Source organism: Somniosus microcephalus, chromosome 3, assembly GCF_052327205.1.
Source record: "Somniosus microcephalus isolate GS21.2 chromosome 3, FLI_Smic_1.0, whole genome shotgun sequence".
In the NCBI taxonomy this organism is placed as follows: domain Eukaryota; kingdom Metazoa; phylum Chordata; class Chondrichthyes; order Squaliformes; family Somniosidae; genus Somniosus; species Somniosus microcephalus.
In genome coordinates, this window is record NC_140989.1 from 28,952,870 (window position 1) to 29,093,752 (window position 140,883).

At 48.8% G+C, this 140,883-nt stretch overlaps 1 protein-coding gene across 3 annotated transcripts; it reads right to left on the bottom strand.

Moving 5' to 3' along the window:
* Nucleotides 1–16,727: 16,727 nt before the first annotated feature.
* Nucleotides 16,728–110,434, bottom strand: tspan33b (tetraspanin 33b). Of its 3 annotated transcripts, none has more exons than XM_085979781.1 (8): nucleotides 110,156–110,434; nucleotides 75,559–75,616; nucleotides 74,410–74,537; nucleotides 62,251–62,325; nucleotides 49,943–50,038; nucleotides 42,238–42,366; nucleotides 32,473–32,634; nucleotides 16,728–21,915 (listed from the first exon to the last, which is right to left on the bottom strand). In XM_085979781.1, the coding sequence occupies exons 1-8, from the start codon at nucleotides 110,249–110,251 to the stop codon at nucleotides 21,850–21,852; spliced, it is 810 nt and encodes a 269-aa protein (XP_085835907.1). In that variant the 5' UTR covers nucleotides 110,252–110,434; the 3' UTR covers nucleotides 16,728–21,849. The 3 variants fall into 3 exon arrangements, with proteins under 3 accessions (XP_085835907.1, XP_085835908.1, XP_085835906.1); XM_085979782.1 differs by having other exon boundaries at nucleotides 110,224–110,432; XM_085979780.1 differs by lacking the exon at nucleotides 110,156–110,434 and adding an exon at nucleotides 83,527–83,662.
* Between the last annotated feature and the right edge of the window lie 30,449 nt (nucleotides 110,435–140,883).

Here is a 140,883-nt window from a genome sequence, read left to right on the forward strand (position 1 = left end):
CTGATGCCCAGTTTGGGTTCCGCCAAGACCACTCGGTTCCTGACGTCATTACAGCCTCGGTCCAAATATGGACAAAACAGCTGAATTCCAGAGGTGAGGTGAGAGTGACTGCCCTTGACATCAAGGCAGCATTTGACTGAGTGTGGCATCAAGGAGCCCTAGTAAAACTGAAGTCAATGGGAGTCGGGGGGAAAACACTCCACTGGCTGGAGTCATACCTAGCACAAAAGAAGATGGTTGTGGTTGTTGGAGGCCAATCAACTCAGCCCCAGGACATCGCTACAGGAGTTTCTCAGGGTAGTGCTCTAGGCCCAACCATCTTCAGCTGCTTCATCGATGACCTTCCCTCCAACATAAGGTCAAAAATGGGGATGTTCGCTGATGACTGCACAGTGTTCAGCACCATTCACAACTCCTCAGATAATGAAGCAGTCTATGCCCGCATGCAACAAGACCTGGATGACGTTCAGGCTTGGGCTGATAAGTGGCAGGTAACATTCGCGCCACACAAGTGCCAGGCAATGACTATCTCCAACAAGTGAGAGTCTGACCATCTCCCCTTGACATTCAACGGCATTACCATCGCCAAATCCCCCACCATCAACATCCCGGGGGGTCACCATTGACCAGAAACTTAACTGGACCTGCCACATAAATACTGTGGCAACAAGAGCAGGTCAGAGGCTAGGTATTCTGTGGCGAGTGTCTCACCTCCTGACTCCCCAAAGCCTTTCCACCATCTACAAGACCCAAGTAAGAAGTGTGATGGAATACACTCCACTTGCCTGGATGAGTGCAGCTTCAACAACACTCAAGAAGCTCGACACCATCCAGGACAAAGCAGCCCGCTTGATTGGCACCCCATCCACCACCTTAAACATTCACTCCCTCCACCACCGGCGCACCGTGGCTGCAGTGGGTACCATCTACAAGATGCACTGCAGCAACTCACCAAGGCTTCTTTGGCAGTATCTCCCAAACCCGCGACCTCTTCCACCTAGAAGGACAAGGGCAGCAGGCGCATGGGAACACCACCACTTCCAAGTTCCCCTCCAAGTCACACACCATCCTGACTTAGAAGTATATCGCCGTTCCTTCATCATCACTGGGTCAAAATCCTGGAACTCCCTCCCTAACAGCACTGTGGGAGTACTTTCACCACACAGACTGCAGCGGTTCAAGAAGGCGGCTCAACACCACCTTCTCGCGGGCAACTCAGGATGGGCAATAAATGCTTGCCTTGCCAGCGATGCCCACATCCCGTAAACAAATTTTTAAAAATGCAAGTTGATGTAAACCTTGAATGGACATTTTCAATGTTTTGAGGAAACAGTTAGGAGTGCCAATATTCACAAAGCTCTGCTTCAGTTTTATAACTTGTCCAGGACTCCAGGGGAGCCCCTGAGCACTTTTTTAATCCCAGGTTTGACACTGGCCTGAGGTTACGCTCCACACAGCGTCAAGCCCAAGAGAGGAGAATATCCACCTCTCCCGGGAAGCAGAAAGTGTTTTGCAGTGACACGGAAGTAACAGTATGGCTGCACCCTAATCGTTAACATTATATAACTTTTAACACAAACAGAGCTCATTAAAAATGGAATTAGTACATCTGTTGGCACAAGAGGAAAGATATTCGGTCGTTGAAAAGAAATCTTTCTCCCGGTTCACTGACTATGCGGAAAGTGTGAGGCGATGATACAGAAAGGATGTATAAGTGGCGAGAGTGAGTTACAGCAATTGTTTCACAAGTGTGACAGGCACATAACTCACGAACCCCACAGTTATTAAGAATGAATTATTATCTTCAAACAGCAAGGATATAACAGCAGCAGGAAAATCAGAAGTGAGATTTATGATTTTAAAAAAAAGAGGCAGACTGATTTGGAACCCATGACTGAGATCCATCAATATAGACCATTTATTTTTACTCCAGCTTTCTTCTGGGGCTGCAATCACCCAGGGGTTATTATTCATGTGTGATGGATATACGCAGTGCCTGGCCCATGTCATAACACAAGTCAATTATCATTAGACAATCCACTCCCTAAGGCGATATATTCAGCTGCTTGCAATTTTTACAAATTTATAATGGAACGTGATAATGAGACTACTGCTTTGTATAACAAAATGCAGTCTTAGAACTTTGTCTAGAGTACCCGCGACCCAGTGTGCAATGTTGCCACCTCGTATTGTACTAAACCATATAGGTCAAAGGTCCAAGGTTAGGCCCTGGTCTGGGAAGAGTCAGATGATCTGCGCTGGGTCTACCCTACCCAGTGACACCTGCGGAAAATGAGAGGACAATTACATTTTAAATTTCACTGTTAAAGAAATAAAGTATAAAAAGAAGCTTAAAATGTAAAATTAATACTTATCTGAAATGAACCTGAGTTTGGTGAACGGAATCTTTGAAAAATTCCAGAGAGTTGGTGAATTGGAGGCTTTTGAAGCTCTCTGTAACAGGTGTGACTATGTGGCAGATAGGATTTCCCAATATAAGGCTATCGAGGGATTACCTAGAGGCATGACAAAATAAGGAGTGTCTCGGGGGCATAGTCTCAGGATAAGGGATCGGCCATTTAAGACTGAGATAAGGAGGAATTACTTCACTCAGAGGGTTGTGAATCGTTGGAATTCTCTGCCCCAGAGGGCTGTGAATGCTGAGTCATTGAGTATATTCAAGGCTGAGATCGATAGATTTTTGGACTCCAGGGGAATCAAGGGATATGGAGATCGGGCGGGAAAGTGGAGTTGAGGTCGATGATCAGCCATGATCTTATTGAATGGCAGAGCAGGCTCAAGGGGCTGAATGGCCGACTCCTGCTCTTATTTCTTATGTTCTTGTAAATTCATATATAAAATTCGCAATGGGGAAAGAGCAGGAGAGTGGGACTAATTGGATAGATTTACCAAAGAGCCGGCATAGACACAATGAACCGAATTCCCTCCTCTGTTCTGTACGATTCGATGATTCTATGATATATATACATATCCAAGGCATGCTGACTTAATTAAATCTCCATGTTAAAGTCATACCTATATACTTTTATATTATTATTTACAGTTAGGTAGCAAATTGGGAAGGAGGGCAACAGAGGTGGTTGGAGCAAAGCATTGTCTCTGCCGTACTGGCTGAGGAACTGGGAGATGCAAAACTGGGGCTACACTGCCACCTCTGGGAGCAGAGTGACAGTACAGCGTGACAAGTTTACATAGAGGTTTCATCATCACAATTTATGCGGAACAAGTTGACGGGAAGTGTAGACAGAGGTAAGATCTTCCATGTCACAGATAAAAGTTATACAATCAGTAACTAGTGGTGTTCCGCAGGGGTCAGTGCTGGGTCCCCAACGCTTTACAATCTATATTAACGATTTGGAGGAGGGGACCGAGTGTAACATATCAAAGTTTGCAGATGATACAAAGATGGGAGGGAAAGTAGTGAGTGAGGAGGACATAAAAAACCTGCAAAGGGACATAGACAGGCTAAGTAAGTGGGCAGAGATTTGGCAGATGGAATACAATACTGGAAAGTGTGAGGTTATGCACTTTGGCAGGAAAAATCATAGAGCAAGTTATTATCTTAATGGCAAGAAACTGGAAAGTACTGTAGTACAAAGGGATCTGGGGGTCCTGGTGCACGAAACTCAAAAAGTTAGTATGCAGGTGCAGCAAGTGATCAAGAAGGCCAATGGAATGTTGGCTTTTATTGCTAGGGGGATAGAATATAAAAACAGGGAGGTATTGCTGCAGTTGTACAAGGTATTGGTGAGACCGCACCTGGAATACTGCATACAGTTTTGGTGTCCATACTTCAGAAAAGACATACTTGCTCTCGAGTCAGTACAAAGAAGGTTCACTTGGTTAATCCCGGGGATGCGGGGGTGGTCATATGAGGAGAGGTTGAGTAGATTGGGACTCTACTCATTGGAGTTCAGAAGAATGAGAGGCGATCTTATTGAAACATATAAGATTGTGAAGGGGCTTGATTGGGTGGATGCGGTGAGGATGTTCCCAATGATGGGTGAAACTAGAACTAGAGGGCATAATCTTAAAATAAGGGGCTGCTCTTTCAAAACTGAGATGAGGAGAAACTTCTTCACTCAGAGGGTGGTAGGTTTGTGGAATTTGCTGCCCCAGAAAGCTGTGGAAGCTACATCATTAAATAAATTTAAAACAGAAATAGATTGTTTCCTAGAAGGGAATTAAGGGTTACGGGGAGCGGGCAGGAAATTGGACATGAGTCTAGGTTCAGAATGGTCATGGCCCTGTGGGTAGTGGAGCGGGCCCAGGGGCCGTGTAGCCTGGTTCTGCTCCTACTTCTTGTGTTCTAATTCTGTTAGATTTCAGGAGATGGTTTTATTCCTGTTCCTGGCTGGGGTGGAGATCGCCTTTACAGAAGGTAAGTACTGTAGAAAATATAGGGACAGAGTGATCTCCTGGAAGAGTTTCGATCGCCTAGATGGGTCGGAGAGGAATTTCCCAGATTTTTTCTCCCAAATTGGCCATTGGGTTTTTTATCTGGTTTTTCGCCTCTCCCGGGAGATCACATGGGTTCGGGTGGGATGGAGAGTGATAGAAGATTTGAGGTCAGGGTCAGATCAGCCATGATCTTATTGAATGGTGGAGCAGGCTCGAGGGGCCGATTGGCCGACTCCTGCTCCTATTTCTTATGTTCTAACTGAAATTTGGTCCGACAAAAGCAGAAATGCCGTTTCTATTTTTAGAATACAGTCAATTGAATCCACCGCACACAATGGGCGTTTCTAGACCAACTCCCACAGCTTTAATCACAGGCCATAGTTGGTAAGTCAAGGGAAGTAGTAAAATGATAGAGGAAATTAAAAGGTGATGGTTTCCCTTGGGCTGTATTCTGCCTTTGGAAAGAGAAAGACCAGGTCTCACCAATTAGACAGCAAGAGATCGGGATTATCTGCCAGAATGTGTGAGCAGGCAGTATTTTGCCTGATGGTACTGTAATTAGCATATTCCAGACCCAAATATAGAATTCCAATGGACCAAAATACATCCCATTGTGTAGAATCCCAGTGGGGCCCGAACCATTATTTGCTCCATTCTGAAGAATTCCGAGGAACCAAACCATTTCCCATTCACCCTTATTAGAGGAACACACCTTCAAGTAATAAAGCATTTGACAAACCTTTTCCAAGAACACAGGACCTGACAACATAAATCACATTGAAAGGTGTTCTGCCATTTACTGAAAACAAATATGATGCGGGGCTTCCCAAACAAAACAACACGTTTGCCAAACACTTTTTGCATGAAGGCTGTTTTCCGTTAAATAGAATATAGAATCTATGCACCAAATCCTCCGCCCGGTATCTCTAGTTTTTCACTGCTGTGCACTTTGCCCGTATTTTTGTGAGATCACAGAAAGTATTAGCAACACATTCGGAAGGTCGAGGCTGTTCTTGTAAACATGGATTTCATTCATTGGTGCATCGAGTAATGGTGGGACGCAGAGTAAAGCTCCCTCTACACTGTTTTAACAGTGAGACAGAGTAAAGCTCCTTCTACACTGTTATAACAGTGAGACAGAGTAAAGCTCCTTCTACACTGTTATAACAGTGAGACAGAGTAAAGCTCCCTCTATATAACAACAGAAAACGCTGGAAAAACTCAGCAGGCCAGGGCAACATCTGTGGAGAGAGAAACAGAGTCAACGTTTCAGGTCGAAGACCCTTCGTCAGAACTGAGGAAAAAAGCAGGAAATGAAACAGATTAAAAAGCATGTTTGGGGGCTGGGAAATGGGGGAGGGGATGAAAGAACAAAAGGGAAGGTCTGTGGGAGGTGAAGAGACATTAAGAGATATTCAAGGCGAGACGAGATGGTAATAGGGCAGGTAAAGAGACAAAGGATGGCTCTAGATGAAGTGTGAAATGCGCTGGCAGAGTGAGAGACAGCTGCCATGTGGGAGAGAGAAAAAAGGAAAAGGCACAAACCAAAATTGTGGATAAAAAATATATAAAAATATGATAGGGGCCGAGGTTATGATCTGAAATTGTTGAACTCGATATTGAGTCCGGAAGGCTGTAAAGTGCCTAATCGGAAGATGAGGTGCTGTTCCTCGAGCTTACGCTGAACTTCTGTGGAACAATGCAAGAGCCCGAGGACGGTGAGGTCTGAGTGGGAGTGGGGCGGTGAATTAAAGTGACAGGCGACCGGAAGCTCGGGGTCACCCTTACGGACTGAACGGAGGTATTCCGCAAAGCGGTCACCCAATCAGCTCCGATGGACGGGTCACATCGTCCGCATGCCCATAACGAGACTCCCAAAACAAGCGCTCTACTCGGAGCTCCGGCACGGCAAGAGAGCCCCAGGTGGGCAGAGGAAATGCTTCAAGGACACCCTCAAAGCCTCCTTGAAAAAGTGGAACACCTCCGTTCAGTCCGTAAGGGTGACCCCGAGCTTCCGGTCGCCTGTCATTTTAATTCACCGCTCCATTCCCACTCAGACCCCACCGTCCTCGGCCTCTTGCATTGTTCCACGGAAGCTCAGCGTAAGCTCGAGGAACAGCACCTCATCTTCCGATTAGGCACTTTACAGCCTTCCGGACTCAATATCGAGTTCAACAATTTCAGATCATAACCTCGGCCCCCATCATATTTTTATATATTTTTTATCCACACTTTTGGTTTGTGCCTTTTCCTTTTTTTTCCTCTCCCACATGGCAGCTGTCTCTCACTCTGCCAGCGCATTTCACACTCCATCTAGAGCCATCCTTTGTTTCTTTGCCTGTCCTATTACCATCTTGTCTCGCCTTGAATATCTCTTAATGTCTCTTCACCCTTTCTTTCATCCCCTCCCCCATTTCCCAGCCCCCAAACTTGCTTTTTAATCTGTTTCATTTCCTGCTTTTTTCTCAGTTCTGAAGAAGGGTTTCGACCTGAAACGGTAACTCTGTTTCTCTCTCCACGGATGTTGCCTGGCCTGCTGAGTTTTTCCAGCGTTTTCTGTTGTTATTTTGGATTTCCAGCATCCGCAGTATTTTGCTATCGTAAAGCACCCTCTACACTGTTATAACAGTGAGACACAGAGTAAAGCTCCCTCTACACTGTTATAACACTGAGACAGAATAAAGCTCCCTCTACACTGTTATAACAGTGAGACAGAATAAAGCTCCCTCTACACTGTTGTAACAGTGAGACAGAATAAAGCTCCCTCTACACTGTTATAACTGTGAGACACAGAGTAAAGCTCCCTCTACGCCGCCCAACAGTGTGGCTCACCTGCAACTACTGAAGAGCACTCCCCTACTCTACAAGTGTGACATTTTACCATTTCCAGCACCAGCCATCCTATCACCTGGGGGGAGACTGAAGCTGAGTTTTGTGTTGTGGGCCTGTGCCCATCAGGAGCTGGACTGTGATGGCCCAACCTCATTTCATGTGTGGGACTCGTACAGTCAGCAGTTTACAGATCCAAACTCAACATTTCTTGGCAAGCTATTTATGTGCTTATTACCTGTATAATTCTATTGTAAATCGTCATGTCCTGGGAGGTGTGTGTGCCGGGATTTAGCAAACAGAAACTCCTTGCAGCCAATAGACAATCACATAATATCCACCCTTCAGAGCTGCCGTGACTCAAGCCAAAACTACCACACAGCCTCGAGACATTGCGCCTGGTGTTCACAAGTTAGTGTTGTGCAATTCCTTGAGGTTTTTTTAGCTAGTTCTCGCTGGGATACAGTTCCGCAGATATCTTGCACTTCTCCAGAACCTCGTGACCATTCTTGAATATGTGAAAAGGAAATTCAATTTCAGTGTTTCTGCACCAATTTGGTTAATTGGGGGTGAACGAGCGAGCGTGGGTCAGTGGGTCAGTAGGTTGTGGGTTCAAGTCACGCTCCAGAGACTTGAGCACAAAATCCAGGCTGACATTTCACTGAGGGAGTGCTGCACTGTCGGAGGTGCCGTCTTTCGGATGAGACGTTAAACCGAGGCCCCGTTCTGCCCTCTCGAGTGGACGTAAAAGATCCCGGGGCACTATTTTGAAAAAGAGCAGGGGAGTACTCCCTGGTGTCCTGACCAATATTTATCCCTCAACCAACATCCCTAAAAAAAAACCCTGGTTATTATCACATTACTAATTGTGGGAGCTTGCTGTGCACAAATTGGCTGCCGCGTTTCCCACATTACAGCAGTAGTTACACTTCAAAAGCACTTCATTAGTGGTAAAGCATTTTGGGATGTCCTGAGGTCATGAAAGGCGCTGTATAAATGCAGGTTCTTTTTATCGTGGCTTTTGGATCACTGGGATGATGACTGAGGTACTTTCTAAACATACTCGTGTATATTTGTTTTTTTTTTTGTCACCTACCATTCTGATTCATGTGGAAACTGATAGAATGAAAACAGTGCCAGGCAGACTACTGCAGGTTTACAAGAAATGTTTTGGGTACAAGGTTAAATGTGCCTTTGCCTCACTCCCTCTTAGGCAGTCCCTCGGAACCGAGGATGACTTGCTTCCACATTAAAAATGAGTGTGCAGGTGACTGATGAGTCCAATGAGGGACCTACAGTCTCTGTCACAGGTGGGACATGCGGTGGTTGAAGGGGCGGGTGGGTGGGCTGCTTGAGTTGACGTGCGCTCCTTGCGCTGCCTGCGCTTGGCTTCTGCTTCCTCCCGGCGAAGAGACTCAAGGTGTTCGGCGCCTTCCTGGATGCTTCTCCTCCACTTTGTGCGGTCTTGGGCCAGGGATTCCCAGGTGTCGGTGGGGCTGTTACACTTTTTCAAGGAGGCTTTGAGGGTGTCCTTGAAGTGTTTCCTCTGCCCACCTGGGGCTCTCTTGCCGTGCCGGAGCTCCGAGTAGAGCGCTTGTTTTGGGAGTCTTGTATCGGGCATGCGGACAATGATCCGTCCATCAGAGCTGATCGAGCGTGGTCAAAGCTTCGATGCTGGGGATGTTGACCTGAGCAAGAACACTGACGTTGGTGCGCCTATCCTGCCAATGGATTTGCAGGATCTTGTGGAGACAGCGTTGGTGGTACCTCTCCGGTGCTTTGAGGTGCCTGCTGTACATGGTCCATGTCTCTGAGGCATAAAGCAGGGCGGGTATCACTGCTGCTCTGTAGACCATGAGCTTGGTGCTGGGTTTGAGGTCCTGGTCTTCAAATACTCTCTTCCTCAGGTGACCGAAGGCTGCCCTGGCACACTGAAGGCGGCGTTGGACTTACTATTAGTTGCGTCAGTAGCAGCACTTAAATAGCTGAAAATGCCCCATCTAGTTATTTGGGGCGGTTCAAATGGATAACGTCATTGGAAATCCTGGTGGTCAAACAGCCGGCCAACACCCATTGCAGATTGGCCACCTCAGTAGATACAAGAGGGGCCTGTGAGGCCATAGCCCAGTATGAAACAGGAGCGGAGGAACACTGACATAAATTTAGCTCCTATGAGACCACCAATGTACCTAGCCAGAACAGATTGGAGTTCCATTAAAGACATCGGGCATGAGTATGGATGTGGCGGAGCTGCTGAATGGGATGCCAGCTGTTAAGCAGCTTGTTGTTTGGTTAAAAAAAATCTTGCATTTATTCAACACCTTTCATGTTTTCAGGAGGTCCCAAAGCGCTTTACAGCCAATGAATAAGGGTACGATAGCACAGTGATTATATTACTGGACTAGTGATCCTGAGGCCTGGACTAATGATCCAGAGATGTGAGTTCAAATCCCACCACGGCCGCTGGGGAATTTCAATTCAGTTAATTAAATTAATCTGGAATTAAAAAGCTAGTAAAAAGTAATGGTGACCATGAAACTTTCAGATTGTCGTAAAAACCCGTCTGGTTCACTGATGTCCTTTAGGGAAGGAAATCTGCCGTCCTTACCTGGTCTGGCCCATATGTGACTCCAGACCCACAGCAATGTGGTTCACTCTTAATTGCCCTCTGAAATGGCCTAGCAAGCCACTCGGTTGTACCAAACTGTTATGTTCATTAATAACTAGACATTCTTATTATGAACACAGCTAGCTTTTGCTAGTTACTTTATTGAGCACATGTGGACCGGTACAGTATCTGTAGAGGCTTCCATCTTGACTGTTGCCTTGTGGGTAGCCTAGTGCCTCATGGGTAATGTAGTCTTAATATATATACAGCTGGGTAGTGTAGTCTTATACATACAGCTATATCCAGCTCTACACAGCTCTACGGCTCCACCTAGTGTCCACTATAGAATGACATGTTATTGATCGTTACATCCCCCTTTCTTTGAGGTTTAACAAAATCTATATCAATCAACTTTCAAGAAAACAATAAAGATAATATCAGTAACACTTTTGTTAGTGCTCTATAAACATAAACATTTTCAAAACAGTCAACACATTTTCAAAGCTTTACATTGTACTCAAAGATTAAGTCTATCAGGCTCTTTTACTTCACGTGTGGATCTTCTCAACACGGGTAAGTCTGATGTGTCTTCATGAGATTGTTCTGGCGGTGAATGACAAGATGCAGTTGCGGCATTGCCATCAATCTGCTCTTGTATAGATCGAGGTCTCCTTGCGATCTTTGCTTGGAGAGGGTTTCAGTGTTTCCTTCACTCTTCATGCCATAACTCTCAATGTAGTCAATGCACTCTCGAAAAACTGCTGGCAGCTGGATCCCATCATACAGCATAGTCCTCTCAGCAGCCTCGGCTAATGGAACACCAAAGATAGGCCTGAGGAAAGAAGGAGTATCCACCGGAACTGCTTCCTGCTCTGGTGCAGGCTTCTTCTTTTTCTTTTTCTCTTTCCACTGCTTAACAACATCTGCTGCGGTTATATCTTTGGACTTTTTCTCCTTGTGTTTTTCCTCTTTGTGCTTTTCTTCCTTTGGCTTCTCTTTGACCTTAAAGTCTTTTTCTTTCTTCTTGGAGAAGCTAGGCTTTTTGAAGACATGGATACCCTTTGGCCTTTTCATCCTTGATGGGCTCTCTGCTTCATCACCTGAGTCATCTGGTCTGCTTATGGCACAGTTCATACGGTAGACTCTCTTGACCAGTTCTAAGTCTTCACAAGCTTTGTCACCTAGTATCGAATCATGTCTTTCAGCCACAACAGAAAACATGAGATGATGCACTTTGTCTTTGACTGTCACTTTAAGTCTGCATACACCTAAGCTATCTATTTTCTGTCCATTATAGTCCTTCAGTAGTACTGACTTTTTCTGTATTTTGGGCTTTTCTTTCATATTGTTGATGTCACTCATACTGATTAAGTTTGCTTTTGCCCCAGTGTCTAGTTTCAAGGTAACTAATGCTCCATTTACCTGCAGTGGGATCATCCATTTGTCCTCTTTTACTGCATTAACTTTATGTTCAGCATTGTCCATTTCTGAGGGCTGCACATTTTCTGTATCCTTTTTGATATTGTCACATGACACCATTCCTACAAAAAATGTCTCACTTAAATCAGTGTCCTCAATTACATTAACTCGTTGCCCTTTCTTAGTTTGTACTTTTGAAAAGCATTGTTTGGCAAAGTGATTCTTTCCATTACACTTTGTGCACTTTTTTCCAAACGCTGGGCATTGTCTTAACTGGTGTTTGTAACCACAGCGTTTACAATTAAAAATTTCATCCTCCGATTGCTTTGCATTTCTGTCCTGCCCATGTTTCTTCCCTTTGTAGGACACAGCACCGACAGCAGCACTTACTACAATCACATCATTATTGATTTCACTGAAAGTCTTCGCATGCTTTCAAGCTAGCTCGCTGGCTTGGCATATTTTCACTGCATTTTCCAAATTTAGCTCGGTTTCTCTCAACAGACGTTCCCTGACTTTTTTTTATCATGAATACCAAACACAATCTGGTCACGAATCATGGATGATTTCAGCTCAGAGAAATTACATGTCTGTGCTTTCAGTTTCAGATCAGTTATAAAGCTAACAAAAGTCTCATTTTGTTGCTGTGTCCGAGAACGGAAGATATATCTTTCATACGTCTCATTCTTTTTGGGAGAGCAATGTGCATCAAATTTTTTAGCACATCTTCTAATTTTCCTCTGTTCTCCTCTGGATTAAATACAAATGTATTAAATACCTCTATCGCCTGTGGGCCTGTAACCGTAAGCAGCAACGCTATCTTCCTTGCGTCTGGCTTCGTACCGAATCCGATGGCTGCAATGTAGAGTTTGAATTGCTGTTTAAAAGTCTGCCAATTGTAGTCGATTTTTTCTGTGAGATTCAAATGCTCTGGTGGCTTCAAATTCTCCATGTCGCTTTTCACAATTTTCAGCAGATCTTCACCACCCTGGTACCATGTTATACATAGATACATAGAAGATAGGAGCAGGAGTAGGCCATTCGGCCCTTCGTGCCTGCTCCGCCATTCGATGAGATCATGGCTGATCCTTTAATTCAGTATCCCGTCCCCGCCTTCTCTCCGTAACCCTTAACCCCTTTTGCCCGTAGAAATATATCTAATTCCCTCTTAAATATATTTAATGAGCTGGCGTACACTGCCCTCTGTGGCAATGAGTTCCACAGGTTCACCACTCTCTGAGTGAAGAAATTCCCCCTCATCTCTGTCCTAAATGGTTTAGCCCTTATCCTTAAATTATGTCCTCTAGTTCTGTTCTCACCCGCCAAGGGAAACATTCCTTCTGCATCCAGTCTGTCTAGACCTGTCAGAATTTTATACACTTCTATGAGGTCCCCTCTCAATCTTCTAAACTCCAGTGTGTACATCCCTAAACTACATAGTCTCTCCTCATAGGTCATTCCCGCCATTCCTGGTATCAGCCTGGTGAATCGCCGCTGCACCCCCTCCATGGCAAGAACATCCTTCCTCAGATGAGGCGACCAAAACTGTACACAGTACTCGAGGTGTGGTCTCACCAGTGCCCTGTACAGCTGCAGCAAGGTATCCCTGTTCCTGTATTCTAACCCTTTTGCTATGAAGGCCAGCATACCGTTTGCCTTCTTGACCGCCTGTTGCACCTGCATGCTCGCCTTCAGTGACTGGTGTACAAGAACACCCAGGTCTCTCTGTACTTCCCCCTCTCCCAATCTATTGCCATTTAAATAATAATTTGCCCTCCCGTTCCTGCACCCAAGGTGGATAACTTCGCACTTGTCCACATTATAGTGCATCTGCCATTTATCCGCCCAATCGCCCAGTCTGTCCAAATCGCTCTGGAGCTTCCTGGTCTCTTCCTCTGAGCCCACCCCCCCTCCTAGTTTAGTGTCGTCTGCAAATTTGGAAATGCTGCATCCGACTCCCTGATCCAGGTCATTAATGTAAATTGTGAACAGCTGGGGGCCCAGGACAGATCCCTGTGGTACCCCACTTGTTACTGCCTGCCATTCAGAAAATGAGCCGTTTATTCCAACTCTCTGTTTTCTATCTGACAGCCAGTTCCCTATCCACGCCAAAACTTTCATTAATAACTAGACATTCTTATTATGAACACAGCTAGCTTTTGCTAGTTACTTTATTGAGCACATGTGGACCAGTACAGTATCTGTAGAGGCTTCCATCTTGACTGTTGCCTTGTGGGTAGCCTAGTGCCTCATGGGTAATGTAGTCTTAATCTATATACAGCTGGGTAGTGTAGTCTTATGCATACAGCTATATCCAGCTCTACACAGCTCTACGGCTCCACCTAGTGTCCACTATAGAATGACATGTTATTGATCGTTACACAAACCGCTACGAAAAACAATAAAACCGGACGGAACATCCGGCATCGACCTCGGCACCGGCTTCCGACACGACAACGGCACACCCAGCCCGGTCGACCCTGCAAAGACCCCCTCACTAACATCTGGGGACTTGTGCCAAAGGTGAGAGCTGTCCCACAGACTAGTCAAGCCTGGCATAGTCATATTAACAGAATCATACCTTTCCAGACCCCTCCATCACAATCTCTGGATTTGTCCACCGGCAAGACAGATCCACCAGAGGTGGCGGCACAGTGGTATACAGTCGAGAGGAAGTGGTCCTGGGAGTCCTCAACATTCACTCCGGACCCCATGAAGTCTCTAGGCTTCAGGTCAAGCCTCCCGCTGATTACCACCTACCGCCCTCCATCAGCTGATGAATCAGTACTCCTCCATGTTGAACACCACTTGGGTAGCATGGGCACAGAATGTTCTGGGTAGGGGACTTCAATGTCCATCACCAAGAGTGGCTCAGTAGCACCACTACTGACCGAGCTGGCCGAGTCCTGAAGGACAGATTTGGCCTGCGACAGGTGGTGAGAGAAACAGCACGAGGGAAAACCCTACTTGATCTTGTCCTCACCAAACCTACCTGTCGCAGGTGCATCTGTCCATGACAGTATTGGTAGCAGTGACCATTGCACAGTCATTGTGGAGACAAAGTCTCGTCTTCACACTGAGGACACCTTCCATCGTGTTGTGTGGCACTACCACTGTGCTAAGTGGGATAGATTCAGAACAGATCTAGCAACTCAAAAGTGGGCATCCATGAGGCACTGTGGGCCATCAGCAGCAACTGCAGAATTGTACTCCACCACAATCTGTAACCTCATGGCCCGGCATATCCCTCACTCTACCATTACCAGTGGGGTTGTTCGCTGATGACTGCACGGTGTTCAGTTCCATTCGCAACTCCTCAGATAATGAAGCAGTCCATGCCCGCATGTAGCAAGACCTGGACGACATTCAGGCTTAGGCTGATAAGTGGCAAGTAACATTCGCGCCACACAAGTGCCAAGCAATGAATATCTCCAACAAGCGAGAGTCAAACCACCGCCCCTTGACATTCAACGGCATTACCATCACCAAATCCCCCACCATAAACATCCTGGGGAGTCACCATTGACCAGAGACTTAACTGGACCAGCCACATAAATAGTGTGGCTACAAGAGCAGGTCAGAGGCTGGGTATTCTGTGGCGAGTGTCTCACCTCCTGACTCCCCAAAGCCTTTCCACCATCTACAAGGCACAAGTAAGGAGTGTGATGGAATACTCTCCACTTGCCTGGATGAGTGCAGCTCCAACAACACTCAAGAAGCTTGACACCATCCAGGACAAAGCAGCCCATTTGATTAGCACCCCATCCACCACCTTAAACATTCACTCCCTCCACCATTGGCGTACCGTGGCTGCAGTGTGTACCATCTACAAGATGTACTGCAGCAACTTGCCAAGACTTCTTCGACAGCACCTCCCAAACCCACGACCTCTACCACCTAGAAGGACAAGGGCAGCAGGCGTATGGGAACACCACCATCTCCAAGTTCCCCTCCAAGTTCCCCACCATCCTGACTTGGGAATATATCGTCATTCCTTCGTTGCTGGGTCAAAATCCTGGAACTCCCTCCCTAACAGCACCGTGGGAGTACCTTCACCACACGGACTGCAGTGGTTCAAGGCGGCAGCTTACCACCACCTCAAGGGCAATTAGGGATGGGCAATAAATGCTGGCCTTGCCAGCGACACCCACATTCAGTGAATGAATAAAAAAAGTTACATAAAATGTACAGCACAGAAACAGTCCATTCGACCCAACTGGTCTATGCCTTGTGTTTATGCTCCACACGAGCCTCCTCCCACCCCTCTTCATCTAACCCTATTAGCATAGCCTTCTATTCCTTTCTCCCTCAATTATTTTTGATGTATAGTCACTGTTGCTATGTAGGGAAATGCAGCAACCAAATTATGCACAGCAAGGTCCAACAAAAAGCAACCAAGTATGTGGCTAGATAATGTTATTAGTGATGTTGGTTGAGGGATAAATGTTGAACAGGATTCTCCTGCTCTTCTTCAAATAGTGCCATGGGATCTTTTACATCCACCTGAGCAGCGAGACAGAGCCTCGGTTTGGTATTCTATCTGAAAAGCGGTATTTCTGACAGTGCAGCGCTCCCTCAGTACTGCGCCAAAGTGTCAGCCTAGATTATGTTGCTCAAATCCCTTGAACCGACAACCTACTAACTCCGAGGCGTGTTACAACTGAGCCAAGCTGTTGCCAACCTTAAATATTGCAGATCCGTAATTACATCCTGTGCACATCAAGTCAACTAAATTTAATTCAATGCTTTTGTTAGGAAAATCTTTGTGTGATAATCTTTGGGTTGAAGATAGTGTTAATATTTGTAGATTAGCACCAATACAAGGTCCTCTAGGTAATAGTGTATCAGATCCGTTCTCCAATATGCACAGCTTTGTTCTTTTTTGTACTTGTTGTAATGAAATGACAGTAAACTAGGAAAATGCTGTGTTGTTTCTACCTTATGTGGAAACTGCTACAAAAATCCAGTGGACTCACAGTAACATACTTCTCGTGCGGAGAGGGCACCGTGCAGTTAAAAATGACTATATTGTTTACCCAGGTCTTCTCCGTGGAAGTTTGTCTTTTGTCAGCGAGGATACATTCCCCTGGTGTTAAATCAATGTCCGTGAACTTGGAGTCGCTTCATAGCTCATGACCACCACCTACTGGTCACCCAACATGCTGCGCCATCAGATATGTGTCAACATTGATCAGACCCACCAATTGATGAAAAGCTTATTCAGTGCTGCTGGGGTTTTTTTTTGGTGATCTAGGAAAATAAATAGAATCATGGAATCTATTTCCTAAAACACTGGTAAAAATCCTGAGAATCCTATGCAATATTAACAGAATTTGACTTATTCAGTAAACCAGTGAAAAGCTTTCAGTTGCTCATATTGCCCAAACTTGAACACACCAGCAATCAAATACTGCCAGGCAACCAGTGGAGGTGAACAAATGAACGACAATAAATTAATAAATGTTTATTAAATCATTTGGTGAAACATTATTGCAGTTTTGTTTTAATACTGAATATTTTTAATACCGTGCAACAGTAACATAATATAAATAATCATAAACAACAATTGATATCGCCATGTATAAAAAAAATCCTAGTAATTCCAGAACTCAAATTCTTGCTTTTAGCCCTTTGAGGGCTGCAGTTTTTGCATTAAAGGAGCTCCAGTTTATTCAGCTTTCTGTCACTTAAGGAATGTTTCTGTCATAAAAATCTTCAGGAAATCATTCTGGTATAGAAAACATACTAAATTATTTTTGAGAACTGCAAAGTATTTTTCAGAATGCAAAGGTTAATTTAAAAAAATCTGTTTGCATTTAGGTGTTTGAAGGTTAGTGTTTTTTAAGGTGTCTGATCTGCTTTAACTTCCAGTACCTCAGTAACATGATAGCAAAATACTGCAGATGCTGGAAATCTGAAATAACAACAGAAAATGCTGGAAAAACTCAGCAGGCCAGGGCAACATCCGTGGAGAGAAATTAGAGTCGACGTTTCGGGTGGAAACCCTTTTTCAAAACTGGAAAGGAAATGAAATAGATCGAAGGCAGGGCTGTGATAGAACAAAAGAAGTAAAGAGACATTAAGAGGTATTCAAAACCAGACGAGATGGTAATAGGACCAGTGGAGACAAAAGACGGCTCAGATTAGGTGTGAAGTGTACTGGCAGGATGAGAGACAGCTGCCATGTGGGAGAGAGAAAAAAAAGGAAAGGGTGGGGGGAAACCCAAAACAAAGGGGTGGGAAAAAAATATAAGTAAAAATGTAAATGTAAAAATGTAATAGGGGCCGAGGTTATGATCTGAAATTGTTGAACTCGATATTGAGTCCGGAAGGCTGCAAAGTGCCTAATCGGAAGATGAGGTGCTGTTCCTCGAGTTTACGTTGCGCTTCCGTGGAACAATGCAAGAGGCCAAGGACGGTGAGGTCCGAGTGGGAATGGAGCGGTGAATTAAAATGACAGGGGAATGGCAAAAATCATACAGCATGAAGGGTCCCAGACCTGAAACGTTAACTCTGTTTCTCTCTCCACGGATGCTGCCTGGCCTGCTGAGTATTTCCAGCATTTTCTGTTGTTAATCCTGATTGTGTGGCTTCTCACGTTAAGTTGTAAATTATACATTGCTAATGTTGACCTCCTTGTCCTCTCTGTGTTAGCCCTCTGGTACGGACCACCGGTGGAGGTGGTGAGTATGGGTCATCCACAGACCTTTAAGAAGGGACTTGACCAGTTCTTGAGAGAGGAGGGAGCTGCGGTACATTGGGGTTGGTGTGTGTTCGTTGCTTGAGTTCAGCTAGTGATCCATCATTGATAGCCATGGTCTCCTTGAGTTTGCTGGATTGCTATGTAGCGTTGGAAAGGAATTTCCCAGTTTTTCTTTCCTGAAATTGGCCTATTGAACTCCCCAGGAACAGTCACCGCCACCAGTTGCACGAGGTTGTGCTCTTTTCCTGCCTTGCTTTTCAAATGGGATATTGCTGAATGTCATTTATGTAGCCACTGGACCTCCCTTTAATCTGCTGGCTCTCTCGGGTCAGGTATTGTGTGAGGTATCTGCTCCATGGCGCTGATATTATGGGCCAAAATTTGCGGTCGGCGGTGTACCTCCAGAGTACGCCTCTGACCCGAAAACAAAATACGCAAGTACCTGCTGGCTCCTGGGCTTCGCAGTCTTTGGGCTCTGGGCCTGCGGGCATTCGCCTGCGTAAAGGCCCACGGATCTCAGGGACACAGGCGGTTCAGAAGCGTCCCTGGGATCACGTGGGCCAGGCTTGAGAAATCCCCAAATAAATAAATAAATAAATAACACAACTCTAATAAAAATAAATATTCCCAATTTCAAAATTAATTAAAAGTCCCTTTAATTAAGCATTTAAAATAACAATTACATTTTTTGAAAAATAATTTTAAATATTTTAATCTGAGCCAAAATTTACATAAATTAATTTTCAATGTTTTTGTAAGTTTTAATCAATTAAAAAAATTTAACTTAACATTTATTTTAACCCTTACGTGGGCCCTGCACCTGCTTTTACCAGGCGTAAAGGTTGCGTGGACATTAACAGGGCAGAAGTCGGGCAAATCGCCCAATTCTGTGCCAGCGGAAGTGTTTTGGGGGCACATGTGGACGATCTGACGAGGCGAACCTTGGCAGATCGCAAGTTCCGGGTTTTCGCGCAAGCGCAGTGCACAGGGAAACCCGGGCCATTCTGAGGGCTTACGGTGGCGCACGCAGAGATCGATCGACCCTGCAAAATCCGGGCCGTTAGCTTCTATCTCACACTCCCATTCAGCTGCAGGAACCTCAGGGGTAGGAAAGTGTCTTTGGCGGCCGCGCGAAACGGGCTGTACCGCACCGGCCACATATTATACACCCCACCTGATGTACAGCCACGTGTTATAAAGCGCTGTTATAAACCTTTATAAAGCACTGGTTCGGCCACAACTGGAGTATTGCGTCCAGTTCTGGTCACCACACTTTAGGAAGGATGTGAAGGCCCTTGAGAGGGTGCAGGGGAGATTTACCAGAATGGTTCCGGGGATGGGGGATCTTAGCTACAAGGACAGGTTGGAGGAGCTGGATTTGTTTTCATTAGAGCAAAGGAGGTTGAGGGGTGATTTGATAGAGGTGTATAAGATTATGACGGGTTTGGATAGGCTAGACGGGAAAAGGCTGTTCCCACTAGTTGATGGTACAAGGACTAGGGGACACAGATTTAAGGTTTTGAGCAAGAGATACGGGGGGACGTGAGGAAAAACTTTTTTACGCAGCGAGTGGTGAGGACCTGGAACTCGCTGCCAACGGACGTGGTGGAAGTGGACACACTCAATGTTTTCAAGGGGAGACTGGATAGACACTTGAGGGAAATAAACTTGCAGGGCTACAGGGATAGAGCGGGGGAATGGGACTGACTGGATTGCTCTACAGAGAGCCGGCACAGACTCGATGGGCCGAATGGCCTCCTTCTGTGCCGTTATGACTCTATGTAGAACTGCACCCTGGTACAAGTCAATATTCTCAGGATAGGAAACTGGGGGGCGGGTGGTGGGCAGGCAGGGGAAGGAGTTAGAAGTAATGTGGGGGAGGTAACTAAGGCACAAACCTTTACTGCGGGAGAAGCAGGCTTATTGGAAAATAAACTTATTTTTTAAGACAAAGCAACGAATCTAGTTACTGACATCGGGAGATCTATTTGGAAAAAATTGGGAGAAATCATTCCTTCTTTAAAATGCAGGATTTAATCAAACTTTTCAGTAAGATAAAATAAAGAGCCTGCTGTGGCAGAGGTGGGATATTTCGGTGTGGTTAAAAAAAAATACACAAGAATGCTGGAAATCTGAAATTGCTGGAGATGCACAGAGGGTCGCTTTTGAAGGGACACTCCCGAAGCACTAACCTACCTCTCCCTTTCAGATGCGGATCAACCTTTGATGCATTTTCTGTGGATAATTAGATGCTGGTTTCCTGTTTGATTTATCTCGAGCTCCCTAATGATCTGCTGGGTGCCTGCACCAAACCACACAGACCTCACCTTCCCAGCATTAATGTGTGGCTTGTGTTGAATTAAAGGAAGACTTGTATTTATACGGCACCTTTCACGACCACCGGACGTCTCAAAGCGCTTTACAACCAATGAAGTATTTCTTGAAGCGTACTCGCTGTTGTAATGTAGGAAACGCAGCAGCCAATTTGCGCACAGCAAGCTCCCACAAACAGCAATGTGATAATGACCAGATAATCTGTTTTAGTGATGTTGGTTCAGGGATTAATATTGGCCCCAGGACACCAGGGATAACACCCCTGCTCTTCTTCAAAATAGTGCCGCGGGATCTTTTACGACCACCTGAGAGAGCAGACAGGGCCTCGGTTTAACGTCTTATTTAAGAGACGGCACCTCTGATGGGGCAGCACTTCCTCAGTACATGTACTGGGAGTGTCAGCCTGGATTTTGTGCTCAAGTCTCTGGCGTGGGACGTGAACCCACAACCTCCTGACTCGGAGGCGAGAGGTGCTACCCACCGAGCCGACGGCTGACGTTACCTGATCTCGGATAGGCCGCTAGAATTGGGCTCAGCGTCTCTGAACAAGGGTGGAAAACAAAAATCATCTCGGGGCTCCTGTCTCTAATTGCTCTCCAGCAACTGTTACCCGCCCCCCCCACCCCCAGGCCCTTGCCCACCCGTTGGAAAATGCACGCGTGCAAATGCCAGGTGAGGGCAGGGCACAGAGGTGAGATAGCCTGCTGCCACTCACTGTGTAAGCAGTACAAGAACCGATGGTGCTGTACAACAGCACAATCAAAGCTTTTCGGAGAGGGAGGAGGAGGCGAGGGAGAAGGTGGCGAGGGAGAAGGAGGCGAGGGAGAAGGAGGCGAGGGAGAAAGGAGGGAAGGGTAGAAAATAGGAGTGTCACCAAAAAAGATTAAATGAGAGAGGTGTGCATACGTTGCATGCCTCCCTGTGTTAATCTCCTTGCTGAGTGGTGATGCTATTACAGTGCTTTGAAAGTAAAATGTTCCTATTCCACATCTTTCTGAAGAGGAACAGGTGAATTGCACTGTGGATCTAGACAGAAACGTTCTGGTAAATATATCTGGCGTTTACAAATGCTTTTGCGATGTGAAATCATGTTGGAAATGCTGAAATTGTTCCCGTGTTTTTCGTGATCCCATGTGGACACACGGGATTATTTCATCCTTTGCCTGCGAGATGACGGATTAAACAATGCCTGAGGGACAGGGAATGGGAGTGTTGACTGAGGGCTGAGCTGAGAGCAATGGTCCTTGTGACCCTCAGTATCTCTCACACATTAGAGCTCTGTGCTGTTCAAATCTGAGCTCTGGAGGTGAAAGGTCAGGAGTGCGACTGGTGGTCACCATTTTGGATTCCTCCACCTCAGTTAATTGCAATTTATATATTTTTTTAAAAGAACAGTATTGGGAGCTGTTGTAGGTTTGTCTTTCACACAAAAAGTCTTGAATGTTCTTTCACCCTGTTTTGCTTCTTTCTTTCTTGGCTTCTCAGTGAATCCCACTGCCTTTGGTTTGTTCCCTGTTGCCAAGGCTCCCTTCGGTTATATTGACTTAATCTCCTCTTTGATCTGCCCAATCAGGATCCGAGAAAGTACAATTCCTCCGATCTGCAATGACAGATCAGAGAGAAATATTCCATTTCCTGAAAAAACAGCATCAGCAATTGCACTGCTTCATCCACTAAACTCAAGCCTTCTGTGTGCATGCGTCACTATAATCCACAGTGCTCAGGGTCACAGCCTTAGGCTTGTCAATGCACCTTTTGGGTAAATATAGGTCTCCTCACTGAAATGTACAGCATTAAAACTTGTCCTGTATTGGGGAGGGGTCCTGGGAGTTTGGGAGTTTCCCGGGGGGTTCGTAAGTTTCCTGGGGATTCGGGAGTTTCCTAGGGGGTTTGGGAGTTTCCTGGGGGTTCAGGAGTTTCCAGGGGGGGGTTCAGGAGTTTCCTGGAGGTTCGATAGTTTCCTGGGGATTCAGGAGTTTCCCGGGGGTTCGGGAGTTTCCTGGGGGTTCAGGAGATTCCAGGTGGGTTCAGGAGTTTCCCGGGGGTTTGAGAGTTTCCCGGGGGTGCGAGAGTTTCCCGGGGGTTCGAGAGTTTCCCGGGGGTTCGAGAGTTTCCCGGGGGTTCGAGAGTTTCCCGGGGGTTCGACAGTTTCTCGGGGTTCGGGAGTTTCCCGGGGTTCGGGAGTTTCCCGGGGGTTCTGGAGTATCCCGGGGTTCGGGAGTTTCCCGGGGTTCGGGAGTTTCCAGGGGTTCGGGAGTTTCCCGGGGGTTCGGGAGTTTCCCGGGGGTTCGAGAGTTTCCCGGGGTTCGAGAGTTTCCCGGGGGTTTGAGAGTTTCCCGGGGTTCGGGAGTTTCCCGGGGTTCGGGAGTTTCCCGGGGGTTCGGGAGTTTCCCGGAGGTTCGGGAGTTTCCCGGGGGTTCGGGAGTTTCCCGGGGGTTCGAGAGTTTCCTGGAGGTTCGGGAGTTTCCCGGGGGTTCGGGAGTTTCCCGGGGGTTCGGGAGTTTCCCGGGGGTTCGGGAGTTTCCCGGAGGTTCGGGAGTTTCCCGGGGGTTCGGGAGTTTCCCAGGGGTTCGGGAGTTTCCCGGAGGTTCGGGAGTTTCCCGGGGTTCGACAGTTTTCCGGGGGTTCGAGAGTTTCCCGGGGGTTCGGGAGTTTCCCGGACCGGTGCTTCGAGAGTTTCCCGGAGGTTCGGGAGTTTCCCGGGGGTTCGGGAGTTTCCCGGGAGGTTCGAGAGTTTCCCGGGGGTTCGAGAGTTTCCCGGGGGTTCGGGAGTTTCCCGGGGGTTCGGGAGTTTCCCGGGGTTCGAGAGTTTCCCGGGGTTCGAGAGTTTCCCGGGGGTTTGAGAGTTTCCCGGGGGTTTGAGAGTTTCCCGGGGTCCGGGAGTTTCCCGGGGTTCAGGTGTTTCCCGGGGTTCGGGAGTTTCCCGGGGGTTCGGGAGTTTCCCGGGGGTTCGGGAGTTTCCCGGAGGTTCGGGAGTTTCCCGGAGGTTCGGGAGTTTCCCGGGGTTCGGGAGTTTCCCGGGGGTTCGAGAGTTTCCCGGGGGTTCGAGAGTTTCCCGGAGGTTCGGGAGTTTCCCGGGGGTTCGGGAGTTTCCCGGGGGTTTGGGAGTTTCCCGGGGTTCGGGAGTTTCCCGGAGGTTCGGGAGTTTCCCGGAGGTTCGGGAGTTTCCCGGGGGTTCGGGAGTTTCCCGGGGGTTCGGGAGTTTCCCGGAGGTTCGGGAGTTTCCCGGGGTTCGACAGTTTCCCGGGGGTTCGAGAGTTTCCCGGGGGTTCGAGAGTTTCCCGGGGGTTCGGGAGTTTCCCGGACCGGTGCTCCGAGAGTTTCCCGGAGGTTCGGGAGTTTCCCGGGGGTTCGGGAGTTTCCCGGGGGTTCGGGAGTTTCCCGGGAGGTTCGAGAGTTTCCCGGGGGTTCGACAGTTTCCCGGGGGTTCGGGAGTTTCCCGGAGGTTCGGGAGTTTCCCGGGGGTTCGACAGTTTCCCGGGGGTTCGAGAGTTTCCCGGGGGTTCGAGAGTTTCCCGGGGGTTCGGGAGTTTCCCGGACCGGTGCTCCGAGAGTTTCCCGGAGGTTCGGGAGTTTCCCGGGGGTTCGGGAGTTTCCCGGGAGGTTCGAGAGTTTCCCGGGGGTTCGACAGTTTCCCGGGGGTTCGAGAGTTTCCCGGGGGTTCGAGAGTTTCCCGGGGGTTCGGGAGTTTCCCGGACCGGTGCTCCGAGAGTTTCCCGGAGGTTCGGGAGTTTCCCGGGGGTTCGGGAGTTTCCCGGGAGGTTCGAGAGTTTCCCGGGGGTTCGACAGTTTCCCGGGGGTTCGGGAGTTTCCCGGGGGTTCGGGAGTTTCCCGGAGGTTCGGGAGTTTCCCGGGGGTTCGGGAGTTTCCCGGAGGTTCGGGAGTTTCCCGGGGGTTCGGGAGTTTCTCGGAGTCCGGGAGTTTCCCGGAGGTTCGGGAGTTTCCCGGGGGTTCTGGAGTTTCCCGGGGGTTCGGGAGTTTCCCGGAGGTTCGGGAGTTTCCCGGGAGGTTCGAGAGTTTCCCGGGGGATCGGGAGTTTCCCGGGGGTTCGGGAGTTTCCCGGAGGTTCGGGAGTTTCCGGGAGATTTGAGAGTTTCCCGGGAGGTTCGAGAGTTTCCCGGGAGGTTCGGGAGTTTTCCGGGGGTTCGGGAGTTTCCCGGGGGTTCGAGAATTTCCCGGGGGTTCGGGAGTTTTCCGGGGGTTCGGGAGTTTCCCGGGGGATCGAGAGTTTCCCAGGGTTCGGGAGTTTCCCGGGGGTTCTGGAGTATCCCGGGGTTCAAGAGTTTCTCAGGGGTTCGAGAGTTTCCCGGAGGTTCGGGAGTTTCCCGGGGGTTTGAGAGTTTCCCGGGGTTCGGGAGTTTCCCGGAGGTTCGGGAGTTTCCCGGGGGTTCGGGAGTTTCCCGGGGTTCGGGAGTTTCCCGGGGTTCGGGAGTTTCCCGGGGTTCGGGAGTTTCCTGGAGGTTCGGGAGTTTCCCGGGGGTTCGGGAGTTTCTCGGGGTTCGGGAGTTTCTCGGAGGTTCGGGAGTTTCCTGGGGGTTCGAGAGTTTCCCGGAGGTTCAGGAGTTTCCTGGGGGTTCGAGGGTTTCCCGGGGGTTCGAGAGTTTCCCGGGGGTTCAGGAGTTTCCCGGACCGGGGGGTTCTAGAGTTTCCCGGGGGTTCGGGAGTTTCCCGGGGGTTCGGGAGTTTCCCGGACCGGTGCTTCGAGAGTTTCCCGGAGGTTCGGGAGTTTCCCGGGGGTTCGGGAGTTTCCCGGGATGTTCGAGAGTTTCCCGGGGGTTCGAGAGTTTCCCGGGGGTTCGGGAGTTTCCCGGGGGTTCGAGAGTTTCCCGGGGTCCGGGAGTTTCCCGGGGTTCAGGTGTTTCCCGGGGTTCGGGAGTTTCCCGGGGGTTCAGGAGTTTCCCGGGGGTTCGGGAGTTTCCCGGAGGTTCGGGAGTTTCCCGGGGGTTCGGGAGTTTCCCGGGGGTTCGGGAGCTTCCGGGGGTTCGAGAGTTTCCCGGGGGTTCGAGAGTTTCCCGGAGGTTCGGGAGTTTCCCGGGGGTTCGGGAGTTTCCCGGGGGTTTGCGAGTTTCCCGGGGTTCGGGAGTTTCCCGGAGGTTCGGGAGTTTCCCGGAGGTTCGGGAGTTTCCCGGGGGTTCGGGAGTTTCCCGGGGGTTCGGGAGTTTCCCGGAGGTTCGGGAGTTTCCCGGGGTTCGACAGCTTCCCGGGGGTTCGAGAGTTTCCCGGGGGTTCGAGAGTTTCCCGGGGGTTCGGGAGTTTCCCGGACCGGTGCTCCGAGAGTTTCCCGGAGTTTCGGGAGTTTCCCGGGGGTTCGGGAGTTTCCCGGGAGGTTCGAGAGTTTCCCGGGGGTTCGACAGTTTCCCGGGGGTTCGGGAGTTTCCCGGAGGTTCGGGAGTTTCCCGGGGGTTCGAGAGTTTCCCGGGGGTTCGGGAGTTTCCCGGACCGGTGCTCCGAGAGTTTCCCGGAGGTTCGGGAGTTTCCCGGGGGTTCGGGAGTTTCCCGGGAGGTTCGAGAGTTTCCCGGGGGTTCGACAGTTTCCCGGGGGTTCGGGAGTTTCCCGGAGGTTCGGGAGTTTCCGGGAGATTTGAGAGTTTCCCGGGAGGTTCGAGAGTTTCCCGGGAGGTTCGGGAGTTTTCCGGGGGTTCGGGAGTTTCCCGGGGGTTCGAGAATTTCCCGGGGGTTCGGGAGTTTTCCGGGGGTTCGGGAGTTTCCCGGGGGATCGAGAGTTTCCCGGGGTTCGGGAGTTTCCCGGGGGTTCTGGAGTATCCCGGGGTTCAAGAGTTTCTCAGGGGTTCGAGAGTTTCCCGGAGGTTCGGGAGTTTCCCGGGGGTTTGAGAGTTTCCCGGGGTTCGGGAGTTTCCCGGAGGTTCGGGAGTTTCCCGGGGGTTCGGGAGTTTCCCGGGGTTCGGGAGTTTCCCGGGGTTCGGGAGTTTCCCGGAGGTTCGGGAGTTTCCCGGGGGTTCGGGAGTTTCTCGGGGTTCGGGAGTTTCTCGGAGGTTCGGGAGTTTCCTGGGGGTTCGAGAGTTTCCCGGAGGTTCAGGAGTTTCCTGGGGGTTCGAGGGTTTCCCGGGGGTTCGAGAGTTTCCCGGGGGTTCAGGAGTTTCCCGGACCGGGGGGTTCTAGAGTTTCCCGGGGGTTCGGGAGTTTCCCGGGGGTTCGGGAGTTTCCCGGACCGGTGCTTCGAGAGTTTCCCGGAGGTTCGGGAGTTTCCCGGGGGTTCGGGAGTTTCCCGGGATGTTCGAGAGTTTCCCGGGGGTTCGAGAGTTTCCCGGGGGTTCGGGAGTTTCCCGGGGGTTCGAGAGTTTCCCGGGGTCCGGGAGTTTCCCGGGGTTCAGGTGTTTCCCGGGGTTCGGGAGTTTCCCGGGGGTTCAGGAGTTTCCCGGGGGTTCGGGAGTTTCCCGGAGGTTCGGGAGTTTCCCGGGGGTTCGGGAGTTTCCCGGGGGTTCGGGAGTTTCCGGGGGTTCGAGAGTTTCCCGGGGGTTCGAGAGTTTCCCGGAGGTTCGGGAGTTTCCCGGGGGTTCGGGAGTTTCCCGGGGGTTTGCGAGTTTCCCGGGGTTCGGGAGTTTCCCGGAGGTTCGGGAGTTTCCCGGAGGTTCGGGAGTTTCCCGGGGGTTCGGGAGTTTCCCGGGGGTTCGGGAGTTTCCCGGAGGTTCGGGAGTTTCCCGGGGTTCGACAGCTTCCCGGGGGTTCGAGAGTTTCCCGGGGGTTCGAGAGTTTCCCGGGGGTTCGGGAGTTTCCCGGACCGGTGCTCCGAGAGTTTCCCGGAGGTTCGGGAGTTTCCCGGGGGTTCGGGAGTTTCCCGGGAGGTTCGAGAGTTTCCCGGGGGTTCGACAGTTTCCCGGGGGTTCGGGAGTTTCCCGGAGGTTCGGGAGTTTCCCGGGGGTTCGAGAGTTTCCCGGGGGTTCGGGAGTTTCCCGGGGGTTCGGGAGTTTCCCGGAGGTTCGGGAGTTTCCCGGGGGTTCGGGAGTTTCCCGGAGGTTCGGGAGTTTCCCGGGGGTTCTGGAGTTTCCCGGGGGTTCGGGAGTTTCCCGGGAGGTTCGAGAGTTTCCCGGGGGTTCGGGAGTTTCCCGGAGGTTCGGGAGTTTCCGGGAGATTCGAGAGTTTCCCGGGAGGTTCGAGAGTTTCCCGGGAGGTTCGGGAGTTTTCCGGGGGTTCGGGAGTTTCCCGGGGGTTCGAGAATTTCCCGGGGGTTCGGGAGTTTTCAGGGGGTTCGGGAGTTTCCCGGGGGATCGAGAGTTTCCCGGGGTTCGGGAGTTTCCCGGGGGTTCTGGAGTATCCCGGGGTTCAAGAGTTTCTCGGGTTCGAGAGTTTCCCGGAGGTTCGGGAGTTTCCCGGGGGTTTGAGAGTTTCCCGGGGTTTGGGAGTTTCCCGGAGGTTCGGGAGTTTCCCGGGGGTTCGGGAGTTTCCCGGGGTTCGGGAGTTTCCCGCAGGTTCGGGAGTTTCCCGGGGGTTCGGGAGTTTCTCGGGGTTCGGGAGTTTCTCGGAGGTTCGGGAGTTTCCTGGGGGTTCGAGAGTTTCCCGGAGGTTCAGGAGTTTCCTGGGGGTTCGAGGGTTTCCCGGGGGTTCGAGAGTTTCCCGGGGGTTCAGGAGTTTCCCGGACCGGGGGGTTCTAGAGTTTCCCGGGGGTTCGGGAGTTTCCCGGGGGTTCGGGAGTTTCCCAGAGGTTCGGGAGTTTCTGGGAGATTTGAGAGTTTCCCGGGAGGTTCGAGAGTTTCCCGGGAGGTTCGAGAGTTTCCCGGAGGTTCGGGAGTTTCCCGGGGGTTCGGGAGTTTCCCGGGGGTGCGGGAGTTTCCCGGGGGTTCGGGAGTTTCCCGGGGGTTCGGGAGTTTCCCGGGGGTTCGGGAGTTTCCCGGAGGTTCGGGAGTTTCCCGGGGGTTCGGGAATTTCCCGGATGTTCGGGAGTTTCCCGGGGTTCGACAGTTTCCCGGGGGTTCGAGAGTTTCCCGGGGGTTCGAGAGTTTCCCGGGGGTTCGGGAGTTTCCCGGACCGGTGCTTCGAGAGTTTCCCGGAGGTTCGGGAGTTTCCCGGGGGTTCGGGAGTTTCCCGGGAGTTTCGAGAGTTTCCCGGGGGTTCGAGAGTTTCCCGGGGTTCGACAGTTTCCCGGGGGTTCGGGAGTTTCCCGGAGGTTCGGGAGTTTCCCCGGGGTTTGAGAGTTTCCCGGGGGTTCGGGAGTTTCCCGGGGGTTCGGGAGTTTCCCGGGAGGTTCGAGAGTTTCCCGGGGGTTCGGGAGTTTCCCGGGGGTTCGGGAGTTTCCCGGGGGTTCGGGAGTTTCCCGGGGGTTCGGGAGATTCCCGGGGGTTTGGGAGTTTCCCGGGGGTTCGGGAGTTTCCCGGGGGTTCGAGAGTTTCCCGGGGGTTCGGGAGTTTCCCGGGGTTCAAGATCTCCCTGGGGTTTGGGGGTTTCCCGGGGGTTCAGGAGTTTCTCGGGGGTTCGGGCGTTTCCGGGGGGTTCGGGAGTTTCCGGGAGGTTTGAGAGTTTCCCGGAGGTTCGGGAGTTTCCCGGGGGTTCGAGAGTTTCCCAGAGCTTTGGGAGTTTCCCGGGGTTCGAGAGTTTCCCGGGTGTTCGAGAGTTTCCCGGGGGTTCGGGAGTTACCCGGACCGAGGGTTCGGGAGTTTCCCGGACCGGGGGTTCGGGAGTTTCCCGGACCGGGGGTTCGGGAGTTTCCCGGGGGTTCGGGAGTTTCCCAGGGATTCAGGAGTTTCCCGGGAGGTTCGAGAGTTTCCCGGGGGTTTGGGAATTTCCCGGGGGTTCTCGTGTTTCCCGGGGTTCGGGAGTTTCCGGGGGTTCGGGAGTTTCCCGGAGGTTCGGGAGTTTCCCGGGGGTTCGGGAGTTTCCCGGGGGTTCGAGAGTTTCCCGGGGGTTCGGGAGTTTCCCAGGGTTCAAGATCTCCCGGGGGTTCGGGAGTTTCCCGGGGGTTCGGGAGTTTCCCGGGGGTTCGGGGGTTTCCCGGGGGTTCTGGAGTTTCCCGGAGATTCGGCAATTTCCCGGGGTTCGGGAGTTTCCCGGGGGTTCGGGAGTTTCCCGGGGGTTCGGGAGTTTCCCGGAGGTTCGGGTGTTTCCCGGGGGTTCGGGAGTTTCCCGGGGGTTCTGGAGTTTCCCGGAGGTTCTGGAGTTTCCCGGGGGTTCGGGAGTTTCCCGGGGGTTCAGGAGTTTCCCGGGGGTTCGAGAGTTTCCCGGGGTTCGGGAGTTTCCCGGGGTTCGGGAGTTTCCCGGAGGGTTCGAGAGTTTCCCGGGGTTCGGGAGTTTCCCGGAGGTTCGGGAGTTTCCCGGGTGTTCGAGAGTTTCCCGGGGGTTCGGGAGTTTCCCGGACCGGGGGTTCGGGAGTTTCCCGGGGGTTCGGGAGTTTCCCAGGGATTCAGGAGTTTCCCGGGAGGTTCGAGAGTTTCCCGGGAGTTTGGGAATTTCCCGGGGGTTCTCGTGTTTCCCGGGGTTCGGGAGTTTCCCGGGGGGTTCGAGAGTTTCCGGGGGTTCGGGAGTTTCCCGGGGGTTCGGGAGTTTCCCGGGGGTTCGAGAGTTTCCCGGGGGTTCGGGAGTTTCCCAGGGTTCAAAATCTCCCGGGGGTTCGGGAGTTTCCCGGGGGTTCGGGAGTTTCTGGGGGGTTCGGGAGTTTCCGGGATGTTTGAGAGTTTCCTGGGGGTTCGGGAGTTTCCCGGAGGTTTGGGAGTTTCCCGGGGGTGCAAGAATTTCCCGGGGTTCGGGAGTTTCCCGGGGGTTTGGGAGTTTCCCGGGGGTTCTGGAGTTTCCCGGAGATTCGGCAATTTCCCGGGGGTTCGGGAGTTTCCCGGGGGTTCGGGTGTTTCCCGGAGGTTCGGGAGTTTCCCGGGGGTTCGGGAGTTTCTCGGGGGTTCGGGAGTTTCCCGGGGGTTCGGGAGTTTCCCGGAGGTTCTGGAGTTTCCCGGCGGTTCGGGAGTTTCCCGGGGGTTCGGGAGTTTCCCGGGGGTTCGAGAGTTTCCCGGGGTTCGGGAGTTTCCCGGAGGGTTCGAGAGTTTCCCGGGGTTCGGGAGTTTCCCGGGGGTTCGGGAGTTTCCGGAGGGTTCGGGAGTTTCCCGGGGGTTCGGGAGTTTCCCGGAGGTTCAGGAATTTCTGGGAAATTTGAGAGTTCCCCGGGGGGTTCAGGAGTTCCTGTGGGTTCTGGAGTTTCCTGGGGGTTCGAGAGTTTCCTGGGGGTTCGGGAGTTTCCCGGGGGTTCGGGAGTTTCCTGGGAGTTCGAGAGATGCCAAGCACTGACCTTTGCCATTTCCTCCCACATGGTTCTACCTGCTGTATTAACAAGTCTCTTGCTATCCACTCCCATTATTCCCAACACTGTGCCTACTCTCAGTGAGAATATTTATATCACTCCCTGAGACGCCTGCTGCTTGTACCTGTCGGAGCCACGTCTTCACCGTCCTGTGTGTCGGTTCTGTTGTAACAGCTTTAAATGCTACAGGTGCGTCTTCAGAGTACTTCCTCTCCACCATCCCATCGGGCAGCACATTCCAGATCCTAACCAGTCGTTGTGTAAAAATGTTTTTCCTCCTGTCGCCTCTGATTCTTTTGCCAATCACCTTAAATCTGTGCCCTCTGGTTATCGACCCTTCATCTGTTGGAAACAGTTTCTCTTTATCTACTCTATCTAAACCCTTCATGAATTTGAACACCTTTATCAAATCTCCTCATAGCCTTCTCTGCTCCAAGGAGAACAACCCCAGCTTCTCCAGTCTCTCCACGTAACTGTATTCCCATTCTAGTGAATCTCTTCTGTACCCTCTCCAAAGCCTTCACGTCCTTCCTAAATTGTGGTGTCCAGAGTTGGACACAATACTCCAGGTGGGGCTGGACTAGTGCTTTATATCGGTGTAACATAATTTCCTGGCTTTTTTTCTCTATGCTTCTATTTATAAAGCCCAGGATCCCATATGCTTTATTAACTGCGTTGTTAACCTGTCCTGTTCTTGCACCCCCTTTAAAACTGTACCATTTAGTGTGTATTGTCTCTCCTCATTCTTCCTACCAAAATGCAACATCTACATTGAATTTCATCTGCCATGTGTCCGCCCATTCCACCAGCCTGTCTTTGTCTTCTTGATGTCTATCACTATCTTGTAAACGGCTGCAGAGACTCTTCATAGAGTGCTTTAATTTTTATCTGCTCAGGGAGCGTGGGGTTTAACTGAAGGTAGATGACATGAACTAACATCAGAGGGCATTTAGATACATTTAGTTGACAGAGAAATACACACAGGCACGTACACAAACAGGTACAGACAGATATGTACAGACAAGAAGGATACAAAGATCCACAGATACATACAGACACAGGCAGACAGATACATACAGACACAGGCCGACAGATACATACAGACACAGGCAGACAGATACATACAGACACAGGCAGACAGATACATACAGACACAGGCAGACAGATACATACAGACACTGGCCGACAGATACATACAGACACAGGCCGACAGATACATACAGACACAGGCCGACAGATACATACAGACACAAGCGGAGAGATACATACAGACACAGGCAGACAGATACATACAGACACTGGCTGACAGATACATACAGACACAGGCCGACAGATACATACAGACACAGGCAGACAGATACATACAGACACAGGCCGACAGATACATACAGACACAGGCAGACAGATACATACAGACACAAGCGGAGAGATACATACAGACACAGGCTGACAGATACATACAGACACAAGCGGAGAGATACATACAGACACTGGCTGACAGATACATACAGACACAGGCCGACAGATACATACAGACACAGGCAGACAGATACATACAGACACAAGCGGAGAGATACATACAGACACAGGCCGACAGATACATACAGACACAGGCCGACAGATACATACAGACACAAACGGAGAGATACATACAGACACAGGCTGACAGATACATACAGACACAGGCCGACAGATACATACAGTCACAGGCCGACCAATACATACAGACACAGGCCAACAGATACATACAGACACAAGCGGAGAGATACATACAGACACAAGCGGAGAGATACATACAGACACAGGCAGATGGATAGATACAGCCGCAGGTGGACGGATACCTATAGATACAGGCAGATGGATACACACAGACACATACGCCTATATATGGGTGGAATGATCCATACCAAGGGTACATACCTGTGGCAGCGCCATCCCAAGCACAACGCCCCCCACCAGCAGCAGATGACTTTCTATCCAGATCGCTGCTTTGTCAGCACAGCCCACCGGGTGCAGGAATTTGGAGGCCTCCAGTTGGTTCAGCGCTTGCTTCCCAAAACCGCACATTGTGTTGATCACCGACTGGTGGCAGAGGGGGAGGAGGAGGAACAAATAATGCATCAAATGATGAATGAGACAGACATTTCCATAGTGGCGTGCTTGTGGGCCCTGGTGGGCTGGAGAACGGGTCTGATTTCCGGTAGTTGCTACTAATCCGGCGCACCCCCTAGACAGATAAAAGCAGGAAAACTGGAGCTGGCTTTGGGGAAATGGCATTTGCATTCATACTTTAGTTCATGAGTCATTTGTTTGGTGAATTTTCAAGGCAAAGACCATTAGAACTGGGGAATTAAACTCTTTTCTATTTCAGGCACCTAATACCCATATCAAGCACACCCAAGTCAAATATAGTGTGCTAATTACAAAGTTAAGTCTTGTTCTATTCTGTTCCTAAAATATGCCTCAGCCCTAACCTTAGATGAACAGCCCCTCCTGCCCCAGTGTGACACAATTCTGCCCTTCCAAACTTAGAGCATTTGGTACAATATAACACTGCCGATGGTTTTGGTCTGTCGCTGGTGGTGACGTGGTGGGAGCAAACATCAGGTGATGAATTACAAGGCCTAGAAATTCATTGACGCCACTTTTGGGGCGCTAAAGTGGGGCGTCCGCTAAAGTTTGCGGCCGCCGCCAAATCTATGCCACTTCTCCGATATTCATTAGCTTCGCCCTACTAATTCAGGGGAGCGCTAAAACTGCTGCTGGACGCCTCTCTTTGGGCGCTAAGCCGGAGGTGGTGATCGATAGCGCCGAGGCCGGGCGCAGCGCAGGTGCGGCCATCTCGTGATTGACAGCAGACACCCTGGCGCCAGCCAGCTCTTAAGGGGGAAGGGTCGACTGTGTCTGCTGCCACGCCCTGGATAGTGGAGCCCTCCAGCTAGGCCTGAACACTGCTGCTGGACCCAAATAGCGCCTGAAGACATGGAGAAGGCCCGTGAACGTGCGCAGCGCTTCTCAGAGCGTGATCTGAGTGTGCTGCTTGCTGCTGTGGAGAAGAGGCGCCATGTTTTGTACCCGGACAATGGCAAGAAGGCGACGGTCCGCGTCTACAGGAGAGCCTGGAGGCATGTCGCCAGCAAGCTGTCAGCCAACAGCGACGTCCCCAGGACCGGTGCCCAATGCCGCAAAAAGTTAAATGACCTCACACGCATTGTCAGGGTGAGTACCCTTTCCAGTGACCTCCTCATCCTTGCATGTGCACCTCACATTATGGGCAAAGGGACCTGAAAGCTCTAATGGCCAGCCTTCATCCAGCAGCTATGGGACAGGCATGAGCATCAATTGCACATTCTGCACTTAACACACTGGCCAGGCTATTCCACCATGGGAGGCAGTGCACACAAGATCACGGCGACACACTGTACTTAGAGGCCGTCCTTTCTCTTGCAGGCCAAGCTGGCGAATAATCGCAAGAGCCGGACTGTGACCGGGGGAGGCCGACCCCATATCCAGCCACTCACCGACCTGCAACATCGCGTGGAGCGCCTCATGGGTGGCCGGGTGATTGGGCCCGTTGCATGTGGAGATGCCGACCCTGTTCTGGGCAGCAATGGTAAGGACATCACCTTTTGCACCTCTCTCGTCCCACTTGCGCATCAGATCTACATCCTTTGCCACTGTCCGACCAATGCGCTGAATGCCACCACTCATGCATCCCGCACTGACGCCCTCTCCTCACTCTAAAGCTACTCTTGTGCCTTCCTGCTTTCAGATGGTCAAGAGGAGGTCCCTCAACTTGCCAGTGACAGACCCTCCGAGGAGGAGCAGGAGGAGGAGCAAGAGGAAGGCGGCCCATCAGGGGAACCCTCAGCCGCGGCCACCCAGGCCAATGTAGGGGACACGTCTTCCCTGGAGGGCAGCGTGGCGGAAGTGTCGAAGGGGAGGGGAGCTCCTGGGACCTGCGTGCTGCAGAAAGGCGGGAGGGGGGTGGAAGCTCGGCGGCCTTCTCCCCAGAGGGGGGATGCGTCGGAGGGGAGTCCAATTGCTGGGCCCAGCGGCCTCCAGCAACGCAGGAAGGGTCGGCCAGCTCGGCGGCCTTCTCCCCAGAGGGAGAGTCCGGCCTCCAGTCAGGAGATGCTGTTCGCCGAGGAGATGGAACGCCTCGAAGACTTGTCCGCGGACTCGGAGCGCCGGCACACGGAGCTCATGGTGGCAGTGGCACGGTTGCCTGAGTCCATCGATTCCCTCTCTCGGAGTGTGGCCGAGTTCGGGGACTTAGAGGCCACCAGTCAGGCGGAATACCGGGCAGATCTGTCAGCGACTGGCCAGGTGATCAGTGGTGCCGTCCAGTCACTGGCTGTTCTGCTGCGGTCAGTGAACAGGTCAACACGGGCACTCACTGCTGCCACACTCGCTGTGTCAGCCAGGCATCGCCAGGGCACCCGGCGCGCTGCAGCAGCACAGCGGTCTGTCCCTCGGCAGATTGGTGCGCATGCTGCAGTGCTGGCCCGTGCGAGTGCCAGTGTCTCAGGCGACCAGCGAGCGCCTGCCATCCGCCAGCTTGCCGCCATTCCTCCAGCCGCCACTGCCACTCCCCCAGTGGAGCTGCCAGGAGCTGCTGCAGCGACTGATGCTGGCCAGCCACAGCTGCAGCAATCAACAGCCGCCCGCTCGACGGCCAGACCTCGACTAGGCCAACCCCCAAGGGCTTCTGCCGTCACGACATGTGCCCCTCAGGAGCCTGCCCCCAGCCTTGCAGCAGCCAATGGCCTTACTTTGAGGCGGAGCAGCAGGGCGGGCAGGGGCCACCCAAAGATGGCCAAGGCATCGCCCTAGCGGGCCAAATAGTCGAATGTGTGGCCATTTGTGTTTGTTTCTTGAGGCCGAGAATTGGATGTTTGTTTTTTGAAGGCCGATGATGTGATGTTTGTTTTTGACGAAGGCCGAGAATGACGGCCATTTTAGTTGCCCTATTTTGTTAATCCTCCCCAGGTTGTGGGAGTGAGTAATGTGTTTGAGTGTTTTTTGGGGGTTTCGTCTGCTTTTGGTTTTCATGTGGGAAGGGCCCAGAGTTTGTACAATAAAGCATTTTATTTATTCACATTGTCCATGTTTGATCTTTGAAGTGTTTATTGCCTTAACCGGCTGAGGGCTTGCGGAGCGGCTGCAATCATGTTCTATCATTGGCACAAGCCATTCCCTGACAGGGGGCCTAGAAGTGACGTTCAATAAGCCGCCGACGGGCGGCCCTTGGACCTTGTGCGTCCCTCCTGGGCTGGTACTCCTCGTCCTCCTGCTCCTCCTCCTGAGGTGGTGGACCAACGTGAGGTGGCAGTGCCTGAGTCCTGCGGATAGCCAGGTTGTGCAGCATGCAGCAAACGACGACGAATTGGGAGACTCGATCCTGCGAATACTGGAGGGCTCCCCCGGAGCGATCGAGACAGCGGAACCGTTGCTTGAGCACGCCGATTGTTTGTTCTATGAGGTTCCTCGTCGCTTGATGGCTCTCGTTGTATGCCTCTTCAGCGGGGGTCGTGGGCGCGCGGAGCGGGGTCATGAGCCAGGTACACAAAGGATAGCCTTTGTCCCCGATAAGCCATCCTCTTGGGGGAGGCTGTGCCTGGAACATGTCAGCCACAGTTGTCTGTCGCAGGATAAAGGCATCGTGGCTGCTGCCTGGAAAGCGGGCATTGACAGCTAGGATGCGCTGCCTGTGGTCACACACCAGCTGTACATTGAGGGAATGGTAGCCCTTCCGGTTGCGGTACTCCTCGGCACGCTCAAGAGGTGCCCGCAAAGCCACATGCGTGCAGTCAATGGCGCCCTGCACCATGGGGAAGCCCGCTATTCTTGCAAACCCCACTGCACGCTGCTGCTGCTTGTCCAGGGTCATGGGGAAGGAGATGAATTGATGTCTCCTTCTGAAAAGGGCTTCGGTCACCTGGCGGATGCAGCAATGCACGGCGAACTGGGAGATGTTAGCGATGTCCCCAGTAGCGGATTGGAAGGAGCCGGAGGCGTAGAAGTTGAGAGCCACCGTCACCTTCACTGCCACCGACAGAGACATCCTGCGCATCAGCTGTGGCTGCAGATCTCTCTGAAGCAGCCGGCAGATGTCTGCAACCACCTCCCTTCGGAATCGCAGCCTCCTAACACACATCGCGGCAGACATGGTCAGATAGGAGGTCTGCTGGCGGTATACCCTGTGTGGGTAAGGCCTCAGTTGGCGACGCCTGTTGCCCCCTCTGCGTCTAGCCAGGGCTGCCACTCTCTCACGGCGTCTGTAAGCCCTTCTGGCATAAGGCTGAAATTCAGCGTTGCCACCCAATGCAGCCCCCATTATATGCTGGCAAACACTGAGCTCTGAATGAAGGCAAAGATAATTGGTAAGCTCTGGCCTGAGCCAAAAATACCTGTCCAAGTGTTGGTCCAAACCAGTAAACTCTCCTCCTTGGTCTCTGTCCAAAAAACCGTTGCACAAGAGTGAATGCTGCAAAATGGCTGGCCTTTATACTGCTGGGTAAGTGCCCTTTAATTTGCGCTCCCCGCGGCCCGGCTGGCCTGTGTACCGTTCCACTTCACAGTCGCTCGGGCCGCCCGGCGCACAATGGGCCGGCGCGAGTGAAGTTCCGGTTTGGGGCGCACAAAGGGCGTTGCACTATTAAATAACGTCATGATCTGCGCGCGCAGCAGGGCGCGCGCTAAGACTTTGCGCCGGCGCTAAATGTGTCCTGAAGTTGGGGAGAGGCGCAGATCGCGCTGCGCCCGGGCGATAAGCGCCTAGCGCTCGAGATTTACTCCTCCTAAGGCGCTAACGGCTGGCGCGCCCAACTGAATTTCTAGGCCGAAGTCTCATAACAAGAAATTTTTTGTTCCACATTAAAATGTACTGGCTTGTGTGGTTTTTATTTTCTTCATAGATTGGTATGTTATCATGTATTGCTCCAAGGAGGGTGACGTAAGAAAACTACTTGGCACTTCGTCTAAGCGTTAAACAAAGTTTTAATCAACTGTTTTACAACATGGAGGTCTAGTTGTGTCCTTCACTAGTTCCTGTTAAGAATGTCCTGCGCAAGCTGGGCCCGTGCCCGAGTATTTATACTCTCCCTGGACAGCACCACCCATAGGCCGCTCAGTATTATTTCATAAGTCTTTCTTTCATGAATGACTGATTCATGTCAGAGGGTAAATAATATTTTGGGACTCAGTATATGAGTAATTTGAGACATGACGTGGGAATTTCCTTGGGAGGAACTGTTGACTTTGGACCTATGGGGCTAAAAATTCTGGGGTTTAGCACCACCCGTTACCGCCAGATTCCGGGAACAAAATGGCGGCCGCCACACTACCGCCCGCGGCTGCCATTTTCGGCAGGTCAGCAGCATTGCCGTTGCCTGCGCTCGCCGAAAGTATTGTAATGAGTCGGAGCGTGCAACGCCAAGTTGATGCCTGCACGCCCATTTTGGATTTCGCCATTCCTATTGCCTCGCCCGTGCGTGCAGCTGCTAAAAGCACTTCAGCAACGTTAATGGCCATGAAGAGACTGGCAGGACTTGGCAGACTGTATACGAGGATGGGGCCTGACAAGTGGCTGCCGGAACTTCAAACGCCTCCTTTGCCAAGGTTCTTCTTTTACACTTTCATTTTTTGCCCATCAGTGGTGGGGGGGTGGGGTTGCATTTTCTGGCGGCTTTCCGGGAGGCCTGTGTTTGTGGGTTAATAGATCAATGGGTGAAACCTCGTGGAACAAGTTTTTAGTTCAGAACTGAACACCTGTACAAAACTGCAAATCCCTCGGTGGATTCCCAACAAATAATTTTAAAAAAATACCTAAAGAGCATCAGATTGGCTCGAACTCCATTGCAACGTTTGAAGATCATCCCTGATAAAATCTCTTTTATCTTTATGATAGCGTTACCAGAAGTCACCCCCCTAGTAAATCTGGACTCAACTACTTAAGATTATAAGGAATTATAATTAATTTATTCAAAATTCCATAACCAGTTATGTATCAAATAATTATTTTGAGTCGAGTATGCAAGACCCACTAAAAGCTGGCGTGATGACTACACATTTAAACACTTTCAAGAGTGACCATTGGGGAAAGATTCGTGTTACAGGGAACGCAGACGCATTTATTTCATGAACTATTAAAAACATCAACATACATCGGGTGGCGGGTAATATTTTTGTAGCAAGTACGGCAACTGTTCCGTACACAGCCTACAGGTTCGCTCCTTTCTTCCCCGTTCCCCTTTCACTGCAAGCGGGAGACAGACGCGACCTTCGGCCTCCTGCTGAGCTCAGCGCTGGAAAGAGCTACACCACAACATCAACGCACCGCTGGTGTTAATTAGCAGGCAGCACCAAAATACCGGCGCTGCCTGCGCTCTCTCGGCGGGCAGCCGTTAGCCTGGGCCGGCGCTGTTACCGGCAGGTTTCTGGCGTATTGGAATTTCTAGCCCATGGATGAGAATTTTGAAAATCGAGGCGTTGCTTAACCGGGATCCAATGTAGGTCAGCGAGCACAGGGGTGATGGGTGAACGGGACTTGGTGCGAGTTAGGACACGGGCAGCAGGGTTTTAGATGACCTCAAGTTTACGGAGGGTAGAACGTGGGAGGCCGGCCAGGAGTACATTGGAATAGTCAAGTCTAGAGGTAACAAAGGCATGGATGAGGGTTTCAGCAGCAGATGCGCTGAGGCAAGGGCGGAGACGAGCGAAGTTCCGGAGAAGGAAACAGGCAGTCCTAGTGATGGTGCAGATATGTGCTCTGAAGCACATTTTGGGATCAAATATGGCACCAAGGTCATGAACAGTCTGGTTCAGCCTCAGACAGTTGTCGGGGAGAGGGATGGAGTCGGTGGCTAGGGAACGGAGTTTGTGGCAGGGACTGACGATAATGACTTTGGTCTTCCCAATATTTAATTGGAGAAAATTTCTGCTCATCCAGTACTGGATATCGGACAAGCAGTCTGACAATTTAGAGACAGTGGAGAGGTCAAGAGAGGTGGTGGTGAGGTGGAGCTGGGTGTCGTCAGCGTACATGTGGAAACTGACGCTGTGTTTTCGGATGATGTCGCCAAGGGGCAGCATGTAGATGAGAAATAGGAGGGGGCCAAGGATAGATCTTTGCAGACACCAGAGGTAACGTTCCGGGAGTGGGAACAGAAGCCATTGAAAGTGATTCTCTGGCTACGATCAGATAGATAAGAATGGAACCAGGCAAGTGCAGCCCCACCGAGCTGGACGACCGTGGAGTGGCGTTGGAGGAGGATGAAGTGGTCAACCATGTCAAAGGCTGCAGACAGGTCGAGAAGGATGAGGAGGGATAGTTTACCTTTGTCACAGTCACATCGGATGTCATTTGTGACTTTGATACTAGCTGTTTCAGTACTGTGGCAGGGGCGGAAACCTAATTGGAAAGATTCAAACATGAAGTTCAGGAAAGATGGGCACAGATTTGGGAGGCGACCACACATTCAAGGACTTTGGAGAGAAAAGGGAGGATGGAGATGGGACGATAGTTTGCAAGGACAGAGGGGTCAAGTGTTGGTTTTTGAGGAGAGGGGTGATGACAGCAGCTTTGAAGGCGAGGGGGTCAGTACCTGAGGAGAGAGAACCGTTAAATATCTCAGCTAACATGGGAACCAAGAAATTAAGTTGGGTGCTCAGCAGTTTAGTGGGAATAGGGTCAAGGGAGCAGGAAGTGGGTCTCATGGACAAGATGAATTCGAACAAAAAATGGAGAAAGATGCGAGTTCAGGACTAGGGCAGCGGGGAACCTTTGGAGGAAATTTGGCCCGGTGGGCTAGGGGAAGGGAGGGAAGTGGCAGAGGTAGCTGATCGGATGGTTTCAATCTTAATGACGAAGTCCATGAGCTCCTCGCACTTGTTGTTGGTGGTGAGGGTGGAGGAGGCAGGGAGAAAAGTATAATAATAATGAACAGTCAGCATGGATTTCAAAGGGAAAATCTTGCTTGACCAACCTTATAGAATTTTTTGAAGTGGTAACAGAGAGAGTAGACAATATAAATGCAGTAGATGTAATTTATCTAGATTTTCAAAAGGCCTTCGATAAGGTACCCCATAATAGACTAATGAATAAAGTCAGAGAATGCAGAGTCAGGGGACAAGTAGCAAAATGGATAGCTGGTTGGCTTCAAGACAGAAGGCAGAGAGTGGGAGTAAAGGGTAACTATTCACAGTGGCAGAAGGTGGGTAGTGGTGTTCCACAAGGATCAGTGCTGTTCACAATTTACATTAATGATTTAAACTTTGGAATCAAAAACACTATTTCTAAATTTGCGGACGATACCAAATTGGGGGGGATAGTCAATAATGAGGAGGACTGCAACAAATTACAGGAGGACATTAATAAACTTGCAAATAATTGGCAAATGAAGTTCAACACAGATAAATGTGAGGTATTAACATTTTGGTAGGAAGAATAGGGAGGTCACTTATCACCTGGAGGGTGTGAGTCTAGGTGGAGTAGAGGAATGAAGGGATCTCGGAGTACAAATACACAAATCACTAAAAGTTGTGCCACAGGTTAGCAAGGCATAAAAAAAGCAAACCAAGCACTAGGGTTTATTTCTAGAGGGATAGATGTGAAAAGTAGGGAAGTTATGCTAAACCTGTATCGAACCTTGGTTAGACCACACTTAGAGTACTGCGTACAGTTCTGGTCGCCATATTATAAAATGGATAGAGACACTGGAGAGGGTGCAGAGAAGATTTACAAGGATGATACCAAAAATGCGAGGGTATACATATCAGGAAAGGATGAACAGGCTGGGTCTCTTTTCTCTTGAAAAGTGAAGGCAGAGGGGTGACCTAATAGGGGTCTTTAAAATTATGAAAGGTTTTGATAGAGTGGATACAGAGAGAATGGCTCCACTTGTAGGGAAGAGTATAACTAGAGGCCATCAATATAAGATAGTCACCAAGAAATCCAATAGGGAATTCAGAAAAAATGTCTTTACCCAAAGAGTGGTGAGAATGTGGAACTCGCTATCAAAGGGAGTGGTTGAAGCGAATAGTGTAGATGCATTTAAGGGGAGGCTGGACAAGCATATGAGGGAGAAGGGAAGAGAGGGTTACGCTGATAGATTTAGATGAGGAAAGATGGGAGGAGGCTCGAGTGGAGCTTAAACGCCGGCATGGACTGGTTGGGCCGAATGGCCTGTTTGTGCCCTATATCCTATGTAATCCTATGTAAAGAACGGTTTAAGAAGACGGTTTGCAGTAGAGAAAAGAAGCCATTTTTGCTTTCCAGAAATGGTCCTGGAATAGTTACCATTCAGAATGGAGAGTGCAGCCAGGGCTATGCTAACATCAGTTAACAACACATGCACGGCTATTTACAGGCAGCACTCCAGGTAGCGACAATTGGTCCCAGCACGCCTGATTTAAGCAGGGCTAAAACCAGCCAGGATTCCTGGTCCTGAACATTATTCAGTGACTCAGTGTGTGTATGCGGACGCTGGGCGACAACAGGATCTATCTCCCTGCTTACGCTCATCCTCTAAGCTCGCACATGAATGATGGTCGCTTGGCTGAGGCATTGGAGGGCTGTCAGCACCAAAGGAAGCGAACCCCAGCAACACTCGGTGCCCTGAGAAGGGGTTAAAAGTTGGTAAAAGATCAAAAAAAAAGCTGTAGTTTTCTCGAACAGCTTACCTCACCGGGTACCAGTGTACAGCAAGAGTAAGGCACACCACAGCGCTCAGGGCTTGGGTTGGTAGGGGTACAGTTGAAATACATATTCTTTGACCAATCTTTGTAGTTAGTCCAACCACAGCACTGAAACTGCATGAAGGTAAAGGAAGAAAGGTTTTACAGGGCATACATTACATCAAGATCGTCATTAAAACAATTACAAAAACTCTTTTATATATAAGTGGTTTTATGAGGTATATGTTACGTTAAGATCATTATTAACACTCACAAAAACCCTTGTATATATAATAGACCACTATTCCCAGCCAGAATGGCGAGGATTTAATAATTCCCCCGTCAATCGTAAGTGACTGGGATTGATTTTACGCATATAATTTGTATTGTATAACCATCCTCCACTCACTGCATTTTGCTGGAGAAATAATCCTTCTTTTATCGGGAGACTTTGCTGTAGTTTCGGTCATGAGTTCTATTTGCTGTAGTTCGTAGGCTCTTTTTAAATAGACTGCATAGAGTAACACTACTATTCCTAGCCAGAATGGAAATGATTAGATCAATCACACCTCGAGACCGCACTGCTGATTGATTTAACCCATGGAATTTGTATTTTGTAACTATCTTCCACTCGTTTGCTGTTTGCTCAGTAAATAGACTGTTTGCTGTGAGTCCTGTCATAAGTCCCGCCCCACCTCCAACTCACTGGCTGACACAGTGGTGTCAATACTTCGTATATAATAAGAGGTTTTATGAGGTTACAATAAGATTATTATTAACACTATTACAAAAACCCTCACACTATATAATTACTAAAAATGTTACATTTAAATTGTGCCATGAAAGTAATGTTTTGTATTAATACATAAAGTCAAAAAAAATAGCAAGTTGTTCCATAAAATTCAGTACATAACTCTCTCTTCAGTTCAAGGTGTTACTTTTATACTTGTGCACAGTACACATCAATGGTAATACATATATAAATAAGGACCAACTCATAGTATAAATTAAGAATAGAAGGAGAATACAGTATAGGTCAGATATGTTCATATAGGACATTACATCCTAAGAAAGAGATTTATTTTTCTATTTAATATGCTTTTAAAATACCACGGTTCAAAACGGAGGACTGACTCTCTTCACTAAGTTACTTAACGGAAGGCAGACACTGAGGGAGAATGGGGGTGGCGGTGCCCATAAAATGGTGGGAAATGGCTTACCGCCTAGATCCTGCAGCAGCAATCTTCCCCCCCACCCCACCCCCCCGAGCCTACTGCTACACAGCAGGAGCGCTCGCCTGAGTCAGGCAGCAGGGCCCTTTAATATGCTGTACATAGGACCCTGTTTGCCATTTTATAACAACTTGTATTTATATAGCGCCTTTAATGTAGTAAAAAGTCCCAAGGCGCTTCACAGGAGCGTTGATACCGAGCCACACGAGGAGGTATTAGGACAGGTGACCAAAAGCTTGGTCAAAGAGGTAGGTTTAAAGTAGCATCTTAAAGGAGGAGAGTGAGGCGGAGAAGTTTAGGGAGGGAATTCCAGAGCTCAGGGCCCAGGCATGTGAAGTACGGCCACCAATAGTTAAAATTAAAATCGGGTATGCACAAGAGGCCAGAATTGGAGGAGCGCAGAGATCTCGGAGGGTTGTAGGGCTGGAGGAGATTACAGAGATAGGATGGGGTGAGGACATGGAGGGATTTGAAAAAAAGGATGAGCATTTTAAAATTGAGACATTTCCGGGCCGGGGACCAATGTAGGTCAGTGAGCACAGGGGTGATGGGTGAATGGGACTTGGTGCGAGTTAGGATACGGGCAGCAGAGTTTTGGATGAGCTCAGGTTTATGGACAGTATTTAGGACAGTATTAGGCAGAGTGTCACCATGCACGCTCCGCCCAGTATCAGCTGGGGTTCCAGCTGAGGAGTTAAGGTTTTAACCTGCAGTTAGGTTTTACTGTATTTCTGTGGGGCCAGGAGTGTCACTCCAGGCTCCACAAAACCAGCCTGGGCCGCTGCTGCTCCAGCTTCCCCCCCTCCGCCGCCCCCCCCCCACCACCCACCTTCCGAGATCGGACCCCTCCCCCAGAGACCTACCTTATTCCGGTGCCCGGAGGCCAATCAGTCCACTCAATACTGTAGTGTGGCAGAGCCACCAGGGGATTCAGGACAATTGTTTATAATTCCTTTAACAGCAATGTAGTGCAACCGGGGGCTGCACCTTTAATGTATCTGTTAACTGTACTATGGCTTCTTTCCTTTACTCCGCGTGATGACGTCATGCCGCCCGTCACGTGATCCCCCAACGGCGGGAAGAACGTGATGACGCCATGACGTCAGTGCTCGGAACCTTCTAGCAGTTCTAGAGAGGCTTTCAACCAGACCAGACCTATTTGCATTGTATCCAGCAGTTTACTGTTTAACTTCGTTTGTTCATTAAATTTTATTGTTTTTGATTCTCTGCGTCAATCTCAATTCTTCAGCTAGGAACCTCCGTTCCTACAGTAGACTGCTCATGGCGCCCGTCTTCCACCCGCAGCCCGCCGCCCCAATGCCAATGAGGCCTAACCCTCCAAATGTCTTCCCACCGGGACTAGCGGGCGATGGGCAGGCTCCGTTCCGCCAGCTGGCCTCCCATAGCTTGCACCGGGGGCAAAATCTACAACATTCGGACTGCGAGGAAAGAGACAACTGGTGATGGAATTCTCTTTCTTGGCTGGGGGAGTAGATTTAAAATTGGCTGGGGTGGCCTCACCTCAGTGGACTGCTATCATCCACTTTCTGCTGGCTGGTGTAGCAGGGTGATTGAGGGCTGGTATCTCAGCCACAGGCCCTGATCCCAGAGGAAGGGTATGGCCACTTTAAGAAACCCCCCTCCCTTTAAATGATAATTGCACCTGAAGTGAGAGGAGACTTGACCCAGCCAGCTGGGCATGAAAAAGGCGAGGTCCAAGGGAAGAGCTGAAAGATGTACTGTGTGGTCTTGCTTTATGTTATGTGCATTAAGAAAAAAAAAGTGTTTGGAAGTTGGATTGTTCAAGGACTGCGGTTTGTAGGGGAAAGGAGGTTCAGAGAAGGGGAAAAGAGGGTCGGAGACATGGAAAGGAGGCTCGGAGACGGGGAAAGGAGGCTCGGGGATTAGGACAGAAGGCTCTGAAACAGGGAAAGGAGGCTCGGAGATGGGGAGAGGAGGCTCGGAGACGGGTAAAAGGAGGCTCTGAGATGGTAGGATCTTGTAACACTGAAAAGCCCTCTTGGTGGCAGATGCTTGTGGCTCAGAAGAGACAATGGTGAGAAAATGGGAATGAAAACACTTCACTGGGGGCATTAATAGCCTTTTAAAGAAAAAAGTCATCTTATCTAGTCTGTCCCATCATATGTAGCAGTATCTTTGAGTTGTGAAACTACAATGAAGATCGATAGTACAGGGTTTCACCAAGGTTATAAAGAGTAGCAACAGAGCTCTGACAAAGGGTCCCTGACTCGAAACATTGACTCTGTTTCTCTCTCCTCGATGCTGCCTGACCTGCTGAGTGTTTCCAGCATTTTCGGTTGTTATTTCAGATTTCCACCATCCGCAGTATTTTGCTTTTGTATTGTTATAAAGAGTAGCCTTGTCCTAGCCGTGAATTCGCATCTTTCTCCAGTTTCTCTCCGATCTCCTCTCATGCCCTCTCCATGCTCATCTTGTCCATGAGACCCACTTCCTGCTCCCTCGACCCTATTCCCACTAAACTGCTTATCACCCAACTTCTTTTCTGGCTCCCATGTTAGCTGACATTGTTAACGGATCTCTCTCCTCAGGTACTGTCCCCCTCTCCCTCAAATCTGCCGTCATCACCCCTCTCCTCAAAAACCAACCCTCCATCCCTCCGTCCTTACAAACTACCGCCCATCTCCAACCTCCCTTTCCTCTCCAAAGTCCTTGAATGTGTTGTCGCCTCCCAAATCTGTGCCCATGTTTCCCGCAACTCCATGTTTGAATCCCTCCAATCAGGTTTCCGCCCCTGCCACAGTACCAAAATGGCTCTTATCAAAGTCACAAATTACATCATTTGTGACTGTGAAAAAGGTAAACTATCCCTCCTCGTTCTTCTTGACCTGTCTGCAGCCGTTGACATGGTTGACCACGCCATCATCGTCCATATGGGTGGGACTGCACTCGCCTGGTTCCATTCTTATCTATCTAATCGTAGCCAGAGAATCACCTGCAATGGCTTCTCTTCCCGCTCCCACATCATTACCTCTGGTGTCCCTCAAGGATCTATCCTTGGCTCCTCCTATTTATCACCTACATGCTGCCCCTCGGCGACATCATCCGAAAACACAGCGTCAGTTTCCACATGTACACTGACGACACCCAACTCTACCTCGCCACCACCTCTCTCAACCCCTCCACTGTCTCTAAATTGTCAGACTGCTTGCCCAACATCCAGTACCGGATGAGCAGAAATTTCCTCCAACTAAATATTGGGAGGACCGAAGCCATTGTCTTCGGTCCCCGCAACAAACTCCGTTCCTTAGCCACTGACTCCATCCCTTTCCCTAGCATCTGTCTGAGGCTGAACCAGACTGTTCGCAACATTGGGTGTCATATTTGACACTGAAATGAGCATCCGTCCACCTATCCAAGCCATAACTAAGACCACCTATTTCCACCACTGTAACATCGCTCATCTTCACCCCTGCCTTCACTCATCTGTTGCTGAAACCCTCATCCATGCCTTTGTTACCTCTAGACTTGACTATTCCAATGCACTCCTGGCTGGCTTCCCACTTTCTACCCTCCATAAACTTGAGGTCACCCAAAATTAGGCTGCCCGTGTCCTAACTCGCACCAAGTCCCGTTCATCCATCACCCCTGTGCTCACTGACCTACATTGGCTCCCGGTTAAGCAACACCTCGATTTTAAAATTCTCATCCTTGTTTTCAAATCCCTCCATGGCCTCTACCCTCCCTCCCTATCTCTGTAATCTGTGGAATTCCCTGCGTAAGCCTCGCCTCCTCTCTTTCCTCCTTTACGATGCTCCTTAAAACCTACCTCTTTTCTGCCCTAATTTCTCCTTATGTAGCTTAGTGTCAAATGTTATTTTATAATACTCCTATGAAGCGCCTTGGAACGTTTTACTACGTTAAAGCGCAAAATAAAGACAAGTTGTTGTTGTAGTGGCGCTTCGTAATTTCCAAACATGCAGCCACTGAGCTTTGAGGCTTTTAACAACGAGTAGACGCGTGTCGAAATAAAACGTTCCAAAACGTAACTTTGTCTTTAAACTGTTTACTGTAACACCTTACAAACAGAATTACAAAGCAAAACACGTTTAAACGAACACGGTCAAAAACTGTATTGCTCCAGCCCTCAAAAGCCTTTACCTTCTCTCCAGCCTCGTGCAGCTTGAACTGTAAAATGGCTGGATACCATGTGACAATCTTAAGGACTGTACCATTGTAGCAAGAATAAAGGGGGTAACTCAGACTATACTACTGGAACAAGAAAATAGGGGGTTTCTCAATACAATAAGTCAGTCAGGTAAATTAACTATTATACTATTTAACCAATATTTTAAAGTATTTTCTTTCTTAAACTTTCATGACTCTTACAGTTGTTGTTGTAAGGGAAAACAAGACAAAAACAGAAGTACTCTCTCTCTGAATATAGTCAGTGTCACTCTCTCTGAATATAGTCAGTGCCACTCTCTCTCTCTCTGAATAGTCAGTGCCACTCTCTCTCTCTCTCTGAATATAGTCAGTGCCACTCTCTCTCTCTTTGAATATAGTCAGTGCCTCTCTCTCTCTCTCTCTCTCTCTCTGAATATAGTCAGTGCCACTCTCTCTCTCTCTCTGAATATAGTCAGTGCCACTCTCTCTCTCTCTCTGAATATAGTCAGTGCCACTCTCTCTCTCTCTGAATATAGTCAGTGCCACTCTCTCTCTCTCTGAATATAGTCAGTGCCACTCTCTCTCTCTCCCTGAATATAGTCAGTGCCACTCTCTCTCTCTCTGAATATAGTCAGTGCCACTCACTCTCTGAATATAGTCAGTGCCACTCTCTCTCTCTGAATATAGTCAGTGCCACTCACTCTCTCTCTCTCTGAATATAGTCAGTGCCACTCTCTCGCTCTCTCTCAATAGTCAGTGCCACTCTCTCTCTCTCTCTGAATATAGTCAGTGCCACTCTCTCTCTCTCTGAATATAGTCAGTGCCACTCTCTCTCTCTCTGAATATAGTCAGTGCCACTCTCTCTCTCTCTGAATATAGTCAGTGCCACTCTCTCTCTCTCTGAATATAGTCAGTGCCACTCTCTCTCTCTGAATATAGTCAGTGCCACTCTCTCTCTCTCTGAATATAGTCAGTGCCACTCTCTCTCTCTCAATATAGTCAGTGCCACTCTCTCTCTCTCTGAATATAGTCAGTGCCACTCTCTCTCTCTCTCTGAATATAGTCAGTGCCACTCTCTCTCTCTCTCTCTGAATATAGTCAGTGCCACTCTCTCTCTCTCTGAATATAGTCAGTGCCACTCTCTCTCTCTCTGAATATAGTCAGTGCCACTCTCTCTCTCTCTGAATATAGTCAGTGCCACTCTCTCTCTCTCTGAATATAGTCAGTGCCACTCTCTCTCTCTCTCTGAATATAGTCAGTGCCACTCTCTCTCTCTCTCTCTGAATATAGTCAGTGCCACTCTCTCTCTCTCTGAATATAGTCAGTGCCACTCTCTCTCTCTCTGAATATAGTCAGTGCCACTCTCTCTCTCTCTGAATATAGTCAGTGCCACTCTCTCTCTCTCTGAATATAGTCAGTGCCACTCTCTCTCTCTCTCTCTCTCTCTGAATATAGTCAGTGCCACTCTCTCTCTCTCTCTCTGAATATAGTCAGTGCCACTCTCTCTCTCTCTCTCAATATAGTCAGTGCCACTCTCTCTCTCTCTCTGAATATAGTCAGTGCCACTCTCTCTCTCTCTCTGAATATAGTCAGTGCCACTCTCTCTCTCTCTCTCTGAATATAGTCAGTGCCACTCTCTCTCTCTCTCTGAATATAGTCAGTGCCACTCTCTCTCTCTCTGATTATAGTCAGTGCCACTCTCTCTCTCTGAATATAGTCAGTGCCACTCTCTCTCTCTCTGAATATAGTCAGTGCCACTCTCTCTCTCTCTGAATATAGTCAGTGCCACTCTCTCTCTCTCTCTCTGAATATAGTCAGTGCCACTCTCTCTCTCTCTGAATATAGTCAGTGCCACTCTCTCTCTCTCTCTCTGAATATAGTCAGTGCCACTCTCTCTCTCTCTCTGAATATAGTCAGTGCCACTCTCTCTCTCTCTCTGAATATAGTCAGTGCCACTCTCTCTCTCTGAATATAGTCAGTGCCACTCTCTCTCTCTCTGAATATAGTCAGTGCCACTCTCTCTCTCTGAATATAGTCAGTGCCACTCTCTCTCTCTCTCTCTCTCTGAATATAGTCAGTGCCACTCTCTCTCTCTCTGAATATAGTCAGTGCCACTCTCTCTCTCTGAATATAGTCAGTGCCACTCTCTCTCTCTCACTGAATATAGTCAGTGCCACTCTCTCTCTCTCTCTGAATATAGTCAGTGCCACTCTCTCTCTCTCTCTGAATATAGTCAGTGCCACTCTCTCTCTCTGAATATAGTCAGTGCCACTCTCTCTCTCTCTCTCTGAATATAGTTAGTGCCACTCTCTCTGAATATAGTTAGCCATTACCTCTCCCTGAATATAATCGATCAGGTTCTGCAGGTCAATATCGTCTCTGTAATGGACAATGGCTTTCTTGATGAATTTGCTCACTGCGTCTTCAGCCTAAGAAGAGAGACAAGAACAAAATGATTGGTATCAGAAATTATAATAAAATAGTTTACTACCATTTTACACGAAAGTCTTTCGGGGGAGAAATTCGGTGGTGTCCCCTTTGGGGCACTAACTTCGCTGGAATGCTACTTTTAGCGCCCTGAAAAAGTTAGCGTCCTGCGCCGTAAATTTAGTGGTAGTGCCCCAAGCAGGAGGCGGGGCACTACTGGAAGCGTTCCCCGTCCTTCCTGGGGCGCTACCATTGAATATCGCGGCGCTATATACAACAGCGGCACGCTCGTCGGCACGTAGCACTGCGGTATTAGAGGCATAGAGTTATACAGCACAGAAAGAGGCCCTTCGGCCCATCGTGTCCGCGCCGGCCATCAAACCCTGTCTATTCTAATCCCCTTTTCCAGCACTTGGTCCGTAGCCTTGTATGCTATGGCGTTTCAAGTGCTCATCTAAATGCTTCTTGAATGTTGTGAGGGTTCCTGCCTCTACCACCCTTTCAGGCAGTGAGTTGCAGATTCCAACCACCCTCTGGGTGAAAAAGTTTTTCCTCAAATCCCCTCTAAACCTCCTGCCCCTTACCTTGAAACTATGTCCCCTGGTTATTGACCCCTCTACTAAGGGGAAAAGTTCCTTTCTATCTACCCTATCTATGCCCCTCATAACTTTGTACACATCAATCAGGTCCCCCCTCAGCCTTCTCTGCTCTAAGGAAAACAACCCCAGCCTGTCCAGTCTCTCTTCATAGCTGAATCGCTCCAGCCCAGGTAACATCCTGGTGAATCTCCTCTGCACCCTCTCCAATGAAATCACATCCTTCCTATAGTGTGGCGACCAGAACTGCACACAGTATTCCAGCTGTGGCCTAACTAGTGTTTTGTACAGCTCCAATTCAATTCAATTCAATTCAAATTGCTTTATTGGCATGATAAGGTACATCTTATGTTGCCAAAGCATGAAAATACATTCATGGTTGAACACATAAACGCAGATCTATTCATACAGTGTATAAACAGATATATCCCTGAGTGTATAAATATACATTTGCATAATTTATATATACTCTTTTCTTAGGTTTACTGGTTGTCCCTCTGTTTATGGCAAGCTGTAACATAGTGTGCCGCTAGTGTTACACAGTTTCTCTCTTCCCCTAGTAGGTATGGGAGTTTTTGGTCGCCATTCAAATTTCTGAATTCAGGGCATATTTGTGAGAATTTTTGGTAGAAATTCTCCCTGATGCCCTGATATTTTCCACAGGCTGTGAGGAAGTGCATCTCTGTCTCCACCACTCCCTGACTGCAGTGAGAGCATATCCTGTCCTCTCTTGGCAGCCTGGTCTGCCTGTGTCTGCCTTTTTCGATAGCCAGGCTATGCTCACTAAGTCTGTACCTTGTCAAGGTTTTTCTCAGTTTGTTATCCTTTACCAGGGTCAGGTACTCAGCCATGTTGTATTGTCTTTATAGGGCCAAGTAGCAATTGAGTTTGCTTTGGGTTTTTGTTGTTTCTGCCCAATATGACAGGTATTTTTCCTTTTGCTTAGTGACAATTGTGTTGGGTCGAATTCTCTGTGCTACGATGTCACTGTCCTAGGGCTGGTTATTGTTAGTATTGTTAGTGGTTGCTTCACTGAGTCCCAGGACTAGTTGACTGAGGGAGTTCTTCTTTCTGGTCCTCTCTTGGCATTTCAAGGCTTCGTAATGATAGCAGTGGGGGTTGCTCATTTTTAGGTGTTTCCAAAATTTGGTGGCTCTTTTTTGGATAGTAATTATTAGTGGAAATTGGCCTAGTTCTGCCCTGCATGCATTGTTTACGGTTTTCCTTTGAGTCCGGAGGATACTTTTACAGAATTCTGCATGTAGGATCTCAATTGGGTGTTTGTCCCATTTTGCAAATTCTTGTTGTGTTAGCGGTCCCCACACTTCACTGCCATAGAGTGCAATTGGTTCAATTACTGATTTGAAAATTTTGAGCCAAATGCTAATTGGGATTTCTATTTGGATTGATCTTTTAATGGCATAGAAAGCCCTTCTAGCTTTCTCTTTCAGTTCATTCACAGCCAGTTTGAAATTTCCCGTAGAGCTGATTTTTATGCCCAAGTATGTGTAGTTAGTGGTTTGTTCGATTTTAGTTGTTTCTAGTGTGAGATTTATTTTGGGTCCCTGATGTCTGGATCTTTGCTGGAACACGAGGACTTTGGTTTTTTGGAGGTTTATTGTCAGGGCCCAGGTCTGACAGACCGACTCCAGCAGATCCAGGTTCTGCTGTAGACCCTCCTTAGTTGGTGACAGCAGAACCAGGTCGTCTGCATAGAGGAGGAATTTAACCTTGGATTCATATAGGGTGAGGCCGGGTGCTGTAGATTGTTCAAGTAGTTTTGCCAATTCATTTATGTAAATATTAAAGAGTGTCGGTGAGATTGGCGAGCCCTGCGTCACCCCCCGTCCCTGTGGGAAGTATTTTGTTTGTTTGTCTCCAATTTTAACTGCACATTTGTTGTTTGTATACATTGATTTAATTACATCATATGTTTTTCCCCCTACCCCGCTTTCGATAAGTTTCAGGAATAGGCCGTCGTGCCAGATGGAATAGAAAGCCTTCTGGAAATCTATAAAGCATGTGTAGATTTTGCTTTTGTTTTGATGAACGTGTTTGTCAATTAGGGTCTGTAGGGTGAAGATATGATCTGATGTTCTATAGTTTGGCAGGAATCCAATTTGGCTTTTACTCAAGACATTGTGCTCCTCAAGGAAGTTTATAAGTCTTTTGTTTATGATACTACAGAAAACCTTCCCCAGGTTACTGTTTACACAGATGCCTCGATAGTTATTTGGGTCACTTTTATCCCCACTTTTGTATATGGGCATTATGAGACCTTTGTTCCAGATATCAGGGAAGTAACCGACACTCAGAACCAAGTTGAAGAGTTTCAGTATAGCCAATCTCATTTTATCGTCCGTGTGTTTAATCATCTCGCTTAGGATGTCATCTGCCCCGCAAGCTTTTCCTGGTCGCAGGTCCTTGAGTTTTTCAATTAGCTCTTTTTCAGATATTATGGGGTCTATCGGGTTTTGGTTATCTTTTATGGCAGATTCTAGTTTTGCCAGTTTTTCGCATATTTGGTATTGCTCTGGGCTTAGTGCGTTTTTCTGGTATAATTTTTCAAAATGGTTTTCCCATGTGTCTCCGTTTTGAATGGCCAATTCATCGTGTTGTTTTTTGTGTAATGTATTCCAGTTGTCCCAGAAACAATTGGAATCAATGGATTCCTCAATGGAGATGAGTGTATTCTTAATATACTGCTCTTTCTTGGTTCTAAGTGTGCTTTTGTATTGTGTTAGTGCCTGACAATAAGTAAGGCGTAATTCCTCGTTTTCTGGTTGTCTGTGTTTTTGGTTTGATATTTTTCTGAGTTTTTTCCTCATGTTCTGGCAATCGGAGTCAAACCATTTTTCGTAGTTTTTTGTTTTGGGTTTGTTCTTTCGAACTTTCAAGTTTGACATTGATGCCAAATTATCAAAAATATTATTTAGGTTATTCACTGCCCGGTTTACGCCTTCTTTATTGTGTGTGTATGTATTTTCCAGAAAGGTGTCCAAGAGAGCTTGAGTTGTTTGGTTGCTAATTGCTTTCTGGTATTTTTCCATGCTGTTTTTGGTCCATCTGTAAGATTTTTTAATGTTGTACAGTTTACTGGGTTGTGTTTCTGTGTTGGTTGTTTCTGTCCTTTCAAGATATGCAGTAATTTGACTGTGGTCTGACAGTGTTGTTTGTGTTTTGACTGTGAATGTTCTGAAAGAGGATGGGTCTAGATCTGTAATCATATAGTCTATGGTGCTGAAGCCAAGAGGTGAGCAATAGGTGGATCTTCCTAGGAAGTCTCCCAATAATCTACCATTGACAATGTACAGACCCAGGCTTCGACAGAGCTGCAGTAGCTGTTTTCCGTTAGTATTTGTCTGTTTGTCACAGTTATGCCTGTGTGGATGGGAAGGGAGATCAAAATGGTTATTCCCAAATATGTAATTATTCCTGTGATTATTGGTGAAGTCTGGTTCTTCTCCCGTTCTTGAGTTGAGGTCCCCACATATCAACACATTTCCCTTGGCCTGGAATTGGATAATCTCCCTCTCTATGTTGGAGAAGGTGTCCTCTTTGAAGTACGGGGATTCTGTCGGCTAATGAAGGCAAGTATCCCATATGCCTTTTTAACCACCTTATCTACCTGTCCTGCTGCCTTCAGGGATCTATGTACATGCACACCAAGGCCCCTCTGATCCTCTGTCCTTCCTAGGGTCCTACCATTCATTGTGTATTCCCTTGCCTTGTTAGTCCTCCCAAAATGCATCACCTCACACTTTTCAGGGTTAAATTCCATTTGCCACTGTTCTGCCCATCTGACGAACCCGTCTATATCGTCCTGTAGCCTGAGGCTTCCCTCCTCGCTATTTACCACTCCACCAATTTTCGTGTCATCTGTGAACTTACTGATTGTGGTAAACCACTGTTTGTATTCCTGTTTGTCCTGTTTGTATTCCACTGTGTACATGCCTGGACATGCCTCGGCTGACTCCTCCCACAGGTCCTAGTATAAAGGTGACTGCTCCCCAGCCCTTGTATCCTGGACCGGTCGACCACTCGAGGCAGACCTCCATTCTGTTGTTAATAAAAGCCTTTGGTTACTCTTCTAACTCTCAGTCTTTTATGAGTAATTGATAGCGCATCAATTTTATTAACAACATTTTTATAATGGAGAAGATCCTCACACCAGCATGCCTGGACTTAGATCATCGGGAGGCGGACTCATCCACCAAGTTTACTCACTGGCTTAAGTGTTTCGAAAAATTCCTGACCGCCTCCGAAGCAATCAAATCGGACGAGGACAAACTGGATGTCCTGACCTCCAAAGTGAACCACCGAGTGTACTCGGTCATCCAAGACGCGACCTCGTACGCGGACGCTATCAAGCTCCTCAAGGACCAGTACACGCGCCCAGTGAACTAAGTGTACGCCAGGCACCTCCTGGGGAGTCGTAAACAACAACCTGGGGAATCGACTGTGGAATACCTTCAGGCACTGTCTGTGCTTGGCCGGGCCTGTGGTTGTAAGGATGTAAAGGCCGCCGTGTACACAGAGGAACTTATCCGGGACGCTTTTGTAGCGGGCCACAGATCCAATTACACCCGACAGCGACTGTTGGAGCAGAGTAACCTCGACCTCAACAAGGCCTCTGAACTCGCACTATCGTTGGATGCAGCCTACCAGGGCATGGATGCCTACTCCTCTGCACCGTGGACGCCGCGGGGAATGACAGCCTGGGACACGGTAGGACCGCCTCATAGCGCCGTGCCACCCCAGCCACACCCCAACAACGGCCCAACTACCGCAGCAGTGTCCCAAGGCCAGACAGCAGTGCCCCAAGGCCAGAAATGCTACTTCTGTGGCCAGGCAAAACACCCCAGAGCGCGCTGCCCGGCGAAAAACGCGATCTGCTCGGGCTGCGGGAAGAAGGGACACTACGCTAGCGTCTGCAGGGCCAAAGCCACCCCGAACCCCAGCAGCGCCGCGTGTGGGCCATGCGGGCCGCCATCTTGGACTTCCCGGCCATGTGCGAATCACTGGTACAGCAGCTATTTTGGACGCCTCCAGCCACATGGGGATCATGGACGCCGCCATCTTGGACGACAGCCGGGACGCAGCAGGCCCCCGACACCGCCTCATCTGATACCCGCAGCGACACACCGACCCCTACGCTGGCATCCGTTACACTGGACCAAGCGAGACCGCACCAACTGGCCAGTTCCACAATGGACATTAAGGTAAATGGTCACGATACAATCTGCCTTTTTGACTCTGGGAGCACGGAGAGCTTCATCCACCCCGACACGGTGCGGCGTTGCTCTCTCCCAGTCCTGCCTGCGCAACAGCGGATTTCTATGGCCTCCGAGTCCCAGTCGGCGGACATCGGCAGCTACTGCGTGGTGACACTCGTAGTAGACGGGACCGTGTACGATCATTTTAAACTTCTGGTCCTGCCTGACCTCTGCGCTGCCGTCCTGCTGGGGTTAGATTTTCAGTGCCACCTTAAAAGTGTTACGATGGCGTACGGTGGACCCCTACCCCCACTCACAGTCCGCAGCCAGCAGCTTCCAAACTGCCTGCCGCGCACCAGGTGCAACCTCTCCACACTCAGAGTCACCCCCCCCCAACTGTTTGCTAACCTCACCCCCGACTGTAAGCCCATCGCCACAAAGAGCAGGCGATACAGTGCCGGGGACAGGGTTTTCATTAAAACCGAAGTGGAGCGGCTCCTGAAAGAAGGGATTATTGAGGGCAGCACCAGCCCCTGGCGAGCCCAGGTTGTGGTCGTTAAGACCGGCGAGAAGCAGCGCCTGGTCATCGACTACAGCCAGACAATAAATCGCTACACCCTGCTGGACGCCTACCCACTCCCCCGTATAGCTGATATGGTCAACCAGATCGCGCAGTACCGCGTCTTCTCGACCATTGACCTGAAATCAGCGTACCACCAGCTCCCCATCCGCCCTGAGGACCGCCAGTACACTGCCTTTGAGGCAAACGGCTGCCTCTATCACTTCCTTAGGGTTCCCTTTGGCGTCACCAACGGGGTCTCCGTCTTCCAAAGGGAGATGGACCGGATGGTAGATCAAAATGCGTTGCAGGCCACTTTCCCATATCTGGACAATGTGACCATCTGCGGCCGTGACTTGCAGGACCATGACGCAAACCTCGAAAAATTCCTCCGCACCACCCAACTCCTAAACCTGACATATAACAAGGAGAAGTGCATATTCCGCACAAACCGCCTCGCCATCCTTGGCTGTGTTGTGGAACACGGAGTCATCGGCCCCGACCCCGACCGGATGCGTCCCCTTATGGAACTTCCACTGCCCCACTGCCTCAAGGCCCTGAAGAGGTGCCTAGGGTTTTTCTCCTATTACGCCCAGTGGGTCCCCTACTATGCGGACAAGGCCCGTCCGCTGATCAAGTCCACCTCTTTTCCCTTGACGGCAGAGGCCCGCTTAGCCTTCCACCGTATCAAGGAGGACATTGCCAAAGCCACCATGCACGCAGTGGACGAATCCATCCCCTTCCAGGTGGAAAGCGACGCGTCTGACTTTGCCCTGGCCGCTACCCTCAATCAGGCGGGGAGACCCGTGGCCTTCTTTTCACGAACCCTCCAAGGCCCGGAGACCAGACACTCCGCTGTTGAGAAGGAGGCCCAGGCGATTGTGGAGGCTGTGCGTCATTGGAGGCACTACCTGGCCGGAAAACGATTTACCCTGCTCACTGACCAGCGTTCAGTTGCTTTTATGTTTAACAACAAGCAGAGGGGCAAAATCAAAAATGACAAGATCTTGAGGTGGAGAATCGAACTTTCCACCTACAACTACGAGATCTTGTACCGGCCCGGGAAGCTAAATGAACCCCCGGATGCGCTATCGCGTGGCACCTGCGCCAGCGCGCAGATCGATAGACTGCGGGCCCTCCACAATGACCTCTGCCACCCGGGGGTCACCAGGTTCTTCCACTTCATCAAGGCCCGCAACCTGCCTTACTCTATTGAGGAGGTCAGGACCATGACCAGGAACTGCCAAGTCTGCGCTGAGTGCAAACCGCACTTTTATAGACCAGACAGGGCCCACCTGATAAAAGCCACTCGCCCCTTCGAGCGCCTGAGCGTTGATTTTAAAGGGCCTCTCCCCTCCTCCGACCGCAATGTGTACTTCCTCAATATTATTGATGAGTACTCCCGTTTCCCGTTCGCCTTCCCCTGCCCGGACATGACCAGTGCCACGGTCATTAAATGTCTGAACAACCTCTTCACCCTGTTCGGCTTCCCCAGCTATATCCATAGCGACCGGGGCTCATCGTTTATGAGCGACGAACTCCGTCAGTACCTGCTAACTAGGGGTATTGCCACAAGCAGGACCACCAGTTACAACCCCCGGGGGAACGGACAGGTGGAAAGAGAAAATGCGACAGTTTGGAAGGCCGTCCTGCTAGCCTTAAAGTCTAGGGGCCTTCCAACCTCCCGCTGGCAGGATGTGCTCCCCGATGCGCTCCACTCTATTCGGTCACTGCTCTGCACTGCCACTAACGCCACCCCTCATGAGAAAATGTTTGTCTTCCCAAGGAAGTCCACATCGGGGACATCGCTACCGCCATGGCTGACGTCCCCAGGGCCGGTCCTACTGAGAAGACACGTGAGGACCCATAAAACGGACCCCCTGGTCGAGAGGGTCGACCTCCTCCACGCCAACCCCCAGTATGCTTACATCGCATACCCGGACGGGCGGGAGGACACAGTCTCCATAAGAGACCTTGCACCCTCGGGGGCCGCAGTAACCCACTACCCACTACCACCCCCCCCCCACGATCCGATATCCAGCCCCAGCAGACGGCAGGCCTGGGCCCCGCGACCCGCTCGACATCTACGAGGACGACACGCCTGTGCCACAGCCTACGCTGGACTCGACGCCGGAAACTTCACTACCCCTGCCGTCGCCACGCAGATCACAGCGGCAGACAAGACCTCCGGAGAGACTCCAATACACTAACTTTTAATACACTTCACCCCGCCGGACTCAATTTTAAACAAGGGGTGAATGTGGTAAACCACTGTTTGTATTCCTGTTTGTCCTGTTTGTATTCCACTGTGTACATGCCTGGACATGCCTCGGCTGACTCCTCCCACAGGTCCTAGTATAAAGGTGACTGCTCCCCAGCCCTTGTATCCTGGACCGGTCGACCACTCGAGGCAGACCTCCATTCTGTTGTTAATAAAAGCCTTTGGTTACTCTTCTAACTCTCAGTCTTTTATGAGTAATTGATAGCGCATCACTGATCATACCTCCTACATTCATATCTAAATCATAATGTACACTACAAACAGCAAAGGACCCAGCACCGATCCCTGCAGTACACCACTGGACACAGGCTTCCAGTCACAAAAACAACCTTCGACCATCACCCTCTGCCTCCTGCCACTAAGCCAATTTTGGATCCAATGTGCCAAATTGCCCTGGATCCCATGGGCTCTTACCTTCTTGACCAGTCTCCCATGCGGGACTTTGTCAAAAGCCTTAGTGAAGTCCATGTAGACTACATCAACTGCACTACCCTCATCAACTGCACTACCCTCATCCACGCACCTAGTCACCCCGTCGAAAAGACATGATCTCCCCCTGACTATCCTTGATTAGTCCTTGCCTCACCAAGTGGAGACTAATTCTGACCCTCAGAATTTTTTCCAATAATTTCCCTACCACTGATGTTAGGCTCACTGGCCTGTAATTCCCTGGTTTATCCCGATTACCCTTATTGAATAATGGTACTACGTTAGCTGTCCTCCAGTCCTCTGGCACCTCCCCTGTGGCCAGAGAGGATCTGAAAATTTGTGTCAGAGCCCCTGCAATCTCCTCCCTTGCTTCACACAGCAGCCTGGGATACATCTCGCCTGGGCCTGGGGATTTATCCACTTTTAAGCCCGCTAAAACCACTAGTACCTCCTCCCTCTCAATACTAATTTGTTCAAGTATATCACAATACCCCTGCCTGATTTCTATGCCTACATCGTCCTTCATAGTGAACACAGATGCAAAATATTCATTTAAAAGCTCACCCACGTCTTCTGGCTCTACACACAGATTGCCACTTTGGTCCCTAATGGGCCCTACTCTTTCCCTGGTTATCCTCTTGTCCTTAATATACTTATAAAACACCTTGGGATTTTCCTTTCTTTTGCCCGCCAGTGTTTTTTCATGCCCCCTCTTCGCTCTCCTGATTTCTTTTTTAAGTACCCCCCTGCACTTTCTATACTCCTCCAGGGCTTCCACTGTTTTTAGTCCTTTGTATCTGCCAAAACCCTTTTTTTCCTAATCCATTCTTGTATATCCCTTGACATCCAGGGTTTCCTGGGCTTGTTGGTCCCACCCTTGACCTTTACGGGAACATGTTGGCGTTGTACTCTCTCTATTTCCTTTCTGAAAGACTCCCACCCCTCCCTCCCCTGATTAAAGAGGAGGGGCCTCGCGCAGCACGCACCGGAGCTCTGCTGGACCACCAGGGAGCGGGGTGCTGGAAAAACAGCCCGGGCTGACTGATGGCGGCTGGCACCCTGCATAGAAAAGCGAGCAGCCGAGGAGGAGCGGACCTAGTCGGGAACCGGAGCAGAGGCCAGTAAATAAAGAGGGGGTCGGAGAGGGACCTGAACTCACTGCGAGCAGCTGAGGAGGAGCGGACCTAGCCGGGAACCGGAGCAGAGGTCAGTAAATAAAGAGCGGGGTCGGAGAGGGGCCTGAACTCACTGCGAGCAGCTGAGGATGAGCGGACCTAGCCGGGAACCGGAGCAGAGGCCAGTAAATAAAGAGCGGGGTCGGAGGGGGGCCTGAACTCACTGTGAGCAGCTGAGGAGGAGCGGACCTAGTCGGGAACCGGAGCAGAGGCCAGTAAATAAATAGCGGGGTCGGAGAGGGGCCTGAACTCACTGCGAGCAGCTGAGGAGGAGCGGACCTAGCCGGGAACCGGAGCAGAGGCCAGTAAATTAAGAACGGGGTTGGAGAGGGGCCTGAACTCACTGCGAGCAGTTGAGGAGGAGCAGACCTAGCCGGGAACCGGAGCAGAGGCCAGTAAATAAAGAGCGGGGTCAGAGAGGGGCCTGAACTCACTGCGAGCAGCTGAGGAGGAGCGGACCTAGCCGGGAACCGGAGCAGAGGCCAGTAAATAAAGAGCGGGTCGGAGAGGGGCCTGAACTCACTGCGAACAGCTGAGGAGGAGCGGACCTAGCCGGGAACCGGAGCAGAGGCCAGTAAATAAAGAGCGGGGTCGGAGAGGGGCCTGAACTCACTGCGAGCAGCTGAGGAGGAGCGGACCTAGCCGGGAACCGGAGCAGAGGCCAGTAAATAAAGAGCGGGGTCGGAGAGGGGCCTGAACTCACTGCGAGCAGCTGTGGAGGAGCGGACCTAGCCGGGAACCGGAGCAGAGAGGAAAAAAATCCAGGAGTGACGTCACAGGAAAGCAGGTCAGTATTTCTCTCTTTATCTTGGGCATTGGTTTAAATTAAGAGCCGGGATTAAAAACTAAACGTTCAAAAAGAGGGAGCTGATTGGTGAGTATCTGGTAAGTGGCTTTCTTAAAGTTTTTTAAGTTTATTCAGGTGTGGTGCTGGAGGACTGGAGGACTGCTAATGTGGTACCCTTGTTTAAAAAGGGAGAAAAGGATAGACCGAGTAATTACAGGCCAATCAGCCTAATCTCGGTGGTGGGAAAATTATTGGAAAGAATTCTGAAGGACAAGATAAATCTTCATTTAGAAAGACACGGATTAATTAAGGATAGTCAGCACGGATTTGTTAAGGGATGGTCGTGTCTGACAAACTTGATTGAATTTTTTGAGGAGGTAACAAGGGTAGATGAGGGTAGTGCGTTTGATGTAGTGTATATGGACTTTAGCAAGGCTTTTGATAAGGTTCCACATGGCAGACTGGTCACGAAGTTAAAAGCCCATGGGATCCAGGGCAAAGTGTCAAGTTGGGTTCAAAACTGGCTTGGAGACAGGAAGCAGAGGGTAATGGTTGATGGGTGTTTTTGTGACTGGAAGGCTGTTTCTAGTGGGGTTCCGCAGGGCTCAGTATTTCAAAAAAGTACTTCATTGGCTGTGAAGCGCTTTGGGACATCTGGTGGTCATGAAAGGTGCTATATAAATGTAAGTCTTTCTTTCTTTCTTAAAGAAGTTTCTCCTGAATTCCCTATTGGATTTATTAGCGACTATCTTACATTTATGACCCCTAGTTTTCGACACACCCACAAGTTGAAACATCTTCTCTATGTCTACCCCATCAAACCCCTTCATAATTTTAAAGACCTCTATTAGGTCACCCCTCAGCCTTCTCTATTCTAGAAAAAAGAGCCCCAGCCTGTTCGGTCTTTCATCAGTTTATAGAAGACAAACCAATGAGGAAGGGCACACAATTTTCGTTAAAACAAGGCTACGAGACCTCTTTATCAGATGTGGGCAGGGGCGGAATGGCTCCAGTGATTGGAAAAAGGGAGGCTATATAATCCAGCGCAACGGAACCATTCACGGGGCACTCAGGGAATCGCTTGACTTCCCATATAGCGGGCGGGGTGCACCGCTTTCATGTTCCAGGAGGGATCTTTCAACCCAGCGCTGTGTGTCCACCCTAGGATTACCTTATCAGAATAGACGAATCCCAGGACTCCAACCGCCAACTGTACCAAGAAGAGGACCGTCAGGCTCATCGAAAACTGTGAAGAAAAAAAAATTCACAAAGCCACCTCGTAACATGTTTGTAACAGAGCAGTGCTGACTGTTGTGATTTCTGACCACTCAGCTGTCTTCGTACACCAGCACTTTCACAGCTTCTGAGAGTTCTTGTGCAGAATTGTAGGACTGGGTCAGCAAATCATGCCATGTGCAATGAATTAGACAATTGTAGGATTTTAAATGGACACTCATTATAGGGTAGGTATTAGTGTTGTGGCTCAGAAGAGGGTACCTTCGTCACGTATTGTAACACTGAACTAAAATCTTGCCTTTCTGCTTGGCGGAGTGTGGTGGGCTCCGTAGGCAGGGAAGAGACTATAGCTATTGATCCCTAAAATATGCCGGTTGGGATTAATGTCAAAATCAAAGCTTCACCACGTTTATGCACAATAATTCTATCAGCGTTGTTGGCGGTGAAGAGGTACGTTATAGCGGCATAATGCTCAATCTACGCACTCCCACTGCAGTTTGTGAAGATACCTGACTGGAGCGACTGGCACGTTACAAAGCAGGAATGATAGAAATGTTCTACCGCATTTAGGAAGGGATGAGGAGGGCTTTTGGAATACAAGGTCAAGGCACCCTGGGGACAGGGAGCATGACGGAGGTGAGGCAGGGTGCCAGGCTTCCCCTGCGATGGGGCAGATCTTCTTCCCCCACCCCACCGCCCCCCCCGCCTTTCATGGCAGGAGGATGTAGGGGAATAATAGGGGTTCATTGGAATATTTGTACCACATCTTGAAATGTTGATGTTTACATGCTGGTCTATGTTCTTATTGTTGAATTGTTTCATTTTGCAATATATTCTTCTTAGGCAGTCCCTCGGAACCGAGGATGAATTGCTTCCACATTAAAAATGAGTTCGCAGGTGACTGATTAGTCCAATGTGGGACCTACAGTCTCTGTCACAGGTGGGGCAGACGGTGGTTGAAGGGGCGGGTGGGTGGGGTGCTTGGGTTGACGTGCGCTCCTTGCGCTTGGCTTCCGCATGCTCCCGGCGAAGAGACTCGAGGCGTTCGCGCCTTCCCGGATGCTTCTCCTCCACTTTGTGCGGTCTTGGGCCAGGGATCCCTAGGTGTCGGTGGGGATGTTACACTTTTTCAAGGAGGCTTTCAGGGTGTCCTTGAAGCGTTTCCTCTGCCCACCTGGGGCTCTCTTGCCGTGCCGGAGCTCCGAGTAAAGCGCTTGTTTTGGGAGTCTCGTATCGGGCATGCAGACAATGTGACCCGTCCATCGGAGCTGATTGAGCGTGGTCAGAGCTTCGATGTTGGGGATGTTGGCCTGAGCAAGAACACTGACGTTGGTGCGCCTATCCTGCCAATGGATTTGCAGGATCTTGCGGAGGCAGCGTTGGTGGTGCCTCTCCAGTGCTTTGAGTTGCCTGCTGTACATGGTCCATGTCTCTGAGGCATACAGCAGGGCGGGTATCACTGCTGCTCTGTAGACCATGAGCTTAGTGCCGGGTTTGAGGTCCTAGTCTTCAAACACTCTCTTCCTCAGGCAATCGAAGGCTGCACTGGCACACTGAAGGCGGTGTTGGACTTCGTCGTTGACATCTGCCCTTGTTGACAGTAGGCTCCCGAGGTATGGAAAGTGGTCCACGTTGTCCAAGGCCTTGTGGATTTTGATAATCAGGGGGCAGCACTGTGTGGCGGGGGCAGGTTGGTAGGGGACCTTTGTCTTACAGATGTTTAGTGTAAGGCCTATGCTCTCGTACGCTTTGGTGAAGGTGTTGACGATGGTTTGGAGTTCGACCTCCGAGTGAGTGCAGACGCAAGCGTCGTCTGCATACTGTAATTCGATGACAGAGGATGGGACGACCTTGGATCTGAACTGGAGGCAATGGAGGTTGAAGTTTCCCGTTTATTCTGTAAATTAGCTCCACTCCAGTGGGGAGCTTACTGAGGGTGAGATGGAGCATTGTATATACATTATATTTTTTAAAATTAGTGTCCCCTCCCCCCCCCAAAAAAAAAGTGGGATCTGGGACTGGAAGTTGGATTGCAATAAAACATTTGCCCTAATTATAAAGAGCCGGGTAGGGCAGGGGTGCCAAACAGGTGGGCCAGATTCGGCCCGTTAAACAATAAATAAAAATATATAAATACATCTAATGGGCCCACGCCTCGTTGATCGAGATTTCCATAAGACTGAAGGGAGGAGAGTTCAGGTGGGTGCCCAGGTCGTAGGTTAAGAACCTTCATCCACCTTTCCCTCAGACGGGACTGGCTCTTGGGAAATGTTCCTAGTGCCCGGAAACCTTGACAGCTGAATTTAACTTTCTAAAAGACGGTCTTTCCTGCGACCCGGAGACCTTTTCCCCGGCTCCTTGCCTCTCGCCCGCACGTCTTGTTGAGCATTGTTGTACTCCGTAAACCCCCCCCCCCCCCCCCCCGTGCTCTCTGATCCTCCAAACCGTGCTCTCTGATCCTCCAAACACAGCTTTTCACTTTTTCCCGCTCTGCCCAGCCGCTCGCGCTTTTTCGGTTGGGTTTGAGCGCTCGGCTCGCGCCCGTTCCTTGCTGCCTGACCGGAGATTTTCCTCCTGCCCGGCCATTATCACACCCTGCAGCCCAGCCTCGCAGTTAATATGAGGGGCACGAAAGGTGGGGGGAAGATCTGCCCCATCGCAGGTCAAGCCCCGCACCCTGCCGTACCTCCATCATGCTCCCTGTCCCCTAGGGTCCCTTGACTCCAAAAGCCAAGAGTGCACTAACAAATAGGGTCCAGGTAAGAAAAAATGGTAATAAGATAAATAGGGCCATTGTACAAAAAAATGTTAAGATGTCTAAAAATGTTAAAAAGACAAATGTAAAAGCACTGTATCTGAATGCACAAAGCATTCCTAATAAGGTAGACAAATTAACAGCGCAAATAGATGTAAACGGATACGATATAATTGCAATTACAGAGACATGGCTGCAGGGTGACCAAGGCTGGGAGCTGAATATCTAAGGATATTCGATATTTAGGAAGGACAGGCAAAAAGGAAAAGGAGGTGGAGTGGCGTTGTTAGTAAAAGATGAAATCAGAGCAATAATGAGAAAGGATATTGGCTCAGAAAATCAAGATGTAGAATCAGTCTGGGTGGAGCTAAGAAGCACCAAGGGGCAGAAAACATTGGTGGGAGTTGTCTGTAGGCCTCCAAACAGTAGTGGTAATGTAGGGGATGGCATCAAACAGGAAATTAGAGATGCATGTAACAAGAGTACTACAGTAATCATGGGAGACTTTAATCTACATATAGACTGGCCAAACCAAATTAGCAATAATACTGTGGAGGATGAATTCCTGGAGTGTGTACGAGATTTTTTTAGACCAGTACGTTGAGGAGCCAACTAGGGAACAGGTTATCTTAGATTGGGTATTGTGCAATGAGAAGGGGTTAATTAATAATCTTGTTGTGCGGGGTCCTTTAGGGAAGAGTGACCATAACATGATAGAATTCTTCATTAAGATGGAAAGTGAAGAAGTCCAATCTGAAACTAGGGTCCTAAATCTAAACAAAGGAAACTATGATGGTATGAGGAGTGAGTTGGCTATGATAGATTGGGGAGCTTCATTAAAAGGCACGATGGTGGATAGGCAATGGCTAACATTTAAGGAACTGCAACAGTTATACATTCCTTTCTGGCGCAAAAACACAAAAGGAAAAGCGGCCCAACCATGGCTAACAAAATAAATTAAGGATAGTATTAGATCCAAAGAGGAGTCATATAAAGTTGCCAGAAAAAGTAGCAAGCCTGAGGACTGGGAGCAGTTTAGAGTTCAGCAAAAAAGGACCAAGAGATTGATCAAGAGGGGAAAAATAGAGTATGAGAATAAACTTGCAAGGAACATAAAAGTGGACTGTAAAAGCTTCTACAAGTATGTAAAAAGAAAAAGATTGGAAAGACAAATGTAGGTCCCTTACAGTCAGAAATGGGAGAAATTATAATGGGGAACAAGGAAATGGCAGAGCAATTAAACAAATACTTTGGTTCTGTCTTCACGGAAGGGGACACAAATAACTTCCCAAAAATGCTAAGGAACCAAGGGTCTAGTGAGAAGGAGGAATTAAAGGAAATTAGTATTAGTAAAAAAATAGTGCCGGAGAAATTAATGGGACTGAAAGCTGATAAATCCCCAGGGCCTGATAATCTGCATCCCAGAGTGCTAAAAGAGGTAGCCATGGAAATAATGGATGCATTGGTTGTCATCTTCCAAAATTCTAGATTATGGAACAGTTTCGGCAGATTGGAGGGTGGCAAATGTAACCCCACTATTTAAAAAAGGAGGGAGAGAAAACGGGGAACTACAGACCGGTTAGCCTAACATCAGTAGTAGGGAAAATGCTAGAGTCTATTATAAAGGATGTGATAACAGGACACTTAGAAAATATCAGCGGGATTAGACAAAGTCAACATGGATTTATGAAAGGGAAATCATGTTTGACAAACCTACTGGAGTTTTTTGAGGATGTAATTGGTAGAATAGATAAGGGAGAACCAGTGGATGTGGTGTATTTGGATTTTCAGAAGGCCTTTGATAAAGTCCCACATAAGAGGTTAGTATGCAAAATTAAAGCATATGGGCCTAGAAATTCAGTGTAGCCACTTTTGGGGCGGTAAAGTCGGGCGGGCGCTAAAGTTAGCGCCCGCCGGAAAGTGGAGGCCACTTCGCCGATATTAAGTAGCTTTGGCCAAGGAGTTTGGGCGAGCGCTGAAACTGGCGTTGCACTCCTATCTTTAGGCGCTAAGCCGGCGGTGCAAACTGATAACGCCGAGACCGGGCGCAGCGCAGGTGCGGTCATGTTTTGATTGACAGCAGACACCCTGACGCCGGCCAGCTCTTAAAGGGGGAAGGGTCGACTTTGTCTGCTGCCACGCCCTGGATAGTGGAGCCCTGCAGCTAGGCCTGAACACTGCTGGTGGACCCAAATAGCGCCTGAAGCCATGCAGAAGGCCCGTGAACGAGCGCAGCGCTTCTCAGAGCATGCTTTGAGGGTGCTGCTTAGGGGTTTGGAAAAGAAAAGAGAGATCTTGTGCCCGGACAGTGGCAAGAAGGCTCCCAAGAGGCAGTACAGGAGAGCCTGGAGGGAAATCGCCCAGAGGGTCTCAGCCAACAGCGATGTCCCCAGGACTGGTGACCAATGCCACAAGAAGTACAACGACCTCACTCGGTTGGTCAGGGTGAGTACCCTTTCCAGTGTCCTCCTCATCCTTGCATGTGCACCTCACATTATGGGCAAAGGGACCTCAAAGGCCTAATGGCCAGCCCTCCTCCCGCAGCTATGGCACTGGCATGATCATCAATAGCACTTTCTGCACTTTACACACTGGCCAAGCTATTCGACCATGGGAGGCAATGCACACAACAACAGGGCACCACACTGGCCAAGCTATTCGACCATGGGAGGCAGTGCACACAACAACAGGGCACCACACTGGCCAAGCTATTCGACCATGGGAGGCAGTGCACACAACAACAGGGCACCACACTGTACTTAGAGGCCGTCCTTTCTCTTGCAGGCCAAGCTGGCGCAGAATCTGAAGAGCCGGACTGTCACCGGGGGAGGCCGTGTCCAGTTCCAGGAGCTCAGTGACCTGGAGGAGCGCGTGGCTCGACTCATGCATGCCCGGGTGGTTGGCCCCGTAGCTATTGGAGATGCCGACCCTGTGCTGGGCCCCAATGGTAAGGACATGACCGTTTGGACCTCTCTCGTTCCCCTTGCGCTTCAGATCTACATCCTTTGCCACTGTCCCACCAATGCGCATAATGCCAACACTCATGCCTCCCTCGCTGACGCCCTGTCCTCACTCTAAAGCTACTCTTGTGCCTTCCTGCTTTCAGCTGGTGAGGAGGAGGTCCCTGAAGCTGAGAGTGCCAGTCCCTCGGAAGAGGAGGACGACGAGGACCAAGAGGAAGGCGGCACATCGGGGGAACCCTCATCCGCGCCAGGGGATGGCAATGGAGGGGACACGTCTTGCCTGGAGGAGAGCCAGGGGGAAGTGTTGCAGGGGGGTGTAGCTCCTGGGCCCAGTGGCGTCCAGGCACGCGGGAAGGGTCGGGCAGCACGGCTGCCTTCTCCCCAGAGGGGGGAAGTGTTGCAGGGGAGGGCAGTTGCTGGGCCCAGTGGCGTCCAGGCACGCGGGAAGGGTCGGGCAGCTCGGCGGCCTTCTCCCCAGAGGGAGAGTCCGGCCTCCAGTCCGGAGACGGTCCTCGCCCAGGAGGCGCGCCTCCTTGATGAAATGTCCGCGGACTCGGAGCGGCGCCACACCGAGTTCATGGGGGTTGTGGGACAGTTGCCTCAGGCCATTGAGTCCCTGGCTCATAGTGTGGCCGATTTCGGGGACTCACAGGCCAGGGGTGTCGACCAACTCGCGGCAGCACAGGACGCGAGTCGAGAGTTCCTGAGTGGTGCCGTGCAGACACTGGCTGGTCTGATGCGGGCACAGACCAGGGCAGTTCGGGCACTCACTTCTGCCACACTCGCTGTGTCACGGACGCATCGCCAGGGCACCCGCCGCCCTGCTGCAGCACAGCGGTCTGGCCTTCACCAGATTGCTGCAGTGCCAGCCCGGCCGAGTGCCAGTGTCTCTGGCGACCAGCGAGCGCCTGGCATCAGCCAGCTTGCCCCCATTGCTGCAGCCGCCACTGCCACTCCCCCAGCCAAGCTGCGACGAGCTGCTGGTGAGACTGATGCTGCCCAGCCACAGCTGCAGCAGTCAGCAGCCGGCCCCTCCAGGGCCGGACCTCGTCTAGGCCGACCCCCAAGGGCATCTGCCGTCACGCATTGTGCCCCTCAGGAGCCTTCCCCCAGCCTTGCAACACCCACAGGGCCCAGGTTGAGGCGGAGCAACAGGTCGGGCAGGGGCCGGAGAAGCCTGCACAAGGACTCGCCCTCTCGGCACACCAAGTAGAGTGTGTTGCCAACTGTTTTTTTATATGGGGGTGTTTGTGTTCTGTATGGGGGGGTTTGTCTTGGTTAGGCCAAGGATGAAGGCCAATTGGATGGACAAGTTTTGTTATTCCTCCCCAGGTTGTGGGAGTGAGATATGGTTTTGACTGTTTTTTGGGGGTCTTGTCTGTTTTTCTGTTTCATGTGGGAAGGGCCCTGAGTTTGTTAAATAAAGCTTTTTATTTATTCAGCTTGTCCAGGTGTCATGTTTCAAGTGGTTGTTGCGTTAACCGGCTGAGGGCTTGCGGAGCGGCTGCATTCAGGTGCGTTCATTGCCACAAGCCATTCCCTGACAGGGAACCTAGAAGTGTCGTTCAATAAGCCGCCGGCGGACGGCCCTTGGACCTTGTGGCTCCCTCCTGGGCTGGTACTCCTCCTCCTCCTCCTCCTCCTCATGGTCCTCCTGCTCGTCCTCCTGAGGTGGTGGTCCAACGTGAGGTGGCAGTGCCTGAGTCCTGCGGATAGCCAGGTTGTGCAGCATGCAGCAAACGACGACGAACTGGGAGACTCTATCCGGCGAATACTGTAGAGATCCACCGGAACGATCCAGGCAGCGGAACCGTTGCTTGAGGACGCCAGTCGTTTGCCCTATGATGTTCCTTGTGGCTTGATGGCTTTCATTGTATGCCTCCTCAGCAGGGGTCCTGGGCGCGCGGAGCGGGGTCATGAGCCATGTACACAAAGGGTAGCCCTTGTCCCCAATAAGCCATCCCCTTGGTGGAGGCTGTGCCTCGAACATGTCAGCCACAGTAGTCTGGCACAGGATAAATGCATCGTGGCTGCTTCCTGGAAAGCGGGCATTGACAGCTAGGATGCGCTGCCTGTGGTCACACACCAGCTGTACATTGAGGGAATGGTAGCCCTTCCGGTTGCGGTAATCCTCGGCATTGTCGATAGGTGCCCGCATAGCCACATGCGTGCAGTCAATGGCGCCCTGCACCATGGGGAAGTCGGCGATCCTGGAAAATCCGACTGCACGCTGCTCCTGCCTCTCTAGGGTCATGGGGAAGGAGATGAATTGGTGTCTCCTTGCGAAAAGGGCATCGGTGACTTGCCGGATGCAGCGATGCACGGCGAACTGGGAGATGTTCGCTATGTCCCCAGCAGCAGCTTGGAAGGATCCGCTTGCATAAAAGTTCAGAGCCACCGTGACCTTCACTTCCACCGACAGAGACGTCCTGCACATCAGCTGTGGACGCAGATCTCTGTGAAGCAGCTGGCAGATCTCTGCAACCACCTCCCTTCTGAAGCGCAGCCTCTTAACACAATGCGCGGCAGTCATGGTGAGATAGGACACCTGCTGCCGGTATTCCCTGAGTGGGTAAGGCCTACGTTGCCGACGCCTGATGGCCCCTCTGCGTCTAGGCATGGCTGGCCCTCTCACACGGCGTCTGCGAGCCCTTCGCACATAATGCTGGAACTGAGGGTTGGAACCCCATGCAGCCCCCATAATAAACTTGCAAACAGTGAAATCACAATGAGTCAAATTTCCAAGCTCTGGCCAGAAGCCAAAAATACCTCTCCTATGTTGTCCCAAATCAGTAAGGTCTGTTCCTTGGTCTCTGTCCAGAAATCCAAAGCACTAAAGTCATTGCAGCAAAATGGCTGGCCTTTATAGTTCAGTCTAAGTGCCCTTTAATTAGCGCTCCCCGAGGCCCGCAGGGCCTCTGCTGCGTTCCACTTCACAGTTCTTAACAGCGCCACGCCCACATTGGGCGGGCGCCACTGAATTTCCGGTTTGGGGCGCACAAACAGCGTTGCACGACGAAATGACGTCACAAGCTGCGCGCGCAGCTGAGCGGGCGCAAACACTTTGCGCCGGCGCTAAATGTCAACTGAAGTTGGGCGTAGGCGCAGATCGGCCTGCGCCCGGGCGCTAAGTGCCTAGCGCTCGAAATCTACCCCTCTTATGGCGCCAACGGCTGGCGAACGCAACTGAATTTCTAGGCCATGGTATTGGAGGTGATATACTGGCATGGATTGAAAATTGGTTAACAGAGAGTAGGAATAAATGGGATCAGTGCTTGGGCCCCAGCTATTCACAATATATATCAATGATTTGGATGAGGGAACCAAATGTAATATTTCCAAGTTTGCTGACGACACAAAACTAGGTGGGATTGTGAGTTGTGAGGAGGATGCAAAGAGGCTTCAAGGCGATTTAGACAAGTTGAGTGAGGGGGCAAATGCATGGCAGATGCAGTATAATGTGGATAAATGTGAAGTTATCCACTTCGGTAGGAGAAACAGAAAGGTAGGATATTATTTAAATGGTGATAGATTGGGAAATGTTGATGTACAAAGGGTGTCCTTGTACACCAGTCACTGAAAGCAAACATGCAGGTGCAGCAAGCAGTTAGGAAGGCAAATGGTATGTTGGCCTTCATTGCAAGAGGATTTGAGTACAGGAGCAAGGATGTCTTACTACAGTTGTACAGGGCCTTGATGAGACCACACCTGGAGTACTGTGTGCCGTTTTGGTCTCCTTTACCTAAGAGAGGATATACTTGCCATTGAGGGAGTGCAGCGAAGGTTCACCAGACTGATTCCTGGGATGGCAGGACTGTCGTATGAGGAGTGATTGGGTCGACTAGGCCTGTATTCACTAGAGTTTAGAAGAATGAGAGGGGATCTCATTGAAACGTATAAAATTCTGACCGGGCTAGACAGACAGGATGCAGGGAGGATGTTTCCCCTGGCTGGGGGGTCTAGAACGAGGGGTCACAGTCTCGGGATACGGGGTAGGACATTTAGGACTGAGATGAGGAGAAATTTCTTCACTCAGAGGGTGGTGAACCTATGGAATTCTCTAGCACAGAAGGCTGTGGAGGCCAAGTCACTGAATATATTTAAGAAAGAGATAGATAGATTTCTAGACACAAAAGGCATCAAGGGGTATGGGGAGAGAGCGGGAACATGGTATTGAGATGGAGGATCAGCCATGATCATATTGACTGGCGGAGAAGGCTCAAAGGGCCGAATGGCCTACTCCTGCTCCTATTTTTCTATGTTTCTAGGTTTCATGTCTTTATCCAAAACAGGCCTCAGTTCCAAACGTTGTTGCAAAGGTTCAAGCTAAGAGGTGCCAGGTATTGTGGAGCAGCGGTAGCAGTAAGTACAATGTAAGTAAGTACCAATATTGTTTATCTTTATTTCAATATAGTAACTTCTGCTGAATGTGGCCAAGTGCCAGGATATCGGATCAGGCCCAACATAGAAGATGAGTTTGACACCCCTTGGGGGAGGGACTTAATACCAATTTGAACACATCATAATACAGCTAGAAAGAATGTGCTTCTCTCTTTTCCTACTTGTTGCCATTTTCAGACATGTCATAAAAACAGTCAAGTAACTGTCCTATTCCAATCAGTTTGCTCTTTATGGGGTTATGAACATCCAGGGACCCCCACCACCACCTCCCCCCACACAAACACATTATACTTGACAATTTATAATACTGTAGTATGTAAAGTGGATAGAAAAAAAATTGCATTTATCATGCCTCTCGCTTCACATATTACTTCAAAATGTAGTGACTGTTGTTGTGTGGGAAAACTCAGCAGCCATTTGCACACAGCAAGATCCAACAGCAACAAGATGAATTACTAACCACATTTTTAGTGGTGTTGCTTGAGGGAGAAATGATGGGTATGATATCGGGAAAACTCCCTGTTCTTGAGCAGTGCCATGTGATCTTCAACATTCACCACATAAACCATCAGAACAGAACTCCAAAGGAGGATACCTCTGACAAGGCAGCACTGCCTCTGTACTGCACTAAAGTGTCAGGCTAGATTGTGCACTTAAAGCCCAGAATGGGCTTGAAACCCACAACCTGCAGACATGCAGTTGAGAGTGCAGTGAACTGCTACAAGCTGACAACTTTGCACTCTATAAAGCACAAAGATTAATTGCTATTATATTTGTTACGGAATTAGAATGCAGATGTTCTCGACTCACGTTTGCTAAGCTTCATAAGAAACAACATAGCAGCTCTCCCAAAGGACTAGGCACTGGACCAGGAAGATCCCAGGATCAATCTCCAGTCTATGCTGAGTTACCTGATCTTACCCAGGTTAATGTGCTGCAACTATCCTCAACACCTTGGGCTAGGGAGGGGGAAGAATTTGGATAGTGGAAATCTGGAACTCTCTTTCCCTCAAAAAGCTGTTGAGAAATTGAAAATTTCAAAACTGAGATTGATAGATTTTTGTTAAGTAAAGGTATTAAGAGATGTGGAACCAAGGCAGGTAAATGGAGTTGAGATACAGATCAGCCATGATCTAACTGAATGGCGGAACAGGCTCGAGGAGCTGAATGGTCTATTCCTGTTCTTGTCAGCACGGGTTCCTGCTCCTGATTGCTATCCAGTAATCCCTGCTGGAAAGTGCATTTGTGTGGGCAGGATTGGGCTCTGCTATGCCACCCCCACATGCAAATACTTTGTCAGTACTCACTGTCTAGAATCTCGCATCAGAAAAGAGCACGATGAAGTTCTGCAGTGTCTGGAACCTGTCAAATCATGCCTCAGCCTGAATCAACTCCTTCAGGGGGAAAATATAGTGAATGGTGACATGAATCAGTCATTCATGAAAGAAAGACTTATGAAATAATACTGAGCGGCCTACGGGTGGCGCTGTCCAGGGAGAGTATAAATACTCGGGCATGGGCCCAGCTTGTGCAGGACATTCTTTACAGGAACTAGTGAAGGACACAACTAGACCTCCATGTTGTAAAACAGTTGATTAAAGCTTTGTTTAATGCTTAGACCAAGTGCCTAGTAGTTTTCTTACGTCAAATAGTATCGAAACAAAAGCAGTAAGTACGAAAAAGAGAAGGAAGACTTAGCAGATTAGGCCAGTCTGTAATCCTAGGTTTTCAATGGAGCCTCTCCAGCATGTCTACCACTGATGTCGCACAGTGGCTTGCCAGTGAGAAAGTCTAAAATGGTGCAAACTGTACAAATTACATAAATAAATGTGATTAACCATAACGCAGGAAGGATGAGAGGACAATGTACTTTCAATGAAAAAGCCACGCTGCTCCTTTTGAAATGTCTGCAGTTATGCATTGATCTTTTATTGATATACACATTTCAAACACGGCTGTGCTGCACTAAACTCACCACTTGCAGTAGCACGATGTTTTCTCGCAGGGCCCCAATGCAGCCGCAGAAGGTGATTAAAAACATAATGGCTCCAACCACAATCATAATTATCGCAGGGTCAACGACAAAGGTATCCCGCACAGCGTCTGAAAGAAAACCAGAGGGGCAATCATTCAGTGGACTCAATGGAGTAGATCTTGACTTTGGTGTAAAGCAAGTGGTGACAAGTCGACAGCCCGTTTTACATCTCTCCCCAGTTTTATTTTCCATTGGCTTCAATAAAGATCGGGAGAGATAGGAAGGAAACCTGACCTCATTACTCCATCTGGCCGATATGTGACTCTCAATGGCTTTTTACTGTCCTCTAAAGTGGCCTAGCAAGCCACTCAGTTGTATCAAACCACATTGGGATGGGCAATAAATGCCGGCCTAGCTATCGATGCCCACATGTCGAGAATTAAATTTTTAAAAATATGAACATCTCCCATTATAACCACTGTTTTTTTTGCTCTATACTTCCCTGACTCTGTATTTATACAAACCCCAGTATGTCTGTAGACAACTGTGTGTGCTAGGCTGATGTAGCAGAACCTGGTCTCCAATCGTCTTGGATCCCCTTGCCACTGGACCAAGACCTTGCTCTGTCAAGCCCGTGTGGTAGCTGGTGTGCGACGGCCACCCCACATTAAAATAATTCACGCACAGGCATCTTCCACCCTTTAAAATGAAGTTCGGGACCTGGAACGTCAGGACCCTCATGGACAACCCCAACAGCGACAGACCGGAACGCCGTACTGCTCTGCCCCACCTGTGACAGAGACTGTAGGTCCCGCATTGGACTCATCAGTCACCTGAGAACTCATTTTTAGTGTGGAAGCAAGTCATCCTCAGTTCCAAGAGACTGCCTAAGAAGTAGAAGAAGAAGAAGATAACTCCCACCAGAACTCCTGCCTGATCAACCTTACTGAAATCCCTTCTTTCTATAACCATGGCCCCCATTTTTTTGGATGGCAGCTGTTGATGATTCTGCGTGTAGAATCTTAAGAATTCCTACAAAGTTTAGGAGTTATAGCTACTAGGAAATCCCAAGTTGCCCAATGCAGGGCTTTGAAGATTCTCTGAACCGATTGACCATATAACAGAGTGAAGGGAAAGCTTCTCACCTACCTGTGGCTTTCTGAACCTTGGCGTATACTCCTATGGCAACAATCACCAGTGAGATGATCTGCAAGGAAAGAAAATTAATAGAGAACTGTCTGAATATCAAAGGTTAACATATCAGTGACCTCTGCTCACTTAACCAGAAGCACTGCAAACACTTATTAAAACAGTAGGATTTTTATTGCAGCATTCAAATGATGTTACTGCACAAGATAAGAGCTCATGGTGTTGGGGGTAATATATTAGCATGGATAGAGGATTGGCTAACTAACAGAAAACAGAGAGTCAGGATAAATGGGTCATTTTCAGGTTGGCAAACTGTAACTAGTGGGGTGCTACAGGGATCAGTGCTGGGGCCTCAACTATTTACAATCTATATTAATGACTTGGAAGAAGTGTACTGTAGCCAAATTTGCTGACGATGCAAAGATAGGTAGAAAAGCAAGTTGTGAGGAGAACACAAAGAGTCTGCAAAGGGATATAGATAGGTTAAGTGAGTGGGCAAACATTTGGCAGATGGTGTATAATGTGGGAAAATGTGAGGTTATCCACTTTGGTAGGAAGAATAGAAAAGTAATATATCATTTAAATGGAAAGAGACTGCAGAATGCTGCAGTACAGAAGGATCTGGGTGTCCTCGTACATGAAACACAAAAAATTAGCATGTAGGTACAGCAAGTAATTAGGAAGACAAATGGAATGTTGACCTTTATTGCAAGGGGGATGGAGTATAAAAGCAGGGAAGTCTTGCTACAACTGTACAGGGCGTTGGTAAGACCAACTGCGTGCAGTTTTGGTCTCCTTATTTAAGGAGGGATATACTTGCATTGGAGGCAGTTCAGAGAAGGTTCACGAGGTTGATTCCTGAGATGAAAGGTTTGTCTTATGACGAAAGGTTGAGCAGGTTGGGCCTATACTCATTGTAGTTTAGAAGAATGAGAGGTGATGTTATTGAAACAGATAAGATTCTGAGGGGGCTTGACAGGGTAGATGCTGAGAGGATGTTTCCCTCGTGGGGGAATCTAGAACTAGGGGTCATAGTTTCAGGATAAGAAGGTCACCCATTTAAGACTGAAATGAGGAGGAATTTCTTCTCTCAGAGGGTCGTGAATCTTTGGCATTCTCTACCCCAGAGAGCTGTGGAGGCTGGGTCATTGAATATATTCAAGGTGGAGATGGACAAATATTTGAGCTATAGGGGAGTCAAGGGTTATGGGGAACAGGCAGGAAAGTGGAGTTGAGGTCAAGATCAGATCAGCCATGATCTTATTGAATGGCAGAGCAGGCTCGAGGGGCTGAATGGCCTACTCCTGCTCCTATTTCTTATGTTCTTAGCAAAACGCATGACAGGAGATAGTTGCATTGCACCAAGTGCTTTAAAGTACAGATACTTAATTATTGCTTCTCTTCTTAAGCAGTCCCTCGGAACCGAGGATGACTTGCTTCCACACTAAAAATGAGTTCTCAGGTGACTGGATGGCAGGAATGACGTATGAGGAGAGATTGGGTCGATTGGGCTTGTAGTCGCTGGAGTTTAGAAGAATGAGAGGGGATCTCATTGAAACTTATAAAATTCTGGCAGGACTGGACAGACTAGATGCACGGAGGATGTTCCCGATGGTCGGGGAATCCAGAACCAGGGGTCACAGTCTAAGGATAAGGAGTAGGCCTTTTAAGGCAGAAATGAGGAGGAATTTCTTCACCCAGAGAGTGGTGAACCTGTGGAATTCTCTACCACAGAAGGCAGTTGAGGCCAATTCATTAAATATATTCAAGAAGGAGTTGGATATATGTCTTAAGGCTAAAGGGATCAAGGGGTATGGGGAGAAAGCAGGGACAGGGTACTGAGTTTGGATGATCAGCCATGATTGCTGCTGCCCTATGTAACTCTCGCAGAAGAAGGGAGACATCTACAGGAAACCTAAAGAATTTCCCCAATAGCATCCTGAATGAACCAACCCATACAATACAATACAATACAATACAAATCGCTTTATTGGCATGATAAGGTACATCTTATGTTGCCAAAGCATCAAAATACATTTATGGTTGAACACATAAACGCGGTTCCATTCATACAGTGTATAAACAGGTATATCCCTGAGTTTATAAATATATTTTCGCCTTGTTTATATATACTCTTGTCTTAGTTTACTGGTTGTCCCTCTGTTCATGGCAAGCTGTAACATAGTGTGCCGCCAGTGTTACACAGCTTCTCTCCTCCCCCAGTAGGAATGGGAGTTTTTGGTTGTCAGTCAGATTTCTGAATTCAGGGCATATTTGTGAGAATTTTTGATAGAAATTCTCTCTGATGCCCTGATATTTTCCACAGGCTGTGAGGAGTGCATCTCTGTCTCAACTACTCCCTGACTGCAGTGAGAGCATATCCTGTCTTCTCTTGGCAGCCTGGTCTGCCTGTGTCTGCCTTTTTCGATCGCTAGGCTATGTTCGCTAAGTCTGTACCTTGTCAAGGTTCTTCTCAGTTTGTTATCCTTTACCATGGTCAGGTAATCAGCTATGTTGTATTGTCTGTTTAGGGCCAAGTAGCAATTGAGTTTGCTTTGGGTTTTTGTTGTTTCTGCCCAATATGACAGATATTTTTCCTTTTGCTTAGCGACGATTGTGTTGGGTCGAATTCTTTGTGTTACCCTGTCACTGTCCTGGGGCTGGTTATTGTTAGTATTGTTATTAGTTACTTTATTGAGTCCCAGGACTAGTTGACTGAGGGTATTCTTCTTTATGGTCAGCTCTTGGCATTTCAGGGCGTCGTAGTGATAGCATTGGGGGTTGCTCATTTGTAGGTGATTCCAAAATTTGGTGGCTCTTTTTTGGATAGTGATTATTAATGGGTATTGGCCTAGTTCCGCCCTGCATGCGTTGTTTACTGTTTTCCTTTGAGTCCGGAGGATACTTTTACAGAATTCCGCATGTAGGATCTCAATTGGGTGTTTGTCCCATTTTGCAAAATCTTGTTGTGTTAGTGGTCCCCAGACCTCACTGCCATAGAGTGCAATTGGTTCAATTACTGATTTGAAAATTTTGAGCCAAATGCTAATTGGGATTTCTATTTGGATTGATTTTTTGATGGCATAGAAAGCCCTTCTTGCTTTCTCTTTCAGTTCATTCACAGCCAGTTTGAAGTTTCCCGTAGAACTGATTTTTAAGCCCAAGTATGTGTAGTGAGTGGTTTGTTCAATTTTGGTTGTTCCTACTGTGAAATTTATTGTGGGTCCATGTTGTTTGGATCTTTGCTGGAACACAAGGACTTTGGTTTTTTGGGGATTTATTGTCAGGGCCCAAGTCTGGCAGTACGACTCCAGCAGGTCCAGGTTCTGCTGTAGACCCTCCTTAGTTGGTGACAGCAGAACCAGGTCGTCGGCATAGAGGAGGAATTTAACCTTGGATTCATATAGGGTGAGGCCGGGTGCTGTAGATTGTTCAAGTAGTTTTGCCAATCCATTAATGTAAATATTAAAGAGTGTCGGTGAGATTGGCGAGCCCTGCGTCACCCCCCGCCCCTGTGGGAAGTATTTTGTTTGTTTGTCTCCAATTTTAACTGCACATTTATTGTTTGTATACATTGATTTAATTACATCATATGTTTTCCCTCCTACCCCGCTTTCGATAAGTTTCAGGAATAAACCGTCATGCCAGATGGAGTCGAAAGCCTTCTGGAAATCTACAAAGCATGCGTAGATTTTGCTTTTGTTATGGTGAACGTGTTTGTCAATTAGGGTCTGTAGGGTGAAGATATGATCGGATGTTCTATAGTTTGGCAGGAATCCAATTTGGCTTTTACTCAAGACATTGTGCTCTTCAAGGAAGTTTATAAGTCTTTTGTTTATGATGCTACAGAATACCTTCCCCAGGTTACTGTTTACACAGATGCCTCGATAGTTGTTTGGGTCGATTTTGTCCCCACTTTTGTATATGGGTGTTATGAGTCCTTTGTTCCAGATGTCAGGGAAATAACCGACACTCAGAACCAAGTTGAAGAGTTTTAGGATAGCCAGTTTCAGTTTGTCGTCTGCGTGTTTAATCATCTCGTTTAGTATGCCGTCTGTCCCGCAAGCTTTTCCTGGTCGCAGGTCCTTGAGTTTTTCAAGAAGTTCTTTTTCTGTTATTATGGCGTCTAGCGGGTTTTGGTTATCTTTTATGGCCATTTCAAGCTTTTCAAGTTTTTTGCGTATTTGGTGTTGCTCTGGTCCTAGTGTGTTTTTCTGGTATAATTTTTCAAAGTGGTTTACCCATGTGTCCCCATTTTGAATGGACAAATCGTCGTGTTGTTTTTTGTGTAGTGTTTTCAAGTTGTCCCAGAAACAATTCGACTCAATGGATTCCTCCATGGAGCTGAGTGTATTCTTAATAAATTGCTCTTTTTTGGTCCTGAGTGTGTTTCTGTATTGTGTTAGCGTCTGACAATAAGTAAGGCGTAATTCCTCGTTTTCTGGATGTCTGTGTTTTTGGTTTGATAGTTTTCTAAGTTTTTTCCTCATGTTATGGCAATCATGGTCAAACCATTTTTCATAGTTTTTTGTTTTGGGTTTGTTCTTGCGAGCTTTCAAGTTTGCATTTGTTGCCAAATTATCAAAAATATTGTTTAGTTTACTAACTGCCCGGTTTACGCCTTCTTTATTGTGAGTGTATATGTTATCCAGAAAGGTGTCTAAGAGAGCTTGAGTTGATGCATTGCTAATTGTTTTCTGGTATTTTTCCGTGTCGTTTTTGGCCCATCTGTACGATTTTTTGGTGTTGTACAGTTTACTGGGTTGTGTTTCTATGTTGTTTGTTTCTGTCTTTTTGAGAAACATAGTAATTTGACTGTGATCTGACAGTGTTGTTTGTGGTTTGACTGTGAATGCTCTGAAAGAGGATGGGTCCAAGTCTGTAATCATATAGTCTACTGTGCTGCAGCCAAGAGGTGAGCAGTAGGTCGATCTTCCTAGGAGGTCTCCTATGAACCTACCATTGACAATGTACAGACCCAGGTTTCGACAGAGCTGTAGTAGCTGTTTACCGTTGGTATTTGACTGCTTGTCGCAGTTATGCCTGTATGGAAGGGAAGGGATGTCAAAGTGGTTATTCCCGAATACGTAATTGTTTCCCTGATTATTGGTGAAGTCTGGTTCTTCGCCCGTTCTTGAATTGAGGTCCCCACAGATCAACACGTTCCCCTGGGCCTGGTATTGGATAATTTCCCCCTCCATGTTGGAGAAGGTGTCCTCTTTGTAGTACGGGGAATCGATTGGAGGGATATAAAGTGCGCAAATGTAAACATCTTGGGTGTTTGAGATAATCTCCCTCTCAAGTTTGAGCCACATATGGTTTTCGCCCTTTTTTATAAATTTGATGTAATTCTTAAGTTCTGTTTTAAACCAGATCAGTATGCCTCCGGAGTCTCTGCCTTGGGTTACACTTGGTAATTTATTGGAGGGGACCACTAGCTCAGTGTACCCTTGGGGACAGCCGGTGTGTCCTTTTCCTTTATACCAAGTTTCCTGTAAAATGATAATATCTAGATCTTTAGTTTCCTCTATGAACTCTGGGGTCCTACTCTTCACTTCTCGCAGTGAAGAGCGTAGACCTTGGATATTCCAGGTCGAAATATATAAGGATTTCATGTTAAGTTTTATCTTTTTCTATGATAGGTTAAAGAGTGGTACGTGTTTGTCGTGTCTAAGTGTGGGGAAAAAAAAGATCACCCCAGTTGTCTACAAAAGTTAATACAATTTGGTTACAGTTCTTTCTATTAATTAGTCCTTGATCCATAAGGCGGAAGTAGATGCTGCTGCACATCTGCTTATTGTCTCTTAATGGATTGTTTCTGTCTGAGGTATTGCGTACGTCCTGTGCATCTCTCCCTCTGTCTGGCTGGTAGCGGTCCTATTCCCCTGTGGGACAGGAGTGGTGCAGGTCTGATAATGTTGTTTTGCATGGGGATCCTCTCCGGTCTCGGTTGGTGTGGTGGTGGTCTTTGTAGTGTTCCTGATATGTACCCCGCTGATCTCTGGTGGTCGGGGGGGGGTCCTCTTGGAGTCTGGGTATGGACCCGGTTAAAAGCGACGTCCTTCAGGGCTTTAGCAAAGATCGATATTTTTTGCCTTTGGATGTGGACGTGGTCGTAAAGACATTCTTCATCGAGGGTGGGGTGTTGGGCCAGGTGTACGTTGTGGTTTGATTCGCATTCTGTTGCTATGCTGGCATTTATCTCATGAATTGTGTTGTTGTTGAAGTCTGTTCTCGGCAATATTGTGGAAACAGTGATTCTAGTGTTTGGAAATGTACTGCTTGCCTTCCTAATCATTGCTCTGAGCGATGTTGCTACCTCTTTCTGTTTGGCCTTTAGGTCATTTGTGCCCGTGTGTATTATTATGTGTTGGGGGGAGCCTAATCTGGCTTTGGTCAGCCATCCCATGGCTCTGTCTGTTGTTGGGCACCAAATCTTTTCTACTTTACTTCGAGGGAAGAGCTTTTTCTCCCATAGAAATTTCCCATTTGAGTCTATGAGTATTACGACGTCAGCCTTGTTTGTGTTTACTGTCTGGTGGCTTTCGCCTGGACTCATAGTGTGTGTGCTGGGCTGGGGTGTCTGGTGTGTGCGTACCTCTTGTGAGCGGCTCGCTTGTGGTTCCATGGTGGTGGGGGAAGATTGCGAGTCAGCATGCTGGTCGGTCTGTGTGGCACCCCTTGTATTGTGTGTCTGTTGCTTTTGTTCCGTGTGGGAGTGCAGCCGTTCCGTCCGGCTCTGTCTTGTCTTATCTCTAGTCTCTGGTTGCTGGTCTAATGGTGTTTTCTCTCCTCTATGGCTCTCTTCTTTTTCCTGCAGCTCTTTCACCTGATTCTTAAGTAGATTCACCTGGTTATCAAGTCTATTCAGCTCTCTCTTGTGTCTCTCCCTCTCCTGCTTTTGTTTGTCATTCAATTTGAGGACCTCCTCTCTAAGTTTAACCATCTCTATCTCTAATTGATAAAATTTATCTTTTGGTTGTATCTGGCTGTGTGATCCCGGGGTATGTGTCTGGTCGGCCCTGGAAGGCTCACTCACTTCCTGGCTAAGCTGGTCGGCCCTGGAAGGCTCACTCACTTCCTGGCTATGCTGCTCTTCTCTTGGTGGGCTGGGAATGGTAGGGGAACTATGTGTGGCTTCCTCCGTGGTAGTTATGCTGGGGTTTGTCAGTTGTATCGTGTGGCTGTGGTTCCCCGGGGTTAGTGTCTGGTTTGAACTGTGTGGCTCGTTCATCCCTTGACCATGCAGATTTTCTCCTGGTAAGTTGTCAATGTTGGGGGGAGTGCGGGCCACTCTGGGGCTGTTCATTCCCCTCGTAGTTGATCTTTTCAGTGTCCTGAAGGCCGTTGCAAATTTGTCGAGGTTGCCTTGCACTAATATTGTTCCGGTATTGTACGCGTTGACAGTCGTGATTGAACTGTCTCCTGGTGTGTTAATTTTCATTATGGACCCATTTGCGGTATTTTTTAGCTTAACACTGGTATAGTGTGATTTTATTGCTCTGATCCAAGCCGCTGGCTGATCTGAGTAGAATATGAGGTTACTTTTTGTCCCATTGTTGTAACAGTCAGTAAAGAGAGTTTCTGGTTTTTCTCTCATCTGAGCATGCTTGATCGTTTTTATAGCTTTTTTTGTGGTGTTGGGGGGAATCTGGAAGCGGGGCTGTTGTGGATCTTCTGATTCGCTCATTTTTGGTAAAGTATTGTTGATCTTAGAATAAGCTTTTCTGGGGCCCCGGGTTTGTTGTTACCCTCTCCCTGTTCGCGAACTTTCCCGGTCCCCCTCTCCGACCCCGTGGTCCCTGGGCCTCGGCTCCTGGGTTCACCCTTCTCAGGTCTGAGTCTGTGAGCCACTGTTTCCCGGTGCCTTCGGGCTGTTCCCCTCCCCCTCAGAGGTCTCTGGGCCTCTGTTTCGGCCTGGCTCCTCGGGCCTTTCCCTGGGCCTCCCTCCCTGGGCCCTGTACTCACGGTCTTGGTTGCGAGCCTTCTGGTTGCTCTCCTTCTCCTCAGAGGTCTCTGTGCCTGCTGGCCTGGCTCCTCGGGCCTTTCCCGTGCTGGATTGTTGGGCTGTGGCCCGAGTCCCCTCGGCTGTGCTGATTGCTGGATTTCCGGGCTGCGTTCCGAATCTCCTCGGCTGTGCCGATTTCTGCGATGCGGCCCGAGTCCTCTCCGCTGTGCCGATTGCCGGGCTGCGTTCCGGATCTCCTCGGCTGTGCCGATTTCTGGGATGCGGCCCGAGTCCCCTCGGCTGTGCCGGTTGCTGGACCGCTGGGCTGCGGCCCGAGTCACCTCGCCTCCTCGAACTCGGTCCCGATGCCGCCGACTCAACCACCGCTGCTGAAGCCCCGTGTGGCTGCCGTTCACTGGTTTGTGTAGTTCTTCTCTTGTTTTTTTTTTTTGCTTTGGCTTTTTTTTTTTTTTTTGGCTATGGCGCAGTTTCACAGACACTGATTGCCCTGTGTAATCTATAGCACAGAAGGAAACCATTTGGCCCGTCGTGCCTGTGCCGGCTCTTTGAAAGAGCTATCCAATTAGTCCCACTCCCCTGCTCTTTCTCCATAGCCCTGCAAATGTTTCCCCTTTCCAATTCCCTTTTGAAAGTTATTATTGAATCTGCTTCCACTACCCTTTCAGGCAGTGCATTCCAGATCACAACAACTCGCTGCGTAAAAAAAAATCTCCTCATCTCACCTCTAGTTCTTTTGCCAATTACCTTAAATCTGCGTCCTCTGATTACCGACCCTTCTGCCACTGGAAACAGTTCTGGATGAGCAGAAATTTTCTCCAATTAAAGCCATTGTATTCGGTCCCCGCCACAAACTCCGTTCCCGAACCACTGACTCCATCCCTCTCCCTAACATCTGTCTGAGGCTGAACCACACTGTTTGCAATCTTGGTGTCATATTTGACCCTGAAATGAGCTTCCGACCACATGTCCGCAGCATAACTAAGACCGCCTATTTCCACCTCTGTAACATCGCCCGTCTCTGCCCTTGCCTCAGCTCATCCGCTGCTGAAACCCTCATCCATGCCTTTGTTATCTCTAGACCTGACTATTCCAACGCACTCCTGGCTGGCCTACCACATTCTACCCTACATAAACTTGAGATGATCCAAAACGCAGCTGCCCGTGTCCTAACTTGCACTAAGTCCCGTTCACCCATCTCCCCTGTGCTCACTGACCTACATTGGCTCCTGGTTAAGCAACGCCTCGATTTCAAAATTCTCATCCTTGTTTTCAAATCCCTCCATGGCCTCGAGCCTCCCTATCTCTGTACTCTCCTTCAGCCCCACAACCACCCCTGAGATATCTGCGCTCCTCTAATTCTGCCCTCTTGAACATCACTGATTATAATCGCGCAACCATTGGTGGCCGTGCCTTCTGTTGCCCAGGCCCTAAGCTCTGAAATTCCCTGCCTAAACCTCTCCGCCTCTCTTTCCTCCTTTAAGACGCTCCTTAAAACCTACCTCTTTGACCACGCTTTTGGTCACCTGCCCTAATTTCTCATTATGTGGCTCGGTGTCAAATTTTTTGTCTTATAATACTCCTGTGTAGGGCCTTGGGATGTTTTACTATGTTAAAGGCGCTATATAAATACAAGGTGTTGTTGATTTTCCTTATTTACTCTATCCTTCCTGATTTTGAACACCTCTATTAAATCTCCCCTTAACCTTCTGTGCTTTAAGGAGACCAAACCTAGCTTCTCCAGTCTCTCTATGTCACTGAAGTCCCACATCCCTGGTACCATTATAGTAAATTTCCTCTGCACCCTCTCCAAGGCCTTGAAATCTTCCTAAAGTGTGGTGGCCAGAATTCGACTGATCTGATTATACATCCCAGAATTCTATTATCTCTTTAAATTGCTTTGTCAAATTATCTAGAGATTGAAAATGATGGGTCTATGACTCCCAGATCCTCTTCTATATTCACCTCTGTTGGATTATGACATTCACTTGTTTTTCAAACTATTTTTCTATCCGCTCCTCCTGAGGGTGCTGACTCCTGGTACATGAGCACTGGCAGCCCTCCATTACCTCGCCTAAGTGCATGTTCTGATCCTAAACAGTGAGTGTTGGCAGGCTAGTCCGCAACGCAGGCATCACAGCTGAGCCTGATTCTGTCCTAAACTGATGTCTACACATGTGCCCTTTCCAGGGCAATTCACCTGGGCTGCTCTTGTGCACCTCCTCGTGGAGGTCCCAAGAGCAGCAGTAGAAGTAGTCATCGACAATGTTATGGGAAGACCTAAGGGGGAAGCACATTTAAAAGAGATGGGGTGGGAACCATGTACTGTACATTTTCTGAAGCATTAAGAGGGGGAAGTGCTACGTTACTGCTTAATGACTTCTCCATAGATAGCAACAACAACTTGCATTTATATAGCGCCTTTAACATCGAAAATGTCCCAAGGTGCTTCACAGAGGTGTAACGAAAAGAAATGGATGGCGAGTCAAAGAAGGAGATATTAGTACGGATAACCAAAAGGTTAGTCAAAGAGTTTAAAGGAAGGTCTTCAAGGAGCAGAGGGAGGTAGAGAGGCAGAGGGCTCTGGAGAGGAATTCCAGCGCATGGGGTCTAGGCAGCTGAAGGCACAGCTACCAATGGTATGGCAAAGGAGGGGGATACGCAAGAGGCTAGTCAGAGGAACGCAGAGTTCTTGGAGGGTTGCAGAGCCAGAGGAGGTTACAGATAGGGAGGGGCGAGGCCATGAAGGGATTTAAACACAAGGATGAGAATTTTAAATTTGAGGCATGAGGACTTGGGAGCCTAAGTAAGTCAGTAAGCACTGGGTGGGTGGGAGAGCGGGACTTGGTGCGGGATAGGAAACAGGCAGCATAATATTGGATGAGCTCATGTTTATGGAAGGTGGCCACCCAGGAGAGTATCGGATTAGTCGAGTCTGGAGGTGACAGTGGCATGGATGAGGGTTTCAGCAGCAGATGGGCTGAGGTGGGGTTATGGGCGGGGGCAATGTTATGGAAGTGGAGTAGGTATTTGTGGTGGAGAGGATATGGGGGTCAAAGACTCAGCTCGGTTGAATAAAATGGCGATCTTGCTAACAATCTGGTTTGTCTCGAGACGGTGGCTGGAAAGGGGTTGGAATCGGTGGCAAAGTTACAGGTTTGTGGTAAAGGCTGAAGAAAAACGGGAATAAATACTTTGCTATAAAGTGAGACTGGATTCTGAGCGAAAGTTAGTAGGTTTTCAATTGACTTCCTTTGTGTGGTTTTATGTATTACAAACGTTGTAAAGTACCGAACGCCACTGAACTCTAAGGATACTTTCTTTGTCTTTTTCCCTTGCTTGGTATCTTCCTAACTCAAGACTGAACTCTCTAGAATACTATACCATGAATGCCTGAACCTGCAGGCATCTCTGAGCAGTATCTAGAGGTTCTGCATGCCTTGAATAACCAGATACTCCCTGCCTTCAAATACTACAGATGCTCACACACTGACCAGTCCCTAGCGATGTGTATCCCTCACACCACATGCTGCTGTCTTTCCAAAGTACTTCAAATTTAAAGGGAAATGTCCAGAGGTTACATCACAAGATTGGAAACTGGGGGTCCTACAGCAGAATTACATCCCATTGGGTGTTACAGATCAATGCACTCTATTATTTTTGGTGTGAGATATGGGCATAGGGTTCCCAATCCTCCCAGAATGACCGGGAGTTTCCCGGAATCGGGTGTTCCTATCCCAAGCGCTGCCTCCAGCAGCCCGGGAGATAATTGATTTAAACTTCCCGCCGCAGTGCGCGCCCTCCCCCGCCCCCCGCCTCCGTGACATCACCCGCAGAGAGCTGGGACCGCGTGTAGTGCAGTCGGGAGGGCTCGGCAAATTGAGTGTCGACAATCCCGTCTCCGCAATCGGGGAGTCTTGCTGTGACTCACAGGGTCAACTCAATGTTGTGTTTATAGGACTTGTACAGCCAACACTTGCTGAAGCAACGTTATTACAGAGCTGTAATCAGAGGCAAGAGCGGGAATGCGGATTAAATCACTGCGGTTCAGACAGGTCGGCAGCTGTCAGCTTTTGGACGGGCTTTTGCGCGCACTACTTAGGATTGTCTAAAATGTAAATCAGACACCAACAGGGTCATCTCTTAATGTGTTCCCCTGATATGTCCTGGTGGTTCTCCCTGTGATATCCCGATTTGCCCCTGGTGTCACACTCAGAGCTCTGAAATGGGGGTCTCTGAAACAGGTGGCTCCTCGGTTTCCCCTCTTCGCCTGCTCACGGGTGGCCTCCTGGTTCTTGGAACTTGTTGCATAAGAACATAAGAAATAAGAGCAGGAATAGGCCATACGGCCCCTCCAGCCTGCTCTGCCATTCAATAAGATCACGGCTGATCATTGACCTCAACTCCACTTTCCCGCCGGATCTCCATATCCCTTGATTCCCCTAGAGTCCAAAAATCTATCGATCTCAGCCTTGAATATACTCAAAGACTCCGCATACACAGCCCTCTGGGGCAGAGAATTCCAAAGATTCACAACCCTCTGAGTGAAGAAATTCCTCCTCATCTCAGTCTTAAATGGCCAACCCCTTATCCTGAGACTATGCCCCCTAGTTCTAGATGCTCGATCCAGGGGAAACAACCTCTCAGCATCTACCCTGTCAATCCCCTTCAAAATCTTGTATGTTTCAATAAGATCACCTCTCATTCTTCTAAACTCCAGAGAGTATAGGCCCATTCTACACAATCTCTCATCATAGTACAGCTCTCTCATCCCAGGAATCAATCTGGTGAACGTTTGTTGCACCGCCTCCAAGGCAAGTATATCCTTCCTTAGACAAGGAGACCAAAACTGTGCACAGTACTCCAGGTGTGGTCTCACTAAGGCCCTGTACAATTGTAGCAAGACTTCCTTACTCTTATACTCCAACCCCCTTGCAATAAAGGCCAACATGTCATTTGCCTTCCTTATTGCTTGCTGTACCTGCATGCTAACTCTCTGTGTTTCTTGCATGAGGACACCCAAATCTCTCTGAACACCAACATCTGAAAGTTTCTCATCATTTAAAAAATATTCTGTTTTTCTATTCTTCCTACCAAAGTGAATAACCTCACATTTCCCTACATTATACTCCATCTGCCACCTTACTGCCCACTCACTCAGTCTATCTATATCCCTTTGCAGACTCTTTGTGTTCTCCTCACAGCTTATTGTCCCACCTAGCTTTGTATCATCAGCAAACTTGGATACATTACACTCGGTCCCTTCATCTAGGTCATTAATATAGATTGTAAATAGCTGAGGCCCCAGCACTGATCCTTGTGGCACCCCACTAGTTACAGCTTGCACAACAGTTACTGGCGCAAAGCCACGAGCAAAGATACTCAACTACATGGGACCCAGCCTTTAGAAGGTAAACGCAGTGACATTTGTAGAAGTCACATAATCAGATGTCACGTGATCAGGCATTACATGGTCGAATGTCATGTGGTCAGAATGTCACGTGATCAAACCTCCAGGAATGACTTCAACCAGAGTTGGCAACCCAACATGGGCAGTAGGATAAATAGAGCAGGATCGTCAGACAGAAGCGGCCCACAGGTTGGCAGTGGACTACTCAGACAGTCACCAGCCAGGCAGCCATCTCAGTCACTGCCATTCCTTTTTAAAAATTCATTGATGGGATGTGGGCGTCGCTGGCTGGCTAGGCCTGTATTTAGTGCCCATCCCTAATTGCCCTTGAGAAGATGGTGGTGAGCCGCCTTCTTGAACCGCTGCATTCCATATGGTGTAGGTACACCAACAATGCTGTTAGGAAGGGAGTTCCAGGATTTTGGCCCAGCGACAGTGAAGGAACGGCGATACAGGTCCAAGTCAGGATGGTGTGTGGCTTGGAGGGGAACTTGTAGGTGGTGATGTTCCCATGTGTCTGCTGCCCTTGTCCTTCTAAGTGGTAGAGGTCGCGGGTTTGGAAGGTGCTGTTGAAGGAGCTTTGGCGAGTTGCTGCAGTGCATCTTGTAGATGGTACACATTGCAGCCACAGTGCGCCGGTGGTGGAGGGAGTGAATGTTGAAGGTGGTGGATGGAGTGCCAATCAAGCGGGCTGCTTTATCCTGAATGGTGTCGAGCTTCTTGAGTGTTGTTGGAGCTGCACTCATCCAGGCAAGTGGAGAGTATTCCATCACACTCCTGACTTGTGCCTTGTAGATGGTGGAAAGGCTTTGGGGAGTCAGGAGGTGAGACACTCGCCGCAGAATTCCCAGCCTCTGGCCTGCTCTTGTAGCCACAGTATTTATATGGCTGGTCCAGTTCAGTTTCTGATCAATGGTAACCCCCAGGATGTTGATAGTGGGGGATTCAGCGATGGTAATGCCATTGAATGTCAAGGGGAGATGGTCAGAGTCTCGCTTGTTGGAGATGGTCATTGCCTGGCACTTGTGTGGTGCGAATGTTACTTGCCACTTGTCAGCCCAAGTCTGAATGTTGTCCAGGTCTTGCTGCATATGGACACGGACTGCGTCGGTATCTGACGAGTCTCGAATGGTGCTGAACAGTGTGCAATCATCAGCGAACATCCCCACTTCTGACCTCTGCTGAGTTGTAAGGTGGACTGCAATCTAGTGAAATCATAAAAGAACGGCTGAATACAGAACATGCGTACAGCAAAAGAAGGAAAGACTCGCATTTCTATAGCGCCTTTCATGACCTCAGGACGCCCCATAATTTTGACCCTTGGCAATGCCCTGTTTGACAGTATGGGCCCGATTTTGTGGATTGTGTGGGAAATGGTCGGATTCCCCGAATGTGGGGTTCTGACCCACAAAAAAATGTGTCAGCCAGCTGCACGCAATTTTCCGTCAAGTGGCCAATTAATTTCCAGCATGTGGACAGCCTTGCTAATTGTCCATTTCTAGTCAGAAAGCCCCACAGTATGATGTCATCATTCGTGGTGCTTTCAAGGTCCACAGCAAGCATTGCTTACTCTGTTGGCTTCCAAACAAACCATACAGGATGGCAGAGGAGCCTGCAGCAGCTGTGGCCAGTGCCAGACCCCGAGCTGCCTCCAAATTCGACGAAGCTTCACTGCAGGCATTATTGGATGGGGTTAGGGCCCACAGGGAGGTCCTCTTCCCTAGGTCAGGCAGGAAGAGGCCTCCCACTGAGACTAAGGCTGCATGGATGCAGGTGTCAGCAGATGTCAACTCGAATGTGCATGTAACCTTGGCATCACATCTCTAACTCCTTCCTCTACTCCCCCACAGGACCATGCAAAGCCCCCGTCCCCACTGTGGAGGAGGAAGAGGCTGTGCAGCCAGACTCCTCAGAGGAAGCTCCAACCTCTGAGGGCGCAGTGTCAGCAGAAGTAAGCGCACCCAGCATCAGCGCAGACACTCACACCTCGGGGGGATCTTCAGGACATAGAGTAGTGTTGTCACCTGGTGTTTCATAGCTCACAAGTGAGCCTCAGCAGATTCTGGAGACAGGGACAGCAGTGGAGAGTCCTCGTTGGAGGGCGCAGGACTCTGCCAGCTCAGCTCAGCTGCGCTGCATGTCGACCCTCTGCCTCTGGGTCCATCCGCAAGAGAAGAGGTGATGGATCTCCATGCACAGATGCAGGAGTCTCTGGCAGGTTTTGTCTCCAGGGTCGCTGCGAGTGTGGAGCGAATGGAGGAGTCCATAGCGACCATGAGCAGAAACATGGTGAGTGCTCATAAGAGAATGACATCGCTTGAGGAGCGTTGGCCATCTATTGAACAGAGAAACCAGACCTTCATGGAAGTCCTTCTGAGTAGGACTGCCAGTGCAGAAACGGGTCCCCATGGCCCCCTAAAGCGCAGCAAGGTGCTCTCAAGCTACTTCCAAGCGCTGGCCCCTTCTGGCCTGTGCAGCTTCAGGTGAGTGAGCAGCAGCCTGGTGCTCCTGGTGCTCATCCTGCTGTTCCTGGTTCTGCTGCTGCCGCCTCTGCTGCTGGAGATCCTCTAATGGCAAGAAGGGAAGGAAAAAAAGGCATCCCATGCTTCTCGTAGATGCCTCCGCTGAGGAAGCGCTGAGTGAGGGTGGCGAGAGGGGCTTCCCAGGAGATCACATTGGAGAAGTGTGTGAGGCTCCAACCTTCCACAGCTGTGCCTAAGCCTTGAAGAAGTAGCCCCAAGCCTGCAGCAACAAGGTCCTTCACCATACAAATGCTCTCCGATTAAATCGCAGCTTTCCCGAATGACCTGCAGCTGACAGCAAACAAGCCGGCAAGCTTCACACCAGGTTTCATCAGCGAGGCTCCCCGCAGGCGTGTTTAGAGGGGGAACCCCACAAAATCGCAACGGCCCCTGAAAATAGGTTTAAACATGGTAATAATTGGTGATTAGTGTTCCGACGGCCAGTCCCGCCAGCGGCGGGCAGGACTGATTCCGGTCGCAGAGAAATGGCGGTCCGAAAGTTGGACGGGGCGGGGAATCAGGCGGGGGGGGGGGTCACGACCCCCTATTTCTGCGATTTTCGGCCCCCGCCCGCCTGAAAACCCGCCCAACGGCTGGCAGAAAATCGGGGCCTATGTGTTACAGAGAAGGAGATGAATGGGACTGAGTTGCCGGTTATGTAGCTGTCACTGACTGATCAAAATCAAAGCTAGGATCTTTTGATCTGTGCGGTCAGTTGGGCTAAACTGGGCTAGCTCCCTTTAAGCTGTTTAATTACTTGTGGTTCTCATAAAATCGAATTAATGGGGCAAACTGGACAGTACAGATACGTCAATAAACACCGTCTCATAATCATGGAACCTGTTTGCTGTTTTTAATAGTGGCTTGTAGGTTATATAAATGATGTATGAAGTGCTGCGTAAACAGTAATGAACACAGTTAGGGCAGTGTTCGCAAAATCATCACTCAGTCTTAGTCATTCAGCTCGGAATGCAAAGCAGTCACAATCAGGCACAAAAAGAATGAGATTAACTCAGATGAAGCACTTTCACAGTCCAATTAACATGGCACAAAAACAAAACACACAACAGTCCAGCAACAACTGTGAGCAGCGCTCAGTTTTCAAAAAATGATTTCCCTCGTTCTCCTGCCGTTTTCTCTTGCTGAGGCGCAACCTCACCCATGCGGACATTGTGTAAGTGTGAGCGGACATCGTCAGCAAGCTATTCGCTATGGAGGGCATCGCATAGACCCCCAACCCCGTGGCCACCTGACACACACGCCCGCATATATATTCCAGCAGGAGTCATTGGAATAGTATTCAGGAGCAGCAACTCTGGGTGATTTCCCCTTCCACCTCCTTAGCCCAGGGATGTTAAAAAAAAAATGTTATACCAAGAAAATGGCTGCTCCTGCACAGTTCTTTCTGAAAGAGAGGCATTCCATCCTGGGTTGTGTAATATTGGATAACATGCAGTGTCCAGTGTGTTATGAGGCAGCGAGTGGTTGAAACCGGGGTCAAGCAAGGCTGTGTCATCGCACCAACGCTCTTCTCGATCTTCCTTGCGGTAATGCTCCATCTCACCCTCAGTAAGCTCCCCGCTGGAGTGGAGCTAATTTACAGGACAAACGGGAAACTGTTCAACCTCCGTCGCCTCCAGTCCAGTTCCAAGGTCGTCCCTTCCTCTGTCGTCGAATTACAGTATGCAGACAACGCTTGCGTCTGCGCACACTCGGAGGTCGAACTCCAAACCATCGTTAACACCTTCACCGAAGCATACGAGGGCATGGGCCTTACACTAAACATCCGTAAGACAAAGGTCCTCTACCAACCTGCCCCCGCCACACAGTACTGCTCCCCGATTATCAAAATCCATGACAAGGCCTTGGACAACATGGACCACTTTCCATACCTCGGGAGCCTACTGTCAACAAGGGCAGACGTCGATGACGAAGTCCAACACTGCCTTCAGTGTGCCACTGCAGCCTTCGATCGCCTGAGGAAGAGAGTGTTTGAAGACCAGGACCGCAAACCCGGCACTAAGCTCATGGTCTACAGGGCAGCAGTGATATCCGCCCTGCTGTATGCCTCAGAGACATGGACCATGTACAGCAGGCACCTCAAAGCACTGGAGAGGTACCACCAACGATGCCTCCACAATATCCTGCAAATCCATTGGCAGGATAGGCGCACCAACATCAGTGTTCTTGCTCAGGCCAACATCCCCAGCATCGAAGCTTTGACCATGCTCAATCAGCTCCGATGGATGGATCACATTGTCCGCATGCCCGATACGAGACTCCCAAAACAAGCGCTCTACTCGGAGCTCCGGCATGGCAAGAGAGCCCCAGGTGGGCAGAGGAAACGCTTCAGGGACACCCTCAAAGCCTCCTTGAAAAAGTGTAACATCCCCACCGACACCTGGGAATCCCTGGCCCAAGGTCGCACAAAGTGGAGGAGAAGCATCCGGGAAGGCGCCGAACACCTCGAGTCTCTTCGCCGGGAGCAAGCGGAAGCCAAGCGCAGGCAGCGCAAGGAGCACATGTCAACCCAAGCACCCCACCCACCCACCCCTTCAATCACCGTCTGCCCCACCTGTGACAGAGACTGTAGGTCCCGCATTGGACTCATCAGTCACCTGTGAACTCATTTTTAATGTGGAAGCAAGTCACCCTTGGTTCCGAGGGACTGCCTAAGAGAAGACAGTTATACCCTGCTGAGTTAGTGTACAGTATGTCTGGTTCAGCATCTATAAATGTAGAGCGATACCTCTAGACTCACTCAGGATTGTTAACTCTAGACCTGACTATTCCAATGCTCTCCTGGCTCGCCTCCCATCTTCCACCCTAAATAAACTGGAGCTCATCCAAAACTCTGCTGCCCGTATCCTAACTTGCACCAAGTCCCGTTCACCCATCACCCCTGTGCTCGCTGACCTATATTGCCTTCCGGTCCGGCAATGCCTCAATTTTAAAATTCTCATTCTTCTTCCCTCTATGGCCTCGCCCCTCCCTATCTCTGTAACCTCCTCCAGTCTTAGAAGACTTCCAGATCTCTGAACTCCTCCAATTCTGGCCTCTTGAGCCTCCCCGATTTTCATCACTCAACCATTGGCGGCTGTGCCTTCAGCTGCTTAAGCCCTAAGCTCTAGAATTCCCTCCCTAAACCTCTCTACCTCTCTTTCCTCCTTTAAGATGCTGCTTAAAACCTAACTCTTTGACCAAGCTTTTGTCTCCTGTTCTAATATCTCCTTATGTGACTCAGTGTCAAACCTTTTTTGATATCGCTCCTGTGAAACACCTTGGGATGTTAAAGATGCTATAGAAATGCAAGTTGTTGTTGTATGTCTGGTTCAGCATCTATAGGTGTATTGGGATGGAAGGTGAGCCTTACATAGCATCTTACAGAGGATTTGGGCTGTTTCATGTGAGTGATATTGGTATTTACAGCTGTGATTGTCTCTTCCAGTAACCTCTTTGAACACTGGATATTTGCAACCCATTCACGAAGACTTGAAAAACCCACCACAAAAGTGCTTATAATCACACTGGCCATTCTGAGAAACAGCAGCCAATATTCATGCAGCTGATTTCAACCCACTATTCAGATGGACAGAATCGTGGGACGCACGCAACATAAAGAACCAACACCTCATCACTGACCCAACAGCAGAGGTCCCTGGCTTCGCCCTCCCTCAAAGACAGTGGACAGCGCACAGCCAAATCCGCATAGGACATGGACGATTCGGCCTCCTGCTCCACAAGTGGAAGATGATGGACGACCCAAAGTGCGACTGTGGCCATGAGTCCCAGACCATGGAACACATCACCTCAACCAGCCCACCAACATCTGCTGCGGGAGGCACCTCATTTCTCCGCTCGGCATCTCAGGAGGCCATCGAATGGATAGCCAAACTAGACATCCCATTATAAGCTTTTCCCGTCATACAAAACAACAACAACCCTATTGTAAGCTCCTAAAGATGGGCTATGTCCCTCTTGCATGCTGCCTGGGTTATGGGGAACAATGCTGTGTTTTGACACTGTCTACATGATAGTGTCAGGTGTTTTTGAACAAAACAAAAATAAGTTGGTCTTCCAATAAAACAATATTTTCATTTACATAGCACCTTTTATGTCTTAAAGTGCTTCACAATTTTTGAGCAGCAGTGACTATTGCGTGAGCAAATGCGGCAGCCATTCTGTGCTAGCAAAGTGAGCAATACCAGCTGGTCTGTTTTTGATGGAGGAAGGAATGTTAGACCGAACACTGAGGGAACTCCCTACGCCTCTTCAAGTAGTGCCATCGAATCCTTAACATCCACCAGAACAGATGTTCGAAGGAACGTATTTCTTGGTGTCAGCTGTGAAGACTTGCAGAATTCTGCGGCGAGTGTCTCACCTCCTGACTCCCCAAAGCCTTTCCACCATCTACAAGGCACAAGTCAGGAGTGTGATGGAATACTCTCCACTTGCCTGGATGAGTGCAGCTCCAACAACACTCAAGAAACTCGACACCATTCAGGATAAAGCAGTCCGCTTGATTGGCACTCCATCCACCACCTTCAACATTCACTCCCTCCACCACCGGCGCACTGTGGCTGCAGTGTGTACCATCTACAAGATGCACTGCAGCAACTCGCCAAAGCGCCTTCAACAGCACCTTCCAAACCCGCGACCTCTACCACTTAGAAGGACAAGGGCAGCAGACGCATGGGAACATCACCACCTACAAGTTCCCCTCCAAGCCACACACCATCCTGACTTGGACCTGTATCGCCGTTCCTTCACTGTCGCTGGGCCAAAATCCTGGAACTCCCTTCCTAACAGCATTGTGGGTGTACCTACACCATATGGACTGCAGCGGTTCAAGAAGGCGGCTCACCACCATCTTCTCAAGGGCAATTAGGGATGGGCACTAAATGCAGGCCTAGCCAGCGACGCCCACATCCCATCAATAAATTTAAAAAAAGATTGATCAATTCCCCTCAATAGCAAGTTGAGATCTCAGAGGCGGTTTCTCTCTAGAAAGATAGTGCAACAGCGACACAAACCCACTGTTATAAATCTCATCATCATGAAGAAACGACTCATGAAATAACACTGGACGGCCAGCTGGTGGCGCCGTCGAAGGAGTATAAATACTCGGGCGTGGGCCCAGCCTGCCCAGGACATTTTGTAAGACAGGAACTAGTGAAGTACAACTAGACCTCCATGTTTTGAAGGTTGATTAGAGCCTTGCTTTATACTCGAACGAAGTGCGTAGTGAGTTTTATTACATCACCCACGGAACGGCAATTTTCTCAGAAGATAGATTATTCTTAATGCTGCTCATAGCTGTCCCAGTTTCGTATTCACTTGTTTTCTGCTGTGCTAGTCAAAGTGTGAAATGGTTTTATCTGAGCTAAGATTGATCTTACCCCCTGCTGCTTGACTGTGTTTGTTTTTACTAATAAACGTTTGACTCCAGTGAGATTCAAGTGTATGTGTGAAATAATCAATGGGGTAAGGGGGGAAATTGAAAACAACATGGCGATAATGCCACATGTAATCGAGTTGTCAGCTCTATTTGCGCATTTCAATATGCAGCAATAATCTCAATGGAACGGGCTGTTGCTGGAGGACCATGTCAGTGTCATTTTGGGATCTGAGCTTCAATCATTCAGTACATACAACACTGGAGGGGAAATTCCTCTGTGCATCACACACATATAGCCATATACATAAAATTGGCACATTGGCCTTGACAGTGGGATAAATGTAATGCACAGAGGGATTTTATTTCTCCTAGATACAGTGGGGACAGTCCTGCCTGACAGCATACCCGAGATCTGGAACATGCCCTGTTGACACAAACCCAGTTCCTGGTGGGCGTAGGTCTATGGCACAGAACTGTCTCTATTTTGGCACTAAATTTCATGACATTAGATGCCCAAAATAGAAACAACAACAACAACTTGCATTTATATAGCACCTTTAACATAGTACAATGTCCCAAGGTGCTTCACAGGAGTGTAATCAGCCAAAATATTTCATTCCCCAGTATAAAATATCAATATGCGAGGGGAATCTGCACCACTGATTAGTCATTTAGTAACTCGCCTTGGAGGTACTCCTGCAAATGCTTCCACTTTGGCACAATGGTGCCACTCCCCATCTCATTACCTGTAGACAAGTCACATAGGTCAGAAACGGATTTGACCACAGCCTTGCGTTCCAGCATGAGTCTATTCTTCGAATGAAGGGTTTAACTCCGATCCTACCTGTCTGTTCCTGTGGTTCAGATGGTCGTTGAAGAAAGAAAGACAGACTTGCATTTCTATAGCGCCTTTCACGACCTCAGGACGTCCCAAAGCATTTTACAGCCAATGAAGTACTTTTGGAGTGTAGTCACTGTTGTAATGTAGGAAATGCGGCAGCCAATTTGCGCACAGCAAGCTCCCACAAAAAGCAATGTGATAACGTCCAGATAATCTGTTTTTTAGTGATGTTGGTTGAGGGATAAATATTGGCCAGGACACCGGGGAGAACTCCCCTGCTCTTCTTCAAAATAACACCATGGGATCTTTTACCTCCACCTGAGAGGGCAAACGGGGGCCTCGGTTTAACATCTCATCCGAAAGACAGATCCAATGACACTATTCACTTTCGCGGGCTTTTTTACAGAGGCCAGTGTCAGGAGGAGCAGAGAGCGGTGGTACAGTGTGTACTTAAACTCACTTTCGCGGGCTTTTTTACAGAGGCCAGTGTCAGAAGGCACAGAGAGCGGCGCTACTTCTTCGGCAGTCCCTCGGAACCGAGGATGACTTGTTTCCACATTAAAAATGAGTTCGCAGGTGACTGATGAGTCCAATGCGGGACCTACAGTCTCTGTCACAGGTGGGGCAGATGGTGGTTGAAGGGGTGGGTGGGTGGGGTGCTTGGGTTGACGTGCGCTCCTTGCGTTGCCTGCGTTTGGCTTCCGCTTGCTCCCGGCGAAGAGACTCGAGGTGTTCGGCGCCTTCCCGGATGCTTCAATTCAATTCAATTTTATTTGTCATATATGCAGCAGACGTGTGTACTGCACAATGAAATGTTGATTTTTACGAGTCCTCCCAACATTGGAATAAATATGGCATAACAATGATAAAATACTAATAGAAATACAGTACAGGAAACTTTCGTTTAACCAAAGGTTAAATGTCCAGAAAGCTCTATCTACCGGCAAAATTCAGGAGCCGTTTCCTATAAGTTTTTTTACTTCTCTTTGCTTTTTTTTCCAGTCAGGCTCTGTAAGGTCTAGCTGAAGCTGTTGCTTAGCTACAGAGATGCTTTTAAGCTGCGGCCGACTGTTTTGAAGCTGTTGCTAAGCAACAGGGTTTGTTGATTCACACAGAGCTGAAAAGCTCCGTATGTTTTAACATTAGCGCTGGTTTATACGGCAGTTTTGATGGGACGGCACCAACTCGGTCCCGGCAGTGCCGGATACCAGAAAATTTCCTGTAATAATAAATAAAACAACAGTAATAAATAATAATAAATTATACGTTCATGAGTCTTATGGCCTGGGGGTAGAAGCTGTTTCGAAACCTGCTGGTACGAGACCGTATGCTTTGGTATCTCTTACCAGATGGGAGCAGGGCGAAGAGGTTGTAGCTGGGGTGGCTCGCGTCTTTAATGATGCTTCTCCTCCACTTTGTGCGGTCTTGGGCCAGGGATTCCCAGGTGTCGGTGGGGATGTTACACTTTTTCAAGGAGGCTTTGAGGGTGTCCCTGAAGCATTTCCTCTGCCCACCTGGGGCTCTCTTGCCATGCCGGAGCTCCGAATAGAGTGCTTGTTTTGGGAGTCTCGTATCGGGCATGCGGACAATGTGACCCGTCCATCGGAGCTGATTGAGCGTGGTCAGAGCTTCGATGCTGGGGATGTTGGCCTGAGCAAGAACACTGACGTTGGTGCGCCTATCCTGCCAATGGATTTGCCGGATCTTGCGGAGGCAGCGTTGGTGGTACCTCTCCAGTGCTTTGAGATGCCTGCTGTACATGGTCCATGTCTCTGAGGTATACAGCAGGGCAGGTATCACTGCTGCCCTGTAGACCATGAGCTTAGTGCCGGGTTTGAACTCACTTTCGCGGGCTTTTTTACAGAGGCCAGTGTCGGGAGGAACAGAGAGCGGCGGTACAGTGAGTACTTAAACTCACTTTCGCAGGCTTTTTTTTTTTTACAGAGGCCAGTGTCGGGAGGAGCAGAGAGCGGCGGTACAGTGAGTACTTAAGCTCACTTTCGTGGGCTTTTTTACAGAGGCTTAACAATCTCACAGACCAGCAGCGGCGTTCCGGAGCCACGTCACGATTCAAAAAGTGATGCGGGCAAGAGGAAGCAGCTGATTGAGTGAGTACGACCAGGTGAGTATTTATACTACTGTATAGTTTAACAGTTAAGATTAATAGTTTATAAAATTTAGACGGTCTTAATTTTTGTGGTTATAGTTTCTAAGGTCTCTGTTGTGTATCGGGGAGTGCTAGTAACCAAGGGCCCTTGAGTATATCATTTAATTGTAGTGTAATTAGTGGTATTGATTTGATTTAATTTAATTTAAATTAATTAAAGGGTAAGTCATGGCAGGACAGCTCGGCCCCATGGCATGCTCCTCCTGTGCCATGTGGGAAACCAGGGACACTTCCTGTGTCCCTGACGACCATGTGTGCGGGAAGTGTATCCAGCTGCAACTACTGACAGACCGCATTGTGGCGCTGGAGCTGCGAATGGATACATACTGGATCATTCGCGATGCTGAGGACATCGTGGATAGCACGTTTAGGGAGTTGGTCACACCGCAGGTAAAGGCTGCACAGGCAGGAAGGGAATGGGTGACCACCAGGCAGAGTAGTAGGTGGAGGCAGGTAGTGCAGGGGTCCCCTGTGGCCATCCCCCTCTCAAACAGATATACCACTTTGGATATTGTTGAGGGAGATGGCTTATTGGGGGAAGACAGCAGCAGCCAACTTCCTGGCACCATGGGTGGTTCTGCTGCACAGGACAGGAGGAAAAAGAGTGGGCGAGCTATAGTGATAGGGGATTCTATTGTAAGGGGAATAGATAGGCATTTCTGCGGCCGCAAACGAGACTCCAGGATGGTATGTTGCCTCCCTGGCGCAAGGGTCAAGGATGTCTCGGGGCGGCTGCAGGGCATTCTGGAAGGGGAGGGTGAACAACCAGTTGTCGTGGTGCATATAGGTACCAATGATATAGGTAAAAAATGGGATGAGGTCCTAAAAGCTGAATATAGGGAGTTAGGAGGTAAATTAAAAAATAGAACCTCAAAGGTAGTAATCACAGGATTGCTACCAGTGCCACGTGCTAGTCAGAGTAGAAATAGAAGGATATTTCAGATGAATACGTGGCTAGAGGAATGGTGCAAGGGGGAGGGATTCAAATTCCTAGGACATTGGAACCGGTTCTGGGGGAGGTGGGACCAGTACAAACTGGACGGTTTGTACCTGGGCGGGACCGGGACCGATGTCCTAGGGGGAGTGTTTGCTAGTGCTGTTGGGGAGGGTTTAAACTAAAATGGCAGGGGGTTGGGAACCTGTGCAGGGAGACAGAGGAAAGGGAAACAGGAATAGAAACAAAAGACAGGAAGGAGAAAAGCAAAAGTGGAAGGCAGAGAAATCAAGGGTGTAAATCAAACATGGCGACAGTAAATAATAATTCTAAAAGGACTAAGAGTGTTAAAAAAAAAGCCTGAATGCTTTGTGGCTTAATGCGAGGAGCATTCGTAATAAGGTGGATGAATTAGCTGCGCAAATAGGTGTAAACGGATATGATGTAATTGGAATTACGGAGACATGGCTCCAGGGTGACCAAGGCTGGGAATTCAACATCCAGGGGTATTCAATATTCAGGAAGGACAGGCAAAAAGGAAAAGGAGGTGGGGTAGCATTGCTGGTTAAAGAGATTAACACAATAGTAAGGAAGGATATTAGCTCTGATGATGTGGAATCTGTATGGGTAGAGCTGAGAAATACCAAGGGGCAGAAAACGTTAGTGGGAGTTGTATACAGACCTCCAAACAGTAATGCTGAGGTTGGGGATGGCATTAAACGGGAAATTAGAGATGCGTGCAATAAGGGCACAGCAGTTATCATGGGTGACTTTAATCTACATATAGATTGGGCTAACCAAATTAGTAACAATATTGTGGAGGAGGAATTCCTAGAGTGTATACGGGATGGTTTCCTGAACCAATATGTCGAGGAACCAACTAGAGATCAGGCCATCTTAGACTGGGTATTATGTAATGAGAAAGGATTAATTAGCAATGTTGTTGTGCGAAGCCCCTTGGGGAGGAGCGATCATAATATGATAGAATTCTTCATTAAGATGGAGAGTGAAGTAGTTGACTCAGAGACTAGGGTCCTGAATAAAGGAAACTACAATGGTATGAGGCGCGAGTTGGCTCGGATGGATTGGGGAACGTTACTTAAAGGGTCGACGGTGGATAGGCAATGGCAAACATTTAAAGATCGCATGGATGAACTACAGAATTTGTTCATCCCTGTTTGGCATAAAAATAAAACAAAAAAGGTGACTCAACCGTGGCTAACAAGGGAAATTAGGGATAGCATAAGATCCAAGGAGAGGACATATAAATTGGCCAGAAAAAGCAGCAAACCTGAGGATTGGGAGCAGTTTAGGATTCAGTAAAGGAGGACAAAGGGATTAATTAAGAGGGGGAAAATAGAATATGAGAGTAAGCTTGCAGGGAACATAAAAACTGACTGTAAAAGCTTCTATAGATATGTGAAGAAAAAGATTGGTGAAGTCAAGCGTAGGTCCCTTGCAGTCAGAATCAGGGGAATTTATAATCGGGAACAAAGAAATAGCAGACCAATTAAATACATACTTTGGCTCTGTCTTCACAAAGGAGGACACAAATAACCTTCCAGAGATGTCGGGGAACATAGGGTCTAATGAGAGGAATTGAATGAAATCAGTATTTCTAGGGAAATGGTGTTAGGGAAATTGATGGGATTGAAGGCCGATAAATCCCCAGGGCCTGATAATCTACATCCTAGGGTACTTAAGGAAGTGGCCCTAGAAATAGTAGATGCATTGCTGGTCATCTTCCAAAATTCTAAAGACTCTGGAATAGTTCCCATGGATTGGAGGGTAGCTAATGTAACCCCACTATTTAAAAAAGGTGGTAGAGAGAAAACGGGGAATTATAGACCGGTAAGCCTGACATCGGTAGTGGGGAAAATGCTCGAGTCCATTATAAAAGATGTAATAGCAGAGCACTTGGAAAACAGTGACAGGATCGGACAAAGTCGACATGGATTTACAAAAGGTAAATCATGCTTGACTAATCTACTGGAATTTTTTGAGGATGTAACTGGTAGAATAGATAAGGGAGAACCAGTGGATGTGGTGTATTTGGATTTTCAGAAGGCTTTCAATAAGGTCCCGCATAAGAGATTGGCGTGCAAAGTTAAAGCACATGGGATTGGGGGTAAGGTACTGACCTGGATAGAGAACTGGTTGGCAGACAGGAAGCAGAGTTGGAATAAATGGGTCTTTTTCCAAGTGGCAGGCAGTGACTAGTGGGGTACCGCAGGGATCGGTGCTAGGACCCCAGCTATTCACAATATATATATTAATGATCTAGACGAGGGAACGAGATGTAATATCTCCAAGTTTGCAGACGACACAAAGCTGGGTGGGCATGTGTGCTGTGAGGAGGATGCAGAGAAACTCCAGTAAGATTTGGACAGGTTGGGTGATTGGGCAGATGCATGGCAGATGCAGTATAATGTGGATAAATGCGAGGTTATCCACTTTGGTGGCAAAATCAGGAAGACAGATTATTATCTGAACGGCAATAGATTGGGAAAAGGGGAAGTGCAACGAGACCTGGGTGTCCTTGTGCACCAGTCGCTGAAGGTAAGCATGCAGGTGCAGCAGGCGGTTAAGAAGGCAAATGGTATGTTGGCCTTCATAGCGAGAGGATTCGAGTACAGGAGCAAGGATGTCTTGCTGCAGTTGTACAGGGCCTTGGTGAGACCACACCTTGAGTATTGTGTGCAGTTTTGGTTGGCTTATCTGAGGAAGGATATTCTTGCCATGGAGGGAGTGCAGCGAAGATTCACCAGACTGATACCTGGGATGGCAGGAATGATGTATGAAGAGAGATTGGGTCGATTAGGCTTATATTCGTTAGAATTTAGAAGAATGAGAGGGGATCTCATTGAAACTTATAAAATTCTAACAGGACTAGACAGACTAGATGCAGGAAGGATGTTCCTGATGGCGGGGGAGTCCAGAACCAGGGGTCACAGTCTAAGGATAAGGGGTAAGCAATTTAGGACTGAGATGAGGAGGAATTTCTTCACCCAGAGAGTGGTGAACCTGTGGAATTCTCTACCACAGAAGGCAGTTGAGTCCAACTTATTAAATATATTCAAGAAGGAGTTCGATATATTTCTTAAGGCTAAAGGGATCAAGGGGTATGGGGAGAAAGCAGGGACAGGGTACTGAATTTGGATGATCAGCCATGATCTCATTAAATGGCGGAACAGGCTCGAGGGGCCGAATGGCCTATTCCTGCTCCTATCTTCTATGTTTCTATGAGAGCAGGGTGTTATCCTGGTGTCATAACCAATAATCCTCCCTCAGTATCTGTAATGAAATCTGTTTGTCTTGATTCTGTATTCGTTTTGCACTCATGTATATTACCCTCCCCCACGGTGTATAGTTTCACTTCCTCTTTCCCGACTAACCTGGAAGGTTCCAGGTCTTGGCTCTTGGCTCCGCCCCTGACTTCTCTTACATAAAGATCCCAGGATCTGTATGACTCATTCCTGTGAACCAGTCGGCGTATTGAGATGTTAGCTCTGATCTTAGTGATTAAAAGCCAACTTGTTTAAGTCTATAACTTCTAGTTTTGTGGTTATTGAAGGCCCATCAATTTTAATCACTAAAGAATACTAGGATGGATCGACTCCTAAAACCAGAGTGTCTGGACTTGGATCCACATTCTGCTGAAGCATCAAATCAATTTGGACACTGGCTCAAATGCTTCGAACTCTTCGCGGGGGCCTCATCTGCTAGCGAGGTAGATAAACTGAGTCTACTGACTACTCGCGTAAGTCATCGGATTTATTCGTTCATCCGGGATGCCATCTCTTACACGGAGGCCATCACTATCCTGAAGGCCCAATACCAGAGGCCGGTAAACGAAGTGTACGCCAGACATCTGCTGGCTACACACAGGCAGCGACCAGAGGAATCAATGGACGATTTCTTACAGGGCCTAAAGGACCTGGTCCGGGACTGTAACTGCAAGGCCGTGACGGCCAACGCGTACTCTGACGAATTGGTCCGCGATTCCTTCATCACGGGCCTCAAATCGAATTATATCCGTCAGAGACTGCTGGAGAAGGAGGTCCTGGACTTAAAAAAGGCAGTGTCCACTGCACGATCGCTGGACGTGGCCCAGAGAAACTCTGACTCTTATTCTTCCGGCCATGCAGCCCTCACCGCCTCGTGCGCGCCGAGGGGGCCGCCATCTTGGAATCAGCCATCTTCCCCATCCAGGTCTCAGACCCGCTCTACGCCGCCGGAGTCCCCACACAGAAGTTCACCCAGGAGTCCTACTACAGCAGCACTGTCTCGAGGCCCGAAATGCTACTTCTGCGGCCAGGCCAAGCACCCCAGACAACGATGCCCAGCGAAGGACGCTACATGCTTCAAATGTAAGAAAAAGGGGCATTTTTAGCAAAGTCTGCAGGGGGAATCCGATTTCCAACTCCGTCACCGCCTCGTGCGTGCTGTGCGGGCCACCATCTTGGGATCCGCCATCTTTTCCCGACTCAACGGCCGCCCAGGGCCCAACATTGGCTTCAATCACGGTGGATCAATCCAGGCCACACCCGTTGACAAAATCCATGACGGACATACAGGTAAACGGGAATTTAACTAAATGTTTAATTGACTGCAGGAGTACCGAGAGTTTTATCCACCCTAGCCTGGTACGGCGGCACTCATTAACGGTAACCCCTACACGGAGCAGAATTGCTATGGCTGCTAAGCCCCACACTTCGGACATTTTGGGCTACTGTGTGGTAACACTGACTGTAAAAGGCACGGACTACAAGGATTTTAAACTCCTCTTGATGCCAGAACTCTGTGTTAATGTAATCTTGGGCCTGGACTTCCAGTGCCACCACGAAAGTGTCACGCATATGGCGGGTCCCAGCCGCCACTCACAGTCTGTGGCCTATCAACCTTAAAAATCAGCCCGCCCTCTTTATTCGCTAATCTCGCTCCGAACTGTAGGCCCATAGCGACCAAAAGTAGACGGTACAGTCTGGAAGACAGACACTTTATCAAGGCGGAAGTGGACAGACTCCTGCGGGAAGGCATTATTGAATGCAGTACCAGTCCGTGGCCTGCCCAAGTAGTCATAGTTAAAAATAGCGAAAAGAAACGGATGGTAATTGACTACAGCCAGACTGTTAATATTTATACCCAGCTGGACGCCTACCCTTTACCCCGCATATCAGAAATGGTCAACCAGATTGCGCAATACCGAGTCTTCTCGACTATCGACCTCAAATCCGCGTATCACCAGCTCCCCATTAGAACGGAGGACCGCCCATACACCGCCTTTGAGGCGAACGGACGCCTCTACCATTTTCTCAGAGTGCCCTTCGGGGTAACAAATGGGGTCTCGGTCTTCCAACGTGAGATGGACCGCATGGTTGACGAGAATAAACTACAAGCTACCTACCCCTATCTGGACAATGTCACTATCTGCGGGCACAACCAGCAAGACCACGATCTAAATCTTGCGAGATTTTTAAAAACTGCCCTAAAGCTGAATCTAACCTACAACGAAGACAAATGTGTCTTCAACACAACCCGTCTCTGTATCCTCGGCTGTGTGGTGGAAGATGGGGTAATTGGACCGGACCCTGACCGATTACGCCCCCTAAAGGAACTGCCCCTGCCACACAATCCCAAAGCTTTAAAAAGGTGCCTGGGATTTTTTTCGTATTATGCCCAATGGGTGCCCAATTACTCTGATAAGGCCCGACCCCTCATTAAATCGACGTCCTTCCCACTATCAGCTGAAGCTCGGGAGGCTTTCACCAGTATTAAACAGGACATTGAAAGGGCTGCAGTGTGTGCAGTGGACGAATGCATTCCCTTTCAAGTCGAAAGCGATGCGTCAGACTTTGCCTTAGCTGCGACCCTCAATCAGGCTGGGAGACCTGTGGCCTTCTTCTCCCGAACCCTTCAGGGACCTGAAATCAGGCACTCTTCTGTCGAGAAGGAGGCACAGGCTATAGTGGAGGCAGTGCGGCACTGGAGACACTATCTAGCCGGCAAACGTTTCACCCTGCTCACCGCCCAGCGGTCGGTGGCTTTCATGTTTAATAACAAACAAAGGGGGAAAATCAAGAATGACAAAATACTCAGGTGGAGGATCGAACTATCCACGTTCGACTATGATATTATGTACAGGCCGGGAGCCCTTAATGAACCCCCAGACGCCCTATCGCGGGGAATGTGTGCCAGCATTCATACGGACAAATTACAGGGTCTCCACAACGACCTCTGTCACCCAGGGGTCACCCGACTATACCATTTTATAAAGTCCCGCAATCTGCCCCACTCCATCGAGGAGGTCAGGGCAATGACCAGAGCCTGCCGCATCTGTGCGGAATGCAAGCCTCGTTTCTACAGGCCTGACCGTGCACACCTTATCAAAGCCACACGGCCATTCGAGCGCCTAAGTCTGGACTTCAAGGGACCCCTTCCCTCTGCCGACCGTAACGTATACTTCCTCAATATCATTGATGAATATTCCCGCTTCCCCTTCGCCATTCCCTGCCCAGACATGACTAGTGCCACGGTCATCAAGTGTCTCTGTAATCTATTCTGCATGTTTGGCATGCCGAACTACATACACAGCGATAGGGGGACGTCATTCATGAGTGACGAGCTGCGCCAGTTCTTGCTCTCAAAGGGGATAGCCACTAGCAGAACCACTAGCTACAACCCCCGGGGTAATGGGCAAGTGGAAAGGGAGAATGCTACTGTTTGGAAGGCTGTCACGTTAGCCTTAAAGTCAAAAGGCCTTCCGACCTCCCGCTGGCAGGAAGTCCTCCCAGACGTGCTCCACTCCATAAGGTCTCTGTTATGTACTGCCACTAACGCTACCCCTCACGAAAAGATGTTCGTTTTCCCCCAGAAATCCACCTCGGGCATATCTCTACCCGCGTGGCTGACGTCTCCGGGGACAGTACTATTGCGGAAGCACGTGAGAGGCCATAAAACGGACCCCCTTGTGGAAAAGGTACAGCTCCTCCATGCAAACCCTCAGTACGCCTATATCGAATACTCTGACGGGCGAGAGGACACTGTTTCCATAAAAGACCTCGCTCCCTCGGGGAGCGGAGAGAATGATGGGAGACTACCCGATGAAGACCTACACTACAAAGAGACAGGACGCCCAGAGGTATCAATACCCAACTTTAACCTGGAGGACACTGCAGATAACCTGGAAGACACTGCGGAGGCCCGGACAGCGGAGGAACCAGAATCCACTCCCCTAGAGGCACCCCAACCGGCTTTGCGCCGATCCCTGAGAACTGCAAAACCTCCTGACAGACTCACTTATACCAACTTTTAAGAAACATCACCCCGATGGACTAAATCTATAGAAGGGGTGAATGTAATGAAATCTGTTTGTCTTGATTCTGTATTCGTTTTGCACTCATGTATATTACCCTCCCCCACGGTGTATAGTTTCACTTCCTCTTTCCCGACTAACCTGGAAGGTTCCAGGTCTTGGCTCTTGGCTCCGCCCCTGACTTCTCTTACATAAAGATCCCAGGATCTGTATGACTCATTCCTGTGAACCAGTCGGCGTGTTGAGATGTTAGCTCTGATCTTAGTGATTAAAAGCCAACTTGTTTAAGTCTATAACTTCTAGTTTTGTGGTTATTGAAGGCCCATCAGTATCATAAACAGATTACCTAGTCATTTATTTCATCGTTGTTTGTGGGATCTTGCAATGCGTAAAATGGCTGCCATATTTGTCTACATAACAGCAGTCACTCGACTTCAAACTAATTCATTATTGTGTGTGAATGGTTTTGAGATGTAGAAACGTGATAAGGCACTATATAAATGCAATTCTTTTTTCTTGGCAATCTTGGGGTGCATGATACACCAATGAATAGCGATCAGGAGTGGGATCGTGACCAATTTCCTCCTCCCACATGGTGAGTTCTTAACTTCAGCTGTGCCTTGGAAGGGAAGGGACACTGAACTGAGAAGCTTTTCCACTCAAAGTAAAAATCAAAGGAGTCTAACCCAGCTCCTCTCACCCAGTGCTCAGAGCATCATTGGCAGCAAGCTGGGGGCAAGTCAAATTAAGGATTTTGAGATGTTCCTGAGAAACACAATATGGTGCTTTACAAATGCAAGTCTTTTGTTTTTGCAATTTTGGAGTACATTATACTCTGCACTTGGGCCAAAGAGTGTTTGAGGGAACGATGAAGTAATAATGTATATGTGTGTGTGTGTATATATGTAAATTACGTAATACTTTTTTAAAAATCTTGCATCTAGCACATGGCCATCCTACGCCAAGCGTCACAGTATGAGAATGAATCTGGTCATTTCCTGCTGGTATTTCTGACCTTGCGAACCTGGCCTCTCCCTAAGGCCAAGAGCCAGGCATTTATAACCAGCTGCCAATTACCCTCTAATTGACCTCATAATGTGCAGATTTAGATCACTTCCCAACAAGGAGTGTCCGAGCTGTGGTATTAAAGAGACAGGCCAGATTAACCAGCTTCAAAGTGCCCCCGCCATGCTCCAGGTCCAGACTACTTGTAAACAGTACCATGGGCGATCAGCTAATTTTTAAATTATAACTGTTGTAGAATACTGGTAATATTTTTCCAGTTTATCTTTTAAAGACCCTTTCTGAAGGAAGTTAAATACAATATTAGCACAGTGAAAGGGTCATCGCAACTAGGCTCCCCTGATCATTCAATTGTCCAATCTGGAACTGATCCAGACAGAGCAGGACACTCCCAGCCCTGTGATGAGTTAACTAATTAGCCATCGCTCTTAGAACTATGCACCAGCATGAGTGGTAAGATAATATTGGAATGAACTTTGCAGAAAATGGATGCAACAATCAATAGAAATCTCAAGGACACAACTCTACAACACACCTCTGCGAAGGGAGGGAGATGGGAGGTTGCCATTTCAGGTATCAGTGCTGCCCCAGACCAGATAGAACATCCCCCTTCACCCGCCTACCCCTTTTCCACTAAAGCCAGCTGGCTCCTACTATACCAATACACACAACTGATCTGACAGGCTCACTGTATCAATGAACACACTCCTGCAAATTCCCATGAAAGCAAAAAGCACAACTGCACCAACACCTAAAACAGTGAATGATTCCTTTAAAAAAAAATTGACAGCTCAACAAATGATTACGAATCACAGTCAAGTAATAATCAAAAGGAAATTTGAATACAAGCTCAAACAATGCCCACTAATAGCTTCAATTAGAACTGATGGGTAATGTTACTGAGCGAAGAAGAGATTACAGAAGGTGCTGCTAAAAATTAAGCTTTAAACAAAATAAATTAAGCACCTGCATGCATTTTCTGGATAAACTGGCTGTAAATGTCAGATCAGCAATTACTTACCCAGAACAGGAAACTGAAGAAAAATAGATAATACTTAATCCAGGGGTTAATAAATGTAATATTTTCACCTCTGTTCAACCTTCTTCCAATATCCATTGCGGAAATTCAACAGCTGCTAAAAAAAATATATATCAGGACCGGGAATCAGAAGAGACTCCACCAAATGATAAGCGATAAAGAAAATGTCAGCAGACTTGTGGCTTGATGTTCCTTTGCAGTGTGTTTGTGCATGCGTGCGTGTGTGAATGAGCCTGCCTGTTACTGAACACTGCGACTCACTCTGTGCCTCCAGTTGGTGCTGTACCATAAATAGACGCATTCTCTGATCAGCCAAATGCATACAGCTCAGACACAACACGAGCTGGAATACTGATTCAGCATCAGAGGGTGCACATTTGGCACCAGGGTATACAGGACCGGCTGCAGTGCTTTTTAAAAAAAATTGTTAGTTACTGAACTCAATGGTTTTGATAAACAACTACCTATAGCTGTGCCCTTGACCTCTTTTGTTCTGACCTTCAGAGTAAGGCTTTAGTATGATTTCATTCTTCTGTTTCAAATACACATACACACATACTTTAAGCCATATATTTAATATATATATACACTTTAAACCATATATTATAAATATATATACATACACTTTAAACCATATATATGTTGTATGTATATATACACTTTAAACCATATACACTTTAAGCCATATACACTTTATTAAGCCATATATTTTATATATATATACACTTTAAACCATATATTATAAATATATATACATACACTTTAAACCACATATATGTTGTATGTATATATACACTTTAAACCATATACACTTTAAGCCATATATTTTATATATATATATACATACACTTTAAGACATATATATATTATATATATATGCCTTAAGCAAAAAAATCACTAAATATGAGGATAATATGTTCATCACAAAGATATTGAGTATCAATTAAAATGCACTTTTCTGCCAATTTGTGCTAATTTTCAACAAATGTGTACAGTTTGTGTACAGTTTGCAAATTGCGGTATTGATATCTGGCCACAGAGTTTTAAGGTACAAACTGAGAGGGACCCTTGTAAATGAATATTGCCATGCCATACACTTTACATCATTGCATTCGAGAAGCTTCAAGCTGCAGTTATTTAACTGCAAGCAGTGTAAAGTACCATATTGCACTGCTGTAGTTATAACAAATGCACCAACATAAAAATGAGCAGAAACATTCATGATAAGCATCACTTTTAATAGGATCTGCAGCCCGTTATCTTATGCTCGCTATCATATTTGACGCATCAGGCTCGTTTTTAGAGTGTCCATTTCTCGCTATTGTAGGTTCAGTGTGTTGCGTTTACTGATCGTGCACTTTTGAGCATGATTGGTTGGATAGTAGTCAGAACCAGGAATGGTAATTATTCCCCCCCCCATTCTAGGCAAGGGTTACTAAGCCATATAGAGCAGGAAGGTCCCAGGTTCTGTCCTATGTCTGTGTGCATTAGCTTATCTCCGCAGGAGTGGAAAGTGGAGGCAATACAATTGGCCTCAGATTTCCTCGATTAATGAGGGGAATTAATCAGCCGTACTTCCTGCTCCTCATCACTACCCAGTGACCTTGCTGGAAACTATGCATGGGTGCATTTCAGATGAGGATAGAATTGGGCTTGATGTGTCATGCCACATATTATTAAATAGTCTAAAACACTAAGGCCTCAATATTAACCCCCCCCCCCCACGACGGGTGGAACAGGGTCGGGGGGGGGAGCGGATAAAGACATAAATACAGGGAACGCCAACACCGCGCTTACATGCCCACACCCTTTTTTTTACGGTACCATCTTCAAGATGCACTGCAGCAACTCTCCAAGGCTTCTTCGGCAGCACCTCCCAAACCTGCGACCTCTACCACCTAGAAGGACAAGCACAGCAGGCGCATGGGAACACCACCACCTCCAAGTTGCCCTCCAAGCCACACACCATCCTGACTTGGAAATATATCGCCGTTCCTTCATTGTCGCTGGGTCAAAATCCTGGAATTCCCTCCCTAACAGCACTGTGGGAGTACCTTCACCACACGGACTGCAGCGGATCAAGAAGGCGGCTCACCACCACCTTCTCAAGGGCAACTAGGGATGGGCAATAAATGCTGGCCGTGCCAACGACACTCACATCCCATGAATGAATAAAACAAAAGTTTGTCGGGACCTCCGAGTCCCCGGCCTTGCCCAGTTCTTCGGCTGTTTTCGACCTCGCCCTCAACCTCCCCGCAAATATTGGAGCTTAACTGTCTAAGCTCATATATGAAAAATAATCACTTGGACAAGAAATTGGAGGGCATCTGCCACTCACTGAATGGTACCTCAGCGTGTGGTCAATGCCTTCTGGAGAGGAGTGAGGACAAGTGGGGAGAAAACAAATTAACACGTCATGCTATCAATGGATGTTTCTGGTGCACCATGTAGGAGCAAGGTTTACAGCTACAAAGAGCTTCACATACTGTAGGAAGGTTAAACAGGCCATTTCCTCTTTCAGTTGCAACAGTGGATTTTGCTGAACAGGGCACTAACGTCATTGAGAATCTATGACACATAGGAGCTTTTCTTAATTGTTTTGCTCAAGATGTTTACACACTTTCTGGGGACCTTGTTTGATAGAGCACATGCTTTGATGCAGATTCACAATATTGCAAATAAATGCAATGAGAGTCATATACAGTTTGTGGAAGGGCCGAGATTCTAAACTGCAATGAATTTACTGTCTTGGTGCCGCATTAATACTGTCCCTCCCCTTGCATAGCACTGGGTTACATAACATAAGAACATAAGGAATAGGAGCAGGAGCAGGAGCAGGCCATTCGGCCCCTCGAGCCTGCTCTGCCATTTAATGAGATCATGGCTGATTCGATTTTGGCGTCAACTCCACTTTCCTGCCCGCTCCCCATAATCCTTGACTCCCCTGTTGCTCAAAGATCTGTCTATCTCCGCCTTGAATATATTCAATGACTCAGCCTCCACAGCTCTCTGGGGTAAAGAAATCCAAAGATTCACGACCCTCTGAGAGAAGAAATTCCTTCTCATCTCTGTCTTAAATGGGTGACCCCTTATTTTGAGACTATGCCCTTTTGTTCTAGATTCCCTGATGAGAGGAAACATCCTCTCAGCATCTACCCTGTCCAACCTCCTCAGAATCTTATATGTTTCAATAAGATCACCTCTCATTCTTCTAAACTCCAATAAGTATAGGCCCAACCTGCTCAACCTTTCCTCATAAGAGAACCCTTCCATCCCAGGAATCAACCTCGTGAACCTTCTCTGAACTGCCTCCGATGCATGCATATCCCTCCTTAAATAAAGGGACCAAAACTGTATGCAATACTCTAGGTGTGGTCTCACCAGCGCCCTATACAGTTGAAGCAAGACTTCCCTACTTTTATACTCTATCCCCCTTGCAATAAAGGCCAACATTCCATTTGCCTTACTAATTACTTGCTGCACCTGCATGTTAACTTTTTGTGTTTCATGAACGAGGACACCCAAATTCCTGTGTACCCCCACATTCTGTAGTCTCTTTCCATTTTAATAATATTTTTCTTTTCTATTCTTCCTACCAAAGTGGATAACTTCACATTTTCCCACATTGTACTCCATCTGCCAAATTCTTGCCCACTCACTTAACCTATGTATATCCCTTTACAGACTCCTTATGTCCTCCTCACAACTTGTTTTCCCACCTATCTTTGTATCATCCGCAAATTTGGCTACAATACACTTGCTTCCTTCATCCAAGTCATTAATATAGATTGAAAATAGTTGAGGCCCCAGCACTGATCCCTGTGGCACCCCACTAGTTACAGATTGCCATCCTGAAAATGACCCATTTATCCTGACTCTCTCTTTTCTGTTAGTTAGCCAATCCTCTATCCAATCTATTACCCCCAACACCATGAGCTCTTATCTTATGCAGTAACCTTTTATGTGGCACTTTGTCGAATGCCTTTTGGAAATCCCAATACACTACATCTACTGGTTCCCCTTGATCCACCCTGCTCATTACCTCCTCAAAGAACTCTAATAGATTTGTCAAACACGATTTCCCTTTCATAAAACCATGTTGACTCTGTTTGATTGTCTTATGATTTTCTAAATGCCCTGCTATTACTTCCTTAATAATGGATTCCAGCATTTTGCCAATGACAGATGTTAGGCTAACTGGCCTATAGTTTCCTGCTTTCTGTCTCCCTCCTTTTTTGAATAATGGTGTTACATTTGTGGTTTTCCAATCCGCAGGGACTTTTCCAGAGTCAAGGGAATTTTGGAAGATTACAACCAATGCATCCACTATCTCTGTAGCCACTTCTTTTAAGACCCTAGGATGCAGGCCATCAGGTCCAGGGGACTTGTCAGCCTTTAGACCCATAAGTTTGCCTAGTACTTTTTCTCTAGTGATAGTGATTGTTTTAAGTTCCTCCCTCCCTTTTGCCCCTTGATTTTCTACTATTACTGGGATGTTAACACCTTAAGGGGAAAGGGGAAGTATATCGGCTGATTTTCCTCTGCTTTGCGCCGAGAGAATGCTCAATTCCCAGGCACAAAGCAGAGGAAAAATTGGAAGTGTATGGGCCCACTTTGTGTTGCCATGGAATTTCTGGCATTTCCTCTGGGGAGGGGGGGGGGGGTGGAGTGCTTGCACTGGAATTGACAAATGTATTCAAATTGCATTTAAATTAGGCAGGAGTGACAGAAAGGCATCCCCTGCCCAATCGAGCAAATTACCACCCCATCAGTCTACTCTCAATTATCAGCAAAGTGATGGAAGGTGTCGTCGCCAGTGCTATCAAGCGGCACTTACCAATAACCTGCTCACCGATGCTCAGTTTGGGTTCTGCCAGGATGACTTGGCTCCAGACCTCATTACAACCTTAGTCCAAACATGGATAAAAAAGCTGAATTCCAGAGGTGAGGTGAGAGTGACTGTGCTTGACAACAAGGCAGCATTTGACTGAGTGTGGCATCAAGGAGCCCTAGTAAAATTGAAGTCAATGGGACTCAGGGGGAAAACTCTCCACTGGCTGGACTCATACCTAGCACAAAGGAAGATGGTTGTGATTGTTGGAGGCCAATCATCACAGCCCCAGGACATCACTGCAGGAGTTCCTCAGGGCAATGTCCTAGGCCCAACCATCTTCAGCTGCTTCATCAATGACCTTCCCTCCATCATAAGGTCAGAAGTGGGATGTTCGCTGATGATTGCACAGTGTTCAGTTCCATTCGCAACTCCTCAGATAATAAAGCAGTCCATGCCTGAATGCAGTAAGACCTGGACGACATTCAGGCTTGGGCTGATAAGTGGCAAGTAACATTTGCGCCAAACAAGTGCCAGGCAATGACTATCTCCAACAAGAGAGCATTTAACCCCTTGACGTTCAATGGCACTACCATCGCCGAATCCACCACCATCAACATCCTGGGGCATCACCATTGACCAGGTACTTAACTGGACCTGCCACATAAATAGTGTGGCACCAAGAGCAGGTCAGAGGCTGGGTATTCTGTGGCAAGTGTCTCACCTCCTGACTCCCCAAAGCCTTTCCACCATCTACAAGGCACAAGTCAGGAGTGTGATGGAATACTCTCGACTTGCCTGGATGAGTGCAGCTCCAACAACACTCAAGAAGCTTGACACCATCCAGGACAAAGCAGCCCGCTTGATTGGCACCCCATCCACCACCTTAAACATTCACTCCCTCTACCACCAGCGCACCATAGCTGCAGTGTATACCGTTTACAAGATGCACTGCAGCAATGCACCAAGACTTCTTCGACAGCATCTCCCAAACCTGCGACCTCTACCACCTAGAAGGACAAGGGCAGCAGGCACATGGGAACACCACCACCTCCAAGTTCCCCTCCAAGTCACACACCATCCTGACTTGGAAATATTGCCATTCCTTCATCGTCGCTGGGTCAAAAATCCTGGAACTTCCTCCCTAACAGCACTGTGGGAGTACCTTCACCATATGGACTGCAGCGGTTCAAGAAGGCGGCTCACCACCACCTTTTCAAGGGCAATTAGGGATGAGCAATAAAAGCTGGCCTTGCCAGCGACGCCCACATCCCAGGAACGAATAGAAAAAACAAGATAGGAGGCCGGTCAGGGGACCATTGGAATAGTCAAGTCTAGAGGTAACAAAGGCATGTTTGAGGGTTTCAGCGGCAGATGAGCTGAGGCAGCTGTGGGCATGGGCCCTATTACGGAGGTGTTAGTAGGCGGTCTTGGTGATGGAGCAGATATGGGGTCGGAAGCTCAGCTCAGGGTCAAATAGGACGCCAAGGTTGCAAACAATCTGGTTCAGCCTCAGACAGTGACCAGGGAGAGGGATGGTGTCGGTGGCTATGGAATGGAATTTGTGGCGGGGACCAAAGACAATGGCTTCAGTGTTCCCAATATGTAGTTGGAGGAAATTTCTCCTCATCTAGTACTGGATGTTGGACAAGCAGCATGACAAATCAGAAGCAGTGGAGGGGTCGAGAGAAGTAGTGGTGAGGTGGTGAGTGTCACCAGCGTACATGTGGAACCTGACGTCATGTTTTCGTATGATATCGCCGAGGGGTAGCATGAAGATGAGAAATAGGAGGTGGGGGGCCAAGGATAGATGTGAGTGGGGCCTAGGTGCCAACTGTTGGAGCCAGGCAGAAGGAAAGTACCTTCTTTTACTATCATACGAAGAAGAGGACTGGGACTGAAGAATCTCTACTTTTTTTCTACAGCAGCTAGGAAACCCCACAGCCAGCAGGCATTATTGAGGCCTCGGGCTTATGTCATGTCAGGCGGAGCGCACTTTGGGTGAGCTCTGCCTAACCATCATCCACACGGGTGGGAGAGGCAAAATCAGCCCCGTAATGTATTGTCAGCTCACCACTGAATTGTAATTCTGCTGGGTGCAAGACCCAAATTAAATTAATGTACAAACAAAAGATATTTTAGGAACAGGATAAGGCCATTAGTCCTATCCCTTTTTGATAGATCGAAACTCCTACTTACTCGTCTTCTCAATACATTTCTGCGTCTTAGGAAAAAGGTAAATGCGAGTAATAAATGGCATAATGTCAGGGGAAAGCGCCAAAGGATGATTTGTCCGTATTTAGCGCTCAGCTGAGCATTGGTATCCTTCCAAAAAAGGGCCAGTGAAAAGTGAGAAGATAAATTATTCCTACTTGCTGAGGGCATTAGCAATGAACTTGCGCAGCATTGTGTGGTATTTTACACCAGAAACTAGTGAGCTTCATGAAGGGAAGACCTTGAAATATCACCGCCGTGGTGAAGGAAATGAATAGTACAGCAGAGTATTCTGCCCAAGAGCAGCGGTGTAGTGGCCTTTAGCAGTGGAGGGGAATTAGGAAAGCAGAATCCAAGAGAAGAGAGGTGCATGACTCACAGCGCATACTAGCCCTGGCAGTACGTGTACAGAATCAGCCATCTGGATATGGTAATGGAGCTGTCTGAGGAGTGAGGCTTTGCTGAGGTGAACCATCTGGTCCACAAAGACCTACATGGCACAGGCAGCTATATGCAATGCATTATCAGTGGGAGTACAGGTCACCACTGCACTCCACTTTTACCCCACAAGGATCTTCCAGACACTGACAGAGATAATTATCTCAGCGAGCACTCACTAAGACAAACCTTGTGCAAGTTGGCCACCAGCAGTACGAACAATCCCATTTTTTTACCACTGGCGCTCAGTGCCTTACATTGCCCGCATGCCCGATACGAGACTCCCAAAACAAGCACTCTACTCGGAGCTCCGGCACGGCAAGAGAGCCCCAGGTGGGCAGAGGAAACGCTTCAAGAACACCCTTAAAGCCTCCTTGAAAAAGTGTAACATCCCCACCGACACCTGGGAATCCCTGGCCCAAGACCGCACAAAGTGGAGGAGAAGCATCCGGGAAGGCGCCGAACACCTCGAGTCATAGAAACATAGACATAGAAGAGAGGAGCAGGAGTAGGCCATTCGGCCCCTCGAGCCTGTTCCGCCATTTAATGAGATCATCCCTGTCCCTGCTTTCTCCCCATATCCCTTGATCCCCTTAGCCTTAAGAAATATATCTAACTCCTTCTTGAATATATTTAATGAATTGTCCTCTGCACATGAATACTTTTTTATTACTTTTTCATTAAACTCATAACATCTTTGTTATTTAGACCTGCACAGCGCTCACTATTATAGGACCCCTCTTCACAGCTGTCTACAGGTGAGACTGGAAGGTGGGCTGTGAGCTTCCATAACTGAGATTGATAACTTCATAATCATAATCAACTTTATTGTCATTGTTAGTGCACAGTTAGTACAACGAAATGTAGGCTTGCGGCTCCCGAGAGTGTACATTTAGATTAAGACATTTAAACATTCAACATACATTTGGCTTGTAATACTTTAACATAAACATAACCATAATAAAGTGCATTGGCAGATGTGCAGGCTTTAGAGTTTATTTGTGGAGTTCAGTAGGATGACAGCCCTGGGAAAGAAGCTGTTCCTAAATCTGGTGGTACAGGTGCGAATGCATCTGTAGCGTCTCCCAGATGGCAGGAGGGCGAACAGACTGTGGCTGGGGTGGGTAGGGTCTTTGATGATGGACCATGACCTCCGTAAACAGCGTTTCTGGTATATGTGCTCTATGGTCGGTAGCCGGGTAAGTTGTCAACAGGAATGAAATTCAGTAAGTTGCTTGGCGAATAGAATTAAAATTTGAATCTAATTCTAGTTTCAGTGGTGGTCCAAATAAAATATTAAAACAATCGGTGATTTATATTTTTTATGCTTATTCATTTTCATGGCTATTTTCATTCATCGCCGGGAGCAAGCGGAAGCCAAGCGCAGGCAGCGCAAGGAGCGCACGTCAACCCAAGTACCCCAACCACCCGCCCCTTCAACCACCATCTGCCCCGCCTGTGACAGAGATTGTAGGTCCCACATTGGACTCATCAGTCACCTGAGAACTCATTTTTAATGTGGAAGCAAGTCATCCTCGGTTTCGAGGGACTGCCTACGAAGAGAAGACCTTGTGTTGGCTGACCAAGATCATGTCGACTTGTCCCATCGTGCATGTGTTGGTACTATCTCTATCGGGGCTGGTACCGGTTGTTCCTCTGGTGTGTGGCACTCTTCGGGCGTAGCTGAAGGTTCACAGAGTTCTGTGTGCTGTGTGAAGAGAGTAGACAGCACGTTATCAGTACGCTCGCAGGGTTACTCATTTGGGAGCGGCACTGGTAGGTGTAATATGTATAAATAAAAACAGAAAATGCTAGAAATATTCAGCAGGTCAGGCAGCATCTGTGGAGAGAGAAACAGAGTTAACGTTTCAGGTCAATGACGTTTCGTACGACCTGCTGAGTAGTTCCAGCATTTTCTGTTTTTACCAGCATCCGCAGTTTCTTTTTTTTTATTCGTTCCTGGGATGTGGGCATCGCTGGCAAGGCCAGCATTTATTGCCCATCCCTAATTGCCCTTGAGAAGGTGGTGGGGAGCTGCCTTCTTGAACCGCTGCAGTCCGTGTGGTGAAGGTACTCCCACAGTGCTGTTATGGAGGGAGTTCCAGGATTTTGACCCAGCGACGATGAAGAAACGGCGATATATTTCCAAGTCAGGATGGTGTGTGATTTGGAGGGGAACTTGGAGATGGTGGTGTTCCCATGCGCCTGCTGCCCTTGTCCTTCCTCCCTCACCCACACACCTCCCTCACGCGCACACGTCCCTTACCCGCACAACACCAACAAACAGGAGAAAACCAGGTCAAACCCGTTCTTAGGCTCAATGAGCACCAAACCCAATCAGATTGAGAGGTGAAAGCCTCAGGTTCAACAGTAATTAGTCTTACTAAAGCGAGATTCCTGCATGCCACAATTGCATATAAGAGGGAAATGCAATAGATGTAATGGCAATAGTACAAACTTTTCACAACTGGAAGAGTGGAGTGGGCGGAAGGGGGAGAGAATCCGGGATGTTAGAAATGGTTGCGGTAAATCGGAAATTGCAATTAAACGAGTTGCAAAAAAACGGGTACGACTGTATATAGTGGTGATAATGTCTCCCTCAGGATATCATAGGAACATAGTGACATAATAAAACTCACTACGCACTTGGTTTGAGCATAAAGCAAGGCTTTAATCAACTTGTTTCAGAACATGGAGGTCTAGTTGTATTTCACTAGCTCCTTGTCTTACAAAATGTCCCTGTTTAGCTGGGGTCCACGCCCGAGTATTTATACTCCTTGGACAGCGCCACCAGCTGGCCGTCCAGCGTTATTTCATAAGTAGTTTCTTGATGATGAGATTTATAACACATAGGAATTGTTAGACGAAAAAAGATCAAAGTATAATTCGCCTGCCACCATCCTTGTAGTCGCATGATACAATGATAATGAAGTTGTTGACATCGCTAACAAACTTGGTAAAAAATATATATATTTTTAAATTTTAGTATTAAATATGCCCCCCGGATATCATTAAAATATATAACAATGAAATATTTTAAACTCTTTCCCTGTGTGTGATTTGACTCAGGATATAAAAAGTAAATAAAATCACTGTAAAACTAAAGGAATTTGTTATAGTAAATATTAAATCAGGATGCCTCAGGAGACAAAACATGAAGTAAAAAGGGAGAAATAAAGTAAATCATTCATCAATAAAATGTACTGGCAAAACCTCAGCAGCACAATCCATGAGGCCTCAGTCACAGCTTGTCGAGCTTCAGAACAGCTTAAGGGATGCTTATCTTGTACTGGTCAGAGCTATGAAATCTTTTTTTCATTCTTATAAACAATTAATTAAAGCCATTATCAAACTGGGCTGCCTCGGAGTACGGCAGTTTAGTGGTTACGCTTCTGGACTTGCAACCCAGAGAGTGCGAGTAGAAATCCCGCCATGCCAAACTGTGAAATTGGATTCAATCTAGTAATTTGTGGGCTGGCCGCAGAAAAATGATCATGGAAAACCGCCAGACTAGTCGTAGAAACACCAACTGTTTGAGGGAAAGGAATCTTTCGCCTCTACCTGGTCTGGCCTGCTCATGACTTCAGCCAGGAGTTGACTCTTAATGGCCTCAGAAAGTCTGACACCCAGTTGTAAGAACAATCGCTGAAGAAAAAGAACCTGCCATCTTCTCGGGGCAGCCTCGCCCAGTGTTGCCCACATCCTCAGAACAAACGGCAAAAAAAAAGTAACTGCAATTAAAACAAGTTGCCGGAAAACTGAAAGAACTAATTAACAGAAATAAAGGGTGGCCCGCAGTAATGGCTGAACGAGACCTGCAGCAGCTGAATTTAAACCAAATGATGAAAATATAAACTAATTCCCCGTGGGAGTCAGGACCAAGTGCAGTCTTCAAGCAAAAGTGGGGCGAGAGGGTGGGGGGACCAGGGCTCGCAGGTTTAATTCAGCCCCCGCCCACCCCACAATTTCAAGTCAAACATTCTATTTTTATTTACATAATCATTTGATTTAATATTATTATTAATTATTAAATAATAAAACCTATGGCAATTTGGGAAGCAGAGAAGTAGAGAATTGGTGAGAACCTAGGGGTTTATCCACAGCACAGGCTGAAGAGATGGAAGTTACAAAATTGTAGCTCTACAGCACCACCAGTGGCAGGATGGTATAATTACAGCAGGACAAGTGCATCAACAACAACAACAACTTGCATTTATATAGCGCCTTTAACGCAGTAAAATGTCCCAAGGCACTTCACAGGAGCGTTCTAAAACAAAATTTGACCCCGAGCGACATAAGGAGATATTAGGGCAGGTGAACAAAAGCTTGGTCAAAGAGGTAGGTTTTAAGGAGCGTCTTACATAGAAACATAGAAGATAGGAGCAGGAGTAGACCATTCGGCCCCTCAAGCCTGCTCTGCCATTCAATGAGATCATGGCTGATCATCCAAACTCAGTACCCTGTCCCTGCCTTCTCCCCATATCCCTTTGTAAGATTCGAAAATTTTCAGCAAAAATCACGCAAGAAAACTGGATAAAAAAATAAGACTGTTTATTGACCAAAGTAAGCTTGCACAGAAAAACCTTTGATAAAAGGGCATACAAAATGGCCGCCAGGCCCCGTGATCAGTTTCTGAACCAGTTTATTTCTGTTACTGCAAGCTAGACAGGCTTGTGGATTGAAGACAGTAAACCCGCGAAAGCCAGTATCTGGGAACCGAAACTCAGAGCAACAGCATACATATTCAATGGATTATAAGTACAGGATGGGGCCCATCAAGATATGGGCGGACAATGTAAAAACACTTATACCCATTTATCGTACAAAGGAAAAACCGTTTAGCAGCCATCAAGGAAAATGTCCGGACCGATCAATATGCGAACCGAGCCGCGGTGACAATGCAAAGGACATTAACAGACATTATCGGCCAGGAAGGCCAGTTCAAGTTATCACCGGCTCCGTTACAAGACAAAGCGCCCCTGCAGAGATCTCTGCCCGCCAAAATTAATACAAAGACAGGACTATGATTTGGCGGGAGATAAGACTGTCCCAAAAGAGTATAACTATGGATTGAAAGTCCATCTAAGTTACTTCTTCACTGCTACGGCTTCTTGTTGGGCGACTTCAGGCTTCCATTTCTTCAAGAACTTTCTTCTACGAGGAACGAACGAAGGGCGGACGGTGCCCGGATCGGCGCCTCTTCCACTTCGGCAGATCGATGAAAACGTTTTCGTCTTTTTAAAGACGGACGGTTTCGGAAAAAGGACAACGTGGCCGGTGTTCAGCCAAACAAGGCTCGGCCACGACGAGAAGACGACAAGGGTGGCCCGGGTACTGGGGTCGGGAGATCATCGACGACCCAGGCCGACGGAGAAGAAACCCTCTGGAGAACCGGCGATCGATGCCACAAGATTCTCCCATGTGCATAACCTGCATCTAGGTCTACTCCACGAACAAAAATCCACGACAGGCCTAGTGGATCTCAACCTTGACGAGCGCTCATCGAGGCTGGGTCTACCCCACCGCCTCGAGGGAGGAGAGAATATCGACTGCGCCAGAAGCTTCCAATCCACGTGACGACGGGAAGCGGTGTCAAAAAGGCTGCGAACCCCTTTTCGCGATTTCGAGAGTGGTGAGCATGATCCCAAGTTCCCCAGGTCGAAACTTAGTTTAGGTATAGGGGAGGGAGTTAAGGGAAATCGTAATGTGTTTCCCCTTTTACGATGTGCCGTGTGTTCCCCATTTCCATAGAGTCAAGTTCATAAATTTGTGCATGATTGTAGTTACTTTAATCTGTGCCTATGACATGTATTTTGTAATGCTTCAAACTGTTCAAAAATAAAAGCATCCATTTCGTGCTATTCAGCCTGGTCTATTGAGTCCTCTTCTCTGCACTACTGTTCTCTGCATCTAAGTCCAAGGTCTAGAACCGTAGGGGGGGGTGGGTCGAACCACTCAAGGGTAATTCTTGCACGAAGCCTGGCAGGGGGCCAGAACGGGCAAGAGAGCAGGAAAAAAAAACCTACAGAAATGGCGACCGCGGCAGGACCTTGGCAGCAGGAAAGTAGTGTGTTAGATCAAGATCTGAATAAATGAAATGTAATGGATGAAAGAATAGCAGATTATGTTTTCGGAAAAGTCAACCTCACAAAACAATGGATATCTGATCTACTAAGGGATAGGCGCCCGCTAGACGCAGCCATCAAGTGGACAGCGGGTAGAGAGCATAAGAAATCTGTAGAAAAGGCGGTCTGGCTGATGTGCTACAAGAAGCAAGTCCAGCTTTTGGACCAGGTAGTTGCAGCACAGACAGTCCAGATCAACGGCTTGCTTAAAGACGTGGAGGAAAAGGTTGCGGGAGGTCAAAAACTGATTGAATCGCTTGACGCGCTGAATCAGGAACGCCGCTCTGTAATTCGCTGCCACGAAACCCGGGTAGAATATTTAAAATGTCAGGTCGTTGAGGCCAAGGCCAGTGAAGGTAGAATGAGAGAGAGGTGTTTCCGTCTAGCCAAACAAGTAGATGCCCAAGAGGAAAAGCTCCTGGGAGCCAGGGCAGCATATAAGATGGCCATGGAGGATAGATCTGAGAACACCGACCACAGCGCTTGCCGCCGGGAGCTAGAGGACCTGAGAAAGGCCCTAGCGAAGGCAAACGGGTTGGTGTGTCTCATAAATCCACCAGCGAGTCAGCTGTTGCTAGCCAAGGAATCCAAAATACCGATTCCACAAGAGGCAGTTGGGGTACCAACCCCCGAACCTTCTGCGCCTCCTGCCTATGAGGAGTCTTGGACTCCGGGACAGGAGACGGAGACGGTAGAGGAAGAGAGCCCTGAGGTAGAGCAACCCCAGACAGTAGAGTCGGGGCCGGCGCCGATGTGTCCAACGAGACACCGGAGGCTCGGTCCAAATGAAGAAAATGGCGATGACGGACCCCTTGAGAGTCAGATCATAATGCCTCATAGCGCACGACAGCTAAGAGAGATGATAAGTCACATCCCAAAACTCTCCGAGTCAGGAGATCCCTCCGTGCATTTCAGGGACGTGGAGCAGACCGCAGCAGTCAATGACTGCGACGGGGTTGAACAGTCTAAAATGCTGCTGTTCTCCCTGGACAGTTCGCTCCTCCAGTGTCTTCCTGACGAGAGCAAGAGAGGGCACAGGGACTATGAGTTGCTACGGGATGAGATTCTGGAGATCATGGGAGAGGGGGACAGAACTCCGTTCCTCCGTTTAGAAAAGACAGTGCAGCTAGAGGGAGAACCCCCACGGGTTTTCACCGACAGGTTGTGGCCAGTGTATCGGCGCAGCTGCCCGGGCGGGCCGGCCCGGGCCGGGCTGGATGGCGAACAAAGGGCTCACTGGCTTCGGTGCCTGGTAGCAGGTTGCCTGCCAGTAGTGAAGGAACAGGCCAAAGCATGGTTTGACCCCACTAACGCCCGCTCCACGGAGGAAGTAGTACTAGATCAGCTCACGATCAGTTATAGAAACAACAAGGGCAAGAAAACGCCTGTTGTGAAAGGAAAGGTGCATGAGGTGAGACCCGCAGCCTCTGCTAAAAAGGAATGGCATCAGGAGGGAAATCGCCATCCCCAAGCCAATAGCAGTTGTTACGGGTGTGGGAAGGAGGGTCATTGGCGCAAGGACTGTAGGAATCCTTGGAAGGATAAGAGGGAGAGAGCGTTCGCCGCAGCCCAAGATCAAGCCCAAGCCCGAGTCGCCAACGGCCCGAGAGTTTACCCAACACCAGCACAACCACAAGTGCAGGCCGCTGCCCCAACACCAGTCCAGAACCCAACCGTAGCCTCTGCCCCGAATAAAGGGGGTGGTGCGGTTGTGGACCCCGCTGCGATCGAGTCAGTCTTGGAGACTATGCGGTCTCTGATGACCTGGCAGGGGAAGGTAGCAGTTGCTAACAGCCCTATCGCCCCCGAGACCCCAGCCGAAACACCTAAATGACTGATGCCCGCGCAGCCCGTCTACTTGTGTCCGCTCCGCTATGACGCTTGGAGAAGACCTGTGGTGGAGATGGAGGTGGAGAAACAAAGGGGTAGTTACCTGTTGGATACGGGAGCTTCGTGTACCGTGATCCACACGGACAAACCTTTTGCCTCACCTCTGTCCGCCCAGGCTCCATATTTAGTAGCGGGTTTCACAGGTAGAGAACAGGCTGGCGCGTACTCCCTCCCGCTCTCCATTCAGTTGGGAGCGCTCCACACCACATGGACGTGCATCCTATTGAAGTGGAATGAGGGGGGGGGAAAGGCATCCTCGTGGCTGATTTCTTGGTGGAACACGGGATCCTCGTGGACCTGAGAAATCACTGTCTCTGGGGAGCCGAGGGCGGTTTAGGTAAGGTAGTCGTAATCCCGGGGAAGGAAGAAAAGGGGGCCCTGTGCACTATGAAGCCGTCAGGAGGTTACGATCTCGAGCTCATGGTAACAAACGTCCCAACGGACTTGCAGGCGCGTGTGTCAGAAAATCTGACCGCGTTCGCCACCCACAAGCACGACTGCGGGAGAGTCACTGGGTTCGAAGTCAGCGTAGACGGGGACCCCATGATCCGACCCCAAAAGCAGTATAATTTCCCCAAGGAGGCAGAACCCGACATGGAGACAGCAATATCTTCATTGGTACAGCAGGGCGTGTTGAGGACGATAGCCACCCACGTGAACTCCCCATTATGGCCGGTAAAGAAACCGGACAATTCGTGGAGAGCCACGGTGGACTACAGAGTCCTCAATAGTAATATCCCAGCCTGCGCGCCCACGGTAGCAGCAGTTGCAGACTTAATAGGGAGTATTCCAGCATCGGCGACCACATTCACGGTGCTGGACATCTCGAACGGTTTTTGGTCCATTCCGCTGCGGCGGGAGGACCAGTACAAGTTTGCCTTTACTTTCAAAGGGCAACAGTACACTTGGAACTGCTTACCACAGGGTTTTCACAACAGCCCCAGCATTTTTCATCAGTGCATGGCGGGGAGTTTGAAAGAGTTCAGCCAGCCCAACCAGATAGTGCAGTATGTGGACGACTTACTCCTGTTCACAGATACAAGGGAGCAGCACGGCCCACTGTTAGCCGAATTGTTGGAACTGTTAGAAAGGAAGGGTTTCAAAGTAAACCCAAAGAAAGCCCAGATCGGCCAGCAGGAAGTTAAATTCCTGGGTCTGGCCATCCGCGCTGGGGAAAGAGCCATAGATAAGGCCAGACGGGAATCTATACAAGATCTGCCGATTCCCAACACAGTAACGGGTGTAAGGTCCTTTTTGGGATTGACCGGGTACTGCAGAGATTTCATCGAGGACTATGCTGCCACAGCGGCCCCGCTACTTCGACTCTTACACAAGGGAGTCGAGTGGTCTTGGGACGAGGGGTGCCAGGCAGCATTCGAGAAGTTGAAAAGAGATCTGCAGACCGCGCCAGCCCTAGGGGCCATAGATGGGGGAGAGGAGTTCTTTCTGGAGGTAGCCGCTAGTGGGGACAGCCTGAGCGCAGTGCTGCTCCAAGAGCGGCACGGCAAGCTAAGACCAGTAGTTTATTCCTCCAGGGTGCTCACGGATGTGGAGAGGAGTTTCTCCAATTGCGAACGGCATCTCCTGGCCACGCATTGGGCTGTGAACAGATCAGTGATCTTCACAGGGACCTCTCCCATTACGCTCCTCACCCATCACACCCCCACGAAGATGCTTCTGGACGGGAGGATTAAGGATGGGACCGTAAGCAGCGCTCGGATTGCGCGCTGGACCCTCCTCCTTTCCCAGATGGATCTCAAAGTTAAAGGCCTCTGCGCGCCAAGGCTCGCAGCCAATATGGCATATCCCGGGACAGCCCATCAATGTTCCGTAGAAGGGGTATGGGAAGTTAACATAGGTTTACGGGCCGGGATACATCCCACAGGCCGCGAGATCTACGTAGACGGTTCTAGCACTGTAGCTGACGGCAAGCGACTCACAGGGTGTGGAGTTTATGACCCTGCGGCAAACATTGCCCTGGCAATTAAGCTCCCCAGCACTATGAGCGCGCAGCAGGCTGAACTGTCCGCGGTGGCGTACGTGGTTACCCACCCCGAGATTTTCCCAACCCCATACACGATTTGCTCAGACAGCATGTTCACGTGCAATTCGTGTACAGAGTACCTCGCCATCTGGTCCCGACGCGGGTACACCTCCGCGGACGGGCGGCCTTTAACAGTTAAGCCCTTGCTGGAGAAGATCCTAGCAGCTGTGGGGGAGAAAGGAGAGGTGTTCATCCATAAGGTGAAGGCTCACTCCACTACAGAACCCCGCAGTCAGGGCAACCAGCAGGCGGATGCGCTAGCCAGGGAGGGTGCCCGCAACGGCATTCTCTGGGACCCATACGAACCCGGACCCGTGGCGGCGATCCAAGGCAGGGAGGGAATTCCCGGGAACACAGGGGTGACACCGCCCCCAGACCTAAAGATCGTCCAAACCCTGGATCCCGCCCTAAAAGCAGTCCTAAAAGCCATCACAGAGGGCAAACAGGTAGAAGGTCCGTACAGTACGGCAGCCCTCACAGTCAAAGAAGGTATGCTGTTCCGAGAGGAGCAGTGGGTTGTGCCGCAGCAGCACCGAAGGGAATTCCTGCAATTGGCCCACGAGGGTCCAGGAGCGGGACACCCCGGACCTGAGGTCACCTGGCAACGGGTGGAGCAGGCGGGATGGTGGCCGGGACTTCGGGACGATGTCCGCGAGTTCTGCGCAAGCTGTCTTGTGTGTGCTGCTAACAACCCAGACCCCCACAAAAGGAAGGTGCCCATGGGGCACATCAGGAGGGTAGAGGGACCATGGCAGTCGATTCAGGTCGACTACATAGGGCCCCTGCCCGCCGCCCAGGGAGGCTATAAGTACTGCCTTGTCCTGGTAGATGTGTTCACCAAATGGGTAGAAGCCTTCCCGTGCAGAACAGCTACGGCACTGGGTACTGCTAAGATCTTGATTCGGGAAGTGTTCTCACGGTGGGGACTCCCCCGTTTTGTAGAGTCCGACCAAGGGAGTCAGTTCACCGGTCAAGTAATGCAGAACGCCCTCATGCTCTTGGGCATTGAGGGAAAGTGGCACGTAGCATACAATCCCCAGTCATCCGGGATTGTTGAGCGTATGAATCGGACCCTCAAGGAAAAGCTGAGGAAAGAGACAATGGGCTCGCCCCAGAAATGGGCGGAGGTCCTGCCTTTAGTCCTCATGGGGATCCGAGCCAGCCAGTCCAAAAGCACGGGGTATTCCCCGCACGAGTTAATGACTGGAAGGATCATGCGAACACCCACCCATGTGCTAGCCCCGGTGCTCACTGAGGGCCAGCTCCGAGAGGTGAAACGGGACAAATTCGCCCAAACCCTCTTGGAGCGCCTGAGACAGATTTATGGACAGGCGGCTGGGAACATGGGAAGACAGCACCAGGGAAATAAACTGTTGTTGGAACCTCGGAAACAACAAGAGTGGGTAGTCGGAGACCAGGTCATGGTCCGAAACTACGCCAGGATAGGGAGTTTTGAACCACTGTACATGGGGCCATACAGCATTGTAGACAAGGCCAGCCCCATGGTTTATGCAGTGAAGACGCCCCGACGTACCAAATGGTTTCACATCAACCAGTGTAAACTGTTTAAACCGGGTACACAAGGGCCACCAAAGGGGACCAGGTCTGAGAACAAAGATCCTCAGCCTGTAACAGAGTCACAGACCACACAGGCTGGAGCAGTAGCCTGCGTGAAGGGAGAGGCCATCCCATTGGAGTGGGAGGTCTCATCTTTTGAATGGGATTTAGGCAGGGCAGAGCCCGAACAGCTCAACCTCGCTTTAGACCCAATCACGGAGGAGGAAGAGTCAGAGGACGGCAGTCCCGCCCTCGACTCAAGCTTGGGGGAGGTAGGGAGTGGGGGTGGAGACTCGTTACCTGTAGGGACAGGTGAGCTGGAGTCAGAAGCCACAGATCCCGACCCCGGGGGGGCGGAGCCTGAGGGAGGGGAGCTGGAGCCGGCAGCTGTGGAGGAACCACAGGCTGTAACGGTAACAGTCACAACCCCCGGTCCATCGGCCCCGGGAGCCCAACCCAAAGCAGCCCCTCGTAGGTCGGCTCGAGCGCCCCAGCCCAGAAAATTTTGGCCAGATTCTCCCCATCCTTCCCAACCACGGTTTAAAGCAGCCCCAGGAAGACATGATCCCCGTTCAGCAGCGACAGGCTGCGGGGGATCAAAGCCAAAGATCAATGCAGCCCCACCGCAGGGTGTGGCACACGACAGACCTCACAGGGATTCGGAAAGCCGCCCCACGGAGGGCGGCGCTGTACATAAGTTAAGTTAGGTAATTATGGTCATAGTTTAAGGAATGTAAAGTATATGGTGTTAAGAGTACAATTTTGAGGTCTGCCCGGTATGTGTGTTTGTTAGGGAGCGGGGTCCAGGAACCCGCGCGTCCAATTAATTTAGGCCAGCACCTATCGGGAGCCCGGCTACATCATTTTGTTGGTTACAGAAACCTGGGATACGATGGAAAGGATTGTCGTCGCGTTCATGGCGATCGGGTGCGGATGGGCCTACCGAGGCCGCACCAAGGACGCCATCATTTTCGGGTGCTCCGGGGACACGGCCCCCATCGCAACGGATGGGACGGGGGAGCGAGAGGTAGAGGAAACCGCCACCTACTTCCACCAAGGGAGATGGCCAGGTTGGCTGGGAACGAATTCTACGGAATATTCCAGCAATTTCGGTTTTGCCTACCAAGAGACTTCATTAACGTGCCCTCGAGTGAGGATCCTAGCGCCCAGAGTCAGCGTTACCGTGGGAAAGAGGATTTGTCTGGTGTGCAATGGGAACGTACCACCAAGGCGATGGTGGTGGCTACGAAAGCTGGGAAAGGACATGAGAAACTCTACGGTCGAGTGGGAGCGACTGGGTAATAATACCCATCGGACTATTACGGGAACTCACGGACAATTACGTGTGTGTTGGGACAAATGGTGGGAACCAGATGAGGGAATATATGTCTGTATGTGGGGTTCGAGACACGTCTGCTCCAAGGGCGTGTCCATCTTCTTCCAGAGGCAGTGGCAGGATGAAGGGAAGGGGATGAGATGGGATGTTAGCACTCGAGCGTGCGGAGCCCCATACTCCCCTATTCCGGTGAACGCCACTGAACTCATCACCCGCCCATGCAAGCCCCTGCCCACGCTTCCGGTAGCACTAGCCCAGAAAGGAGGGTGCCCAACCACCACCAAGGGACCCGGGAACGGTTTAGTATTGGTACCCACCGGTCAGGTGCTGTACCAAGGGGTACACTACGCGGTGGCCTCAGTGATTTTAAATCTCACTGAGGTAAGATTGCCGGAGTGGTGTCCCAAAGAAACGGAACAATTATACCAGGTCCTGTTAACCCGTATGTTTAGACAATTTTACGAATTTGACTTTGCCGACATCGACAGAGACAAATTATACACCACACCGCCAGAAGTTTTGGATCGAGTCGGGAGGCAAAGAAGGGGTACTGTAAATGACATATTCACTGCTTTTAATACCGGGACATCTGTTGTCAACGCTCTAGATAACGTGGAGCTGCAGACACAGATTGATGCGCTATCAATTACTCATAAAAGACTGAGAGTTAGAAGAGTAACTAAAGGCTTTTATTAACAACAGAATGGAGGTCTGCCTCGCGTGGTCGACCGGTCCATGATACTAAGGGCTGGGGAGCAGTCACCTTTATACTAGGACCTGTGGGAGGAGTCAGCCGAGGCATGTCCAGGCATGTACACAGTGGAATACAAACAGGACAAACAGGAATACAAACAGTGGTTTACCACACAGATCAACGGTTTAAAAGCCCAGTTAAGGAACATATTGACAGACGAAAACAAGGTAGTGGGTTCTGAGTTGCATGAGGACCAGGCCATGACACTACACTTTAAGGACATAATTGCTGAGCTGGAGAAACACGCGAGAACGGTAAATGCACTCATTAAGGAGGATCGGAATGCGTCCGATCAAGCTGCGCAAAACGAGGCCTGTGTGCTGTACGGGGCGTGGTTATTGGGCGAGGGCCGCAGTAATCTTGAGGATTTAAAACAGGGTTTGGTCCCGTCCTGGATCAGCAACAAGCGCTTGCAAGCGCTCCACCCTTTTGAGAATGCATTAAGCCCGTGCCAGCTCAGGCTAGCCGCAGAAGCATACCCAGTTCCAGTGGACTGCGGACATTCGAATCACACTATTATGGGAATAGTAGTAAGAATGCCGGTGTTGGGTCCCGCAGCAAAGCCCGCCCCGGTATACAGAGTAGAGAACATTGGAGTCATTCAGGGGGGCGCACACATTCGTTACGCAGTGGTCCCGCCTTACGTCATCAGATGGGAGCGTACGATGACAGGCACCGACCTCTCGGGATGTCGGAGCCGGGGAGCACACATCATCCTGTGTCCCCAGCACTTGAATGCCTTTTTGAAACCACAGTGCGGGTTCAGAACCGCTAGCGCGAAGCCGGTGAATTGCACCATGGAGGCAATGGCAGAGGACCATGTGCCCCCACAGGTAGCATATATCGGGGGTGGGACATACTGCGTCACCACTGCAGCGCCTCAGTACCGATATGGACAACACGAGTGGTGTTCGGTCGGTGATAGCAGTTTCTGTTTCAAACCCAGGGCCGAGGTTCAAGTGGCACAACAACGAATTGTTCCCATTCCTGCGCCCTCCACCGTACACATCACTATCAAAGAGAATTTCACAGACTTACAACGATTTGTCGCGCATTTTGGTTATGTCATTCCCCCTCTTCCCGAACACCTCACCAAGATTTTAAAAGCCGTTATAATTTCGCAGAAACATTTCTACACACTGGAGCAGAAGACTTTAGAGATAGGAAAAGACATATTGGACATAACCATCCCACCATGGTGGGACTTGTTCACCAACATAGAAATCCCAGCCTGGATTAGAATAGCATCCCATATCCTAGTAGGATGTCAGGTTTTAATTGTGATATTTTTGCTCTTCGTGCATTGTAAGAGAGGCAAACGCCTCCAGAGGCACGAGAACGCGGGCGAATGGAAAGAACGCTATGTGCGAATGGGGGAAGAAGACACCCCACTTTAAGCTGCTAGTAGAAGATTAAGAGTCCATCCATTTTAAGATTTTTTTTTTTTGGTTTTTGTTTCTCTTTTGAACATCCGTGTTTTCTTTTGCGTTTGGTTTGGGTTATAAGGAATTAAGTATTGTTATGTTATTAGTCGTTATTAAGTTTTGATTAATAAAAGGTGTATGCAGATGGCGCAAAAGGGTATCAACCCCTGCCCATCTGACAGGTGAAGGTGTTATAGTTTAAGATTTGCTGTCTATGATTCCAAATGTGCATGAGGTAATTTTCATTTTCTCCGGAAATGGGAACTGCATGTGTCGTGAGGGGCATAGATAGTTAAGTGCCAGGAATGTTTGGATGTGGGGAATCAGGGAAAATTTGCTCATCAAGGATTGATACTTTAAGCAAGCTATCAGTATCACAGGGGGGCCTGTAAGATTCGAAAATTTTCAGCAAAAATCACGCAAGAAAACTGGATAAAAAAATAAGACTGTTTATTGACCAAAGTAAGCTTGCACAGAAAAACCTTTGATAAAAGGGCATACAAAATGGCCGCCAGGCCCCGTGATCAGTTTCTGAACCAGTTTATTTCTGTTACTGCAAGCTAGACAGGCTTGTGGATTGAAGACAGTAAACCCGCGAAAGCCAGTATCTGGGAACCGAAACTCAGAGCAACAGCATACATATTCAATGGATTATAAGTACAGGATGGGGCCCATCAAGATATGGGCGGACAATGTAAAAACACTTATACCCATTTATCGTACAAAGGAAAAACCGTTTAGCAGCCATCAAGGAAAATGTCCGGACCGATCAATATGCGAACCGAGCCGCGGTGACAATGCAAAGGACATTAACAGACATTATCGGCCAGGAAGGCCAGTTCAAGTTATCACCGGCTCCGTTACAAGACAAAGCGCCCCTGCAGAGATCTCTGCCCGCCAAAATTAATACAAAGACAGGACTATGATTTGGCGGGAGATAAGACTGTCCCAAAAGAGTATAACTATGGATTGAAAGTCCATCTAAGTTACTTCTTCACTGCTACGGCTTCTTGTTGGGCGACTTCAGGCTTCCATTTCTTCAAGAACTTTCTTCTACGAGGAACGAACGAAGGGCGGACGGTGCCCGGATCGGCGCCTCTTCCACTTCGGCAGATCGATGAAAACGTTTTCGTCTTTTTAAAGACGGACGGTTTCGGAAAAAGGACAACGTGGCCGGTGTTCAGCCAAACAAGGCTCGGCCACGACGAGAAGACGACAAGGGTGGCCCGGGTACTGGGGTCGGGAGATCATCGACGACCCAGGCCGACGGAGAAGAAACCCTCTGGAGAACCGGCGATCGATGCCACAAGATTCTCCCATGTGCATAACCTGCATCTAGGTCTACTCCACGAACAAAAATCCACGACAGGCCTAGTGGATCTCAACCTTGACGAGCGCTCATCGAGGCTGGGTCTACCCCACCGCCTCGAGGGAGGAGAGAATATCGACTGCGCCAGAAGCTTCCAATCCACGTGACGACGGGAAGCGGTGTCAAAAAGGCTGCGAACCCCTTTTCGCGATTTCGAGAGTGGTGAGCATGATCCCAAGTTCCCCAGGTCGAAACTTAGTTTAGGTATAGGGGAGGGAGTTAAGGGAAATCGTAATGTGTTTCCCCTTTTACGATGTGCCGTGTGTTCCCCATTTCCATAGAGTCAAGTTCATAAATTTGTGCATGATTGTAGTTACTTTAATCTGTGCCTATGACATGTATTTTGTAATGCTTCAAACTGTTCAAAAATAAAAGCATCCATTTCGTGCTATTCAGCCTGGTCTATTGAGTCCTCTTCTCTGCACTACTGTTCTCTGCATCTAAGTCCAAGGTCTAGAACCGTAGGGGGGGGTGGGTCGAACCACTCAAGGGTAATTCTTGCACGAAGCCTGGCAGGGGGCCAGAACGGGCAAGAGAGCAGGAAAAAAAACCCTACACCTTTAGCCTTAAGAAATATATCTAACTCCTTCTTGAATATATTTAATGAATTGGCCTCAACTGCCTTCTGTGGTAGAGAATTCCACAGGTTCACCACTCTCTGGGTGAAGAAATTCCTCCTCATCTCAGTTCTAAATGGCTTACCCCTTATCCTTAGACTGTGACCCCTGGTTCTGGACTCCCCGGCCATCGGGAACATCCTTCCTGCATCTAGTCTGTCTAGTCCTGTTAGAATTTTATAAGTTTCAATGAGGAGGGAGGGAGAGGTAGAGAGGCGGAGAGGCTTAGAGAGGGCGGAATACAATATTAGCACAGTGAAAGGGTCATTTGCAACTAGGTTCCCGTGATCATTCAGTTGTCCAACGTAGCACTGAGCCACACAGACCAGGACACTCCCAGAGGTGGGTCCCCAGCCTGTGGTGAGCTAACTGATTATCAGCTGGGGCTGCAGTTGGAACCGGCTCTGTTAGAACCGGGCACCAGCACGAGATGAACTCTGCATAAAGTGGATGCAACAACACAGAGCTCTCGGAGGGTTGTAGGATGTTACAGAGGATGTAGTGGCGCTTCTTAGTTTCCAAACAGGCAGGCCACTGAGCTGTGGGGCCTTTAACAACGAGTAGACGCGTGTCGAAATAAAACGTTCCCAAACGTAGCTTTGTCTTTTAAACTGTTTACTATAACACTTAACAAACGGAATTACAAAGCAAACACGTATAAACGAACATGGTCAAAAACTGTACTGCTCCAAACCTCACAGCTTCTGCCTCTTTCACCACGTGCAGTTTAAAACTGTAAGATGGCTGCACCCATGTGTGGCTTAGGGACTGTTCCATTGTGGCAAGAATGAAGGGGGTGTCGGACTATACTACTGGAGCAAGAAAATAGGGGGTTTCTTAATACAATAAGTCGTTCAGGTAAATTAACTGTATTATGCCATTTAGCCACTATTTTAAAGTATTTTCTTAAGCTTTTATGGCTCTTACATTCCGGCCCCTAATTGACTAGGCACATGAAGCATATCAATTACTCAAACATTAAGAGTCATAAACTAATGAGTTCAACATATTTACAATACAAGTGTCCACTCTTTTCTTTCGTTCAGGAGCTTTTCACGCTGCTTCTTGTAGCAGGCAGAGCTTTGTGATCGGTCTTTCCAGGGTCGTGTAACCGTCTGCAAACAATGCATTCAGAGAGTATTTTTCTTATTACGGAATTAGCTCCTGGAATCCAGTATCTTTGTCTTAGCTTCGCAAGCACGTGATTCCTCCCACTGTGTCCAATACTCTGGTGTATATGCTGAAGAATGAGAGTAGCAACCCGGAGGTCCTTAGAAAGGATAGCAGGATGCTTGGCCTCCTCTGGCATAGCAGATTTGTTTAGTCTCCCTCCCACCCTCAGTACTCCATCTTGCAGTGTAGGGTCCAGCTTGTAGATATGACTACCTTTCTTGATTGGAGTATTTTGCTGTAGAGCTTCGGTTTCTTCTGGGTATCTTTGTCTTTGACTGAAGCAAACTATCTCCTTCTCAGCCTTGGCCAAATCCTCCACGGTCAGTGAATTCTTGCCCAATGTGGTCTTGTGCTGATGCATGTACTGCTGTAGAAGCATTCTCTGCTTATCAGGGTTACTTTCAGACTGACTGATAGTGGCTCGGTACTCTTTTCTCTTACCGCTCCGGTGTAGCAGCAACTCTTTCAACCTTAGGAACCATGCAACTGCTTTCCTCAACTGGTGCCATCCTGAGAAATGGTTAACAAGCTTGTTCACTGTGTCGAAGTTCTCTTTCGTATTTATGAGATTTACTGTGACTGATCTCTTGACTTCGACGTCGTCTTCAGCGATCTGACTTGGCATATCTGATCTTTCTGGCCATGATCTCTCTGTTTCCAGCAGATAACTTGGGCCTTGTATCCAAGTTTCACTCCTCATGAAGTTTTCAGCCTTCAATCCCCGTGAGACTTGATCTGCTGGGTTTAATGAGGTGTTTACATACCTCCATTGAGATGGTTGTGTAGCTTCTCTAATGGATGAGATTCTGTTTGCTACGAAGGTCTTGAAGCGTATCTTCTCATTCTCTATATACTTCAGCACCGTCGTGCTATCCGTCCAGAAGACAGATTCTTCTAATGGGAGCTGTAACTCTTTACGCATCACCTGGTCAACTTTAACTGCAACAACCGCTGCCGTCAATTCCAGTCTCGGGATGGTGACCTGCTTCAGCGGAGCCACCCTGGATTTTCCCATGAGGAAGGCACAATGTTTCTGGCCCTGTTGATTTGTCAGCAAGAGGTAGGTAGCCGTGCCATAGCCGTCCTCACTGGCGTCCGAGAAATGATGTAGTTGAGCCGTCTTTGTAACTCCAAAACTCGCGGGCTTGATGCATCTACTGACGTTGAAGCTAGAAAGTTGTTGCAAATCTGTCAGCCATCTGTGCCATCTCTGAGCTTGACCTTCTGGGATATCTTCATCCCATCCTCTCTTGTCTCTACACAGCTCTCGTAGCATCAGCTTCACCGGCAGAATGAGTGGTGCCAGGAATCCGAGAGGGTCGTAGATGGAACTGACCACGGAGAGAATCCCTCGTCTTGTGGATGGTCTTTCGTTCACCATTATCCTGAAGTTGAACGTGTCTGACTCGATGCACCATTGTACACCAAGAGCTCTCTCGATAGGAAGGACGTCGTGGCTCAGGTCCAGATCTTTGACTTCAGTGGCTCTTTCCTTTTCTGGGATAGAAGCTAGAACTGCTCTGCTGTTGCTTATCCACTTAGTCAGATGGAATCCTCCATTCGAACACAGAGTTCTAAGGTCTCTTGACAGTGCGATGGCATCGTCTTCTGTTGACACGGACTTCAGACAGTCATCGACATAAAAGTTTCTGAAGATTGTCTCCACAGCCTCGGATGGTGCTTTGCCCTTGCCATCTTCTGCAGTTTTTCTGAGAGCGTAGCTTGCACAGCTGGGAGATGATGTGGCTCCAAACAGGTGTACGGCCATTCTACATTCCACCATCGCTTCACTAACGTCGCCATCTGGCCACCAAAGGAAACGCAGAAGATCAGCATCTTCGTCAGGGATTCTGACTTGGTAGAACATTGATTCTATGTCTGCCATCATGGCAACGAGCTCTTGTCTAAACCTAGTCAAGACGCCAATGAGGGTATTAGTAAGATCAGGACCTTGAAGCAGCTGGTCATTCAATGAAGTTCCTCTGAATGAGGCGGCGCAGTCAAACACTACACGGATCTTTTTCTTCTTTGGGTGATACACCCCGTGGTGAGGAATGTACCAGACCCTTCCATCGTCTCTGTTCAACTGTTCTTCGGGCACTTTTACAGCATAGCCTTTCGCTATGATGTTTCTCATGAAGTCTTTGTAGTCTTCGTGAAAGTTGGGGTTCTTGTTCAGCTTTCTCTTTAGATTGATGGCGCGTTGCTCTGCTATGCAGCGATTGTTCGGCATCTTCGCGGTCTGTCTTCTCAGTGGCAAACCAATGTGATAGTGGCCATCAATGAACTGTGTAGACCTTGTCATCAAACCCATGAACTGATGGTCTTCTTGTGACATCTCTGTCTTTTCCTCACAGCTGCGTTCTGAGAAGTCTGCGTTGAACTGCTGTATCAACAGCTCTTCAATGCTTGCGATAGAGATGCGATTAACTGTGACGTTTTGTCGTTCCTCCTTGTTCGACTTGTGGCCATCATCTCTCCTTACCGGTCCATTGATTACCCATCCAAGGGCTGTCCTGACGGCGTAGGGTCCGTCATCCTTGCTGTTTATCACCTGCCATGGCTCCATAGTTTTGTAGGCATTGGTTCCAATTAATAGGCCAATTTCTGCTTCAATGTATGGGAGACGCACCTTTTCTAGGTAGGGCCATCTATCCACATCCTTCTGCAGGGCTAGGTTCCCTATTCTAACAGGAATCTCCCTCTGTGTGAAAACATTAGGCAGGTCTATGAAGTCCTTCTCTTCAAGTCCACACACTTCTAGGTCTGACAGGATATAGCTTTGCATTGACTTCTCATGACCCATGGTGCGTAATAGGATTTCTGTTCTTCTGCCTCTAACGTTCAGCTGTCGCATGAGTGATTCTGTGCAGAACGTTGCTGAACTACCTGGATCCATGAAGGCGTAAGTCTCCACAACCTTCTCACTCCTCTTAGACTTGATCCTTACTGGTACGATGGCAAGAATACAGTCACTGTCACCGGCCCCAGTGAGTCCACAAGTCTCTGGTTCTAGCGACACCAGAGCACTTGAAACAACCTTCTCGTCGGTATTGTTTTCTTCACTCTTCTTAGAGACTTGTTCTTCTTTATGGATATGCAGCAGACTGGGATGTTTCCGAGTGCACTCTCTGCATGTTGTTCTTTGCTTACAGTTTCTACTCAGGTGCCCCTGAGAGAGACATCCAAAACATAGGCCGTTGTACTTCGGGAATTCGATTCTGTCCTTATGTGGCTGTGCTTTGATGTCGCTGCAGAAATCCAATGTATGATTCTTCTGGCAGAATAAGCATGGCTTCTGAAAGGCATTAGCAGGCGTCACTGTGCTGCTCTTTTTGGGAGATGAGTTCTGGGGCCTTTCTTACTTGGCCTGAGTGACGATAGTTGCAAAGCTGCTTCCCCTGGAACCACCTTTCCTGAGAGTCTTTGATTCAGCAGGCTTGGCTTTCACTCTTCCATCGGTGGTCGGGCTGACATCCTGGATGTTTCCAAACAATGGGTCCCTAGCAATTTTAGCCTGTTTGTCTATGAAATTCACTAAGTCTGCAAACCTGGCTCTACTTTTCCATCTCTCCATTATCTCAAAGGCTGTTCTTCTCCATTGTTCTCTCATCCTGTAAGGAAGCTTAGAGATGACGATTCTCATAGTCGTAGGATTGTCCATCTCTTCCATGAATTCAACATCCTCCATGGTGTTGCGACATCCTATGAGGAAGAGAACATATGCGTTCAATGCCTCTCCGTCTTCCGATCTGATCTGTGGCCACTTGGTAGCCTTTTCGATATATGCAGTGGCTATCTTCAGCTCGTTACCATAGTGCTCCTGCAGCAACTTCCTGGCTTCTATGTATCCCCGGTCCGGTCTCATGTGTTCACAGCTTCTGACCAGGTCTTGTGGTTTACCACTGGTGTACTGTCCCAGGTAGTACAACTTATGACTGCTGCTCTCTGTCTTGGAGTCAATGGCTTGTTCAAAGGATCTGATGAAGGGCTTATACTTGAGTGGGTCGCCTTGGAACACTGGTATGTCTCTTTGAGGGAGTCGAAACAGATTCTGTTGTTTTACAAGCATCTCTGTAATTTCGTTCTGACGTTGCATCACTCGGTATAGGCTTCTCCCTGTGTCTTCAGGCCTCTGGTGGTCATCAGCAGGGTCTAGTCTAGACCGTCTGACGTCTGGGGTAGCATCACGTGCTCCTGTTAGTGGAGAGGCCACTCTTCCACGCTGTAATGCCGGGGAATTGCTTTCGGGCTCTGTTGTAACTCTTGAAGGTGCCCTGGATTCAGCTCTATGTGGCAACGTTGACTGGCAGTGGCTCCCGCCGTCCCGTGAGCCTTCATAATCTTCGTACGCACTCAACCTGGCATCTGAGACCTCGATAGCTGTTTTCATCTCCAGCCGTTCTTTCTTTGCCTGCACCTGGGCCCGCTGGGCCTGCAGTTGGGCCTGTTGGGCCTGCAGTTGAGCCTGCAGTTGGGCCTGTTGGGCCTGCAGTTGGGCCTGCAGTTGGGCCTCTTGGACCTGCAGTTGGGCCTCTTCCCGTTCAAGAGCTTGCTTTTCATCTAAAGATGCTGCGCGCGCCATCAACGCCGCCCGTTCAGCCTCCGCTCTCATGCGTCGCGCCGAGCTTGTGGTAGAAGCGACTGACCTGCGTCCAGAAACAGAGCTACCTTCTTTTCGATTTTTGCTCGGTCTGGCGGAAGTCTCTGAAATGCTATCGTCTGGTCTGACTTCATCGTCAACCTTATCTTTCTCTGCTGTATCAGCATCTTGACGAATTTTTAACATCCACTGCTCCGTGGCCTTGATATAGTCCTTAATGCTGGTTGATTTAAGATCAAACCAGTCGTGCTGATCAGTGTTTCCCTCTTCTTCAGACAGAAGTGCTAATACATCTTCATTGAGTATATTAAATTCTTCATGCAGCTTGGAGAAAT

Coding starts and splice junctions, on each gene's coding strand:
- tspan33b (XM_085979781.1), bottom strand. CDS start 110,251: ATGGATATTGGAAGAAGGTTGAACAGAGGTGAAAATATTACATTTATT. Junction 74,538..75,558: donor CAAGGTTCAGAAAGCCACAG/GTAGGTGAGAAG, acceptor GTTTTCTTTCAG/ACGCTGTGCGGGATACCTTT. Junction 50,039..62,250: donor GATTCGTCTATTCTGATAAG/GTAATCCTAGGG, acceptor CTCTCTTCTTAG/GCTGAAGACGCAGTGAGCAA.